This window comes from Tasmannia lanceolata, unplaced genomic scaffold (genome assembly GCF_043159265.1).
Source record: "Tasmannia lanceolata isolate RefF3 unplaced genomic scaffold, GAP_Taslan_0.1 ptg000019l, whole genome shotgun sequence".
Classification (NCBI taxonomy): Eukaryota; Viridiplantae; Streptophyta; class Magnoliopsida; order Canellales; family Winteraceae; genus Tasmannia; species Tasmannia lanceolata.
Window position 1 is genome coordinate 8,452,288 of NW_027518696.1, and position 111,971 is coordinate 8,564,258.

At 40.7% G+C, this 111,971-nt stretch overlaps 5 protein-coding genes and 4 pseudogenes across 9 annotated transcripts; all 9 read left to right on the forward strand.

Annotated features, from left to right (window-relative positions):
- Positions 1–3,132: 3,132 nt before the first annotated feature.
- LOC143853535 (uncharacterized) lies at positions 3,133–20,637 on the forward strand. 5 transcript variants are annotated; one of them, XM_077363342.1, is made up of 5 exons: positions 3,133–3,313; positions 10,032–11,991; positions 12,096–12,393; positions 12,472–13,158; positions 20,045–20,637. In XM_077363342.1, exons 2-5 carry the CDS (start codon positions 10,380–10,382, stop codon positions 20,082–20,084), a joined length of 2,637 nt encoding a protein of 878 aa, XP_077219457.1. In that variant the 5' UTR covers positions 3,133–3,313; positions 10,032–10,379; the 3' UTR covers positions 20,085–20,637. The 5 variants fall into 5 exon arrangements, with proteins under 5 accessions (XP_077219457.1, XP_077219456.1, XP_077219453.1 ...); XM_077363341.1 differs by lacking the exon at positions 20,045–20,637 and having other exon boundaries at positions 3,134–3,313; positions 10,032–10,872; positions 11,167–11,991; positions 12,472–13,877; XM_077363338.1 differs by lacking the exon at positions 20,045–20,637 and having other exon boundaries at positions 3,135–3,313; positions 10,032–10,180; positions 10,360–11,991; positions 12,472–13,877.
- A 3,110-nt stretch (positions 20,638–23,747) lies between these two features.
- LOC143853269 (C2 and GRAM domain-containing protein At1g03370 pseudogene) lies at positions 23,748–24,664 on the forward strand (annotated as a pseudogene).
- Positions 24,665–28,479: 3,815 nt separating this feature from the next.
- On the forward strand, positions 28,480–38,855 carry LOC143853270 (uncharacterized). Its single transcript, XM_077362991.1, has 5 exons — positions 28,480–29,344; positions 33,996–34,397; positions 34,493–35,734; positions 35,832–36,183; positions 37,991–38,855. Exons 1-5 carry the CDS (start codon positions 28,480–28,482, stop codon positions 38,745–38,747), a joined length of 3,618 nt encoding a protein of 1,205 aa, XP_077219106.1. The 3' UTR covers positions 38,748–38,855.
- Positions 38,856–39,008: 153 nt separating this feature from the next.
- On the forward strand, positions 39,009–39,882 carry LOC143853271 (C2 and GRAM domain-containing protein At1g03370 pseudogene; annotated as a pseudogene).
- Positions 39,883–45,125: 5,243 nt separating this feature from the next.
- Positions 45,126–46,364, forward strand: LOC143853272 (uncharacterized). The gene is made up of 2 exons (XM_077362993.1): positions 45,126–45,458; positions 45,525–46,364. The coding sequence occupies exons 1-2, from the start codon at positions 45,126–45,128 to the stop codon at positions 46,362–46,364; spliced, it is 1,173 nt and encodes a 390-aa protein (XP_077219108.1).
- A 12,558-nt stretch (positions 46,365–58,922) lies between these two features.
- Positions 58,923–59,804, forward strand: LOC143853274 (C2 and GRAM domain-containing protein At1g03370 pseudogene; annotated as a pseudogene).
- A 15,578-nt stretch (positions 59,805–75,382) lies between these two features.
- On the forward strand, positions 75,383–81,429 carry LOC143853027 (uncharacterized). The gene is made up of 3 exons (XM_077362726.1): positions 75,383–77,160; positions 77,258–77,609; positions 79,401–81,429. Exons 1-3 carry the CDS (start codon positions 75,486–75,488, stop codon positions 80,155–80,157), a joined length of 2,784 nt encoding a protein of 927 aa, XP_077218841.1. The 5' UTR covers positions 75,383–75,485; the 3' UTR covers positions 80,158–81,429.
- A 14,068-nt stretch (positions 81,430–95,497) lies between these two features.
- Positions 95,498–97,341, forward strand: LOC143853277 (C2 and GRAM domain-containing protein At1g03370 pseudogene; annotated as a pseudogene).
- A 3,543-nt stretch (positions 97,342–100,884) lies between these two features.
- On the forward strand, positions 100,885–107,077 carry LOC143853216 (uncharacterized). Its single transcript, XM_077362952.1, has 3 exons — positions 100,885–103,086; positions 103,174–103,531; positions 105,578–107,077. The coding sequence occupies exons 1-3, from the start codon at positions 102,120–102,122 to the stop codon at positions 106,566–106,568; spliced, it is 2,316 nt and encodes a 771-aa protein (XP_077219067.1). The 5' UTR covers positions 100,885–102,119; the 3' UTR covers positions 106,569–107,077.
- The last annotated feature ends 4,894 nt before the right edge of the window (positions 107,078–111,971 follow it).

The following is a 111,971-nucleotide window of genomic DNA, read 5'->3' on the forward strand; positions in this document are numbered from 1 at the left end:
CCAAACTCAACCAGGGTTGAGAAAACCCAACCCGACTTGAAGTTAACCCAACCCGAGTTTTTCCCGGGTTGAACCTGCCCGAGTTGCACCCCTAGTTCTTCCACAGTTCCACGTCATGAAAAAAATGAAGGCAATTTCACAGCTATTAGTTGCCTATGCGCTCATTAAAAATAGGGGTTTTTGCAAAAGAAGCCTTCCTACTTTGATATATTTGCTAAAAGAGTCCTCTAGTAGTTTGACAATTTGCAAATAGACTCATCACGTTTGAGAGAATTTTGCAAATCAAGTCGCGCCATAAACTTGTGACCAAAATATGGTAGATTTTTTTAGGCGTAAAAAGAACAAAATGTCCACACACACACACACACATAGGTGAAAATAACCTTGTAAAAAGTTCAAAATACCCGTGACGCTCCCATCAAAGCATGATGTGTAAACTAGTGGGCCCCACCATGTGCATCGGGTTGGGTGGATATCGTGGGACCTACCACATCAAAACTTGGAGGTAAAATGGTGGGCCCCACCTAATGTATGGGTTTGATTTGAATTGGTGGGACCCACCCTAATCAAAACATTAAATGGCCGCACCCCATCAAAACATGAAGTGTAAAAAGGTAGGCCCCACCCTATGAGTGGTTATAGTTGAGTTGGTGGGACCCACCCTATCAAAACATATCATTAAGTGTCACGGGTATTTTGGTCATTTAAACAATGATTTGAGTCCAATTATCAATTTTGGACTCACAATCATTCTCAAATTCCAAAACAAAGGTTGGCGAAATTGTTTACAACCATTTTGGGGTTTAATGGGTCATAAATGACCGAATTATTAAGTGGCAGTCCACTTGGACTGGGTTAACAAAGTTATGTGCCATGTTGGCATTTTTTTTTTTTTTTAGTGACGTGGGGGGTCCCCACGCCTTTTGGAAGTAGGACTATTCCCTACGGATGCGCGCAATAGCCCGTAAACCACGCGCATCGGGTAAGCCCGGGTGGGATTCGATCACACGTCTCCAGGGAGCAAACCCGAGACTTATGCCCAAAGAGCCACACCCGTCCTGGCTCTCCATGTTGGCATTTAACATACAAATGAAGGAATGTCCATATATGGGAACCTATAAAGGTGGGCAATTATTGAAGATCTTATCAGAGCATGTTTACCTTTAAAGAGCCAATAGGTCAAGTGCGATAGGATTATCAAGGCACCATTTGGTTGGGCCGATTCAAGGATGTGACAACCATCGTTGCCAATCGTGGGAAGGTCGATGATAACTACCTGGACAATAGAGGACGTGAGAATAAGGGAACACATTATGGGTGGTTACCAAAAAGTTTCAATCCAAGAAGAACATAGGGTGATGCCTAATGAGGAACGATTACCCGAATAAAGCTATACAAGGAGGCGTCTGTCTCCAAGGAAGAAGTCCCAAAACCAAATCCAAATATGTATTAGCATTTTGTCTTTACTTTTCTAACAGTTGTAATTTTACTTTCCATAGCTTTAGCTATACTCGGATTAAGGAAGCAGAATTCACCTTCCCAGTTGAGTCTGTCTCTTTAATTCACTTATCCTTCGCATGTCTACCTCCCCTACATGTCACGTCTTGCACCTAAAAAGTCCTTTCCACCTGTCCAAAGGCAAATGAGCCGAAGGAAGAAGCGGCGTTCCCCACTTCTTCTCAATCGCCTGAAATCCAATCCAATCCCAGGGAATAGAAATGTTTCGGTCTTCGAACCCCTTGAATTGAATTTTCGATTTCTTACCTCAAGAGAGGTGGCACGCCTGTTACACTCGCATTAGACGCTCCGCGAGTGCGCACACAATTGCGCCGACCTACTGCGTCGGAGCGACATTTAGACATAATAGAAATCAGTCATTCAACACCATTTCCCTTTGTATTCAGTTTCAGCAAGTAACGAAAAACAGACATTGCCATTCAAAAAAGAAGAAGAAGAAGAAGAAGAAGAAGAAGAAGGGAAACAGAGATTGCAACTTACTTGCATATTGATTTTTGGGTCAATTACTTAGATGCAGATGGGGGCAGCAGAATCCACATCATGGGAAACGGCTGTACATGAAGATTCCCCCAAGCAAGTAAAGTGGCAAGTGTTGGAATTTCTTATTATATTGGTATAGGGATCAATTATGATGTGTGTTTAAAACTTCTTATAATGATTGCAGATATGATGGGTGTGGGATATTTGTGAAAAGACCTGGATGTGTTATGTACGAAATGGCTAGTTAGCAGTATGCGCGTGCATTCGTCTACGCATTTGGCTGATATCTTCAGCAATCTAGTTACTGCTCATTTGCTGACAGTATTCATTCCAAATTATAGAAATAAAAATTTTCCCCCATTCTTGATCTCAGAATTCCTAGATTAACGATGGTGATTTAAATAAAATTCAGGAGATCAAGAAAATGTTACTGCTCATTTGCTGACAGTATTCATTCCAAATTATCGTGCTTAAGGATAATTAGGAGTGTGATGCATTGGGAGACCTAATCCAGATCCCATTTATATAAATGGGAGCAAGACATTAAAAGAGAGAGGAACATAATTAGGGTTTTTTTCTATATGGTCCCTGATCCATGATTCCCATCAAGACCATTCATCTTGTTGGCCACCGCTAGTCGATCATGGTCGTGAGCCCTGATCGAGATGATGGGAACTCCATTTAGTATAAGACCAGGTTCCATTGTATGATTTGGACTGAACCCGTTCCAGAGAAGTGATATATTCAATCCCTTTTCTTCACTAACACCCCCTTATAGTGTAAAAAAGTAGTCATAAAATACACTAAGGGGTGGCCCGGGGAAGAAAAGGGGGAGAATATATCACTTCCCCAAGTTCATGGCAGACAATCTATAAGTCCTAACTATGAAGGCCAGTGATAGAGGCTAGAGCTCCACATATGGATAATTTGGTCCCTTCCCATTGGTGAAACAGTGGGACCAGAATCTTTTTTTATGTTCGTTTCCACCAATTATAGGAACAACTTCGTTTTATTCGAGATCCTTCTTTCTTTCAAACCACCTTTAATTTTTATACGTTATAATCTGCTTTCTTTGTCGACAGGCTAATGACTTTTGGTATTTTTCTTATGTTATAATCTGCTTTCCTTTCTCCTTCATCTCCATTTCTGGTCGATTTCTCAGGACTTTAATTTCTTTCTAATTGATACAGAAGCCTTTTTAACATGGAAGAAGATGATATAGAGGCGAAACTCCACTTGGGGTTCGGAGAATTTAGAGCTTAGGAGAAGAGATTGGGGAAATAGTAATTCGGAAAAGCTAGCATCAAGGTCTCAAGTAAGTGATCCTGATATCCTTTAGAGTTTCTATGGAGATTTTGTTTTGTGCTTGGTATGGGATATTTGCAAACAATCTTGCCATTTGATCCGAAAACAAACCAAAACAAAATATGAGGTTTGGTTCCTGGAGATCTTAAATAGTTACACAACTAAATTTAAAGGGCAGTGATATTCTCATCCCCTCCAACAGAGAGGTTCGTGGGATCAACAATTAATTTGTTTAAAACTTTGAGCAACGTAGGCCCCACCCATGATTTTCAAAATGAACAGTACCGCCCACACCATATGATTATCCAAACCGTCCATTTGATGGGCCACATCATAAATAGGTTACTTCCGAAAAAATCATTTCCACGAGATGATCCTAGCCCTCCGATCTAAAGAGAAACTGCATATTATGGAAACCTCTATAGATCTGAGGGTTGCGATCATCCTATGGAAATGATTTTGGGGGCACAACCTATCTACCTTGTGGCCCCATCAAATGGACGGCTTGGATCATCCTATGGTATGGGCGATACACTTCATTTTGAAAAATATGAGTGGGGCCTACAATTAGGCCTTAATGTTACTGCACGACCATCCATTTATATTTATTTATTTTATTTTATTGAATATTTGTTTAATCCTTTATATCTTGTTTATGCAATAATCTTTATTGCATCCATTGGTTAACTTCGTATTTGATCATCTTTAAATCTCAAATCTTACATTTTAATTTTTCAATCTGGCACGTCGGGTGGGACCTCTCTCGCACCCACACAAGCTCAAAATCAACTCTTAATTGCCCCAACCACATAGGTGTAACGTCCCGGCCCCACATCATGCAGATAATGTCCGGTTCCGGGTTCCAACCCGCCCCAGCGCAGAAAACGCGTCTACACATGGAGAGAGGAAACCACATATAGCCCAGTTTCTTTCCCTTCCTTTCCAATGTGGGATCTCCCAATCCACCCGCTTAGGGTACATCGTCCTTGCTGGGATGCACCCCTTAGGGCCCAGCTTACCCGTTGGCACACCGTACTAGATGGTGGGTATGGCTTTGATACCAATATGTAATGCCCCAGCCCCACACCGTGCAGATATTGTCTAGTTCGGGGTTGCAACCCATCCCTCGGTTTTGTTTTCCCCGCAGAAAACACGTGTGCACATTGAGAGAGGAAACCACATATACAGCCCAATTTCTTTCCCTCCCTTTCCGATGTGGGATCTCACAATAGGCATCACTCCATTCATAATATCACAACCTAACCCTACTACCATCACTCGTCAACAATGCCTTCACCCTCCTCTCATCCTTTACCATCACAATCCTCGCTTACTTCACAACCTTCCCACACACAAGCTACCCAGCATAATCAATGACCAACTCATAAGATTCCTCTCCTCCACCTACTCCAATCCTCCCTCGTGCGACCATAATGCACACACTTTTTGTTCCTCGATATGGTCTGGTACGACCCAAACTACCATGTTGCCTTCGATATGGTCTGGTACGACCTTAAGTGCCACTTTGCCTCAAACATTAATGCCATACCATCTAAACTTTAATCTTAATCTTCTTTTTCTTTAAAGCTTTCTCACATATATGATTCTTCCTCTCCTTTTATCTTTACATTGCACACTTTTGTCTTATTAACTTTTAGATAATATAGAATACACCACCATGCAAACATTTGCTCTTCTGTACTTCTAATCTCATTACTCATAATTTTCACCTCCCGTGTAATTTGGGGCAATCCGCTTTTAATTTTTTTCCCTTTCCTATAAATATCACATTTTTTTACTTGTTCTCACTATATACTGTTGGAAAAACTTGTTGAGGGTACTGTTGATGATAGAAAACAGAAACTTGTTGCTTCAAGGCGTGATATCACTTTCCTTAAGACAAGATTCGCCCCCACTAGTAGTGTGCAAAGGGGATCCGCGAATTGCCTCCAAGATACAATGAAGCCTAGTAGGGAAGCCCTACTAATGTTTGATGACGCGTAGCACTAGCGGAATCAAACCCGAAATGCCCTTCTGAAATTTCAAGCCTTAGAGAAATATCTAGATTCTATTTCTACAGAAAAACAGTATCTAGAACAGTAAACAAAAGAAAAACAGTATGTAGAAATACTTGTGGATTTTTGTAGGAGTGTAGAAGAGAGTGTAAAGTCTGTCAGAATTGCCAATTCGATTTCTATATGAAATGACCGAATTCTGCACATTTTATAAACCACCTGGTGTCTTTTCAGTGTGAAAAACACCTCTACAGGGCACCTTTCCAGAATGTTTGAAATCTGACCGTTAGATCGCACCCATTGATATTGAACGGTCCTGATCGATCTTAGATGTGACTGTTGGTTGGTTTGAGTAAAACCTCTCTCCAACCCAGTCATCGTTAGATCAACTATCTATGGTGTGGAGCGCACCCCCTTGGCACTTGACCGTTGGGGGAAGGGACACAACCCATTTGATCACACCCTTTGACCGTTGGAGTTATGGGCCCGTTGGGCCAACCGTTAGGCCCGAACCGAAGCCCAACCCAACCGGTCGGCTTGATGGGCCTACGAACCATTTGGCCCACACCCATCCAACCGGTCCACCTTCATCTTGATCCAACGGTGCAGATTAAATCTGGAAAAAGTAAAGGCTCCAATCGCTCCTCGCGACGTTGCGTACGTGCGAAGTGCGCCTAAAAAAGCGCCAATAAAGCGTCACTATGCGCCCTATAGCCCATTGCCCACGCCGCACGCGCGCGCGCGTGCGCGTGTGCGAACGGTGCGTTGCACCGTCCCGCGGGTCCAACCATGGGTTTAACCCAATGTGCAATCAAACAAGTAATAGAAAAGTGTAGTGCTTTATAAGCTCTTCTCTTTCTTTTCTCTCATCCGGTACGAGACTATCTTTTCAACTACACTTCTACATCCTTTTGTAAAAGCAAATCTTTCCAATAAAATATTTTCTTTTTCCCAAACGCTTTTGATAAAATATTTTCCAAAACACTAAAATATGCAAAACATATGATTTTGAAAATCCAAAATCACTAACATATACTTGCATTCTTTCGTCAATTCAACTCCTTTCACTTATACACTTATTAAACTTTTCATCATGTGCTTGATAAGTTTGCCTTTGCATAATCAAAGTTCTTCTACTCCATATATGATAATTGATTTGGAGAGATTCTCAATTTTCACTATGTAAAGAATCCATATAAATACAAAAAGATATGTAACTGACTCCCGTGACACAAGGGAGAAATATACAATGGGAAATGTAACTCTCCCGTAACATAAGGGAGGAATATACATTGAAGGAAATCTAATTAAGGGATACAATCAAGTGATATGAGGAAGAGATATATAAGGAATATATACATTAATGGAAAAGATCTTCAATCAAGCACATGACATATGGGAGAGATATGGAAGATCCACTCAATTTAGTAACAATTCAAATATCTCTAAGAATATATTTTACTTTTGCAATTCATTTTTGTCATTATCATATACTTTTCCGATTCAATTCTCTCGTTATCATTATGGCATTTACAATGCAAGTACAAAAGAAAGAGACAATTCTCATAATTGTTCTCACCTTTAATGCTTGTCAAATCAGCTGAAGATCACAATTCATCGGATACTAGTAGATGTTGTTTCCCCATACCCTTTTCTTTTCATTTTCACTCTATTAACATTGCCTATCAACCATTCCTTTCACTTTATATTATTTTTTAGCCTATTCTTCTTGTGTACCCCATGTTTTTTTTTATTGGCAAAGTTATCATTAATAAGAAGAGAAGAGAATACAATGCCGACCGAGTTAGTCAGCTAAACAGAAAAAATCACTTGAGCAGTGAAAGAAAAGAGACAATCAAAACAAGCCTCTAAGGGGGTAAAAAATAAAATAAAAATCTAGATCCTGCGTCACTGCTCCGTCCCTAGCTAGTTTATCTACATATTTATTAGCGGATCTTGTAACATGGTGAAAATAAACCTTTGATCCTCCAATACGGTCCCTAATCTCATCAATCCAACAGGTGAATCTCCAAGGGAAGAACTTGCTACCCACCACCCGATAGCATTAAGTGAGTCACCCTCTACAATAACCTTAGATACATTCCTAGAAGGCCCAAATCGTCGCCCCCTCTTCATTTCTAAGTAGACCAATCCATGAGAGGCCAGGGATGCTCATGTAGGATCCGTCAAAATTGGATTTAAGAAATCCATGGGGAGGTGGGCTCCATTGGGGCCCACCCATGTTAGAAATATCACCACTGAAGCAAATCTCCCTCCAACTATACCACAAGTCATAAGCCAAGATAAATCTAAACTTAGGAAGAGATCTAGCCCAAGAAATGGTTACCTTTAAATAGTCTAGTATTTCTTTCCTTCCACAACGTCTAGATCGGTGCCAACGTCGACAAATTCCAAAGGATCTTTCCTTTCTTCCTCCAGGGGGAGAGAGACCAAACACTAATAAGGTCTGCCAGCTTGGCATGGAAAACCCAACTCATATCAAACCTTAGAAAGATTTTAAGGGCTTCTTCCCTTGACGGAGAAACTAGGTTCATAATGATAAAAGGAGTGAAACAAGCCTCAAACAATTCTCTTTTCCTTGATTTTTTTTGCCTTTCCCTGGAAGAGGGAATTTCTTTGGACCAACCGAGTACTAAGCTCCTCTACTTACTAATAGAGGTGGCTTGCTTTGGGTTTGGCGCATTTCACGTAATAGGCTTGTATGGTCCGAGAATATGGGTGCCCGATCCTTATGGCCGAACCGGAAAAGTGAGTTTTCCACTTTCAGACCTCACAAAGAGAGAACATGTTTTTTCCTCTGAGTTTATCTCTTATTCGCGGAGCGAAGAAAGCGGGCTTTTCCCCAGCTACTGCTATCCTTGGGAAACATAAAGAGCCACCGAAGGAAAGGGATGCAGTCCAATGTTACCTGGAACGCGGTTCGTTCAGGTATGTGGTACGGGAACGGATACGTGGTACGATGGTAGCCCGGTATGCGGTACGATGAGGGTATGCTATGTTGGTTCACTATTCGAGGTCGCAGTCAGTTTGGAGCGCTAATTCGGACTCACACACACTCTCTCTCTACACACACATATAATTGTATATATTTTTACAAGAATATCATTCCATAGTACATACTACATACATTTAATACACAAAATATAAAATCCTCATTTATGTCGTATATATTTTTCAAAAAGAAAGTTCCTGTTGGAATATATGAATATCCTTCCATAGTCCATACTACATCCATTTAATAAACAAAATAAAAAACCTCATGTATGCCCAACATATTTTTTTTCAAAAAGAAAGCTCTAGTTCCAATCCAACCCAAAATATATAAAATTCGTAGCTCTCTCTCCATCTCTCCCTTACTCTATATACATCTATCTCTTTCTCTCCCGCGAGTCGCCGCGGGTCGTCATTTTTTTGCGATCTGGGTCGCTAGCGAACCACGTTTGGGATCGTGCGACCCCGGATCGCGGGTCGAAGGGTGGATGGCGAATCCGGTAACTATGATGCAGTCTCTCCCTTGACCTTCGGAGCACTCTTGCAACGTAAAAGAAGATGCTCCATTGTCTTACTTGCCTCTTGGGTACCCCATGTTTCCACATGGGGCATCCAAGAGGGGCATCCTTTAGGCGTCCTTTCTTCTAACCCCATCTTATTCAAAACTAAAACCTCCATTTTATTCATGTGTTTACTTCGTTGCCCCTTATTACATATAACAAGTGACAAAGACGGGCAAATGTAAACACCTAATTTTATTTTTTTTAAAAGAGAGTTTATTTAAATAAAAAAAAATCTTACATATATTAAATTATATTAAAGATATCCTTTTCCCCTTTTATACCTAAGTTACATTCAAAATCTTCTTACATTGTTAGAAGACAATCATGTTTTTCTTTCTCCATTTTCATTCAAATGTCTCTCTTTTATTAGCAACAAATCCTTCTTTTCTTTCTCTCTCCCCCATTTTTAGCAGCAAAAATATCTTTATCTCTTCCCATACCCTGTTTGGATACGCGGAATTTTCTGGAAAAGTTTGGAGAAGAAAACTTTTCTAAAATTACATGCTTGTCCATTGTTTGAATACACATGAAAAAAGTAACATGAACCTCCACAGTAGAAGTTTTATTTACGGGGACCTTTAATTTATAACGATATCCCTTTATAAGTTTCCTCTAAATTGTGGGAATAAAAAAATCCCTAGAATTTTTTTCCCTCAAGAAATACTTTTCCTGCAATCCAAACAGGCCTAAATGAAAAAGACACACAAATAATAATAAACAAAGGTATAGGAATCTTTCCCTTTGTTGCATCCATCCATTTCCCATCTTCGACAAAAATGCCAAAAAAGGAAAAACTTCTACTTTTTTCACTTTCTAACCAGTAACCACCACTTTCTCTCTCAATCTTCTACAAAAAGAGAGAAAAGTTTCTTCCCTCAAGACTACTCTCTCTCTCTCTCTCTCTCTCATTCAATTACTACAACACAAAATCTTCTCCTCAAGCTCCCACTTTCTCTATAAAAAAAGACGACAAGAAGTAGTTTCTTTTTCCCTTCCACACTCTCCAGAACAAATTAAAAAAAAAAGTCACTACTCCTCTCTCACCACACTCCCTTTATTATTTTTTGTTTTTTCATTTCTCGCAAAGGCAAAGTTCCATATTTTCTTTACAATTTCGTCATCTTGCACTTACTTTTAGGCCGGGACATCACATCAATTGCTGGCATTTTCGGCATCTTCCCACGATCTCCGCACAGAGCCTTCGTGGCACACCCTCATCTGCTTCTCCTTCGTTTGCGTCTGGTTCGTGATGAACGATCGAATGTCAGAATCACAAGGACCGCAGAAGTTCTTACTTTTCTTTTACATATTCCTTCATATTTATTTATTTTATTTTATTGAATATTCATTTAATCCTTTATATCTTGTTTATGCATTAATCTATATTATATCCATTAGTTAACTTTGTGTTTGATCATCTTTAAATCTCAAATCTTACATCTTAATTTTTTGTTTGTTTCAAATAGGATGTTTTGATTTTCACGCCATGGAAGAGATTCATGGAATCAGGGGTGGGGCTGGGAAATTCCAGAAGAAGCGCTCTATGGAGAAGGACTTACAGTGGAAACCAGTCAGTCAAAATGGAAATGAGTCCACTAAAAAGTGGGTGATTCGATCCTTCTATTCAGATAACAAAAACGCCACCATATCTCATCATGAAAATACAAGATCTAGAAACCCAGATCCTAAAAATATTCCTCCTTTCGGCAATGATTCAAAACCTTCATCAAATCAGCGGATTCTTAAAACTCAAAAGAGGAATTCAAGCAATGGGTGTCAAAAACGAATAGAGGATCAGCAGAATTCTGCATCTGAATTTTCTTCTGTATTAAACCATCCAAAGCCTTCAGAAACTCGACCACCCTTATCCTATGCGGATGCTGTCAGAGGAAATCGAAGTAATGAATGTTATAGGAAGGAAACAGAGGATCAGAGGAATGCGTTTAAGATTCCACCGAGGAATATTTCTGTTTACAAAGGTGAGCCCGCAATTTATTTCGATGAGTCTGCTATCAATGAAAATGCTGAGAAATTCAAATATTGCCTTGTGGGGAGGTTTCCTCGCTCATGGCCAGGATTGATCCAGATCAGAGAATGGTTAGGTAAGGAATGGAAACTCATAGGCAGTTGCTCCGTTACCTTACTAGATCATCGCCATGTTTTCATTAGGTTAGACAATGTATCTGATATGCTTTATATATGGATGAGAGGTAGATGGTTTATTAAAGGCCATCTGATGAAGGTTTTTAAATGGACTCCTGATTTCCATCCAGCGCAAGGACAAGGAGAACCCTCTTTGGCCCCTGTTTGGATTGCACTCCCTTACCTTCGTGTGGTTTTCTTCCAAGAAGATTTGTTGACTGATATAGCATCTCTAGTTGGAAGAGTCCTCACAATTGATCTTCCAACAAGAATTCTATCCCGAACCAATGTTGCACGAGTCTGTGTGGAAGTCGATCTTTTGAAGGAGCTACCTCATCGAATATGGATTGTAGTGGGAGGAAGAGGATTCTGGCAAGATATACACTATGAGAAGCTGCCTTCGTACTGTTCGAATTGTCATCAGCGAGGACATTCTGCAAAGATTTGTAGCTTCAATACAAAAGATGGTGTGACAGCTAATTATCAAGAAAAGACAAAAAAGTCTGAAAATAAAAAAGATGGGCACTCTGAAGAGGATTACAAGGAATTAAAGGCTTTTGTCTCTCCTACGGAGGTAGAAAATAGCCTGTCTAAGCATGCTCAAGCTTCCCAAACAATTTCAGATAATGAAGGAAACACGAAGCATATCATAGAGGCTTCAGATGCGGATGGTGTGACAGCTAATTATGAAGAAATGACAACAAATTCTGAAAATAAAGAAGATGGGCACTCAGAAGGGGAATGCAGGGAATCGGAGGCTTTTGTCTCTTCTACGGAGAGAGAAAATAGCCAGGCTAAGCTTGCTCAAGCTTGTCAAACAATTTCAGATAATGAAGGAAACATGCAGCCTATCATAGAGGCTTCTTCTCAACCACCATCAAATCGAGTCACTCTTGCAGCAGCAATAGAAAAATATTATGAAGATTGTAAGAAAGTTGAATCACACAAGAAGAAGGGTAAGAAAGTAAATGAGATCAGCATAGTATGTTCATTTGTTCTGACCACTGGACCAAGTTTTTCAGATTCACTTGTTTTTCCTCTCTCTCTTTTTCCCCTTTAGCAGGCAAAGTGCAGTTTGGCGGGACCTTTACCAGTTTATCGATAATGAATGAAACATTCATTCAAATAACAAAAGACGATCCAAGGTTTTCAAAAACCTTGAATAAGCAGACTGCGAACGACAGAAATGAAGAAAATACTCAATGCCTTTTGGAAAAAGGAGAAGAGGAAGACTTGGGCGAGAAGGAATTTAAAAGCTGTCCACAGCTGCTTGAGCAGTCACAAGAATCCACACGGGTTTTCACGGAGATGATGAATATCACAAATAAGCGAAACCAGGGAAAGAAAACTCCTAGAAGGTATGCTTACATAGGTATAAGTTACTGAAAGTTTTGTTCGAATGGACAAAGGGTTCTGACCTTGTTCATTCTACGCAGGAAACGGTTGTTCAACAAGTCAATCTTCTTTTGGAAGAAGAAAGCAGAGAATACACAATTTCTTGAGGCAATAGCAGTGGACGATCAAAGCGTGGAGGCATTTCATGAGAATCCAAGATATCTTGGTATTGCCATCTCATTTGCTGAGATAAAACAAGGTACAAATAACTTCGACAGTGCCTTTGTTATTGGATGTGGAGGCTTTGGGACGGTGTATAAAGGAGTTATTGGAGGGACTACAGTTGCTATTAAAAGAGGAAACCCATCTTCACAACAAGGTCTTCAAGAGTTCCAGACGGAAATTGAAATGCTTTGTACGCTAAGGTACAAGAATTTGGTTCCGCTGATTGGCTACTGTGATGAAAGGAATGAGATGATCTTGGTTTATGAGTACATGGCGTGTGGAAATCTAAGGCAGCATCTGTATAACTGCAACAAGCCTCCTCTCTCATGGAAGCAGAGGTTGGAGATTTGCATTGAAGCTGCAAGGGGCCTACACTACCTCCATACGGGTATTAGGTATCCAATCATTCACAGGGATGTGAAGACTACGAACATTCTCCTGGATGAGAACTGGGTTGCTAAACTTTGTGATTTAGGGCTGTCGAAAATGCATGTAGATCGCAGTTATACCCATGTTAGTACAGCCGTCAAAGGGAGTTTTGGATATCTGGATCCTGAGTATTTCAGAAGACAGCAGCTGACAGTGAAATCTGATGTTTATTCGTTTGGTGTTGTTCTTTTCGAGGTCTTGTGTGCACGGCCTGCGGTTGATCCAACACTAGATAGTAAACAGGTTAATCTTGCAGAGTGGGCTGTGTATAGCAAAAATGAAGGAACCATTGAGAATATTATCGATCCTTGTCTCAAAGGAAAGATCAATCCCAGGAGCCTCAGGAAGTTTGTAGACACAGCTGAGAAATGTTTGTCCGACTGCGGCATTGACAGACCTGCAATGGGAGATGTGTTGTGGAATCTTGAATTTGTGCTCCAATTACAGGAGCATTGTGATGATGGGACTGACGTAAATGAATTTACCAACAGCTCCGAGGACATTTAATCATAGCAATTTGAGTGGTCACAGAAAGCGCTTGTTTTGGTGAAAGAACATTGGTAAAACGACCATCAGTCTGAATGGACAGTTGGGATGTTTTCTATTCTCCTGCATTGATGAATCAAAGAACACTGGTAAAACTACGGTAGCCCGGGCCTTCTCTTTGATAGGTTGATGATGGCAACGGAATACGAGCAATAAAGCCAGGTTTGTCTCATTACTTCAGATGATGGATTTACTGTTATTACTCCGCTTAAATATTTTATACCAGGCAGGGTATTAAAATTGATAGCAACTTGTGATATTTAAAACTTAACATCTATTAACCTCGGGTGAATCTGGTGTTAGTTTAGTTAATCTGTTAGTAATTGTACTATCCGGAACAACTTTTTGATTGATTGTTTTAATTCTGCTTGATAAAAATGCTTTCTGAAAAATGTCAGTTATTAAAACTAAATTGGGTTCCACCACAGCACGAAAAAATAAAGGCAATTCCACAGCTAATAGTTGCCTCCATGCTTATTAACGATACTGTTCAAGTATTATTTTAGGAATTTTTCTGCTTTGTAATCTAGAGTGATGAAACATGATTGGTTGTTTGTCAGCAAAGAAAAAATGGCCATTTGGTATGGTCTATAGGATGCCTGAGACTGAGAGCATGGAATATCCTATTTTTTCATACAGTGATACATGAACGATGCCACGATTGTAAACAGTTCTTTTTAAATCTCGACATAAGAACTAATCAGGCAGTTGACGAAGAGAAGAGATAATTATCGATGGTAATAATCTGCAAATGCTCATGTATACTGTAAATTCTACTGTTCTTAGTAGAATGTAGAGGATTTAGTTTGAATAACTTCTTGTATCGGCCTATGACGGGGCTTTGTGGATTCATTTTTTCTTTCAAAAAAAGGCCAAGTGCTCATTCAAAGTTTTGAAATTAACTGCTACTGCTATGTGTATGTAAATGATATATTTCTGTACTAAAATTGCCATTTTTTCATTAAAAAAAAGGGAAATGTTATCAGCACTGCTGTATTTTGATGAGGGCACTCCTCACTTTATTAAAAGTATGGTATGGCCCGCACTATAGGATGATCCAAACCGTCAATTCGATATGGGGATAGCTATTCCTCGATGGCGCTAGCCTAGAGTAGTCAATGATAGGTTTTCAAAGTGACTGCTTGGCAATAACAAGGAGGGCAGAGAGAAGAAGGGAAGTGCTGGAAAAAAAGCAGGGGATCCTCTATCGTGACACGTGTGCATACCCCAAAAATATTGTGGCGCGAGACATACAAAAAGCAACCAAATCGATGGGGCATACTATTCTGTCTTTATTTTCGTGAAGGGATTCCGTTTTAGAAGTGTTTTCCTATTATATTGTTCAAAACTCAATAACTCAACTAGACTTGAAAGTGGGTCGGCTTGAGTCAACTCGAACGAGCAATTGCTCACTTAATAAAAACACCAGGATATTTTCCTATTAGAAGAATGATAGAATGAAGGGCGCCCTTGCAAAAATCAGCTCCAAGGGCGCCCCTATTGGTGGATTTTTGCAAAGTCAGCACGTTTTCCACTTTTTAGGCGCATTCCACTTTTTCGGTGCTTCACTTTACAAAAATCCACCGATAGGGGCCCTTAGAGCTATTCTTGCAAGGGCGCCTTCATTCTATCATTCCTCTTCATCTATTAATGTATAGAAATTTAACATGTCGTAGTGCTTAGGTCAATTTCTATGAAGTGGCACTTGTCCCTTTTTTTATTTGACGAAGTCTCAAAAGAGATTATCTAATATTAAAAAAGTGGAACTCATAAAACCAGAGTTTTATAAGTAATGGGAAAACAGACATTGGTTCCTCTACAAAGGTTTACGAGATTAAAATCAATAATTCTTTGCTGAAAATGACTTTAACTTTTCGTAATATTAAAAAATAGCATCTCAATGGTGAAGGCCATGGCATGAGTGTTTTAAGTATACAAAACAAGAGTTCTTATATGGTCTCTGCATGGACATGTATGCATTTTCAAGGTCCGCTCCATAGGATGTTCCAAACGTTCATTTGAGAGAGAGAGAGAGAGAGAGAGAGAGAGTTTATGTAGTTTCGCGGGAATTACTTACAGCCTTGTAGACTTCGCTTTGTAACAGACTTCTCTTATTTCAAAGAAACTAAACTCTCAAGCATGGTTTTAAATTTCGACCGAAATCCAAAATTTCGGATTTCGGTGGGAAATTTCTATAATTTCAGTCCGAAATTTCGAGAAAACAGAATTTAAAAAAAAAAAAAAAATGTTCCAAAATTTCGGAATTTCTTAATACCAAATTTCGGACCAAAATTTCGGATTTCAGTGGGGTCCGAAATAGGTACCGAAACTGAAATTTAAAACCTTGCTCTCAAGAACAGAGACTAATGAGAAATAAGGACAAAACAACACTTTCGACATAGGAACAACGATAGAATTGAGAAAGAACACGCCTAAGTTTGTTCATCTTCACTACGCCCAGGAAAAGAGTATGAAACCAGCAGAGTATTAATGGAAAGATGAAAGGATTGGTGGGTGTTTTCCTGTGGGAGATGTTACAATCGATCAACCAATCTCTAGTAAAATGGATATTGTATTATGGGAGTTTTAAGGGGTGACGTGAGCTTCAAAATCCATGAAGAAACCCACGTGGAGGAAGAAGCAGAGAGCAATGGAGACCAATTACTGATGAGAATGAAAAGGAACCAGTAAGCAGTGGATCCTTCGAACTTTTTTTTCCACCAACCAAACTGCTGATAACAATCACCCACAACTTCTTGCATTTGATCATCAAGAAGCAAGCTCACATGATCCTTCTGTTGCTGATTATCCTAATTCAAGAGATAGTCCTCTTGAAGCCAATGATAGGAAGGCTTAGGATAACAGGGAGATTCTCAAAGAGCTCCAAAGGAATCCAAGCAATGAATGTCAATTGAGTTTTGTATCAAAGCATTTCTCCTCTAGCGATGTTTATTCTGTGGCCAATGATCAAAAGAATCAAAGCAACATATATGGGGAAAAGGTGGGGGACCGGAAGAATACAACTGGGTTTCATCCGAAGGTTTCAGTTTGCAGAGGTGAGCCTGCAATTTACTTTGACGAATCTATTATCACTTCAAATGCTGAGAAATTCAAGTATTGTCTTATTGGGAAGTTCCCATATTCATGGCCAAGCTTAGCCCATATTAGAGAGTGGGTTGGTAGGAAATGGAAACTCAAAGGCAACTGCTCCGTTACGTTATTAGATCGTCACCATGTCTTCATTCGATTAGATAACATATCAGATATGCTCCGAATTTGGGTCAGGAATAGATGGTGGATTGAAGGCCATCTGATGAAGGTTTTTAAATGGACTCCTGAATTCCAATGGGCGCAAGGAGAACCCTCTTCGGCTGCTGTTTGGATTGCGCTCCCTTTTCTCCCTCTGGTTTTCTTCCAAGAAGATGCCTTGTTTTCTATAGCATCTTTAGTTAGGAACGCCCTTGCTATTGATGGTTCGACGAGAATTCTATCTCAAACCAATGTTGCACGAGTCTGCGTGGAAGTCAATCTTCTCAAAAAAGCTCCCTCGTCGAGTATGGATCGGAATTGGAGGAAGATGCTTTTGGCAAAATATATACTATGAGAAGTTACCTTCATACTGTTTGAACTGCAGCAAGCAAGGGCATTCAACCATGGTCTGCAAGTTCAATACATGCGATGCCATAACAGGCAATTCTCATAATAATGCAACAAGCTCTATACTGATTAACTCAAATGCTGAAATAAACAGGCCCAATAAAAAGGAAAATTCTGAATTGCTCGAGGCAAATAGAGGATGCAAAGATGCTTCCCAAACCTCAGTCAAGGAAGAGCCTTGCTACAATCATCTTAATGCAAAAGTTCAAGATACAAATGGCAAACATATTTGGAAGACTTAAATAGAGATCCACTACTCCGAGGAATGCAGATCAGAACTTGATTCCCCAGTCGAAACTGCACATTCTACCAACGTAAGAGGTCAACAATCAGTTTGTGAAGTGATCTTGGCCAATTCAGTAGACTTAAAGTTTTCTAGCAAGTTGGCAAAAGATTGCCCCTACCAAGAGAAATGTGGGATATCTAAGGCTATGTTCCAGAATTCTGTCGGGGGAGAATGTAGTCAGGCAAAGTGCGTTGAAAGAAATCCTACAATTCAATATCAAGATGGGAATAATGAAGCAATCATTATGGCTTCTTCTCAGCTACCATCAAATCGGGTTAGTTTCGTCGAAGCAATATCCAGAAGTACAGAAAATAGTGAAAGGCTGAATTCAGGGATGAATAAAGGTAAGTAACTAAAAGCAGCATTGAAAGCTTATGTGCTCACTATTGAAAATAATAGTCTCTTAGCTTTTCTTTCTTTTCTCTTTCTTTGGTAGCTAAGCAGGGTTCTGGTGCAACCTTTTCATGTTTATCGATAATGAATGAAACATTTCTTCTAACAATGGAGGAGACTCTACCATTTACAAGGATCTCAGGCATGCAAACCATGGATGGTGGAAGTGAAGTAGATTTAGTTTTGAAAGAAGATGAAGAAAAAGATGACGAAGAAGATGATGATGATGACGACGACGACTTGGAAGAAAATGAATTTGAAAGCCGTCAGATGGATCAGCAGAAGAAGCAATGGCAGAAGCAGATGATGAACACAATTAATAAGAGAAACCATCCAAACAGGTATGCTATGGCTTTGAAACTGAATTCTGCTTGCCATAAAAAAGACTGCTAGAATCCACGATAAGAAAGCAAATCTAGAAGAAAACTAGTATCTTGTTTTGATAATTATACTCTTCACTTTATCAAACACTTACTCGATTAGCTTTTGGTAGCTTTTTAGTAATTTTTTTTTGAATGGCAAAAGGATTCTATTAAAAAGAAACCAAGACTACAACCATGACCGGATGGTCAAAACAAAACAAAAATAAAGAACAAATACAAGAAAAATAGCCGTTAGGTCTTAAGGTGGAAGGAAACTGGAGGTTTTTGGTAGCTTTTGGGAATTATAACAACCTATAATAGCTACCTAGAAAAGGGTAAGATGAAGAGAGGATCACAATTATTAAAACAAGGATTGCTGATATCATTTCCTAGATTAGAGATACTTATTATTACTAACCTGTTTATCTTGGAAAGGAAAATATTGTAACAGAACTTAGTCTCCAACCTAAATCCTAGAAAGTTAATTATTTTATTTAAAAATCAGAGAATAAATATTTTTTTAATATTAAATAATATTTACAACTTATAAAAAATAGAATAAACAAGAAAATTTTTTAAATAACAAAAATCATACTGTTGTAGTCTTTTATCTTGACTAATATTTGTATTTTTATTATAAAAATAAAAAATTATTAAACTTTAAGAAAAACCAAAACAAAATGAAGGCATGTGCAAAATGACATGTTATACATAAAATTTATGTTATATTTTCTCCCTGTTTTTATTTTAATTTTTTATAAAATGTTAAAAGAATTTAAAAAAAGAAAAATATCTTTCCTTTCCATTTAGTGTATTGATGGCAGACTAGATTAGAACGTTTCATACATATTATATTTATATGAACTGGAAGCAAAATGTGGTGTATGTATTATGTGTGTATATGTGTGTATGTGAATTACATATGAAATGTGGTATAGATTGAATTATCACACATACCACTAGGTAGTGTTTTTTTTTGCTTTTATGAAGGTTTTCGAGTGTGTATTTGTGCCTATTTTAGCATTTTCAGAAGTTTCATCTTAATGGTCCATCATTTTCATATATTTCTATATGTGTTCTGTGATTTTACAGGATTTCCACCTTATTTTCCAATTGAAAATGAGATGTTTCCATTTTTCTGCAGAAGGGTACTCTCATTAATCATCTTCTGGAAGAAGAAAAGAAAGACTCAAGACGTTGAGGCCTTTATAGAGAATTATGAGTCCCTTGCTCTCAAAAGATACAGATATTCAGAACTCCAAAAAATGACCAACTCCTTCGAAGATAAAATGGGGGAAGGAAGCTTTGGTCGTGTGTTCAAGAGTAAGCTTCCCGATGGCCGGCTGGTCGCTGTTCAGGTCATGAGCGAACGCAAGGGTAATGGAGTTGCATTCCTTAATGAAGTCACCAGCATCAGCAGGACTGACCATGTTAATATTGTTAGTCTGTTGGGCTTATGTTTTGAAGGGTCCAAAAGTGCTCTCATCTACGAGTTCATGCCCAATGGGTCTCTTGAAAATTTCATCAAACCAAGAACATTGCAACCTTTGGGGTGGGAAAAGCTATACCAAATCGTGCTTGGTGTTGCTCGAGGGCTCGATTACTTACACCGTGGATGTAGTGCACACATTATACATTTTGACATTAAGCCTCACAATATTCTTCTAGACCAAGAACTTTTTCCAAAGATCTCTGACTTTGGACAAGCCAAGAGATGCCCAACAATGGAAAATATCAACCCAATTTGTATTAGAGGGACGGCTGGTTATATCGAGCCAGAATTTATCTGTCAGAACTATGGAGGAGTTTCATATAAGTCGGATGTTTATAGCTACGGAATGATGGTGTTAGAAATGGTTGGAGGAAGAAAGAACTGTGATGAAGGGGTAGATAATGCTGGTGACATATATTTTCCGCATTGGATTTATGATCGCAACAATCAACAAGGTGACATTGGAACTGGAGAATTTCCGATGGAGGCTGAGGACGAGCCGCAAGAAAGATGATCTTAGTGGGTCTATGGTGTATACAGCTGGATGCGGCAAAGCGACCTTCGATGTGTGATGTGGTGAAAATGTTGGAAGGAAGCATTGAAGATTTACAAGTGCCTCCTAGGCCAGTTCCATCTACTTGAAGACCATAAGAAAGTTCGTATTCAACAGATGCAAATGTTCTATGCAATATTCATTAGTAATCAGTGATTCCCTTAGATAGAGAATTAATGATTTGGCATATATCTGTGCTTTGTAAAATGGTACATGTAGTCCATTGTTAGCGGCCATTGCTAAAATTCCTTTGGCCACAGATGTGAATCGCTATTTCTATGACGCTCATATTTTAAGCGAGTCCCACTCTATATGTGGCCAAAAGTATTGGGCTCAAATTTACGTTTAAGGCCCCGTTTGTTTTGGTTTTTGAGAATCGATTGAAGTTCCGAAGATGGGAACAGAAGTTTATATATCTTCTCAAGCAACTTAAGAATGGTGATGTCTTGAACATTGCTTGTATGTACTACTTTGAGACACCAACTTACTATTGCATTTTTGTTGCTGGGATGTGAAAGTAAATGATGAATTGAAGGCTCAAGTTCAAAAGTGGGTCAAACATGATGATGCTGACCATCATACTATACTGGAGCTTTATCTATTTTTTGCTAGGTAAGTATTAAATTTAAAATAAAAACAAATAGGATACCAAACAATGGGCAAGGAGAGGGGGAAAAACAGAGACACCTACCCTCAAAAAAGATTAAGAGGGAAAAATTAGACGCTTCAATGAAAGAAGCAATTAGGTACATAATTACTTTAAATGAAATTGACTGAAGTTGGATACATCTCGTCGAATAATTAGATGATTTCCGGCGGTGGAAGGAAAAGCAACTGAAGGAGATATCCTTGCCCCTAAATGAGATACCTTTAACGCCGGAAAAAAATGTTCAACCCTCCCACCGCTTGACTTGGATGTTCTTGTAGTATTGTGCCATTTCTCTTGTACTCTTTGGGGCCGTTTGGATACGCGGATTTTAGAATCTTGGATTTCCTCAAAATTGTAGATAGGAGACGAGAGAAGAAAGAGACCAGCCGTCGTTTTCTGATTTCCAGCCCTTCTTCCTGACAGCAAGAGGGCAGGAGATCGTCCCATGTTTCCAGGTTTTAGAAATCTCAGGATGGGGGAGAGATTTCTAAAACCTAGATTTCTTCAAAATCCAAGAAACGCTGTCAGGACAGCAAACAACAGCTTGATCATGAACCCTCTCTTACACTGTTTTCAAACTAAAACCTGGATTCTAAAATTCGCGTATCCAAATGGCCCCAAAGTGTTTATTACTTTCTCAGTCGTGACCCCGTCTTTTTAATAAAAGTCCATCATTTAAAAAGAAAAAAACCTCTTCTCGATCGTGACCCCGTCTTTTAAATAAAAGTCCATCATTTAACAAGAAAAAACCTCTCCCACCATGATGCTGACAAGGCCAAGCCTTGCACAAAATCCTCCAAAGAAATTAGTTGAATAGTCACAAAATTGGCATCCACAACATGCACTCTTGAGAATACAAGCTCCATCAACATTAAGCTCGATCCAGTTCGTGGCGGAGCTAACAAAAAACCTGAATTATTCTTGGGGCCTTTGGGGTGAGTCTTAAGGCCAGCCTTCGAGTTGATGAAAGAACAATTTTACGATCCTTTGACCATAAGGGCACTAAATCCACATTTACTTAGGACTGCGAACAATAAACGAAAATTTATGTTGTCAGAAGCCTTGGTGTTGTCAACCTTAATGCAGAATGCTTCATTGATAAGCTAATTCTTGAACCAAAAAAATGTTGTCGGATAACAATCTTAACTTTAACAAAGGCTGGTGATAAGGAGAAATCATGGGGGGCAGCAGATCGAGATTATTTTGTCTACAATTTTATAGAAGTTGAAAAGACTGATTGGCCTAAAACCATCAAAGATTTTGGGGGAGGGAGACTTTGGAATAAGGTTGATGAAGCTCATGTTTTAGGACTTTAAGAGGGAACGGTGGGTAACAAAACTTTTCATCTGTGAGAAGCTCACAATGAATAATGTGCCAACAAGCCATGTAGAAAGAAGCAAGGAAACCATGCGGCTCACTTGAGATTTCATACTTGGAGCTAAAGATTCTGATGATGATGGTTTGCTATTCTACTAGCTTTTCAAAAAAAAAAAAAAAAGATAATGCATTTAAGCTCTTCAAAAGAAGTGGGGAGCAATCAAGAGGGAATTCGATTCGCTCTTCAAAAGAAGTGGGGAGCAATCAAGAGGGAATTCGATTCGTGGGATATAAGGGAAGGAATGAGAATAAGAATATTGATTAGAAGGCCGTGGAAGCTACAGAGGAGCAGATATATTTGAAAGTCGATGGGAAGGTTTTTGCAGTTTTAGTTAGGGTGAGCAACCCGGATGTTCCTTATTGGTCCGTTTGGTTGCTCGGGACTGGCTCGGAGAGTAGTGGAATAAGGAGTCAAAAAGAGTCAAATGGAGAAGACAAGCATTTTGATTTGTCTAGAATTACCTCGGAGAACAGTGAAGTAGTGTTTGGTTGCATGACAAATTCTTTGAGAGTAGGAGAATAAGTAGGGTTGCATTACCAATAGAGGGAGAGAGGGAAGACAGAGAAAGAGAGAGCATCATTCCCTGGAGAATTAAATCAAAATTCTTTGCTTTTAGTATATCTGGTCGGGGTCCTGCCTAACCCCAGCTTAGTAGCTTACCCATCAAAAAAATAAATAAATAATTCTTTGCTTTTAGAAGGATTTTCTTTAAGGAGGGACAAGTAATCATTACATGGGAGAGATCCAAGGGAGTCCAATGCTATTTTGGCAACCAAACATGGAATGGAATGCCAAATCCAATCCAAATTCTGGCGTCTGCCGAGCTTTTGTGCAACCAAACGAAGCATTCAAGACACAAGTGCTCTTCTGTATAATGCCAGGACCTGAATTAACATCAGGAGATCAATCATCGCATCTGGTCATATCATGGCGCATGAATTTCCTACAGAGCACCATAATGAAAGGTATGATCAAAGGTGGGGTCCGGCAAGGTCTCATGGATAGCTACACGCAGTTTTGCAGATTTGTTTCTTAGAATGTTAAGCCAGTTGATTTGAAAGTGCTGGGGTCCAGTCCAGCAAGGAGCAAATTTGTGCTTCTCTGTAGATGGAACACGAGTCGGATTAAAAGCTCGCATTTTGATATTTTGGGGATTTTCCAGTAGTCTCTTTTTGTGTGTGTGTGTATTGTCGGGGGATTGGGGGGGGGGGGGGGGGGGGGGGGGGGAGAGGGGAGGGGGGGAGGGGGTTGTATGTACTTGCTATAATAGTCCCACATCGGAAGCAGAGAGCGAAAGTTCCTGGGTTATAGGTTATATGTGTAAACCCCCATTCCCCGTGTAGACGCGTTTTCTGCGGGAAAAACAAAACCGGAGAGGGCTGCAGCCTAGAACAGGACAATATCTACATGGATGGTCGGGGCGTTACACTTGCACATATCCTGCTCACCATGCCTAGCACGATCCAAGGCCTTGAATTTATTGGGCTGGACTTGCCAGACTCAATTGGGGAAGTGGTCATGTCTGGGATTCTTGTTCTTCAAGGTGAACGTGTTCTAGAGATGATATCATGTTTTATGCAAGCTAGATTGCAAAGAGACAGTGGTCATGGAGTCAAAGTATAAGGGGGATGCGTGGTTGCTAAGTGTCTCCTTGATTGAAGGAAGAAGCTTAGAAGCTGTGGACTCAACTGGGTTCTCTGATCTTTATGTGGTGTTCATCTGCAATGGTAAAAGACGAACCAGTTCGATAATGTTCCAGATATATTTGAATTTGGTGCAATGGATAAGCTTCCATCTACAATGGATGTGGAAGTTTTTTATTTTGATGGACCTTTTGACGAAGCTACATCCCTAGGCCATGCTGAAATCAATTTTGTAAAATCTAATTTGTCAGAACTAGCAGACATATGGATTCCTCTTAAAGGAAAATTAGCCCAAGCATGCCAATCTAAGTTGCACTTGAGAATTTTTTTGAATAATACAAGAGGTACTGATATTGTTAAAGAGTACTTCACAAAGATGGAGGAGGAGGTCGGGAAGATGATAAATTTGTGGTCGCCTCAAGCAAATTCAGCATTCGAGAAATTATTTGGGATTCCACCAGAGGAATTGCTTATAAATGATTTTACTTGTCCCTTGAAGCGCAAATTGCCTTGGCAGGGTCGCCTCCTTCTGTCGCCAAGAATCATTGGGTTCCACACAAACTTCTTTAGACACAGAACTAATTTTTTCCTCATATGGGAAGAGTGGAAGACATAGAAGACATCCAGGTGGTTCCTCCGTCTCTAGCATCATTGAGCAGTCCAAGAGGGAGGGACGGCTGATTCTCAAGAGCTACAACAAGAGTAGATTGAAAGAAAACTCTGAGATATTTGACTGGCAGCTGACTGAGGAGTTGGAGAAAATTAGCCACATTCAACAGAAGAGGATAGCAACTGTGCCAGAGTTTTGTGTTCCTAGATGTTATGTTCAAACCTGCTGAAGAATTTTGGGATGGAGATATGTGATATTTTCACCAGAAGAAGAGAGATAATTGTGAGTGGTAATAATCTGCAAATGCTTATGTATACTGTAAATTCTACTGTTCTGAATAATTAACTGCTACTGCTATCTGTATGTAAATGATCTATTTCTGGACGAAAATAACCATTTGTTATGACAAAAATATCCATGTCTTTCTCAATACCTATCACACATACCCATATTTTGATAAATATGGCAATGTCCAGGGATACATTAATAACCATTTATACACTAGAGTAGTGAATGATAGCTGGTTTCAAGGTGATCGCAAGGCAATTTCACCGCTGTTAGTTGCTTCCATGCTAATTAAGTGACACATATTTGCCCCCTTTTCTTACTTGGGACTCTAGTGTATTTATGATTACTCTTTTACCGAAGAGGGGCTGTCCCAGGTACAAAAAAGGGGCTTAATATTGTTCAAAACTGGGTTAGCTCAACTAGACTTAAAGGGTTGATTCGAGTCAATTCGAACAAGCTACTGTTCACTCCATAAAAACTCAACGACATTTTCCTATAAATGTACAGAAATTTAATAAATATTTTTATATTTCTTGCATTTTCAAGCTTAAAATGTGCAAGTCCTAGTGCCGGGTAAAATTATACTCCCTCAAGTCAAAATATCTAATGAAATGGGATTTGCTAGGGTCTTCCTTAGCAAGGCATTTCGCGGGGTGGCTGTTGCATGACAGCAGCCACATAGGCTTACATTCAGCAGATTTTGTCTTAGTCATTTGTTCATCTGAGGTTGCTGCTCTCTCATGCAACTGCTAGCCGCCAAATGGCTTTCTGAGAAAGTCCCTAGCAAATTCTATGTTACAAAAATACCCCTACTTAAAATTTCCATATGAATGGCTAACCGTGTCCCAACCGATTCTACCTTCTGACATTAAAGACCATTTCTTTTTCTTTTCATATTCAGCAAGTAAAGGGAAAACAGAGATTGTTGTGAACGCCCGAAATTTTTATCCCAAAAATACCCCTACTTAAAATTCATACCCTTTGAAAGAGGAGGGTGTTTTTGTCTTTTGAAAACCCATTAGGGTTAGGACTTCTAATAAGAAAGCTATAAATACATCATTTATGGTTCTGCAAAACATAACTCCAACCCTAATCGTTTCTGCAGCCATAGAAGAGAGAGAGCAGCAAATCAAAGGAGACGAAGATCGAGGTCAAGAAATTGGACACACGAATCGAGGTAAGAAATTAAACCCACGTTTATAATCCGTAGGTGTAATGAAAGAAAACTAAAACAAGAAATCGAAGGATTGAGAATAAGATTAAGACGTCGGGATGATATTTGATGATCTAAAGGATGCCCTAAAAGCTTTGATTAATTTTTTGTAATTAGATCTGAGAATTTTCGAGCGTGGAATGGAATTAGATGGATTCCTCTCGTTGATACGAGTCCAACGGATCTAACCACGAACGAATCAGATGTCAAACGAAGGAGATATGGCAGTTTTAGTGACAAAAAGGTGAAAAATCGTGTTTCGGAGAAAACTGGGTCAGCGCATGGGGCGGACGTCCGGCAAAAATGGCGGACGTCCGTATGTACCAAGTTTGGCAAACAGATAGACTCCCGGACGTCCGGAATTCCTAGACGTCCGGCGCGACGGTTTTTCCCCCTGGTAGTTCAAAACTTCGGAAATTCATAACCTATTCGTTTCTTGTCCGTTTTCGACGCTCTTGTACTTTACGGATAAGCCGAAAAACATCATCTTTCTGTTAAAAATAGTTTTAATAAGTTTTGGAAACTTTACAATAATGATATCACTAAAATACTAAAAATAACCATAGGATGGGTTACCGATTCTTTTCCGATCGAGCACCAAAGGGTGTCTTGTGTTAGTGAAAGGACATATATATATATGCCTTGTAGGACTAATATTAATAATAGAACTTATGGGGAATATGGATAATATTGATTGTAAGTGACCAAGGTGTTCTGTGAAAAGGATTTCGAACTACAATCGAGGTGAGTAAGAAGGGATTATACTAATGGGTTACCCCAAACCCTTTTTGACAATATTCTTTTGTTCGCATGCTTTATTGTTTGAAAACCCATTCAAATTATTGATTATTGCACCCTATTGAATATTGAAAACCATGATACATTATAGATTGAGATGTACCCATTAACCTCTTTGAACTACATGCTATTGAATACCTAATCCTTCTGAATATCGAATCAGTTTTCTTGAGATGCTATTTTATTTCCGGACCCTTAGCCAATGGGGGAATGCATAATACCTTTGGCACTTAGATACCACTGGCCAGTGTAATTACTGTCATATAGTAGACAAATATCGAATCAATAAACATAGCACTATCGATGTCTCAAGAAACTCTGACCCCTTATCGAATATTAAAATTGAATAATGCCTTACTTCTGAAATTGATGCCCATTGGATTACTGATTATTGTTACCATTGAATGCCTTACCGTCTTTTGATTGCTTTTGTTTTTGATGCCATATCTATTAGTGTAGCTTTCTTATTACTTAACATGAGCGCGTTTAGCTCACCCTTATTTAACAATTTCAGATCCTGAGGCGTGATTTCCAGCTTGACGTTAGAGCAGCGAGAGAGGATTATCTGGAGATTTCTTTATTTGCTTTCTTAGGTTACTAGTGAGTATTAGAGAGCTTTAGACTCATTTAATTTATTTATTTTTTGGGCATGGAGATGAGATTGTAATGGATTTATTTATTTTGAGGTTGGATGGTCATTTGGATTTAGTTTATTTGAGCATGGTTCTGTTATTGCTAGCCCTGCATGCTTGTGAAGGCGACTTTGCAGGTATGTGGCGCTATCGCACCCCTAGGCCTTGTGATTGTAAATTAATATGTTTGTGAGGGGCTTGGGGCGTGACAATTGTTTCCTCAGTTACAGGTTCAAGCACAGGGACTTCAAAATCCATGAAGAAACCCATATGGAGGAAGAACCAGATACAACAATGGATTCACGTTACTGATGAGAATGAAAAGGAGCCAAGTAAGCAGTGGGTCCTTCGAACTTTTTATTCCACCAATCAAACTGCTGATAACAATCACCTAAAACATGCTGCAATTTATCATCAACATGCAAGCTCACATGATCCTTCTGTTACTGCACATCCTAATTCAAGAGATACTCCTCTTCTCGAAGAGCTCCAAAGAAACCAACGCATTGAATGTTAGATTAGTTTTGCATCCGAAGATTTCTCCTCTGTAGCTAATGATCAGAAGTCTTCAGTTAAATCACCCTCCATCTCCAGTGCAGAATCCTTCCTCCAGATGAATCAAAGCAACATATATCAAGAAAAGATGGAGGATGGGAAGCATATACCTCGGTTTCCTCCAAAGATTTCAGTTTGTAGAGGTGAGCCCGCAATTTACTTTGACGAATCTGTGCTCACTTCAAATGCCGAGAAATTCAAGTATTGTCTTGTTGGGAAGTTCCCATATTCATGGCCAAGCTTAGCCCATATTAGAGAATGGGTTAGTAGGAAATGGAAACTCAAAGGCAACTGCTCCGTTACGTTACTAGATCTTCACCATGTTTTCATTAGATTAGATAACATATCGGACATGCTCCGAATTTGGGTCAGAAACAGATGGTGAATTGAAGGCCATCTGATGAAGGTTTTTAAATGGACTCCTGAAATCCATTGTGCGCAAGGAGAACCCTCTTCGGTTGCTGTTTGGATTGCATTCCCTTTCTTCCCTCCGGTTTTCTTCGAAAAAGATGTATTGTTCTCTATAGCATCTTTAGTTGGGAACGCCCTTGCTATTGATGTTCCAACAAGAATTCTATCTCGAACCAATGTTGTACGAGTCTGTGTGGAAATCAATCGTCTCAAAAACCTTCCTCGTCATGTATGGGTTGGAATTGGAGGAAGAGGAGGGAGAGGCTTTTGGCAAGATATACACTATGAGAGGTTACCTTTATTATGTTTGAACTGCAGCAGGCAAGGGCATTCTGCCATGGTCTGCAAGTTCAATAATCGCAATGCCATAACACACAATTCTCATAGTAGGGAAACAAGCTGTATCCAAGGAAACTCAAATGCTGAATTAAATCACCTGAAACCTGAAAATCTTCAAAGGACCTATCTAGAGATTCACAACCCTGAGGAGTGCAGATCAGAAGTTGATTCCCCAGTCGTAAGTCCATGTTCCAACAACTTAAGAGGTAAACAATCATTTGGTGAAGTGATCTTGCCCAATTCAGTAGACTTAAAGTTTTCTAGCAACTTGGTAAAAGATTGCCACTCCAAGGAGAAATGTGGGATATCTAGGTCTTTTCTCCAGAATTCTGCTAGCGGAGAAAGTAGTCAGGCAAAGCATGCTGAAATACATCCTGCAATTCAACATATAGATGGGAATGATCAGGCAAACATTATGGCTTCTTCTCAGCTACCATCAAATGGGTTTAGTTTCGTTGAAGCAATATCCATAAGTATAGAAATTAGTGAAAAACTGAAATCAGATATGAATAAAGGTAAGGAAGTAACTAAAAGCAGCATTGAAAGCTCCTACGCTCCCCACTTAAAACAATGGTCTCTTAGCTTCTCATTGTTTTGTCTTTCTTTTGGTAGGTAAGCATGGTTCTTCTGCCACCTTTTCATGTGAAGCAATACTGAATGAAACATTTATCCCAAGGATGGAGGAGACTGTACCATTTACAAAGATCTCACGCAAGCAAACCATGGATGCTGGAAATAAAGTAGACTTATTTTTTAAAGAAGAAAAAGGAGAAGAAGGAAAAGATGATGATGATGACTTGGAAGAAAAAGAATTTGACAGCAGTGAGATGAATTCAACAGAAGCAGCAAGGGCAGCACCAGATGATGAACACAATAAATAAGAGAAACCATACAAACATGTATTCTATGACTTTGAAACGGCATTCGCAATGGTTTTTGTAGAAGATTGTCGTACTCTGCCTACAAAAAAGAAAGACTATTGGAATCCATGATAAGAAAACAAATCTAAAAGAAAACCGGTATCTTGTCGTGATAATGACACTCTTCACTTTATCAAGCACTTACTTGATTGGATTTTGATAGCTTTTTTGGGAATTATAACAATCTTTAACAGCACCCTGGAGAAGTGTAAGATGAAGAGAGGAGCACACTTATTAAAACCAGGATTACTGATATCATTTCTCAGTCTAGAAATTATTACTGATGTATTTCTGTTGGTGAGGAACTCACTCTGAGTATTTTCCACACCTTCAGTGGAATATAATCTCTGTGATGTTATCAACTATGGAGCCTAGAGATCCATTGTTTCGAACACTGTTGTCCACACATTAGCTTTGGCAAGGCCCTCCTTGGCATTCTTGGATGCCTCTTTTCACTTCAGGAGGCACTTGTCCTAGCATCATCAGTTAACACATGAATTAGTCAAAGAATCACACTGGGATTTCCACTCAATATTGTGACAATGAATTTAGAGACATAGAATTTGAATTTAGTTTTAGTGATATTGGTTTCTGCAGCCACCATAATCTAGATCAGATTCATATAAGTTTGTGGTTTTGTTCACAAGTTCTTGAATCTGTTAGCATGGATCTTGCCTCTAGTTCCCTTCTTGGGGGAAGGGATCTTTAATTTAGATAATTATCCTTGGTTCAATCCTACATAAGGAAGGAGAGATTGAAGAGGATGTTAACCACAGAATAAGAGCACGTTGGTTGAAGTGGAAGCATGTTTCAGGAGTTTTGTGTGATCGTAAAATACCTACCAAGTTGAAGGAAAAGTTAAGACAGCTATGAGGCCAGCCGTGCTGTACGGCTCAGAATTGTGGGCCACCAAGAAGCAGCATGTGCATAAGATGAGTATAGCACAGATGTGAATGCTTAGATGGATGTGCAGCCACAGAAGGTTAGATCAAATTAAAAATGAAGACATCAGTAAAAAGGTGGGGTTGGCACCAATTGAAGAGAAGATGAGAGAGCACCGCTTAAGATGGTTTGGGCATATCCAATGTAGGTCTTTGGATGCTCCAGTGAGAAGAAGTGACGTAGGACACTTAGATTAGCATATTTCCTTATTTTCTTTCTACTAGGATTAATATCTTATTTTTTAGGATGTTTATCTTTTTCTAGCATTAGTTACCTATTTTGTTGATCTCTTAAGTGGGAAAGAGATATTGTTGATTTAGTGTCTTGCTTTTCTATAAATATGAGAGCATGTATGTGAGAGAAAATTAATTATAGAGTAATATCAAAAGACATTTTGTCTCTCCATCTCTCTCTTCTTCTTCTTCCCTTTCCTAGTAAGCAGTGGGTCCTTCGAACATTTTATTCCACCAACCAAACTGCTGATAAGAATCGCTCAAAACATGCTTCAATTGATCATAAAGAAGCAATCCCACATGATCCTTCTGTTGCTGCTAATCCTAATTCAAGAGCAGCCAATAATCAGAGGAAGGAACCCAAGGAAGAAGTGACAGTAAGAATGGACATTAAGAAGAATGCACCCAGCATTCCTAGTAACAAGGAAAAAAAACCCACTTCTCTTTTTTAGAATTTAGAACACACATAGTCAGTCCTATAGTATCCATTTCCGCTACTGATACTGTCACTACCATATTTTAATAAGTGCACAAAATAAGCTTGTCTTATCTTCTTTAATTGACTTCAGAGAGCTTTTTGAGAACTGTAATAACCTGTGACAGCTGTTTAAGTAATAAAAGTTAGTGCAATTAAAAAACACAGCAGTGCCGACATCAGTAGCCCTTTTCCAATTGACAGTGATATCTGCACCACCATATTTTTTGAACAGTAAGCACCACTGTGTTTTGATAATGGGTCGAAGTCACCTTGTTTTACAAATTTTAACTGGCTGCTGAGAGCTTTTTGGGAATTATTTGTAATAGCCTTTGACAACAGGCTAAACAATGTAAAACAAAGTGACTTCGCCTCATTAACAAAAAATATGGTTGTGTGGATATCAGTGCCGCTTTGCAATTTTTGAACTGAGAATGATAAACCAAACCGTATCCAATGGGGCCATGCCCTAGGAACTTCCTCAACCTTTCTAGGACCTATCTCTGTTGCTTCCTGCCCCTCTCCTTATTTTCTAGAGTCTGGATTTTGAAGACTAAAGACTAAAGAGTGATGATAAATTAGTACGAAACTACACTCCAGCTCCGTTTGGTTGCCGGTTAAATTTTTGTCCCAGGAAGAGTTTGTTAAATTTTGGTCCCATCCCATGTTTGGTTGCCTTTTAGAACTAGGTTTATTTTATTCCTACTCTTGTAATGATTACTTGTGGGGTGAATTTTTTAATCCCACTTTTGTAATAATTGCCTTTTCATCCCATCCCAAAATAACCCCAGGAACAAAAATAAACTCAGGAACCAAAAATAAGCTTGAGAAGAATTTTTGCAACCAAACAAAGGTTTTTTTTTTTTCCCACCATGATCCGGTCAACCAAACATGGGATTTTTATTTTACCAGGATACTTCTAGGACTTTTTTTTCCCACCTATCTCCCAGGGTATTTTTTTTCTCCCACATAACTCCCAGGAACAAAAAAAAACCCGGCAACCAAACAGAGCGCCCCAAAATAAAGAAATACCAAGAAAATCCATGTTATAAAAAAGTCTTGTATAACATCGTGCATCAAAAAGTCTTGTAGTAAGCCAGTAGGGCGAGTCGAAGTTTCTTAATAGAGGGGCCTTTGTCACCTTTTTTTTATTTATTCAACATGGAAAATGGAACTTATAAGACAAGCTACATGTTATAAAAATCAAAGTCAACATGGAAAATGGGCCTTTGGCAATGTCCAGGTATACATAAAAATAACCATTTATTATATCAAGAAGATCCATGTTTTCCCCAATAAATGACAAGCTTACCCCTATTTTGGTACATATGTCAACATTGAATGGGTCTATTCAATACGGAGATAGCTATTCCTCCTAGAGTAGTGAATGATAGCTGGTTGTAAGGTGATCGCTCGGCAATAAGCCAGAAGCGGAAAATAGAAGGCTGCTAGCAAAATGGAAATCGGTTTCGTAAAAAAATAAAAAATAAAAAGATCGTCCATGACATGAGTCACATGACACATGCACGAGAAAACAAATAAGAGAGCTCGAATCCCAAATCAATGCCAAAAACACTAAAAATCAAAGTGGATGTTATTTTCACTTTCTTCTTTATTTTCATAATCGGGTTCCAGTTTGGAAGTGTTTTCGTTTAAAATCTAAGTGGATGTTAGTTTAACTTAGACAAAGGGGAGGTTTTTGTGTTCTTCCCATGGTTTTAAATTTCGACCGAAATCTGAGATTTCGGATTTCGGTGGAGACCGACACCGAAATGCATCAAAACCGAAATGGTCATTTATTTCAGCCGAAATTTCGGTTTTTCCAAAATTTAACCCAAAAAATATGTTTTTTTTAATATTTCTTTAATATTAAATAAAAAATTAGTTTCAGGTCAAGTACCAGATTTTTGGTCGAAATTTCAAAATTTCACGGTCTGAAACTGGTACCGAAACCGAAATTTTAAACCTTGGTTCTTCCACAGCCTGAAAAAATGAAGGCAATTTCACAGCTGTTAGTTGCTTCCATTCTAATGAAGTGAGACATATTTGCCCTCTTTTCTTACTTGGGACTCTAGTGTATTCATGATTACTCTTTTACAATAGAGGGGGCTGTCCCAGGTACAAAAAAGGGGGTTAATATTGTTCAAAACTGGGTTAACTCAACTAGACTTGAAGTGGATTGATTCGAGTCAATTCAAACAAGCTACTGTTCACTCCATAAAAAGTCAAGGACATTTTCCTAGTGTCGGGTCAAATTATACTTAAATAAGTGGTCAGCTATTCTAATAAGTGGTCAAAATATCTAATGAAATGGGATTTGCTAGGGAGTTCCGTAGCAAGGCATTTCATGGCTGCCTGTTGCATGAGAGAGCAGCCACATAGGCTTGCTTTCAGCAGATACTGTCTTATTCATTCGTTCATCTGATGTTTCTGCTCTCTCATGCAACTTTCAGCGGCGAAATCGCTTTCTGCGAAAGTCCCTAGCAAGTTCCATGTTACAAAATTCAATCTCCAAGTGAATAGCTAACCGTGTCCTTACCGACACGATTCTACCTTTTGCCATTAAAGACCATTTCTCTTTCTATTCATATTTCAGCAAGCAAAGGGAAAACAGAGATTGCTTCCTCAGTTACAGGTTCAAGCACAGGGACTTCAAAATCTATGAAGAAACCCACATGGAGGAAGAAGCAGAGACAACAATGGAGACACATTACTGATGAGAATGAAAAGGAGCCAAGTAAGCAGTGGGTCCTTCGAACTTTTTACTCCACCAACCAAACTGCTGATAACAATCACCCAAAACATGCTGCAATTTATCATCAAGATGCAAGCTCACATGATCCTTCTGTTACTGCACATCGTAATTCAAGAGATATTCCTCTTCTCGAAGAGCTCCAAAGAAACCAAAGCATTGAATGTCAGATGAGTTCTGCATCCGAAGATTTCTCCTCTGTAGCTAATGACCAGAAGTCTTCAGTTAAATCACCCTCCATCTCCGGTGCAGAATCCTTCCTCCAGATGAATCAAAGCAACATATATCGGGAAAAGATGGAGGATGGGAAGCATATACCTCGGTTTCCTGAAAGGTTTCAGTTTGTAGAGGTGAGCCCGCAATTTACTTTGATGAATCTGTGATCACTTCAAATGCCGAGAAATTCAAGTATTGTCTTGTTGGGAAGTTCCCATATTCATGGCCAAGCTTAGCCCATATTAGAGAATGGGTTAGTAGGAAATGGAAACTCAAAGGCAACTGCTCCGTTACGTTACTAGATCTTCACCATGTTTTCATTAGATTAGATAACAACTCGGACATGCTCCGAATTTGGGTCAGGAATAGATGGTGGATTGATGGCCATCTGATGAAGGTTTTTAAATGGACTCCTGAATTCCAATGGGCACAAGGAGAACCCTCTTTGGCTGCTGTTTGGATTGTGCTCCCTTTACTCCCTGTAGTTTTCTTTGAAGAAGATGCCTTGTTCTCTATAGCATCTTTAGTTGGGAATGCCCTTGCTATTGATACTCCAACAAGAATTCTATCTCGAACCAATGTTGCACGAATATGCGTGGAAGTCAATCTTCTGAAAAAGCTTCCTCGTCGAGTTTGGATTGGAATTGGAGGAAGAGGAGGAAGGGGTTTTTGGCAACATGTACGCTATGAGACGCTACCTTCATTCTGTTTGAACTGTAACCAGCAAGGGCATTCTGCCGTGGTCTGCAAGTTCAATAAAGATGATGCCATAACAGGCAATTCTCATGATAAGCGCTCTATACTGGATAATTCCAATGTAGAAATAAACAGCCCCAATAAAAGGAAAAATTCTGAAATGCTCGAGGCAAATAAAGGACACAAAGCTGCTTCCCAAACTGCAGTCAAGGAAGAGCCTTGCTGCAATCATCTTAATACAAAAATTCAACATTCAAATGCCAAACATCTTCAGAAGACTCAAATAGAGATCCACAACCCTGAGGAGTGCATCTCAAAAGTGAATTCCCCAGTTGTAAAGCCATGTTCCAAGAACTTAAGAGGTCAACAATCATTTGGTAAAGTGATCCTAGCCAATTCAGTAGACTTAAAGTTTTCTAGCAACTTGGCAAAACATTGCCACTTCCAAGAGAAATGTGGGATATCTAAGGCTATTGTCCCGAATTATGTTGAGGGAGAAAGTAGTCAGGCAAAGCGTGTTGAAATAGATCCTGCAATTCAACATAAAGATGGGAATAATCAGGCAATCATTTTGGCTTCTTCTCAGCTACCATCAAATCGGGTTAGTTTCGTCAAAGCAATATCCAGAAGTATAGAAAATAGTAAAAAACTGAATTCAGGGATGAATAAAGGTAAGGAAGTAACTAAAAGCAGCATTGAAAGCATATGTGTTCACTACTGAAAACAATAGTCTCTTAGCTTTTGTTTGTTTTCTCTTTCTTTTGGTAGGTAAGCAGGGTTCTGGTGCGACCTTTTCATGTTCATCGATAATGAATGAAATGTTTATTCAAAGAATGGAGGAGACTGTACCATTTAATAGGATCTCAGGCATGCAAACCATGGATGGTGGAAACAAAGTAGATTTATTTTTGAAAGAAGTGAAGCATCTCCCAAAATTAGGAAGAGTCACAGTGGTTTTAGATGAAGATAGTCCCCAGGCCTTGAAATACCTTTCAGAAAAAGAAGAAGCTGCAGAAGAAGATGATGATTTGAAAAAGAAAAAAATTGAAAACGGTCAGGTGGATCTGCAGATGATGGACACAAGAAATAAGAAAATCCAGGGAAAAAGAACTCCCAGCAGGTATGCTATGACTTTGAAACTGAATTTTTAAAATACTTTTGGTATTGGCAGTAGATGTTGTAGAATATTGTTGTGATATGACTACCAAAAAAATGACTGCAGGAACCCATGATAAAAAAACAAATCTAAAAGAAAACTAGATTCTTGTTTTAATAATGACACTCTTCAGTTTATCAAACATGAATCTGATTGGCTTTTGGTAGATTTTTTTTGTTGGAATTATACCAACTGTTAACAGCTCCCTAGAAAAGTGTAAGATGAAGAGAGGACCAGAATTATTAAAACAAGGATTATTGATATCATTTATGAGTCTAGAAATTATTGCTGATGTCTTTATGTTGCTTATGAAAACATCGTTACACACCTTGAATGGAATATGATTGCTATGGCATCATAGACTGTGGAGCCTAGAGATCCAGTGTTTCCGACATCGTTGTTCGCACATTAGCTATGGCAAGGCCCTCCCCTTGTCATTCTTGGCTGCATGTTTCTCACTTCAATGCGAACTTGTCCTAGCATCATCAATTAAAACAAATGAATAGTTAAAGTAACACACCAAGGATTTCAACTCGATATTGTGACAATGAATGTACAGTTTTCTAGAATTTCAATTTAGTTCTGGTGATCTTAGTTTCTGCAGCATCTATAATCTAGATCAGATTCCTAGAAGTGTGTGGTTTTGTTCACAAGTTCTTGAATCAGTTACTATAGTTCTTAGTGAACTTTAATATAGATAATTATTCTTGATTTCCTCAATTAACCATCTTACAGAAGAGAAGTACAGTTTTATTGTTGTCATGCACTCCTTGCATAAATTCTGGTAGGTAGTAGTTAAGGGAATGCCATTTGTTTTCTAGTTTCTTTCCCCTCACTGATTAACAGGAAAGTGCAAGGAAGAAAGGAAGTGAAGTTATTTTGTTGTACTTAGTTTTCACACCCATTATTTCTATTTCATTGCTAATTTAGGCTATTATCTATATTTGTATTCTGCCCCCGAAATTTAAAGAAAATGTGTATATGAATTTTAATTCTTTCTGATTTTCTTTCTGATTTTCAATGTTCATTTTTAATGCAGGTCTTTAAGTAACATATCAAGAAGCTCTATTGTCATTTTTTTACTCATAATCCATCTAATGTCGACTTGCTACTGCACTCTTAGATGTAATCTTCTTTAGAAAGATTCTTTCAAATTCTTACAAAGACTTCTAATGTTAATTTAGATAATTATCCTCGATTTCCTCAATTAACCATCATATAAAAGAGAAGTACAGTTATATTGTAGTCATGCACTCTTTTCATAATTGTTAAGGGAATGCCATTTGTTTTCTAGTTCCTTTCCCCCTTCTGGTTTACAAGAAAGTGCAAGCAAGTGAAGTTATTTTCTTGTACTTGGTTTGCACACCCATTGTTTTTATTTCTTTGTTAATTTAGGCTATTATCTATATTTGTATTTTGCAGGTGAAATTTAAAGAAAATGTGTTTATGAATTTTGATTTTCTTTCTGATTATCCCGGGTACAACGTGTTTTCGGTTCTATCCAATGAATCTCTAGTTATGGAAAACAAACCTTTTTATTTCTCGACGTTTAATGTTCCTTTTTAATGCAGCTCTTTAAGTAACATATCAAGAAGCTCTATTGTCATTTTTTACTCATAATCCGTCGCATGTCAACTTGCTACTGCACTCTTAGACACAATCTTCTTTGGAATGAATGTATAAAATACTTACAAAGACTCCTAATGCTGAAATTAATTCCTGGCCATTCAATTGTAGTGGAAAAAAACTTCTAATTTTTCTCTCTCTACAGAATGAAATTCCCATCAATGAAGCCACGGAATCTTGGCGGCCTCATTTTTCAATTTTTTCTTGGAAAATCAAGGGAAACAATGTTCAGTACCAATGTGAGTTCTGTTCCATCGGATGTACCCAACCCCGAGGCTTCCAATAACCGATCAGGAGACCCATCCACTTGCATTACATTGGATGAAGCATTGCGTACCATGAAATCAACAGATCAAGGAGGGGAAGTGCCTAGCATTTTATCCGGAGGAGTACTTCTTGACCAATCCTATCCTATCTCACCAGCTGACCTGAATTCTCTTCTCTTTTCACCCAATTCAAAACTTATGATGTCCTTGATGGAGCTGAAAGGAAAGAAAGATTGGCAAGAAGGAACTTGGGAACTTGAAAATGGTGGGGATAGATTAAAAAGAGTGGTTACCTTTACAAAAGGTGCAACTAAATTAATTAAGGCTGTGAAAGCTACAGAGGAGCAGATATATTTGAAAGCCGATGGGAATGTTTTTGCAGTTTTAGTTTGGGGGAGCAGTCCGGATGTTCCTTACGGGAGCTTTTACAAGACACAAGTGCTCGTCTGTATAACGCCGGGACCTGAATTTCCATCATGTGATCAATCCTCACGTCTAGTTATGTCATGGCGCATGAATTTCCTACAGAGCACCAAGATGAAAGGTACGATCGAACGTTGGGCCCAACAAGATCTCAAGGATAGCTTTGCGCAGTTTGGAGATTTGTTTCTTAGAATATTAGGCCAGTTGATTTGAAAGAGCCGGGGTACAGCAAGGAGTAAATTTTGGCTTATTTGCAGATGGAACACGAGTCGGATTGGAAGCTTTTTGTTTTATATTTTGGGAATTTTCCAGTAGTTTCTGCTATTTTTTGGGATTGTTTGTACTTGCACATATCCTGCGAGCCACGCCTAGCATGATCCAAGGCCTTGAATTTATTGGACTGGACTTTCAGACTCAATTGGGGAAGTGTTTGCGTGTTGGATTCTTGTTCTTCAAGGTGATCTTGTTCTAGAGATGATAGCACGTTTTATGCAATTGTGTGTGGTGTTCGCCTGCAATGGTAAAACAAGAACCAGTTCGATTAAGTTCCAGATATTAGATCCTCAATGGAATGAAATATTTGAATTATATGCAATGGATGAGCCTCCATCTACAATGGATGTTGGAGTTTTTTATATTGATTGACCTTTTGACGAAGCTACATCCCTTGGCCATGCTGAAATCAATTTTGTAAAATCTAATTTGTCAGAACTAGCAGACATATGGATTCCTCTTCAAGGGAAATTAGCTCAAGCATGCCAATCTAAGTTGCACTTGATAATTTTTTTGAATAATACAAGAGGTACTGATATTGTTAAAGAGTACTTCACAAATATGGAGGAGGAGGTTGGGAAGATGATAAATTTGTGGTCGCCTCAACCAAATTCAGCATTCCAGAGATTCCACCAGAGGAATTCCTTATAAATGATTTTACTTGTCCCTTGAAGCACAAATTGCCTCTGTAGGGTCGCCTCTTTCTGTCGCCAAGAATAATTGGGTTTCACACAAACTTGTTTAGACACAGAACTAAATTTTTCCTTATATGGGAAGACATAGAAGACATCCAGGCGGTTCATCCGTCTCTAGCATCAGTGAGCAGTCCAAGAGCAAGGGATAGCTGATTCTCAAGTGCTACAACAAGAGTAGATTGAAAGAAAATTTTGAGATATTTGACTGGCAGCTGACTGAGGAGTTGGAGAAAATTAGCCACATTCTGCAGAAGAGGATTGCAACTGCGGCAGAGTTTTGTGTTCCTAGATGTTATGTTCAAACCCACTGAAGAATTTTGGGATGGAGATATGTGATATTTTCACCAGAAGAAGAGAGATAATTGTCAGTGGTAATAATCTGCAAAAAGGCACCCATTTTCCGTTTCTTTTCCATTTCCAATGCGCAACTGAACACACCGGTTCCAGTTTGGAAGTGTTTTCGTTTAAAATATAAGTGGATGTTAGTTTAACTTAGACAAAGGGGAGGTTTTTGTGTCCTTCCACGGCGTGAAAAAATGAAGGCAATTTCACAGCTGTTAGTTGCTTCTATTCTAATGAGGTGAGACATATTTGCCCCCTTTTCTTACTTGGGATTCTAGTGTATTCACGATGTCACGCCCCGAACCGAGGCACGATAGGCGCCGCGTACCTGCAAAATAAATTTCACATGCACGCAAGGCTTTCTTTCTGAACATTCATATAATTCCAAAAATTCATTTACAATACACCTGAGTAGTAGTCAGAGCAACTAAACTATTCAAACTACACTAGTTTTTCTATGACTATACATACTTACATCACCAAAATGACAAGAAGTCCACAATTAAACTCCTCGATGTGCTTAACTCTCCCTCTGATTTTACCTCCACTGACATAAGAGGGCCAAAGAATTTTTATCCCATTGGTGGGCCTACAAACATGTACCATCCATCATAAGCCAAAGCACAAGCACGAGTGGTATTCACAAATACCAACATCGTGCAATTACAGATATACTCAGCAATACATAGAACACAGTTTATTATTACTAATAGGGGTCAAAACCTTATGCCCTTTTTACCAAAACCAGTAATAAAAAAAATACTAAAAGCAATTCAAGAGTTATCGTTAGCCTTCTACAACCTTCTCTTGCATGTGCTGGTGCATGCGAGAGACAGGTGTAGGGCTGGGTATTACACATGATTACTCTTTTAAAGTAGAGGGGCTGTCCCAGGTGCAAAAAAGGGGGTTAATATTGTTCAAAACTAGACTTAAATTGGGTTGATTCGAGTCAATTCAAACAAGCTATTGTTCACTCCATAAAAAGTCAAGGACATTTTCCTATATATGTACAGAAATTTAATAAATATTTTTATATTTCTTGCATTTTTAAGCTTAAAAGGTGAAAGTCCTAGTGCCGGGTCAAATTATACTTAAATAAGTGGTCAGCTATTCTAATAAGTGGTCAAAATATCTATTGAAATGGGATTTGCTAGGGACTTCTGCAGCAAGGCATTTCGGGGCTGCCTGTTGCATGAGAGAGCATCCACATAGGCTTGCTTTCAGCAGACGTTGTCTTATGCATTCGTTCACCTGATGTTTCTGCTCTCTCATGCAACTTTCAGCAGCGAAATGGCTTTCTGCGAAAGTCCCTAACAAGTTCCATGTTACAAAATTCAATCTCCATGTGAATGGCTGACCGTGTCCTAACCGACACGATTCTACCTTTTCCCGACCATTTCTCTTTCTATTCATATTCCAGCAAGTAAAGGGAAAACAGAGATTGCTCCCTCAAATGCTGAATTAAACCACCTGAAACCTGAAAATCTTCAAAGGACCCATCTAGAGATTCACAACCCTGAGGAGTGCAGATCAGAAGTTGATTCCCCAGTCGAAAGTCCATTGATGGGGTATAAAAACAGCAACCTGTAACAGGTCGACACCTGTCCAAGGGTATTATTGTAATTACCTTAGAGTAGGTAAACTCAAACCTATGGCAGGACGACACCTATCCTGGAGTAGGTGAACTCAAACATATAGCAGGTCGCCACCTGTCCAGGGGTAGGTAATCCCACGTCACCAATTTTCCCCTATAAAAGGGGATCCAATGTTCAAACCAATGGGTAATGCAATAACCTCTCCTCTCCCACTCTTAAAATTAGCTCTGCACTCTTGCACATACTGACTTGAGTGTCGAAGGGCCTGTCCGGAGTAATACTTCGGGTTGGTCTTCTGACCTCGTTTGCTCCTTGCGCAGGACTTAACTCCTTAGCTCCCTCACTTCAGTTCCTCGGGCCCTCCAGCTCAGCTTTGACGTACTGCCGTACCTGTTACCGATTTTAGGTCTAACAGATTGGCGCCATCCGTGGGACTCATGATCTAAAAGCTGTTCAAATCCCCTTACAAAATGGCAGGACGGAAGACTGCTCGAATACCAACTGCACGGACTACCCGCGCAGTGCTACCTCGCAGGTGGTGGCTACTTTTACTACAGCCGAACAGAGCCCGGTTCGTTCGTACCACCTCAATCCTACACCCACTCCGGATCAAGTGCAAGCTCTCTTTCAACAGATGACGGCCCTTGTCGGTCAGTACCAGCAGCTGATCCAAGCGCCTCCCCAACATCCTCCAGAAGCTCCACGACCTGTACAGGAAAGATCGCGCGCTTATAGGGGAGAATCAGCGCGCCACGACGAAGACCGGACTCACCACTCCACGAGACAAGTTCAACACTCCAGAGCCAGGCATGCTCACACAGAACCTCACCGCCGCCGGAGATCGCGGTCCCGCTCTGCGAGAAAGCTTCGAGCTAGGAAGACCGCGCGCCGCAGGAAAAACTCCGGCCTCATCGCAGGAGTCCAGAAAGCCAGTCCGGCTCCGCGGCGAGCCAGTCGGTGGAGAGAAACAGGTCACTGGACCGACCAGACCGCAGAGCTGATCCGATGCTACGGAGGATGGAAGAAATGGACCACCGCATAGAAGAGCTGGCAAAATATCATAGCCGGCCTGCTCCGCGAGCGCTCTTAAGGAGGACGCCTTTCACCCGCGATGTCATGAGCGCCCCAGCGCCCAGGGGATTTAAAATGCCAACTGTCCCGCAATATGAAGGGACCTCTGACCCTGTGGACCATCTGGAGACGTTCAAAACGATGATGCTCCTCCACGGCGCGTCCGACGGCTTCCTCTGCAGAGCCTTCCCGGCCACACTGACTGGTGCGGCACGGGACTGGTACTCAAGGATAAAACCGAACTCCATCAGCAACTTTGAGGACTTTGGGGACGATCTGGTCCGCCACTTCATGAGCAGCCGTAGGCCAAGGAAAACGACAGCATCCTTGATGGCCTTGCGGCAGGAGGATAATGAACCTCTGAAGGCATTCGTGAGCCACTTCAACAGGGAGGCACTCCAAGTGCCAAATCTAGATCCCTCAGCCGCCACAAACGCGCTTCTCGCGGGTGCTAGATCTAACGATTTTCGCTGCTCAGTGGCTCGCCAAAATTCGCACTCACTGGCGGATCTGATGGCCGGGGCTGAGGAGTACATAGCAGTTGAAGAGACACTGGCGGCCCTGGACTCAAATCGGAGGAGAACTTCTGAGGATAAAAACCCTGCCAGGCACCGTAGGGATGACAAGGCCCCCAGGAAAGAGAAGTCCCCGCAGAGGAGGGAAGAGAATTTCACCCCTCTCAACACCTCCCGGAAACACATACTGGCCGCTATCAGTAGAGAAGAGTTCGTGAGGTGGCCGACCATAATGTTCTCCAAGGGAAATAAGAGAGACCAATCAAAGTACTGTCGATTCCACAGGGACCACGGTCACGACACGGACGAATGCTGGCAGCTCAAGGAAGAAATCGAGCTGCTGATTGGCCGGGGTACTTGAAAAAGTATGTCCGTAATGACGGCCACAGACCAGAGCGCAGAGAGAAGAGTCCTCAAGGCTGCAGCCCTCGACGGTTGCAGCCGCCCTCTGCGAAGAACCAATCTCCCCCTCCATCCAGTCCACAACCAGAAGCACACCGATCCCAGCCAAGGGGAGTCATTGGCACAATTATGGGCGGACCCGCCGCAGGGGGCACATCGTCTGTTGCTCGAAAAGCATATGCACGACGAGTCAACGCCGTGCACACATGCAGCAAGAAGATGAAGACAGAGAGCGAGATCTCCTTCTCAGATGCGGATCTCGACAACCTGATACTGCCTCACGACGACGCCCTGGTCTTAACCATGCTCGTCGCAAACTAGGAGTTGAAGAAAATCCTGGTCGACAATGGGAGTTTGTCCAATATTTTGTACTATCATGCTTTCGAAAGAATGATGATAGGTGACGACCGCTTAAGGCCGGCGAACTCAGATCTCTTCGGTTTCTCAGGGGAGGTCGTGAAAGTCGAGGGACAGATTGAACTCCCAGTCCTCGTCGGAGAGCCGCCCTGCCAAGCCTTCGCCATGGTCAACTTCCTGGTAGTGAGGGCCACTTCGGTCTATAACGCTATCTTGGGACGGCCTGGTTAGAACCTGATCCGCGCAGTCGCTTCAGCGTATCACCAGAAGATGAAATTCATAACGCTAAACGGCGTGGGTGAGGTCCGGGGAGACCAGCCCCAGTCCAGGGAGTGCTATGCAATGGCACTCAAAGGCAAGAATGCAGTGGAGTCGCTGCCGATTGAGCTACTCGACCTGAGGGACGAAGCCCAGGGAACTCAGCCCGCCGAAGACCTCATCTCCATCCCTCTGTGCGAGGGTGATAATGAGAAAGTCGTTCAGATCGGCTCCTCTCTAAGCAGCAGTATCCAGCACCACCTCACCCAGTTTCTTCAAGACAATGCAGACGTCTTTGCATGGGCTCCCGTTGACATGCCCGGCATAGACCCGGAGGTCAGCACGCACAGACTTGGTGTGGACCAAACCTGCAGGCCGGTGAAACAGAGAAGAAGGCATTTCGCCTTTGAAAGGCGGCAGGCGATAAAAGAAGAAGTGAAGAGGCTCTTAAGGGCTGACTTCATCCGAGAAATCCAATACCCGGACTGGTTGGCAAACGTGGTCCTGGTAAAGAAGGCTAATGGAAAGTGGAGGACATGCGTTGATTTTACTAATCTGAACAAGGCCTGTCCCAAGGACAGTTATCCGCTCCCAAAAATTGATCAGCTCATTGACGCCACCGCATGTCACGAATTATTAAGCTTCATGGACGCCTTCTCCGGATACAACCAGATCAGGATGTATGAGTCAGATATACCAAAGACTTCCTTTGTAACAGATCAAGGGACCTACTGTTACCGTGTCATGCCCTTCGGTCTAAAGAATACCGGGGCCACGTATCAGAGGCTCGTGAACAAGCTCTTCTGGAATCAGATCGGCCGCAACATGGAAGTCTATGTCGACGACATGCTAGTCAAAAGTCAGAGCTCACAAGATCATGTGTCCGACGGAGAAACATTCCAAGTCCTGAGAAAGCACAACATGAAGCTCAACCCCACCAAGTGCACTTTCGGCGTCGGCTCAGGAAAGTTCTTGGGATTTATGGTAAGCCGAAGAGGGATAGAGGCCAATCCAGAAAAGATTAAGGCCGTGGTGGAGCTCACTCCACCAAAAACCATCAGAGAAGTACAACGGCTCACAGGAATGGTGGCCGCTCTGGGGCGCTTCATTTTAAAATCCGCAGAGAGGTGCCTGCCCTTCTTCAATGCCGTCAAAGGACTCAAGATTGCGCCCTGGACAGAGGAGTGCCAAACTGCATTCAAAGAGTTGAAGCAGTACCTGTCCTCTCCACCACTGTTGGCAAAGCCGGAACCAGGTGAGGAGCTACTCCTGTATCTGTCCGTGAGCCCCACGGCTCTAGCAGCAGTCCTAGTTCGTGAAGAGCACCGCCAGCTAAAGCCTGTCTACTATATCAGCAAACTTCTCCAAGAAGCCGAAATCAGGTACCAGCGGATCGAGAAATTGGCTTACGCGCTGGTGATGGCAGCCAGGAAGTTGAGGCCGTATTTTCAAGCCCACACAATAAAGGTCCTGACCGATCAGCCGCTCAGGCAAGTTCTCCACCGACCAGACACATCGGGGCGTCTTGTAAAATGGGCCATGGAGCTAAGCGAATTCAACATCCGGTACGTGCCTAGGCCTGCAATAAAGGCTCAAGTCCTGGCAGACTTTGTGGCTGAATGCACCATTCCCCAGCCGAGCACTGAACCTGAAATTATTCAAACCCCGGCTGTGGAGATGGAAGCCACGACTGAGGAGCGAGCAGGAGATGGGACTGAAACGGAAATCACCCCCGCACCAGCCGAACAGGATCCATCAACCGCCGAACCGACTTGGGAAGTGTACGTCGACGGATCTTCGAACAAGGGTGGCTGTGGAGCCGGTTTGATTCTCACCGGACCTGATAATTTCACTGCAGATTATGCCCTAAGGTTCGGATTCTGCGCATCAAACAATGAGGCAGAGTATGAAGCCCTCCTCGCCGGAATGAATCTTGCAGCCCAGGCCAGCGCCCAAAGGCTTAAAGCATACTGTGACTCCCAGCTGGTTGCAAACCAGATTCAAGGGGTCTATGAGGCCCGCGACGAGCGTATGGTCAAGTATCTCTCCCAGGTCCCCCAGCTAGCCAGCAAGTTCAAAAGTTTTGAGGTCATTAGAATCCTTAGAACAGAAAATACAAAATCAGATGTGTTGTCTAAGCTGGCTGCGTCCGGATACACCACTCTCGGGAGTATATGCATGGAGTTTCTACAGAAGTCCAGTATCGAAGGTAAGGCCGCTGAAATAATGCAGGTAGAGCACAAATCCTGCTGGATGGACGAAATCATCGATATCTACGTAGCGGGAAGCTCCCCGAGGCGAAGAAGGACGCCAGCAAACTGACACAGAGAGCAGCTCGGTTTTCCCTTGATGGTGAGAACCTGTACAAAAGGTCATACACCCTCCCGTACCTAAAGTGTCTCCGGCCAAGCAACGCCGCATACACCCTACAAGAGACGCACGAAGGGATTTGTGGAGAACATCTGGGGGGCAAGCTGTCAATCAAAGTGCTGCTGAGAGGCCTGTACTGGCCTACCTTAAGACAAGACGCACTGAATCTGGTTAAAAGGTGCGATAGATGCCAAAAATTCTCTCCCACAATCCACCAACCTGCTGTATTAATGGCCCCGATCATCAGCCCGCTCCCCTTTGCAGTATGGGGGATGGACATCTTGGGCCCCTTTCCACCGGCTTCCGGAAGACGCGCGTTCGTAGTAGTTGTAATTGACTATTTCACCAAGTGGGTGGAGGCTAAACCTCTGGCCCAGATCACAGAGCAAAACGTGCAGAACTTCTTCTGGAAATCAGTGGTTTGCAGATTCGGGATCCCCCGCGTCTTGATAACGGACAACGGGAAACAATTCGACTGCAGGAACTTCCAAAAATTATGTTCCGACTTGAAGGTCGAACAGAGATTTACGTCGGTGGCACACCCTCAGACAAATGGGCAGACAGAAGTAACGAACAGGATCCTGCTTCAGGGGATTAAAAAGAGGCTGGACGAGAAAGCTGGCCGATGGGCGGATGAGCTTTATCATGTCATGTGGGCATATCGTACCACCCCGCGCACATCAACGAGGGAGTTGCCATTCAACTTGTCCTTTGGGACGGAGGCCGTAATACCCGTTTATGTGGGCGCCCCGTCTCCAAGAGTCGCCAACTTCAATGAGAAACTCAATGGAGATGGGCTCCGTGCAAATATGGACTTACTGGAAGAAGCCCGGGAAGAGTCTCGAATCAGGGTCGCTGCCTACAAGCAGAAAGTTTCCAACTATCATGATTCGAAGATACGCCCCAGAGAATTCCGAGCGCGAGATCTGGTCCTAAGGAAAGCTGTTGTCTCCCAACCAAAGAAGGTCGGAAAACTCTCCCCGACCTGGGAGGGACCGTACCGAGTAAAAGAAGTGATCCGCCCGGGAAGTTATAAGCTGGAGACATTGGAGGGGCACCTGTTACCCCATGCCTGGAACTCAAAGAACCTCCGAAAGTACTATCAGTAGTAAACCACCCGGCGTGGAAGTGACTTTGTAAAAAGATACCGAATGTGAATGATAGAAGCTCTTTTGCAAATCTCCTCGCAAGGCTATTTGGAAACCTAGTTTGCTAAAACTTGGGTACTCGCTGCTTGATTCGTCACGGCTCGTCTCCGCAAAGATCGGGAGCGCACTCCTGGTCCGGAACCAGCCCGGATGCAAAAACCAATGCCGCTTGGAAACCCAGTTCACTAAAACTTGGGTACTCTGGAAACCCAGTTCGCTAAAACTCGGGTACTTGCTATTTGGAAACCCAGTTCGCTAAAACTTGGGTACTCGCTGCTTGGTTCGTCACGGCTCGTCTCCGCAAAGATCGGGAGCGCACTCCTGGTCCGGAACCAGCCCGGATGCAAAAACCAATTCCGCTTGAAAACCCAGTTCACTAAAACTTGGGTACTCTGGAAACCCAGTTCGCTAAAACTTGGGTACTCTCGAAACCCAGTTCACTAAAACTCGGGTACTTGCTATTTGGAAACCTAGTTCGCTAAAACTTGGGTACTCACTGCTTGGTTCGTCACTGCTCGTCTCCGCAAAGATCGGGAGCGCACTCCTGGTCCGAAACCAGCGCGGATGCAAAAACCAACGTCGCTTGGAAACCCAGTTCACTAAAACTCGGGTACTTGCTATTTGGAAATCCAGTTCGCTAAAACTCGGGTACTCGCTGCTTGGTTCGTCACGGCTCGTCTCCGCAAAGATCGGGAGCGCACTCCTGGTCCGGAATCAGCCCGGATGCAAAAACCAACGCCGCTTGGAAACCCAGTTCACTAAAACTTGGGTACTCTGGAAACCCAGTTCACTAAAACTCAGGTACTTGCTATTTGGAAACCCAGTTCGCTAAAACTTGGGTACTCGCTGCTTGGTTCGTCACGGCTCGTCTCTGCAAAGATCGGGGGCGCACTCCTAGTCCCGAACCAGCCCGGATGCAAAAATCAACGCCGCTTGGAAACCCAGTTTGTTAAAACTTGGGTCCTCACTAGTTAGTTCGCCTCGAACGTCTGCCCGTGGTATTCTTGGCCCACAATATTAGAACAAACGGTATTAACCAGGTACAGACAAGTAGAGAATGGACAACAAAATGTAATTTCTATTCATGAAAAGGTTGGGCCTTTAAGGGCCATTATAAAAATAAGGCCTCGAATGGCTGTTACAAAAGTTGGGCCTCCCAAGGACCATTACAGAATAAAAAATCAGATCAAAAAGAGAAGAAGAGGAGCTCAAGGCACCCCCTGGCTACCACCCCGTGAAGGGTCCGTCTCCGGAACTACTAGAGCAGTGGTGGTGCCTAGCTCATCGTCGCCAAGCGTCACTGGGTCAGGGAGGACTAGTCCCGTCAGGGTCACGGCTGGGTTGGATTCTTTAACCTGCTCAAGACAGTCAAAGAATCCCACCTTGTAGGACTCGCTGGACAGACTGAAAAGTTCGTCCTCCTTCTTTTGAATGGCCTCCGCGACGGCCTCCGCAACGGCGGCTATCTGTCTCTCCCGGGCTCTCTCCCTCTGTGCGTTGAGAGTCTAGCAGCTTTCTGCTTTTGAGCGGCGAAGTCTTCTTTGAGCCGCTTGTTCTCCGCCTCCGTCCGCCCAATGGACCTTTGAAGCTCTTCAGCCTCCTTCATCAGCTTCCCACTCTCCTCCTCGGATTAGGTTATCGCCTCAAAGAACTTCTTTCTCTTCTCCCGAAGGTCGTTATAATACAATGAGATCTGCGGGCAAGCAAGTGTTAACACAAGAAAGCGAGGCAAAAGACAACAACACAAAAAGCAAGCATACTCACGGGCCATCTTACCTAGTAAAGTGAAGAGAATATGGCCTCGTCGGCTGCAGCTGGAGGTTCGTGGAGAACCTGGTGCTTGTCCTTGCTGAGAAGAACCTTGGAAAGGAGCTCCGTAGCTACCCTGCTTTCACCAAGGCCGGAGTCATTTTTTTGAACGGCCCAGTTGGGCCGAAAAATATTGTCTCCGGTCCTCGCCGGGGGAGGACGGGCTCCAGCAGATGTCCCCCTGACTTCGAGGACCCCGCTCCCCGGCCATAGGCGCCCACCACCCTCACTGTAGTCTTGGATTTGGGAGGCGGTGGCGTGTCCAGGGTTTGGGTCGGACTCGCCATCTCTACGGCTTTCCTTTTTTGGCCCTACTGTTGGCCCTGCTGGGCCTTTCCCTACTGTGCCCTTCCGAAGGCCACCTGTCTCACTCTCTCAATCTTCGAATGTGCCTGCATCTCTGAAAGTCAACATAGACGAACAAACCAGTCAGCAGCAAAAAAGGATGAAAAAGAGTTCAGAGTAAGACTAGCTACATACGTGCCGGGGTCGCAGTACTAAGGCCCAGCCCGACCAGAGCCGCTTCACCTGAGAATTCTTCACAATGAATGGGCCCCCCTCGTTCCACCTCCTCACGGATTAGGGCGAACGTCCTCATATCCTCGCCCTTAAGGAGCGGCTTGCGGCTCAGTGCAACTGTGTCCGGGACGTCCCATCTTAGAGGAACCGACCAAGGCTGGGTGGACTCCCTGTCCTCGACATAGAAGAACCTGTTCTTCCATAAGTGGATAGAAGAGGGAGTGCCAGTGATCATTTTCACCTCGGGGCGCTGGCTAATGTAAATCCAGCCCCCTTCCTTATGCCTCTTCAAGTGCACACAAGCACGGAATAGCGACACAGACACGTTTCTTTCGAGCCGGCCATGGACGAGGTACATGAACCTAGTCAGCACCCTCCATGAGTTCGGCGCAACTTGGGCCGGAGCCAGCCCATAATGTCGAAGGACCGCGATGAAGAATGGGTGCAGAGGGAACCTGAGTCCAGCTCTTAACGACTCGTCGTATATACATACATCAGAGCTTTCGTTGCAAGCCCTATCTCCCTCTATCGCTGGCCTCAGCCCGAACCTTGAGGAAACACAGTACCTATCCCTAATGTCCCTCATCATGGACTCATCAAGGATATTTTTCTCGTGAAGAGCCTGCATGTTATATTGTGGATTGGCGTCCATCCGGGCTCTAGCTACGACCTCAATGGCCCTGCCAGGGATGAATGTTGTGGACGCCTCGGCGGCGTCACTATCAACACTCGCCTCTGTTCGGTGATAACTATCCGTTGGGAGAGGAATGGCATTTAAGTCCAAGATCACCTCCTCATCCTCCTCACTATCTACGATCTCTACTCTAACATCGGGACTTGCCATTATTTGCTTCGGAGTTCTAGTCGAATTATTTTGAGTCCTACCTGACAAACTAGACCTTGAGCTACTGGAAGACTCCCCTGAACCGGACCCCGAACCGGACTCAGAGCTAGAACTACTACAGGACATGAACACAGAAAAAGAAACGAATAAAAGGCGCGCTCAAGAGGATTACCGGTCAGAACTGAAAGCTCCCAAATCCGCAGACGAACACAATCACGAGCTACGCAAAGCCGAACTGGGCGAGCCGAACTGGCAGAGCAAAAAGCAGAAAGGAGAGAAAAGTGAAAAGTAAAAAATGAAGGGTGAAAACCCTCCTTTTATAAGCCTTGGCCATGGGTGTCTGCATTTAATGAAGGGCACACACTTCGAGGACGTATGGGTGCCACGTGTCTTTCATTAATGACGGACATGAACTTCGAGGCAAAGGCACGCACAACTAAGGGCATCCGTGAAGTGCTCGTGTGAGGGATAACTCTTAAAACCAATTGAGTCCGGCCCAAGCCGGACAGGATATAACGCGATAAAAATGAGTCCGGCCCAAGCCGGACTGGATATGGCGCGTCCGCTACACGACAAAAAATGGCCGGACTGGATATGGCGCGTCCGCTACGTGACAAAAATGAGTCCGGCCCAAGCCGGACTGGATATGGCGCGTCCGCTATGCGACAAAAATGAGTCCGGCTCAAGCCGGACTGGATATAACGCGTCCGCTACGTGACAAAAATGAGTCCGGCCCAAGCCGGACTGGATATGGCGCGTCCGCTACGCGACAAAAATGAGTCAGGCCCAAGCCGGACTGGATATAACGCGTCCGCTACGCGACAAAAATGAGTCCGGCCTAAGCCGGACTGGATATGTCGCGTCCGCTACGCGACAAAAATGAGTCCGGCCCAAGCCGGACAGACAGATTTTTCGGACTGACTCGCTGGCCGGACAGACAGATTTTCCGGGCTGATTTCCTGGTCGGACAGACAGATTTTCCGGACTGATTTCCAGGCCGGACAGACAGATTTTCCGGACTGACTCGCAGGCCGAACAGACAGATTTTCCGGACTGATTTCCAGGCAGGACAGACTCCTCCCGATCAGGAATGTGACTCACCACACTTCCCCAAATCACTACAATGACTTGGAGAACTGGGGGGGCAACTGATGGGGTATAAAAACAGCAACCTGTAACAGGTCGACACCTGTCCAGGGGTATTATTGTAATTACCTCAGAGTAGGTAAGCTCAAACCTATGGCAGGACGACACCTGTCCTGGAGTAGGTGAACTCAAACCTATAGCAGGTCGCCACCTGTCCAGGGGTAGGTAATCCCACGTCACCAATTTTCCCCTATTAAAGGGGATCCAATGTTCAAACCAATGGGTAATGCAATAACCTCTCCTCTCCCACTCTTAAAATTAGCTCTGCACTCTTGCACATACTGACTTGAGTGTCGAAGGGCCTGTCCGGAGTAACACTCCGGGTTGGTATTCTGTCATCGTTTGCTCCTTGCGCAGGACTCAACTCCTTAGCTCCCTCACTTCAGTTCCTCGGGCCCTCCAGCTCAGCTCTGACGTCACTGCCGTACCTGTTACCGATTTTAGGTCTAACATCCATGTTCCAACAACTTAAGAGGTAAACAATCATTTGGTGAAGTGATCTTGCCCAATTCAGTAGACTTAAAGTTTTCTAGCAACTTGGTAAAAGATTGCCACTCCAAGGAGAAATGTGGGATATCTAGGTGTTTTCTCCAGAATTCTGCCGGCGGAGAAAGCAGTCAGGCAAAGCATGCTGAAATACATCCTGCAATTCAACATATAGATGGTAATGATCAGGCAATCATTATGGCTTCTTCTCAGCTACCATCAAATGGGTTTAGTTTCGTTGAAGCAATATCCAGAAGTCTAGAAAATAGTGAAAAATGAATTCAGGGATGAATAAGGTAAGGAAGTAACTAAAAGCAGCATTGAAAGAGAGAGAGAGAGAGTGCACAAATAATCTATTAGATGTTCAACAGCAATAGATGGGGCAAAACTTCGAAAGAAAAAAAAACTGGTAAGTATTCATTAACCTTCTAAAATAATGCCTAACTTCTATCTTAGAGCAGCCCAAGTTAAGCATAGAAAGTTCATAACAATATACATGTTGCTATCATATAACTACTATTCACATTTTCTCTATACAGGACCCATCAAAAAATTGTCACCTATTTTTTCTATTCAACATGGAAAATGGAACTCATAAGACAAGCTACATGTTATAAAAATCAAAGTCAACATAGAAAATGGGCCTTTGGCAATGTCCAGGTATACATAAAAATAAGCATTTATTATATCAAGAAGATCCATGTTTTTCCCAATAAATGACAAACACACCCCTATTTTGGTACATATGTCAACATTAATGGGTCTATTCAATATGGAGATAGCTATTCCTCCTAGAGTAGTGAATGATAGCTGGTTGGTTGTAAGGTGATCGCTCGGCAATAACAAGGATGGCTATTGCAATGCCAGATGCGGAAAATAGAAGGCTGCTAGCAAAATGGAAATCCGTTTCGTACAAAAATAAAAAATAGAAAGACTGTCCATGACATGAGACATGCACGAGAAAACAAAGAAGGGAGCTCAAATCCCAGACTAATGCCAAAAACACTGAGAATGGCCAAATAGGCAGTTATTTTCAATTTCTTCCTTATTTTCTTAATGGGATTCCAGTTTGCCATGAGAAAATGAAGGCAATTTCACAGCTATTAGTTGCTTCCATGCTAATTAAGTGACATAATTTGCCCACCTTTCTTACCTGGGACTCTAGTGTATTCTTGATAACTCTTTTACCGTAGAGGGGGCTGTCCCAGGTACAAAGAAAGGGGTCAATAGTGTTCAAAACTGGGTTAACTCAACTAGACTTAGAGTGGGTTGATTCGGTTTAATTTGAACAAGCTAAAAGGTGCCGGGTCAAATTATAGCTGAATTAGTGGTCAGCTATTCTAATATTCTATATAGTGTGGCACTTGACCCTTGTTTTTCTTCATTTTTTTGGCCGAAATTTCAGCTATTTCGGTTGAAATTTGGTAAAGCATTAAAAAATTAATTAATTTTTAATACTTCGCCGAAATTGACGAAATTTCAGAAATTCGGGTGAAATTTCCGTTTGTACATTTCGTCATTTCGGTTTCGGTGCATTTGGGTTTTGGTCTTGAAATTTAAAATCTTGCTTATATCCTAATCGATTCTACCTTTTGCCATTAAAGACCATTTCTCTTTCTATTCATATTTCAGCAAGCAAAGGGAAAACAGAGATTGCTTCCTCAGTTACAGGTTCAAGCACAGGGACTTCAAAATCCATGAAGAAACCCACATGGAGGAAGAAGCAGAGACAACAATGGAGACACGTTACTGATGATAATGAAAAGGAGCCAAGTAAGCAGTGGGTCCTTCGAACTTTTTATTCCACCAACCAAACTGCTGATAACAATCACCCAAAACATGCTGCAATTTATCATCAAGATGCAAGCTCACATGATCCTTCTGTTACTGCACATCCTAATTCAAGAGATATTCCTCTTCTCGAAGAGCTCCAAAGAAACCAAAGCATTGAATGTCAGATGAGTTCTGCATCCCAAGATTTCTCCTCTGTAGCTAATGATCAGAAGTCTTCAGTTAAATCACCCTCCATCTCCAGTGCAGAATCCTTCCTCCAGATGAATCAAAGCAACATATATCAGGAAAAGATGGAGGATGGGAAGCATATACCTCGGTTTCCTGCAAAGGTTTCAGTTTGTAGAGGTGAGCCCGCAATTTACTTTGATGAATCTTTGCTCACTTCAAATGCGGAGAAATTCAAGTATTGTCTTGTTGGGAAGTTCCCATATTCATGGCCAAGCTTAGCCCATATTAGAGAATGGGTTAGTAGGAAATGGAAACTCACAGGCAACTGCTCCGTTACGTTACTAGATCTTCACCATGTTTTCATTAGATTAGATAACATCTCGGACATGCTCCGAATTTGGGTCAGGAATAGATGGTGGATTGATGGCCATCTGATGAAGGTTTTTAAATGGACTCCTGAATTCCAATGGGCACAAGGAGAACCCTCTTTGGCTGCTGTTTGGATTGTGCTCCCTTTACTCCCTGTAGTTTTCTTTGAAGAAGATGCCTTGTTCTCTATAGCATCTTTAGTTGGGAATGCCCTTGCTATTGATACTCCAACAAGAATTCTATCTCGAACCAATGTTGCACGAATATGCGTGGAAGTAAATCTTCTAAAAAAGCTTCCTCGTCGAGTTTGGATTGGAATTGGAGGAAGAGGAGGAAGAGGAGGAAGGGGCTTTTGGCAACTTGTACGCTATGAGAAGTTACCTTCATTCTGTATGAACTGTAACCAGCAAGGGCATTCTGCCGTGGTCTGCAAGTTCAATAAAGATGATGCCATAACAGGCAATTCTCATGATAAGCGCTCTATACTGGATAATTCCAATGCAGAAATAAACAGCCCCAATAAAAGGAAAAATTCTGAAATGCTCGAGGCAAATAAAGGACACAAAGCTGCTTCCCAAACTGCAGTCAAGGAAGAGCCTTGCTGCAATCATCTTAATACAAAAATTCAACATTCAAATGCCAAACATCTTCAGAAGACTCAAATAGAGATCCACAACCCTGAGGAGTGCATCTCAAAAGTGAATTCCTCAGTTGTAAAGCCATGTTCCAAAAACTTAAGAGGTCAACAGTCCTTTGGTAAAGTGATCTTAGCCAATTCAGTAGACTTAAAGTTTTCTAGTAACTTGGCAAAACATTGCCACTTCCAAGAGAAATGTGGGATATCTAAGGCTATTGTCCCGAATTATGTTGAGGGAGAAAGATGTCAGGCAAAGGGTGTTGAAATAGATCCTGCAATTCAACATAAAGATGGGAATAATCAGGCAATCATTATGGCTTCTTCTCAGCTACCATCAAATCGGGTTAGTTTCGTCAAAGCAATATCCAGAAGTATAGAAAATAGTGAAAAACTGAATTCAGGGATGAATAAAGGTAAGGAAGTAACTAAAAGCAGCATTGAAAGCATATGTGTTCACTACTGAAAATAATAGTCTCTTAGCTTTTGTTTGTTTTCTCTTTCTTTTGGTAGGTAAGCAGGGTTCTGCTGCGACGTTTTCATGTTCATCGATAATGAATGAAATGTTTATTCAAAGAATGGAGGAGACTGTACCATTTACAAGGATCTCAGGCATGCAAACCATGGATGGTGGAAACAAAGTAGATTTATTTTTTAAAGAAGTGAAGCATCTCCCAAAATTAGGAAGAGTCAAAGTGGTTTTAGATGAAGATAGTCCCCAGGCTTTGAAAGACCTTTCAGAAAAAGAAGAAGCTGCAGAAGAAGATGATGATTTGAAAAAGAAAAAAATTGAAAACTGTCAGATGGATCTGCAGATGATGGACACAACAAATAAGAAAATCAAGGGAAAAAGAACTCCCAGCAGGTATGCTATGACTTTGAAACTGAATTTTTAAAATACTTATGGTATTGGCAGTAGATGTTGTAGAATATTGTTGTGATATGACTACCAAAAAAATGACTGCTGGAACCCATGATAAGAAAACAAATCTAAAAGAAAACTAGATTCTTGTTTTAATAATGGCACTCTTCAGTTTATCAAACATGAATCTGATTGGCTTTTGGTAGATTTTTTTTTGTTGGAATTATACCAACTGTTAACAGCTCCCTAGAAAAGTGTAAGATGAAGAGAGGAGCACAATTATTAAACGAAGGATTATTGATATCATTTATGAGTCTAGAAATTATTACTGATGTCTTTATGTTGCTTATGAAAACATCGTTACACACCTTGAATGGAATATGATCGCTATGGCATTGTTGACTGTGGAGCCTAGAGATCCAGTGTTTCCGACATCGTTGTTCGCACATTAGCTATGGCAAGGCCCTCCTTGTCATTCTTGGCTTCATGTTTTTCACTTCAATGGGAACTTGTCCTAGCATCATCAATTAAAACACATGAATTAATCAAAGTAACACACCAAGGATTTCAACTCGATGTTGTGACAATGAATCTAGAGTTTTCTAGAATTTGAATTTAGCTCTGGTGATCTTAGTTTCTGCAGCATCCATAATCTAGATCAGATTACTAGAAGTGTGTGGTTTTGTTCACAAGTTCTTGAATCAGTTACTATAGTTCTTAGTGAATTTTAATATAAATAATTATTCTTGATTTCCTCAATTAACCATCTTGCAGAAGAGAAGTACAGTTTTATTGTTGTCATGCACTCCTTGCATAAATTCTGGTAGGTAGTAGTTAAGGGAATGCCATTTGTTTTCTAGTTTCTTTCCCCTTACTGATTTACAGGAAAGTGCAACGAAGAAAGGAAGTGAAGTTATTTTTTTGTACTTAGTTTTCACACCCATTATTTCTATTTCATTGCTAAGTTAGGATATTATCTATATTTGTATTCTGCCCCCGAAATTTAAAGAAAATGTGTATATGAATTTTAATTCTTTCTGATTTTCTTTCTGATTTTCAATGTTCATTTTTAATTCAGCTCTTTAAGTAACATATCAAGAAGCTCTATTGTCATTTTTTTACTCATAATCCATCACATGTCAACTTGCTACTGCACTCTTAGATGTAATCTTCTTTAGAAAGATTCTGTCAAATTCTTACAAAGACTTCTAATGTTAATTTATATAATTATCCTCGATTTCCTCAATTAACCATCATATAAAAGAGAAGTACAGTTATATTGTAGTCAGGCACTCTTTTCATAATTGTTAAGGGAATGCTATTTGTTTTCTAGTTCCTTTCCCCTTACTGGTTTACAAGAAAGTCCAAGCAAGTGATGTTATTTTCTTGTACTTGGTTTGCACACCCATTGTTTTTATTTCTTTCTTAATTTAGGCTATTATCTATATTTGTATTTTGCAACTGAAATTTAAGGAAAATGTGTATATGAATTTTGATTTTCTTTCTGATTATCCCGGGTACAATGTGTTTTCAGTTCTATCCAATGAATCTCTAGTTATGAAAAACAAAGCTTTTTATTTCTCGACCTTTAATGTTCATTTTTAATGCAGCTCTTTAAGTAACATATCAAGAAGCTCTATTGTCATTTTTTACTCATAATCCGTCGCATGTCAACTTGCCACTGCACTCTTAGACACAATCGTCTTTAGAATGAATGTATCAAATACTTACAAAGACTCCTAATGCTGATATAAATTCCTGGCCATTCAATTGTAGTGGAAAAATACTTCTAATTTTTCTCTCTCTACAGAATGAAATTCCCATCAATGAAGCCACGCAATCTTGGTGGCCTCCTTTGTCAATTTTTTCTTGGAAAATCAAGGGAAACAATACTCAGTACCAATGTGAGTTCTGTTCCATCAGATGTACCCAACCCCAAGGCTTCCAAGAACCGATCAGGAGACCCATCCACTTGCATTACATTGGATGAAGCATTGCGAACCATGAAATCAAAAGATCAAGGACGGAAAGTGCCTAGCAATTTAGCCGGAGGAGTAATTCTTGACCAATCCTATCCGATTTCACCAGCTGACCTGAATTCTCTTCTCTTTTCACCCAATTCAAAACTTCTGAAGTCTTTCGCGGAGCTGCTAGGAAAGACAGATCGGCAAGAAGGAACTTGGGAACTTGAAAATGATGGGGATAGATTAAAAAGAGGGGTTACTTATACAAAGGGTGCAACTAAATTAATTAAGGCTGTGAAAGCTACAGAGGAGCACATATATTTGAAAGCCGATGGGAAGGTTTTTGCAGTTTTAGTTAGGACGAGCACCCCGGATGTTCCTTATGGGAGCTTTTTCAAGACGGAATTGCTCTTCTGTATAATGCCAGGACCTGAATTAACTTCAGGAGATCAATCCTCGCGTCTGGTTTTATCATGGCGCATGAATTTCCTACAGAGCACCATAATGAAAGGTATGATCGAAGGTGGGGCCCGACAAGGTGTCATGGATAGCTACGTGCAGTTTGCAGATTCGTTTCTTAGAATGTTAAGTCAGTTCATTTGAAAGCGCTGGGGTCTAGCAAGGAGCAAATTTGGGCTTCTTTGTAGATGGAACATGGGTCGGATTAAAAGCTGGCGTTTTGATATTTTGGGAATTTCAGGGTAGTCTCATTTTTTCTGGGGGGGGGGTGTTGTCGATTTTATTTACTTGCACAAATCCTTCTAGCCATGCCTAGTACGATCCAAGGCCTTAAATTTTTTGGATTGGTCGTGCCAGATTCAATTGGGGAAGTGGTTGTGCATGGGATTCTTGTTATTCAGGGTGAACGTGTTCTACAGATGATATCACATTTTATGCAAGCTAGATTACAAAGAGGCTGTGATCATTGAGTCAAAGCACAAGGGGATGTGTGGTTGCTAACTGCGCCTTGATAGAAGGAAGAAGCTTAGCAGTTGTGGACTCAAGTCAACTGGTTTATCTGATCTTTATGTGGTGTTCACATGCAATGGTAAAACAAGAACCAGTTCAATAAAGTTCCAGATATTTAGATCCCCAATGGAATGAAATATTTGAATTTGATGCAATGGATGAGACTCAATCTACAATGGATGTGGAAGTCTTGACCTTTTGATGAAGGTACATCCCTTGGTCATGCTGAAATCAATTTTGTAAAATCTAATTCATCAGAAGCAGCAGTCATATGGATTCCTCTTCAAAGGAAATTAGCTCAAGCATGCCAATCTAAGTAGCACTTGTGAATTTTTTTGAATAATACAAGAGGTATTGATATTGTTAAAGATTACTTGACAAAGATGGAGGAGGTGGTCGGGAAGAAGATAAATTTGAGGTCGCCTCAAGCAAATTCAGATTTCCAGAAATTATTTGGGCTTCCACCAGAGGAATTCCTTATAAATGATTTTACTTGTCAGTTGAAGCAAAAATTGCCTCTGTAGGGTTGCCTCTTTCTGTCGCCAACAATCATTGGGTTTCACACAATCTTGTTTGGACACAGTACTAAAGTTTTCCTTCTATGGGAAGACATAGAAGGCATCCAGGTGGTTCTGCCGTCTCTGGCGTCAGTGAGCAGTCCAAGAGCAAGGGATGACTGATTCCCAAGAGTTGAAAGAAAACTTTGATATATTTTACTGGCCGTTGACTGAGGAGTTGGAGAAAATTAGTCACATTCTACAGAAGAGGATAGCAACTGCACCAGAGTTTTGTGTTTGTAGATGTTATGTTCAAACCTGCCGAAGAATTTTGGGATGGAGATATGTGAAATTTAATATTTTCACTAGAAGAAGAGATAATTTTCATTGGTAATAATCTGCAAATGCTTATGTATACTGTAAATTCTACTATTCTTAATAGTGTGTAGGGAATCTAGTTTGAATCAAGGTTTTAAAATTTCAACCGAAATCCGAAATTTCAGGTTTCGGTCGATAACGAAACCGAAATTCTCTAAACCCAAAACTGTAGTTTATTTCGGCCGAAATTTTGACTTTATCCCAAAATTTCATCCTAAATTTTAGGGATTTCACCCAAAAATCTGAAGTTTTGATAATTATTTAATATTATCCCGAAATATTAGGTTTAGAATCTATTCAGGGGACAGGATAAAATTTTGGAATGATGGGTGGTGTGCGGAGAAGCCTCTTAAGGAATTGTTCCCGGACCTTTATAGAGTTGGTGCTGATAAAGAGGCTTTAGTTGGGGACTATCTTGACCTTATTGTGGGTGTATCAGTATGGGCACCGGTTTTCAGGAGGAATCTCTTTGATTGGGAGTTAGAGTCGGCATTCCATTTTCTTGAGCTTCTTGATGAGTGTTACATTAAGAGGAATGGTTTGGATAAAAGAATATGGACCGCGGAATCTTCGGGCATATTTTCTATCAAATCTTTTTATTCTATCTTAATGTCTAATGGTGTATCCTCCATTTCAACCAAGGTATGGAAATTTCACTGTCCGCCTAGAGTTTGTTTCTTCAGGTGGGCAGTATGTCGTGATCGGATTCAAACGGTTAACTTTCTTCGAAAGCGTGGTATGTTGCTTATTGACCATTGCCCTCTATGCTTGGATGATGGGGAATCTGTTGATCATCTTTTCATGTATTGCCCATTCACCCTTCGGATATGGGCTTACATTTTTCTGAGGTTTGGTATTGCTTGGGTGTTTCCATTATCTATTCCAAGTTTGCTGCTACAATGGCAATTAGTGCCATGGAGCAAGAAAGGAAAAACTTTGTGGAATATATGTTTGTTTGCGACATGGTGGGTGATTTGGAAAGAAAGAAATTCTAGACTTTTTTAGTGATTGCCAAATCGCCTCATTGGCTTTACATGAAAATTATTGCACTATCGATATCTTGGGTGCAATGTCTTCCGTCCTTCCGCTTTGTATCGGCATTTGATCTATGGGAGGGGTGGAGGGTAGTTTGCAGGGGCGGAGGCACATATAGCATGAGGGGGTCCATGGCCCCCCCAAGACTTGCAAAATCCCTTTCATATTTGCATGGATTTACATGCATGCTTAGCTAGTTTAGTGGCCATGCCCCCCCCCCCCCCCCCCAATGACCAATGCAGCCAAGTGTAAATTAGTCCAGCCCCCCCAAGTGTAAATTCCTGGCTCCGCCCTTGGTAGTTTGCTTCAGTAGGGAAATATATGCCTCGGATTAACCAGCGTCGGGAGGCTCCACCTTATGGGAAGTGGAAATTGAATTTTAATGGCTCGAGTTTTGGAAATCCGGGTCCGACTGGGATTGGCGGGTTGTTCCGTGATGACCGGGGTGTAGTTGTGTGGGCCTATTCTGGTCCTTTGGGGAGATGTGATGCTTCGAAGGCAGAAGTGAAGGCTGTATATCATGCTATCAAGAGATTAGATAGAGAGTGCTTGGATAACACCATTGTAGAGGGCGATCCACTCAATGTGATTCGTTGGTTGAAAAGGGTGGTGTTGCCTCCTTGTAGATTTTTATCCCTTTTTAATGAAATTGAGGATTTAATCTCAGGATCGGGTATTGCCTTCGACCACGTGTGAAGAAATGCTAACGGGGAGGCGGATGTGTTGGCTAGACCTAGAAGTGGGGTTGGTCGTACAGTGTTGGAGTTGTTTGATTTTCTCCCTCCGTAGTTTATTTTGTATTTTTTGTATTTTGTATTTTGTATTTTTCTATCCTGTTTCTCCCCTATACATTTGGGTGTGGTCCATCTCAGCCCCCCCTTCTTTTAATGATATCTCTTTGCCATTTCAAAAAAAAAAAAAAGACTATCCCGAACTTTCAGCCGAAATTACCGAAATTTCAAAAAATTTCAATTGAAATAAAGTCAGAGAAAAAATAGTCGTGGAATAGATTTCATCGGATTTTGGCCGAAATTTCGGTTTCGGTGAGGACCGAAACACATTAAGAAACCAAAATCTGAAACCTTGGCTTGAATAACTTCATGTATTGGCAATGATGGGTCTTCATGGATTCATTTTTTCTATTAGAAAAAAGGTCATGTGCTCATTCAAAGTTTTGAAAGTAACTACTACTGCTATCTGTATGTAAATGATCTATTTCTCTACTAAAATAACCATTTACTATGACAAGAATCTCCCTGTCTTTCTCAATAAATGCAAATCATACCCCTATTTTGATACATATAGCAATGTCTAGTAAACATTAATAACCATTTATTATGACAAAAATATCCATGTCTTTCTCAATAAATGATAAACATATCCCTATTTTGGTACATATGACAAGATTAATAGGACTGTTCCACACGGGGATAGCTATTCTGAAATACAAGTGTGATAACCCGAGAGGGGGGAGGTGAATTGGTCAATTAAAACTTCTTGGCTTAATTAGGTGGATTAATAAAATTAATTTTCTAATTAAGCATTAATTTTCTAATTAAGCATTAATTAGTCTATCCCTTGTTCAAATAATCAATATAATGAAAGCTAGGGTTTAGATATTACTTTATGCTTTTATGCTCTAACCTTATTCAATAAAACATAAATGCAAATAAAGGGAAGAGATTACCAATCACCAAATGTGCAAGAGAAGAAGGCGAAGGCACACCACAAGAACACACAATTTTTATAGTGGTTCGGTCTATCACAAGACCTACTCCACTCTTCCAAGTTTATCTCCTTGGGTTTCTCCACTAAAATTGAGGTTTTTCAATGGCAAACCTCCAAGCCGTACAAATGCATTCTTCAATCTCCAAAGGGGACAAACCCTTTCTACACGAACCCTTGCGAGGGGACACTCCCTCTTACAATCTATTCTCCTTTCTTACCGGGCCGAATCGGAGACCCTCAACAACTCCAAGATTTGCCTTTCTTAAAGGGCCGAATCGGAGACCCTAAAAAATGAAAAACTAAAAATAAAACTTTCTGTTTGCCTCTTGACAGGCAGATTACAACTTTGTAAGCTCACAAACGCTCCAAGGAACGATACAAATGTAAAGCCTATGGAGTTCCTCTTGATAGAATGTCAAAATACAAGTTCAAAGAGGTTTAGCTTTTGATGTGAAGGTTTTAGTTCAAAACTATGGGATTTGATCTTTCAAAATGTTCAAAAGCTTGCTTAGATAAGTTTAGATAGTGTATATATAGCTCATGTGGAAATATGACCGTTTGGGGGTAAAACAGAAAAAAACTAGGTTGAAAAAGTCAAGCCCCGCAAGCCCCAACGGCTATTTTTTCACGCCGCGGCGGTCGACTGAGGTACGACAGTCGCCCGCCCTTATCGGGCTCCCTATTGTAAATTCAAAATTCAAACCATAGCGGTCGACCGGCCTATGGCGGTTGCCCGGCGAGGGCTACCTGTTTGTTTAAACATTACGCGCAAAAACTTATCCGCGGTCGCCCGCCCAAACCATGCTGAAATGGTTCTGTTTTGAAAGAACCATTTCCGCAGTCGCCCTGCTCATCCCGGTCGACCGGCCCGCCTTTGGAATACAAATGCTGGATTTCCAGGATTGCTTCCGCGGTCGCCCGGGACACCCCGGTTGACCGGCCATGTTAAAAAATCATTTTTAACATATAACAATCAGGGGCTTTGGGCCATGGTCTTTGGGCTTTAATTCTAAGTTTTCTAACACATTTTTTGGTGTGTGTATGGTTTTTAAAGATATAAAAACTTAAGTATGAAAACCTTTTGAAGTGCATTTAACATAAAATCAAGATGACTCTAAATAAATTCTAAAAATAAGAACCTTGAGTCTTCTTGGAATGTCTTGGCTCCTTGGCACTTTCTTGGACTTCTTCAGCTTGTGAGTGAACATCTTCAACTTGATTTGGCTCTTGTGACTTCCTCCAATCTTCAATGCATGTTGAAAGGTGCATGAGCTGTCACCATGTTGGTTCATCTCCAAGCTTCTTCTTGACACTTGCTAGGTATGCTTGTGGGATCTTTATCTTGAGCTCCTTGACTTGAACATCTTCAATGATGATGTCTTCAATGTGAGTGCAAGCTCTTGATCATTGTGTATGTGGATCCGCAAGCTATGTGTTGATATGAGTTGTGTAATGGTGATATGACACATCAAATTCCTGTATAGAGCACGACATCTCAAAGCAACACATTAGTTCATTAATGCTAATTAATTTGGGTTTGCAAGCATCAAAACAAGAAGGTAAGGTGAATGTTTGAACCCATGGGAACCCTTGGGCTTACATATTCCTCGATAGCACTATCCTAGAGTAGCGAAAGATTGTTGGTTTCAAGGTGACCACTTAGCGATATCCAGGACAGAGAGGAGAAGGGCAGGGAAAGGAAGGGGCAAGGAGGTAGCAAAATTGAAATCTCTTTTGTAGAAAAAAAAATGGGATCCTACATGGTGACACATGTGCAAGAAAACAAAGAAGAGAGCTATCACTTTTTTTGTATGTTCAAAATGGGGTTCCATTTTGGAAGTGTTTTCCTTTAAAATACAAGGGGATTTAGTTTACAAACTTAGATAAAGGGGAGGTTTTTGGGTTCTTTAAACGGCATGAAAAAATGAAGGCAATTTCACAGCTATTAGTTGCTTCCATTCCATGCTTATTAAGTGATATATTCACCCCCTTTTCTTACTTGGGTGAGCCGTGATACCCTCTATTGTATTTATAAGTACTCTTTTACGGTAGAGGGGGGGCTGTCCCAAGTACAAAAAGGGGTGAATATATCATTTCCCTATAAATATTGTTCATCAACTAGACCTGCAAGTCGGCTGATTCGAGTCAACTTGAACAAGCCACTGCTCTGTTTGCACCTGCAAAGGTGAAGCAATCTGTGTCTCCTCTAAAATGATCTCCATTGAAACCATGTGCTCTTAAACAAGAGTATGGCCACTTACCCACCAATTTCTAATAGAAAATAGATGATGGTTTAAAATCACAAATGTACCAAGTAACCTACTTGTAACTTCCAAAGCATCAAAATGCATAAATTACAACCCCAATTTGGATCAGTGGGCATGTGCAACAATTGAATAGTAAACATGGTTCAAATGTTGACTGTTGTTGTATAGTAAATTTTTTTGGGCAATGCATTCCATAACTTTAACAAATAAAAAAGTACCAATCTTCGACCAAAATGGACAGTGAGGCCAAGCACCTCATGCCTTTTGGAAGTGGCCAAAACCAAATAATATAAAACTAATAATATCATCAATTATAGTTAAAGCCAATAAAATGGTAAAGCTCATGAGCTAAATGTGCTTTGTTTGTTATTCATATGAAAATCAGGATACATCAAGTCACCATTCTTGGCATATAAATTTGAAAACAAGTGCACGTATTCAGAACCTGTAACTTATACAACTAAAATTCCCCAGCCACTGCATTTGTTAGATAATTTTATACTCTTGTTTCTGATTTGAATGGATCATACAGTGCACTAGGGCCTGACATATGAGCCAGAATTGGCTTGTGTAGAGAGATTTTGTAGGGTTGGTGCGCACGGGATCCAACATTTTTTAGGACGTGAAGTGGGCCCACTTCATGGGATGATCCAAACCGTTCATTTACTGGGCCACTATGTAAATACGATGTCTCCCATAAATCATCTCCATAGTATGATCTTACCCCTCTGATCTATAAACATTTATATAATGTGCAGTCCGTCTAGAAGGGATAGGATCATGCTATGGAGATGACTTTCGCTCAAAACATGCTTCAATTGATCATAAAGAAGCAAGCCCACATGATCCTTCTGATTCAAGAGCAGCCAATAAACAGAGGAAGGAACCCAAGGAAGAAGTGACAGTAAGAATGGACATTAAGAAGAATGCACCCAGCATTCCTAGTAACAAGGGAAAAAAACCCAATTCTCTTTTTCAGAATTTACAACATACATAGTCAGTCCTATAGTATCCATTTCCGCTACTGATACTGTCACCACCATATTTTAATAAGTGCACAAAATAAGCTTGTCTTATCTTCTTTAATTGACTTCAGAGAGCTTTTTCAGAACTGTAATAACCTGTGACAGCTGTTTAAGTAATAAAAGTCAGGATAAGTTAGTGCAATTAAAAAGCACGGTAGTGCCGACATCAGTAGCCCTTTTCCAATGGACAGTGATATCTGCACCACCATATTTTTTGAACAGTAAGCACCACTGTGTTTTGATAATGGGTCGAAGTCACCTTGTTTTACAAATTTTAACTGCCTGCTGAGAGCTTTTTGGGAATTATTTGTAATAGCCTTTGACAACAGGCTAAACAATGTAAAACAAAGTGACTTCGCCTCATTAACAAAAAATATGGTTGTGTGGATATCAGTGCCGCTTTGCAATTTTTGAACTGAGAATGATAAACCAAACCGTATCCAATGGGGCCATGCCCTAGGAACTTCCTCAACCTTTCTAGGACCTATCTCTGTTGCTTCCTGCCCCTCTCCTTATTTTCTAGACTCTGGATTTTGAAGACTAAAGACTAAAGAGTAATGATAAATTAGTACCAAGAAAATCCATGTTATAACAAAGTCTTGTATAACATCCTGCATCAAAAAGTCTTGTAGTAAGCCTTTGTCACCTTTTTTTTATTTATTCAACATGGAAAATGTAACTTATAAGACATGGAAAATGGGCCTTTGGCAATGTCCAGGTATTCATAAAAATAACCATTTATTATATCAAGAAGATCCATGCTTTCCCCAATAAATGACAAACATACCCCTATTTTGGTACATATGTCAACATTAATGGGTCTATTCAATATGGAGATAGCTAGCTGGTTGGTTGTAAGGTGATCGCTCGGCAATAACAAAGATGGCTATTGCAATGCCACAAGCGGAAAATAGAAGGCTGCTAGCAAAATGGAAATCCGTTTCGTAAAAAAATAAAATGATCGTCCATGACATGAGTCACATGACACATGCACGAGAAAACAAATAAGAGAACTCGAATCCCAAATCAATGCCAAAAACACTAACAATCTAAGTGGATGTTTTTTTTTTTTTTTTTGAAGAGGGCAACAGAATATGTATATATAGATGTATAAACAGAACCGAGATGGTCCTGAAGGAACAAAGAGAATATAAAGATAGCAATACAATAAGTCAAGGAGGGAGATAGTCAAAGCACTCAAACTCGGCCCGAAAAACGCCTTTCTTGGCCAGGGAGTTGGCATCCGCATTTGCTGATCTCCTGACATGGCAAAAAACTATGGAGGAGCCCTTAGATCTATCCTCTATCTCCTCTAAGAGAGGCAAAAATCGCCATGGGGGAGAAGCGGCGCCCGAAAGCCAGCGAATAACATTTAAGGAATCCCCTTCGACTATAATTCTGTCGCACTCCAGGCGAGGCATGGAGTGAAGCCCGTTGTGCACGGCTCTAACCTCTGCCTCATTCGAGTCTGCCAATCCAATAGGCCCCGAGTAGGCCCAGAGGACTTCCCCTTTGTGGTTTCTATATAACCCCCCTACTCCTGCCGCTCCTGGGTTGCCGATAGAGGAGCCGTCAAAGTTAAGCTTCAGGGACCCCGGCGGAGGAGGAGACCAGGAGGGGCGGGTTTTCACTTTGGTAGCCGATTCCATACAGATGATTGACCATCCTTCCCAGAGGTCAAAAGCTGAAACAAAACGAAAAAGAGGAAGTATACGGGCCCAGGAGATGACCGCAGCTATCACCTGAATATAAATCCAATATGGAGAACTAGCCTTCTCTTCAAAGACACGCGCATTCCTCTCTTTCCACAAAAACCACCATGAGGCTAAGAGACACATCTTCCACAGAATTCTGCCTTTCCTTTTCCAAGGAGCCCATTCCCAACTCTGAATAAATTCAGCCATAGAATTGGAAGGGACCCAACTGATCCCAAACCGAGAAAAGAGAAGACTCCAAATAGATTGAGCAACCTTACAATGTATAAAGAGGTGGTCTATGGATTCTCCTGCGGATAAACATAGAGGGCAGTGATCCACCAGCCACATTCCTCTCTTCCTCAAGAAATCCATAGTTTGAATGCGGCCCCAGCTAACCGACCACCCAAATAAAGCAACTCTCGGAGGCCAAGATTGGCGCCAAACCGAGGAGGACACATGCTCCATTAAAGGATGGATCAGGTGGTGATAAAAAGATTTGACGGAGAATATCCCCGACAGATTCCAAATCCAAATTCGACGATCTACGCCCGAAGACTTGATGAAGCAAGAGTCCAATAAGGAGAGGAGGGCGCTGTGAGATCTTAACTCCCTAACAAAGAAGGCTCTGCGGAACTTAGGAGCCCACACCACTTTTCCCTGTTCCCGTACAAAACATTCTGATACCCAAGCCTCTTTCTGACATGAAACGATAAATAAGTCAGGAAACATAACTCGAAGGGGATCAGCCGAACACCAAGGGTCCTGCCAAAACCGAATCCGATCCCCCCTATATACTCTGTATCGAACTCCAGGAGCAAATAAAGACTTCAGCTGCAAGATGTCCCTCCAAACCGGAAGCCCTTTGTTTTTAAAATTATCAACTGATTCCCAATGCCCATGAGATGAACCATACTTACTTTCAATGACCCGGACCCACAAAGAGGAGTGTTCTTCGCCGTATCTCCACAACCACTTGCCCATAAGGGCCTGATTAAAACTCTGAACCCTCCTGATACCCAAACCTCCATTTTTAGTAGGCAAGCAGACCATACTCCATTTAATCAGGGAGACCCCCTTGGAAGACCCTGAACCGCCCCACAGAAAACGTCTCTGAAGTTGCTCGATGCGCTTAGCAACAGAGGCGGGACATTGAAAAAGGGATAGAAAATAAATCGGCATATTGGATAGAACGGACTTTAGAAGCACCAATCTACCTCCTTTGGAAACCAACCGGCGCTTCCAGGTGGCCAACCGACGCTCGATCCTTTGTATAATAGGAGCCCATAGGTTGTGTTTCGGTCGACCCACTCCGAGAGGAAGACCCAAATAGGTTGCTGGAAAGACATCTAGACCACACCCCATAATTCCGGCGAAAGAGGATGCATCGCTCTCAGAAACATTAATCGCGTACATCCGAGATTTGGCGAAATTGGATCGTTGCCCCGAGACCATCTCAAAACAACGAAGCATGGCCTTAAGATTGAGAACCTGGGATATGACCGGAGAACAGAACAGAAGAGTGTCATCCGCAAACTGAAGAAGCGAGACTTCCACCTTACTATTTCCAATAAGGAACCTTTTATATAGCCCCATGTCACTACCTTTTTCAGCAGACTGCACAGGGATTCGGCCACGATCAGGAAAAGAAAAGGAGATAAAGGGTCTCCCTGCCGCAAGCCTCTAGATGATTTGAAAAATCCTTTTGCTGATCCGTTGATGAGGACAGAAAACCAGGCGGATGATAAGTAGTTCTGAATCCACCCTCTCCACCTACCCCCAAAGCCCATACGACCCATGAGAAAATCTAAAGCGGCCCAATCCACTCGGTCATATGCTTTCTCCATATCGAGCTTGCATAAGATGCCGCCTTCCCCTTTCCTCCGGTAATAGTCAATGGCTTCATTGGCTGTTAAGGAACAATCAAGAATTTGACGATTGCTTAGAAAAGCACTTTGACTTACCGAAATAATAGATGGAAGAACCACTTTGATACGGTCCGCCAGGACCTTTGCGAGCACTTTGTAGAGGCTCCCCACCAAGCTAATCGGGCGAAAATCTGATACTTTTGATGCTCCTTCAATTTTTGGAATGAGAACTAGAAAAGTTGCACCCGTCCCTTTGTCGAGGAGAGCACCCTCAAAAAATTCTAAGAAGAATCGAAGAAGGTCCGATTTTACTGTTTCCCAACAAGTCTGAAAGAAAACCAAGCAGAAACCATCGGGACCAGGGGCTTTATCTTTTGCAAGAGAGAACAGTGCTGTTCGGATTTCCTCCTCAGAGAAGGGGATTTCCAATCCGGCTGAGGCTTCCAGGCTTAAACTTGCAAAACAAATGTCTTGAGGGATCGGGCGTAAAATCCCATCAGCGGAGTATAAAGATCTGTAGAATGCAATAATTTCTTCAATAATCCGCTCCCGGTCAGATACAATCTCCCCCTCCACTTCTAAGGATTCAATTCTGTTCGTTCGTCTGCGAGCACTGGCTATGGCATGGAAGAAGGCTGTGTTTTTATCTCCCTCCAACAACCACTTGACTCGAGATCTTTGTCGCCAAGAGATTTCTTCAAGCATCAACAACTCTTTATGTTCTTGTATTAATCTTCCTTGTTGCTCAAAATCCTCCGCCGATGCCAAACCACTATCGGCCAATGAATGTATCTCCATCAATCTGTCCTCAAGAATCTGCTTCCTACCGTAGTCAACTTCTTTCTGCTCCTTATCCCACTCTTTTAATTTTCCTTTAATGAACCTCAATTTTTTGCCAATAACGACATCGCCGGGACCTTCGAAAACACATTCAGACCACCATCTGACTAACTGAGCCTCCAATAGGGGATTTTCCAGCCAAGCTAACTCAAATCGGAAGGGTGGGGAGCCCCAGGACTCCATTTTAAGAGACAAAAGGATAGGGCAATGGTCGGAGACAGAATGGGGTAGAGCCTACTGATAGACTTCGGAAAGAACTGCCAACCAGTCGCCCGATAGAAGAAATCGGTCAAGCCGACTCCGGTGCGAAGCTCTTGCCCACGTGAAAGATGATCCACCCAAAGGTAAATCTGCTAGCTCATTGATGGCGAGAAAATCAGCAAAAGATCTCATGCCCACAGTAATTCGCTGACCCCCGAGGCGATCCCTTGATCCTAGGACTTCATTGAAATCCCCCCCGATACACCAAGGAGCGGAGCATAGGCCGCGCATCTGATTTAATTCTTCCCAAAAATAGCACTTCTCGGAGGGGGACAAAGGACCATAGACGCCTGAGAAGAACCAGACTGAACTATCATCACATTTTTGGAAGGCAACAGAGAGAGAGAAGACTCCTCGCCAAACATGTGAACTGTCCCACAAGACTGAATCCCACGCCACCAAGATACCCCCTGAAGCTCCTTTGGATGCTAAGAAAGCAAAATTCCAATCAGAGTTGAACCCCATGCTTCTCATATCTATGGTACTGATTTGCTCCATCTTAGTTTCCTGAAGACAAACAACCTCAAGACGCCGATGTTTAACTAATACTTTGATTTGAATTCTTTTCTCCGGAGAGCCCAAGCCATTTATATTCCAGGATAAAATCTTCATCAACAACTGTATGCCGATGAGTTCCTCCCCTCCCTGAAACCAATCTTTCTTCCTTTTTTCTTTCGTTTGAGACCATTGCTATGCAAGCCAGAGTCATAATTGATATCCGATTGAAGCCGCATCAATTCTCTCTCCGTGCGTTTCAGGTTTGCTTCGGATATGGATTCTGGAGATGACACTCCAGCGACCTCCCACAATTCTGCCGCCTTTATGCTAGACCTGTATTCCTCAATGGGACCCGGGAATACTAAGCCCAAGTGGGAACTGAGATTCTCGGTATGGTCCACCATCAATTCAATCACCTGTTGGGTAGAAACTGGACCAGAGTCATCCCTTGAAGGGACAAAATAGAGGTCTGGGGCACAAGGCAGGAACTGGATGTCCGCCTTGCTACACCATCTCAGTGAACGAAGATGGGAGTATCTTCCAAGCGATACCTTGAAGAGCGAGCGAAAGGACCACCCCCTAACTTCACCATAGAATAAAGACTTCATACCTCCCCAGCCACTATAATCAAAGAGCACCGTCCTTTGCCCCACCCAGCACTGAAGGGTAAAACGGTCCTCTCGAGAGAAAAGGATGCACCTACTGTTGGGACTTGGCAGATGATGCCCCCTCAACTGGATCGAGTGATGCCCACTGTATTGGATTCGGAATGGAGACTCAGAGGTCTAGAGCTCAATAAATACGGAGAAGAGGCAGCGTCTGGGTTGGAATTGGGAGAAACAAGCTTCAGAATAAAATCAAACGCTGAGAAAGAAGGAGAATGATACGCGGGCCCAACATCTTTGTCGACCCAACATAGATATTCATACCCAAGACAGATTTGATGAGGCCCAAAGGCCCATACCTCCTCCTTGGTCCCAAGGCCCACCAGTGGAGAATCCCAAATGTCCTCTGAACCAACTCCTCTTTCATCAAATTCCTTTTGACCCGAAGCGGGCACGTGGCTTACACCCACTCGAGGATAGTCCCTGTGATACGGAGAAGTTAAGGCTGAAATAATGTCTGCATAGCTGTTGACCTTAGAGTAAGGAGTATCTGAGGTTGAGAATTCCTGAATAGGCCGATCGACACTGTGCCACCTGTATGATTGTGTGGGACCCACTTTTTGAAATTCAAAATTTGCGCCAGATGAAATGCTGCTAACCGGCGTCGCTTGCTGCACCCGAGAAGCGGAATGCGAAGGCATCGCCGACTCCACCAACCCGAGGACCCCGACATTTATCTCCGGCACAAAAGGAAAATCTGAGGCTTCATTAATGACATTGAATGTATCCTGGACAGCATTTATGGACTCTGAGGCTTCATTGATGGCATTGAAGGCAGCCTGGATTACATTAATGGGATGGTTATCTTCTTCAGCTGCACATAGCCCTCCCTTAGCATTATTTAGAGGAGTACCCAACGCCTCTTCCTCAACCAGCTTCCCTACTGGAGAAAGAGAGGAGAGTTTTGCAGAGTTCTGATAGCCTTCATCGGATTCCCGGGAGGCTAGAATCCAGCGAATTGTGCCATCGATAGAGCTTGGGAGAGATAGTTCACTTCCGGGACGACCTTCAGTTATGATCTGCATCCTACCCACTTCATACCCGAAGCCCGCGTAACACGACAAATCCACCTCCACCACCTGGCCTATTTTCCTCCCTATACGCCGAAAATTATCAGCGCACCATGCTTCAGGCGGAACGCCTTCGATTTTCCACCAGGAAGACTTCCCCACCTTAGGATATTTTGTATCCCATTTTTGCAGGTCTTCCAAAGGAGAATGGGATGGAGAGCACCAGTCTCTGATTAAATGCGATCGATTAGCGCCCGCAGGGATGGAAATTTGGATTTCAAGAGGAGCAATTTTATACACCACAGCTTGACGGCCATTTCGAACGAGCCAGGCTTCCAACGCATCCAGATCACCATCCCACCCCTCCTTCATCTTCCCCCATAATCCTAAGTCTGCATTACTAATAGACTTAAGGGGGACTACTTCAAGGTTGAAAGCTACCCCATCCGAAGTTGCAGGAAGCAACGGCTCCATTCTAACATTCTCTGCTGGAGGCTCTTTTGATTGAGGAAGAAGCCGACGCCTCTCCACCTGATCCGCTCTCTGTTGTTGGTGCCCTGGAAAATTGAAATCCGAACTGGACCAGACTTTGTGACACTTCCAGCAGCTAACCCTCCTTCTAAAATTCCTGAAAGCACATCTGTGACATCGCCAATCTCCCAATTCTCTGCTCTGTCTTTTGTGGAAGACACTCTCCAGGCGTCTTCCCTTCTTGGTTCGGACGGGTAGCCAAGCCGCCTCTTCAGTTCGGTGAAGCCACTTGCTCGGCTCATCTGCCGGCTCCGATCGAAACTGCTGCCCACCTTCTGGAGGAACGCCCAAAAGGCCTGGTTCGGGATTGATCCGCGGGACTCCAAGAGGGGTTAAATTCGCCCCACTGGCCCATCTAGGGCGAACTCCCACCCCACGGCTTACCCCGCCGGAGTTCATAAAGTTCACCAAAGCCTCCTCCCCTCTGCAAAATGTGTCGCCCACCAAACCGTGGGAATCCCCCGGATTCTGAGTCGGATACCCACGAGGAGACCGCGATGGAGGAAGACACCGAATCTGAGGGATCTGAAGAAGAAGAGGTAGAGGATATGGATGAGGAATCCGATGAGGCCGACGTCTACAACGAAGAGACCTCCGCGTCGGAAACCTCTATATCTGAATCGGAGAGGGATGAGTTTGAGGCGGTAATGGAAAGATACAGATGGGGAGATGGATCGACGGCGGCTACTACAACACCGATGCCGCCAAACTCGGAATCGCTCCGGATCGCGTATCAACCTCCCGAAGATCGCCAAATGAGAGCTTAACCCCCGGCGAGTCCCGAGTCTGTCATTGAGGGAACCTCAGATTCGTCCTCGGAGGAATCGTGACTCGGCCATAGGATGCTATAAGCGGGGGAAGTGCCGTGGAACGTCAGCAGCCGGGGAATCGCTCCGTCGAATCAGGCTCGCCGGAGAGAAGAAAAGGGGTTTTTCTTCTTTCTTCAAATTTTCTTCTGGACTTTTTACTTTTTCTATCTAAGTGGATGTTATTTTCACTTTCTTTAATTTCATAATCGGGTTCCAGTTTGGAAGTGTTTTCGTTTAAAATCTAAGTGGATGTTAGTTTAACTTAGACAAAGGGGAGGTTTTTGTGTTCTTCCCATGGTTTTAAATTTCGACTGAAATCTGAGATTTCGGATTTCGGTGGAGACCGACACCGAAATGCATCAAAACCGAAACGGTCATTTATTTCGGCCGAAATTCCAGTTTTTCCAAAATTTGACCCAAAAAATATGTTTTTTTTAATATTAATTTAATATTTCACCCAGATTTAATATTGAATAAAATATAAGTTTCGGGTCAAGTACTAGATTTCGACCGAAATTTTGAAATTTTGAAATTTCGACCGGTACCGAAACCGAAATTTTAAACCTTGGTTCTTCCACAGCCTGAAAAAATGAAGGCAATTTCACAGCTGTTAGTTGCTTCCATTCTAATGAAGTGAGACATATTTGCCCCCTTTTCTTACTTGGGACTCTAGTGTATTCATGATTACTCTTTTAAGAGGGGGCTGTCCCAGGTACAAAAAAGGGGGTTAATATTGTTCAAAACTGGGTTAACTCAACTAGACTTTAAGTGGATTGATTCGAGTCAATTCAAACAAGCTACTGTTCACTCCATAAAAAGTCAAGGACATTTTCCTAGTGTCGGGTCAAATTATACTTAAATAGGTGGTCAGCTATTCTAATAAGTGGTCAAAATATCAAATGAAATGGGATTTGCTAGGGACTTCCGCAGCAAGGCATTTCACGGCTGCCTGTTGCATGAGAGAGCAGCCACATAGGCTTGCTTTCAGCAGATACTGTCTTATTCATTCGTTCATCTGATGTTTCTGCTCTCTCATGCAACTTTCAGCGGCGAAATCGCTTTCTGCCAAAGCCCCTAGCAAGTTCCATGTTACAAAATTCAATCTCCAAGTGAATGGCTAACCGTGTCCCTACCGACACGATTCTACCTTTTGCCATTAAAGACCATTTCTCTTTCTATTCATATTTCAGCAAGCAAAGGGAAAACAGAGATTGCTTCCTCAGTTACAGGTTCAAGCACAGGGACTTCAAAATCCATGAAGAAACCCACATGGAGGAAGAAGCAGAGACAACAATGGAGACACGTTACTGATGAGAATGAAAAGGAGCCAAGTAAGCAGTGGGTCCTTCGAACTTTTTCTTCCACCAACCAAACTGCTGATAACAATCACCCAAAACATGCTGCAATTTATCATCAAGATGCAAGCTCACATGATCCTTCTGTTACTGCACATCCTAATTCAAGAGATATTCCTCTTCTCGAGGAGCTCCAAAGAAACCAAAGCATTGAATGTCAGATGAGTTCTGCATCCGAAGATTTCTCCTCTGTAGCTAATGATCAGAAGTCGTCAGTTAAATCACCCTCCATCTCCAGTGCAGAATCCTTCCTCCAGATGAATCAAAGCAACATATATCAGGAAAAGATGGAGGATGGGAACCATATACTTCGGTTTCCTGCACAGGTTTCAGTTTGTAGAGGTGAGCCCGCAATATACTTTGATGAATCTGTGCTCACTTCAAATGCCGAGAAATTCAAGTATTGTCTTGTTGGGAAGTTCCCATATTCATGGCCAAGCTTAGCCCATATTAGAGAATGGGTTAGTAGGAAATGGAAACTCAAAGGCAACTGCTCCGTTACGTTACTAGATCTTCACCACGTTTTCATTAGATTAGATAACATCTCGGACATGCTCCGAATTTGGGTCAGGAATAGATGGTGGATTGATGGCCATCTGATGAAGATTTTTAAATGGACTCCTGAATTCCAATGGGCACAAGGAGAACCCTCTTTGGCTGCTGTTTGGATTGTGCTCCCTTTACTCCCTGTAGTTTTCTTTGAAGAAGATGCCTTGTTCTCTATAGCATCTTTAGTTGGGAATGCCCTTGCTATTGATACTCCAACAAGAATTCTATCTCGAACCAATGTTGCACGAATATGCGTGGAAGTCAATCTTCTGAAAAAGCTTCCTCGTCGAGTTTGGATTGGAATTGGAGGAAGAGGAGGAAGGGGTTTTTGGCAACATGTACGCTATGAGACGCTACCTTCATTCTGTTTGAACTGTAACCAGCAAGGGCATTCTGCCGTGGTCTGCAAGTTCAATAAAGATGATGCCATAACAGGCAATTCTCATGATAAGCGCTCTATACTGGATAATTCCAATGCAGAAATAAACAGCCCCAATAAAAGGAAAAATTCTGAAATGCTCGAGGCAAATAAAGGACACAAAGCTGCTTCCCAAACTGCAGTCAAGGAAGAGCCTTGCTGCAATCATCTTAATACAAAAATTCAACATTCAAATGCCAAACATCTTCAGAAGACTCAAATAGAGATCCACAACCCTGAGGAGTGCATCTCAAAAGTGAATTCCCCAGTTGTAAAGCCATGTTCCAAAAACTTAAGAGGTCAACAATCATTTGGTAAAGTGATCTTAGCCAATTCAGTAGACTTAAAGTTTTCTAGCAACTTGGCAAAACATTGCCACTTCCAAGAGAAATGTGGGATATCTAAGGCTATTGTCCCGAATTATGTTGAGGGAGAAAGTAGTCAGGCAAAGCGTGTTGAAGTAGATCCTGCAATTCAACATAAAGATGGGAATAATCAGGCAATCATTTTGGCTTCTTCTCAGCTACCATCAAATCGGGTTAGTTTCGTCAAAGCAATATCCAGAAGTATAGAAAATAGTGAAAAACTGAATTCAGGGATGAATAAAGGTAAGGAAGTAACTAAAAGCAGCATTGAAAGCATATGTGTTCACTACTTAAAATAATAGTCTCTTAGCTTTTGTTTGTTTTCTCTTTCTTTTGGTAGGTAAGCAGGGTTCTGGTGCGACCTTTTCATGTTCATCGATAATGAATGAAATGTTTATTCAAAGAATGGAGGAGACTGTACCATTTACGAGGATCTCAGGCATGCAAACCATGGATGGTGGAAACAAAGTAGATTTATTTTTGAAAGAAGTGAAGCATCTCCCAAAATTAGGAAGAGTCACAGTGGTTTTAGATGAAGATAGTCCCCAGGCCTGGAAAGACCTTTCAGAAAAAGAAGAAGCTGCAGAAGAAGATGATGATTTGAAAAAGAAAAAAATTGAAAACGGTCAGGTGGATCTGCAGATGATGGACACAAGAAATAAGAAAATCCAGGGAAAAAGAACTCCCAGCAGGTATGCTATGACTTTGAAACTGAATTTTTAAAATACTTTTGGTATTGGCAGTAGATGTTGTAGAATATTGTTGTGATATGACTACCAAAAAAATGACTGCAGGAACCCATGATAAAAAAACAAATCTAAAAGAAAACTAGATTCTTGTTTTAATAATGACACTCTTCAGTTTATCAAACATGAATCTGATTGGCTTTTGGTAGATTTTTTTTGTTGGAATTATACCAACTGTTAACAGCTCCCTAGAAAAGTGTAAGATGAAGAGAGGACCAGAATTATTAAAACAAGGATTATTGATATCATTTATGAGTCTAGAAATTATTGCTGATGTCTTTATGTTGCTTATGAAAACATCGTTACACACCTTGAATGGAATATGATCGCTATGGCATCATCGACTGTGGAGCCTAGAGATCCAGTGTTTCCAACATCGTTGTTCGCACATTAGCTATGGCAAGGCCCTCCTTGTCATTCTTGGCTGCATGTTTTTCACTTCAATGTGAACTTGTCCTAGCATCATCAATTAAAACACATGAATAGTCAAAGTAACACACCAAGGATTTCAACTCGATATTGTGACAATGAATGTACAGTTTTCTAGAATTTCAATTTAGTTCTGGTGATCTTAGTTTCTGCAGCATCTATAATCTAGATCAGATTCCTAGAAGTGTGTGGTTTTGTTCACAAGTTCTTGAATCAGTTACTATAGTTCTTAGTGAACTTTAATATAGATAATTATTCTTGATTTCCTCAATTAACCATCTTACAGTTTTATTGTTGTCATGCACTCCTTGCATAAATTCTGGTAGGTAGTAGTTAAGGGAATGCCATTTGTTTTCTAGTTTCTTTCCCCTCACTGATTAACAGGAAAGTGCAAGGAAGAAAGGAAGTGAAGTTATTTTGTTGTACTTAGTTTTCACACCCATTATTTCTATTTCATTGCTAATTTAGGCTATTATCTATATTTGTATTCTGCCCCGAAATTTAAAGAAAATGTGTATATGAATTTTAATTCTTTCTGATTTTCTTTCTGATTTTCAATGTTCATTTTTAATGCAGCTCTTTAAGTAAGATATCAAGAAGCTCTATTGTCATTTTTTTACTCATAATCCATCTAATGTCGACTTGCTACTGCACTCTTAGATGTAATCTTCTTTAGAAAGATTCTTTCAAATTCTTACAAAGACTTCTAATGTTAATTTAGATAATTATCCTCGATTTCCTCAATTAACCATCATATAAAAGAGAAGTACAGTTATATTGTAGTCATGCACTCTTTTCATAATTGTTAAGGGAATGCCATTTGTTTTCTAGTTCCTTTCCCCCTTCTGGTTTACAAGAAAGTGCAAGCAAGTGAAGTTATTTTCCTGTACTTGGTTTGCACACCCATTGTTTTTATTTCTTTGTTAATTTAGGCTATTATCTATATTTGTATTTTGCAGGTGAAATTTAAAGAAAATGTGTATATGAATTTTGATTTTCTTTCTGATTATCCCGGGTACAATGTGTTTTCGATTCTATCCAATGAATCTCTAGTTATGGAAAACAAACCTTTTTATTTCTCGACCTTTAATGTTCCTTTTTAATGCAGCTCTTTAAGTAACATATCAAGAAACTCTATTGTCATTTTTTACTCATAATCCGTCGCATGCCAACTTGCCACTGCACTCTTAGACACAATCTTCTTTAGAATGAATTTATAAAATACTTACAAAGACTCCTAATGCTGAAATTAATTCCTGGCCATTCAATTGTAGTGGAAAAATACTTCTAATTTTTTTCTCTCTACAGAATGAAATTCCCATCAATGAAGCCACGCAATCTTGGAGGCCTCATTTTTCAATTTTTTCTTGGAAAATCAAGGGAAACAATGTTCAGTACCAATGTGAGTTCTGTTCCATCGGATGTACCCAACCCCGAGGCTTCCAATAACCGATCAGGAGACCCATCCACTTGCATTACATTGGATGAAGCATTGCGTACCATGAAATCAACAGATCAAGGAGGGGAAGTGCCTAGCATTTTATCCGGAGGAGTACTTCTTGACCAATCCTATCCGATCGCACCAGCTGATCTGAATTCTCTTCTCTTTTCACCCAATTCAAAACTTATGATGTCCTTGATGGAGCTGAAAGGAAAGAAAGATTGGCAAGAAGGAACTTGGGAACTTGAAAATGGTGGGGATAGATTAAAAAGAGTGGTTACCTTTACAAAAGGTGCAACTAAATTAATTAAGGCTGTGAAAGCTACAGAGGAGCAGATATATTTGAAAGCCGATGGGAATGTTTTTGCAGTTTTAGTTTGGGGGAGCAGTCCGGATGTTCCTTACGGGAGCTTTTACAAGACACAAGTGCTCGTCTGTATAACGCCGGGACCAGAATTTCCATCATGTGATCAATCCTCACGTCTAGTTATGTCATGGCGCATGAATTTCCTACAGAGCACCAAGATGAAAGGTACGATCGAACGTTGGGCCCAACAAGATCTCAAGGATAGCTTTGCGCAGTTTGGAGATTTGTTTCTTAGAATATTAGGCCAGTTGATTTGAAAGAGCCGGGGTACAGCAAGGAGCAAATTTTGGCTTCTTTGCAGATGGAACACGAGTCGGATTGGAAGCTTTTTGTTCTATATTTTGGGAATTTTCCAGTAGTTTCTGCTATTTTTTTGGGATTGCTTGTACTTGCACATATCCTGCGAGCCACGCCTAGCATGATCCAAGGCCTTGAATTTATTGGGCTGGACTTTCAGACTCAATTGGGGAAGTGGTTGTGTGTTGGATTCTTGTTCTTCAAGGTGATATTGTTCTAGAGATGATAGCACGTTTTATGCAATTTTGTGTGGTGTTCGCCTGCAATGGTAAAACAAGAACCAGTTCGATTAAGTTCCAGATATTAGATCCTCAATGGAATGAAATATTTTAATTATATGCAATGGATGAGCCTCCTTCTACAATGGATGTTGGAGTTTTTTATATTGATTGACCTTTTGACGAAGCTACATCCCTTGGCCATGCTGAAATCAATTTTGTGAAATCTAATTTGTCAGAACTAGCAGACATATGGATTCCTCTTCAAGGGAAATTAGCTCAAGCATGCCAATCTAAGTTGCACTTGATAATTTTCTTGAATAATACAAGAGGTACTGATTTTGTTAAAGAGTACTTCACAAATATGGAGGAGGAGGTTGGGAAGATGATAAATTTGTGGTCGCCTCAACCAAATTCAGCATTCCAGAGATTCCACCAGAGGAATTCCTTATAAATGATTTTACTTGTCCCTTGAAGCACAAATTGCCTCTGTAGGGTCGCCTCTTTCTGTCGCCAAGAATCATTGGGTTTCACACAAACTTGTTTAGACACAGAACTAAATTTTTCCTTATATGGGAAGACATAGAAGACATCCAGGCGGTTCCTCCGTCTCTAGCATCAGTGAGCAGTCCAAGAGCGAGGGATAGCTGATTCTCAAGTGCTACAACAAGAGTATATTAAAAGAAAATTTTGAGATATTTGACTGGCAGCTGACTGAGGAGTTGGAGAAAATTAGCCACATTCTGCAGAAGAGGATTGCAACTGCGACAGAGTTTTGTGTTCCTAGATGTTATGTTCAAACCCACTGAAGAATTTTGGGATGGAGATATGTGATATTTTCACCAGAAGAAGAGAGATAATTGTCAGTGGTAATAATCTGCAAATGCTAATGTATACTGTAAATTCTACTGTTCTGAATAGTATGTAGGGAATCTAGTTCGAATAACTTCATGTATTGGCAATGATGGGTCTTCATGAATTCATTTTTTTCTATCAGAAAAAGGTCATGTCTCATTCAAAGATTTGAAATTAACTGCTACTGCTATCTGTATGTAAATGATCTATTTCTGGACGAAAATAACCATTTATTATGAAAAAAATATCCATGCCTTTCTCAATACATATCACACATACCCCTATTTTGATGTATTCATTAATAACCATTATTACCCATCAAAAAAAAAAAAAAAAACCATTATTTATATCAAGAAGATCCATGTCTTTTCCAATAAATGACAAACAGACCCCTATTTTGGTACATGTCAACATTAATGGGTCTGTTCGATGTGGGGATAGCTATTCCTCGTTAGCGCTATCCTAGAGTAGTGAATGATAGCTGGTTTCAAGTTGATCGCTTGGCAATAACAAGGAGGGAGAGATAAGAAGGGAAGGGAATGGGATATTGAAATCTCAGGGCTGAACTAAGATTTCAATATTCATGTGGTGGGGTACAAGGATGGCTATTGCAATGCCACAAGCGGAAAATAGAGGACTGCTAGCAAAATGGAAATCGGTTTCGTAAAAAAAATAAAAATAAAAAGATCGTACGTGACATGACACATGCACAAGAAAACAAATAAGAGAGCTCGAATCCCAAACCAATGCCAAAAACACTGAAAATGGCCACATAGGCGGTTATTTTCACTTTCTACTTTATTTTCATAATAATGGGGTTCCAGTTTGGAAGTGTTTTCGTTTAAAATATAAGTGGATGTTAGTTTAACTTAGACAACGGGGAGGTTTTTGTGTTCTTCCACAGCCTGAAAAACATGTAGGCAATTTCACAGCTGTTAGTTGCTTCTATTCTAATTAGGTGAGACATATTTGCCCCCTTTTCTTACTTGGGACTCTAGTGTATTCATGATTACTCTTTTAAAGTAGAGGGGGCTGTCCCAGGAAAACAGAGATTGCTCCCTCAGTTACAGGTTCAAGCACGGGGACATCAAAATCCATGAAGAAACACATTTGGAGAAAGAAGCAGAGACAACAATGGACACACGTTACTGACGAGAATGAAAAGGAGCCAAGTAAGCAGTGGGTCCTCCATTCCACCAACCAAACTGCTGATAACAATTACCCAAAACATGCTGCAATTTATCATCAAGATGCAAGCTCACATGATCCTTCTGTTACTGCACATCCTAATTCAAGAGATATTACTCTTCTCGAAGAGCTCCAAAGAAACCAAAGCATTGAATGTCAGATTAGTTCTGCATCTGAAGATTTCTCCTCTGTAGCTAATGATCAGAAGTCTTCAGTTAAATCACCCTCCATCTCCGGTGGAGAATCATTCCTCCAAATGAATCAAAGCAACATATATCGGGAAAAGATGGAGGATGGGAAGCATATACCTCGGTTTCCTGCAAAGATTTCAGTTTGTAGAGATGAGCCCACAATTTACTTTGATGAATCTGTGCTCACTTCAAATGCGGAGAAATTCAAGTATTGTCTTGTTGGGAAGTTCCCATATTCATGGCCAAGCTTAGCCCATATTAGAGAATGGGTTAGTAGGAAATGGAAACTCAAAGGCAACTGCTCCCTTACGTTACTAGATCTTCACCATGTTTTCATTAGATTAGATAACATCTCAGACATGCTCCGAATTTGGGTCAGGAGTAGATGGTGGATTGATAATGAAGGTTTTTAAATGGACTCCTGAATTCCAATGGGCACAAGGAGAACCCTCTTTGGCTGCTGTTTGGATTGCGCTCCCTTTCCTCCCTCTCGTTTTCTTTGAAGAAGATGTCTTGTTCTCCATAGCATCTTTAGTTGGGAATGCCCTTGCTATTGATGTTCCAACAAGAATTCTATCTCGAACCAATGTCGCACGAGTCTGTGTGGAAATAAATCTTCTTAAAAACTTTCCTCGCCGTGTGTGGATTGGAATTGGAGGAAGAGGAGGAAGAGGCTTTTGGCAAGATATACGCTATGAGAGGTTACCTTCATTCTGTTTGAACTGCAACAGGCAATGGCATTCTGCCATGGTCTGCAAGTTAAATAATCGTATTGCCATAACACGCAATTCTCATAGTAGGGCAACAAGCTCTATCCAAGGTAACTCAAATGCTGAATTAAGAAACCTGAAAATCTTCAAAGGACCCATCTAGAGATTCACAACCCATCAGAAGTTGATTCCCCAGTCGTAAGTCCATGTTCCAACAACTTAAGAGGTAAACAATCATTTGGTGAAGTGATCTTGCCCAATTCAGTAGACTTAAAGTTTTCTAGCTACTTGGTAAAAGATTGCCACTCCAAGGAGAAATGTGGGATATGTAGGTGTTTTCTCCAGAATTCTGCCAGCAGAGAAAGTAGTCAGGCAAAGCGTGCTGAAATACATCCTGCAATTCAAAATATAGATTGTAATGATCAGGCAATCATTATGGCTTCTTCTCAGCTACCATCAAATGGGTTTAGTTTCGTTGAAGCAATATCCAGAAGTATAGAAAATAGTGAAAAACTGAATTCAGGGATGAATAAAGGTAAGGAAGTAACTAAAAGCAGCATTGAAAGCTCACTTTCGCTCACCATTTAAAATAATAGTCTCTTAGCGTCTCATTGTTTTCTCTTTCTTGTGGCAGGTAAACATGGTTCTTCTGCCATCTTTTCATGTGAAGCAATAATGAATGAAACATTTATCCTAAGAATGGAGGAGGCTGTACCATTTACAAAGACCTCACGCAGGCAAACCATGGATGCTGGAAATAAAGTAGACTTATTTTTAAGATGAAAAAGGAGAGGGCGACGAAGAAAAAAAAGATGATGATGATTACTTGGAAGAAAAAGAATTTGAAAGCCGTCAGATGGATCAACAGAAGAAGCAAGGGCAGCAGCAAATGATGAATACAATAAATAAGAGAAACCATCGAAACAGGTATTATGACTTTGAAACTGCATTCTTAAAATACTTTAGGCATTAGCAATGGTTTTTGTAGAAGATTGTTGTGATCCTGCCTACCAAAAAACAAAGACTACTGGAACCCATGACACGAAGACAGATCTAAAAGAAAACCAGTATCTTGTTGTGATAATGACACTCTTCACTTTATCGAGCACTTGATTGGGATATTGGTAACTCTTTTGGGAATTATAACAACATTTAGCAGCACCTTGGAAAAGTGTAAGGTGGAGAGAGGAGAACACTTGTTAGAACAAGGATTAGTGATATCATTTCTCAGTCTAGAAATTACTACTGATGTATTTCTGTTGTTGAGCAAAACATCGTTACAGAGCTAAAGACCGGTTCATTACAAATAGTACAAAATCTCATTGAGTATTTTACACACCTTGGATGGAATATGATCTCTGTGAAGTTGTAAACTATCCACTGTTTCTGATAAAGTATAAAAGATTAAATAACGCCCATCTCCAATAGCTTAAACTTTTGGAGTAATTGGTTGTTTCACATGGTATCAGAGCAAAGGTTTTGAGTTCAAACCTCCTGGATATTATAAATCCACATGTAAATGACAACCCAAAAAAGGAGGGGCCACATGTAGGCCAAACCTATAAAGAGGGGCCACACGTGAGGGTGAGTGTTAAAGTATAAAAGATTAAATAACGCCTTCTCTAACAGCTTAAGCTTTTGCAGTAATTGGTGGTTTCACAGTTTCAAACACTGTTGTGCACACATTAGCTTTGGCAAGGCCCTCCTTGTCATTCTTGGCTGCCTCTTTTTCACTTCAGTGGGAACTTGCCCTACACATGAATTAGTCAAAGAACCACACCAGGATTTCCACTCAATATTGTGATACTGAATGTAGAGACATCTAGAATTTGAATTTAGTTTCTGTGATCTTAGTTTCTCCTGCGACCATAATCTAGATCAGATTCCTAGAAGTGTGTGGTTTTGTTCATTAGTTCTTGAATCAGTTAGTATGGATCTTACCTTCAGTTCCCTTTTTGGAGGAAGGGAGATTTAATTTAGATAATTATCCTTGATTTCCTCAATTAACCATCATACAATGGAGAAGCGCAGTTGTATTGTAGTCATGCACTCATTACATGAATTCTGGTATCTAGTAGTTAAGGGAATGCCATTTGTTTTCTAGTTCCTTTACCCTTGTTGATTTACAAGAAAGTGCAAGTAAGGAAGTGAATTTATTTCCTTGTACTTGGTTTGCAAACCCATTATTTCTATTTCTTTGCTAATTTATGCTATATATATATATATATATATAGAGAGAGAGAGAGAGAGAGAGAACATTTCCTACACACTTGTGTAGGTAAGTTACCTACACACTAGCTTAAAATACAGTGGGGGCCCACATTGTTTGGGTGATCCAAACAATTCATTTGAATGGTCCTCACATAGATAGGGTGTCCACAAAAAATCAGATTCCCAACCATTCAAACTATGAAGGCAAAAAATGGACTAATTTGTGATGGTTTATACACGTCCATTTTACCTCCACAAATCGTAGGGTTGGGATGATCCTATGGATCTGATTTTTTGTGGACACCCGATCTCTGTGAGGACTATTCAAATGAATGGTTTGGATCACCCAAACAATGTGGGCCCCCACTGTATTTTAAGCTAGCGTGTAGGTAACTTACCTACACAAGTGTATAGGATCTCTCTCTCTCTCTCTATATATATATATATATATATATAGAGAGAGAGAGAGAGAGAGAATGAATGTATCAAATACTTACAAAGACTCCTAATGCTGAAATTAATTCCTGGCCATTCAATTGTAGTGGAAAAATACTTCTAATTTTGTTCTCTATATAGAATGAAATTCCCATCAATGAAGCCACGCAATCTTGGCGGCCTCCTTTTTCAATTTTTTTCTTGGGAAATCAAGGGAAACAATATTCAGTACCAATCTGAGTTCTGTTCCATCAGATGTACCCAACCCCGAGGCTTCCAATAACCGATCAGGAGACCCATCCACTTGCGTTACATTGGATGAAGCATTGCGAACCATGAAATCAAAAGATCAAGGAGGGGAAGTGCCTAGCAATTTATCCGGAGGAGTACTTCTTGACCAATCCTATCTTATCTCACCAGCTGACCTGAATTCTCTTCTCTTTTCACCCAATTCAAAAATTATTAAGTCTTTGGTGGAGCTGAAAGGAAGGACAGATCGGCAAGCAGGAACTTGGGAACTTGAAATGGTGGGGATAGATTAAAAAGAGTGGTTACCTATACAGAAGGTGCAACTAAATTAATTAAGGCTGTGAAAGCTACAGAGGGCTGCTAGCAAAATGGAAATCGGTTTCGTAAAAAAATAAAAAATAAAAAGATCGTCCATGACATGACACATGCACAAGAAAACAAATAAGAGAGCTCGAATCCCAAACCAATGCCAAAAAACACTAAAAATGGCCAAATAGGCGGTATTTTCACTTTCTACTTTATTTTCGTAGATCTGTTTAGTTGCGCGCACGAAAAGAAAAGGAAAAGAAAATGACGTGGCAAAAGGAATTGAAAAGGAAAAGAAACTGCTAAGAAAGCAGTAGGAGTGCGCATTCAGTTGCCAGGAAATGAAAAAGAAACAGTAAAGAAACAGCAGGAATGTGCATTTAGTTGCCAGGAAACGAAAAAAAAACAGCACAAAATATGTTCTTTACCGCATATAAAGCAAGTTACGCCCCCTAAGCCCTACCAAATAGTCCACTAACACAAATAAATACTAAAAAAACTTAAGAATCAGATTTTAAAAGCAATATAATGAAACTAGTGAGAATCATATGTGAGTTTCTGTAGCAGCAGGAAAAAAAACTAAATTCCAGCCCCAGAACTGTGGAAAAGAACATTTTGAGGGCAATTCATATTCAATATTACAAGGGAATGTTCAGTGGGATCTGCTAGGCAATTTTTTGGTAAGTCATTTGCCGGCTCACATTTGCAGAAAAGAACAATAACCTCAATTGAAGTAAATGAATAAGACAAAATCTGTTAAAAAGTAAGTCTTTGTGGCTGTTCTCTCTTGCAAAAGTGAACCGCAAAATGGCTTTCCACAAAAGTGCCTAGCAAATACCATATTCCCTTAATAGGGTCATTAAAATTTAGTTTTAGTGGAAGTGGAAGAATAGGTTGCAGCACGTCTCTCTCTCTCTCTCTCTCTCTCTCTCTCTCTCTCTCTCTCTAGAGAGAGAGGGGATATTTTAAGATGGAAAACAGAACATTCCTTTTGTGGTGGCCCACTTAAGTCTGTGGCGTAAGAAAATCGCCTTGAATTGTGCTATACATGGCCACTGTGTTGCCACATGTGGGGCTAATTAGGGCTGCAACTCGGGTCGGGCGGGTCGGGTTTTGGAGAACCCAACCCTACCCTAGAAATATCTCGGGTCGGGTTTTTTTTCGGAAAACCCACGATTCCCAGACCCGGCCCTACCCATGATAAATCTCGGGTCGGGTCGGGTCGGGTCGGGTTTTTTCACGTTGACACAATTTTTGAAGGAAAATTCTTGTTTGGCAAGGCAACTCAACTCATAGAAGCAGAAATTACACTCACATTACACTTGAATCAAACAATGATGTAATTACACTCACATCACACTTGAATCAAACAATGCTGTAATCAAACAATGTTGTAATTACAATCAAACAATGCTGAATCAAACACTTGAATCAACTCAACTCATAGAAGCAGAAATTACACTCACATACAGTAACAGTGGGTGCGTGGGTTTTCACTTTTAACTTTTAACTAACAATAGAAAAAATGTACATACTATAACTTATGTAACTCGGGTCGGGTCGGGTCGGGTCAGGCCCCTTCAAACCCGGCTCGACCCGAGATTCATGCGGGCTTTTGAATGCTCAACCCGGCTCGACCTGAAACCCATGAAACCTGAACCCAACCCAGGCTATTTTCGGGTCGGGTCGATGCGGGTCGGGTAAAACCCGGCTCGAGTTGCAGCCCTAGGGCTAATAGTAGTCGGCCAGTCTAACTTTCAAACAAACTTTGTAAACATGATGTGAGTGTTGCCACGTTTACAGCGTCAGAGACCATTCATCATTTGAGGCTCAACGTTGAAAGGTAAGAGAGAGAAAGAGAGCTCTACACGCATGTTTGGATGCACGCGGAAAATGTGTTGACATGCAGGATTTTACGGAATCCAAGGATGATTTGCCTTTTCCGTGCGCTTTCCTTATCCGGACAACAAAACGGCCTTTTAAGCGCATTTCCATAGAAAAGGCACCAATTTTCCGTTTCTTTTCCATTTCCAATGCGTAACTGAACACACCGGTTCCAGTTTGGAAGTGTTTTCGTTTAAAATATAAGTGGATGTTAGTTTAACTTAGACAAAGGGGAGGTTTTTGTGTCCTTCCACGGCCTGAAAAAATGAAGGCAATTTCACAGCTGTTAGTTGCTTCTATTCTAATGAGGTGAGACATATTTGCCCCCTTTTCTTACTTGGGACTCTAGTGTATTCATGATGTCACGCCCAGAACCGAGGCACGATAGGCGCCGCGTACCTGCAAAATAAATTTCACAGGCACACAAGGCTTTCTTTCTGAACATTCATATAATTCCAAAAATTCATTTACAATACACCTGAGCAGTAGTCAGAGCAACTAAACTATTCAAACTACACTAGTTTTTCTACGACTATACATACTTACATCAACAAAATGACAAGAAGTCCACAATTAAACTCCTTCGATGTGCTTGACTCTCCCTCTGATTTTACCTCCACTGACATAAGAGGGACAAAGAATTTTTATCCCATTGGCGGGCCTACAAACATGTACCATCCATCATGAGCCAAAGCACGAGTGCTATTCACAAATACCAATATCGTGCAATTACAAATATACACAGCAATACATAGAACACAGAAACCAGTAATAAAAAAAATACTAAAAGCAATTCAAGAGTTATCGTTAACCCTCTACAACCTTCTCTCGCATGTGCTGGTGCATGCGAGAGACAGGTGTAGGGCTGGGTATTACACATGATTACTCTTTTAAAGTAGAGGGGGCTGTCCCAGGTACAAAAAAGGGGGTTAATATTGTTCAAAACTTGGTTAACTAGACTTAAAGTGGGTTGGTTCGAGTCAATTCAAACAAGCTAGTGTTCACTCCATAAAAAGTCAAGGACATTTTCCTATAAATGTACAGAAATTTAATAAATATTTTTATATTTCTTGCATTTTTAAGCTTAAAAGGTGAAAGTCCTAGTGCCGGGTCAAATTATACTTAAATAAGTGGTCAGCTATTCTACTAAGTGGTCAAAATATCTAATGAAATGGGATTTGCTAGGGACTTCCGCAGCAAGGCATTTCGCGGCTGCCTGTTGCATGAGAGAGCATCCACATAGGCTTGCTTTCAGCAGAGATTGTCTTATGCATTCGTTCACCTGATGTTTCTGCTCTCTCATGCAACTTTCAGCGGCGAAATGGCTTTCTGCGAAAGTCCCTAGCAAGTTCCATGTTTCAAAATTCAATCTCCATGTGAATGGCTAACCGTGTCCTAACCGACAATATTCTACCTTTTCCCATTGAAGACCATTTCTCTTTCTATTCATATTTCAGCAAGTAAAGGGAAAGCAGAGATTGCTCCCTCAAATGCTGAATTAAACCACCTGAAACCTGAAAATCTTCAAAGGACCCATCTAGAGATTCACAACCCTGAGGGGTGCAGATCAGAAGTTGGTTCCCCAGTCGTAAGTCCATGTTCCAACAACTTAAGAGGTAAACAATCATTTGGTGAAGTGATCTTGCCCAATTCAGTAACTAAAAGCAGCTTTGAAAGAGAGAGAGAGAGAGCATAATCTATTAGATGTTCAACCGCAATAGATGGGGCAAAACTTCGAAAGAAAAAAAAAACTGGTAAGTATTCATTAACCTTCTAAAATAATGCCTAACTTCTATCTTAGAGCAGCCCAAGTTAAGCATAGAAAGTTCATAACAATATACATGTTGCTATCATATAACTACTATTCACATTTTCCCTATACAGGACCCATAAAAAAAATGTCACCTTTTTTTTCTATTCAACATGGAAAATGGAACTCGTAAGACAAGCTACATGTTATAAAAATCAAAGTCAACATAGAAAATGGGCCTTTGGCAATGTCCAGGTATACATAAAAATAAGCATTTATTATATCAAGAAGATCCATGTTTTTCCCAATAAATGACAAACACACCCCTATTTTGGTACATATGTCAACATTAATGGGTCTATTCAATATGGAGATAGCTATTCCTCCTAGAGTAGTGAATGATAGCTGGTTGGTTGTAAGGTGATCGCTCGGCAATAACAAGGATGGCTATTGCAATGCCAGAAGCGGAAAAAATGAAGGCAATTTCACAGCTATTAGTTGCTTCCATGCTAATTAAGTGACATAATTTTTTTTTGAAAAGGGCAACAGAATATATATATATATATATATATATATATATATATATATATATATATATATATATATAAACAGAACCGAGGTGGTCCTGAAGGAACAAAGATAATACAAAGATAGCGGTGCAATAATTCAAGGAGGTAGATGGTCAAAGCACTCAAACGCGGCCCGAAAGGCTCCTTTCTTGGCAAGGGTGTCTGCTTCCGCATTGGCTGATCTCCTGACATGGCGAAAAACTATTGAGGAGCCCTTATTAAGTGACATAATTTGCCCACCTTTCTTACCTGGGACTCTAGTGTATTCTTGATAACTCTTTTACCGTAGAGGGGGCTGTCCCAGGTACAAAGAAAGGGGTCAATAGTGTTCAAAACTGGGTTAACTCAACTAGACTTAGAGTGGGTTGATTCGGTTTAATTTGAACAAGCTAAAAGGTGCCGGGTCAAATTATAGCTGAATTAGTGGTCAGCTATTCTAATATTCTATATAGTGTGGCACTTGACCCTTGTTTTTCTTCATTTTTTTGGCCGAAATTTCAGCTATTTCGGTTGAAATTTGGTAAAGCATTAAAAAATTAATTAATTTTTAATACTTCGCCGAAATTGACGAAATTTCAGAAATTCGGGTGAAATTTCCGTTTGTACATTTCGTCATTTCGGTTTCGGTGCATTTGGGTTTTGGTCTTGAAATTTAAAATCTTGCTTATATCCTAATCGATTCTACCTTTTGCCATTAAAGACCATTTCTCTTTCTATTCATATTTCAGCAAGCAAAGGGAAAACAGAGATTGCTTCCTCAGTTACAGGTTCAAGCACAGGGACTTCAAAATCCATGAAGAAACCCACATGGAGGAAGAAGCAGAGACAACAATGGAGACACGTTACTGATGAGAATGAAAAAGAGCCAAGTAAGCAGTGGGTCCTTCGAACTTTTTATTCCACCAACCAAACTGCTGATAACAATCACCCAAAACATGCTGCAATTTATCATCAAGATGCAAGCTCACATGATCCTTCTGTTACTGCACATCCTAATTCAAGAGATATTCCTCTTCTCGAAGAGCTCCAAAGAAACCAAAGCATTGAATGTCAGATGAGTTCTGCATCCGAAGATTTCTCCTCTGTAGCTAATGATCAGAAGTCTTCAGTTAAATCACCCTCCATCTCCGGTGCAGAATCCTTCCTCCAGATGAATCAAAGCAACATATATCGGGAAAAGATGGAGGATGGGAAGCATATACCTCGGTTTCCAGCAAAGGTTTCAGTTTGTAGAGGTGAGCCCGCAATTTACTTTGATGAATCTGTGCTCACTTCAAATGCCGAGAAATTCAAGTATTGTCTTGTTGGGAAGTTCCCATATTCATGGCCAAGCTTAGCCCATATTAGAGAATGGGTTAGTAGGAAATGGAAACTCACAGGCAACTGCTCCGTTACGTTACTAGATCTTCACCATGTTTTCATTAGATTAGATAACATCTCGGACATGCTCCGAATTTGGGTCAGGAATAGATGGTGGATTGATGGCCATCTGATGAAGGTTTTTAAATGGACTCCTGAATTCCAATGGGCACAAGGAGAACCCTCTTTGGTTGCTGTTTGGATTGTGCTCCCTTTACTCCCTGTAGTTTTCTTTGAAGAAGATGCCGTGTTCTCTATAGCATCTTTAGTTGGGAATGCCCTTGCTATTGATACTCCAACAAGAATTCTATCTCGAACCAATGTTGCACGAATATGCGTGGAAGTAAATCTTCTAAAAAAGCTTCCTCGTCGAGTTTGGATTGGAATTGGAGAAAGAGGAGGAAGAGGAGGAAGGGGCTTTTGGCAACTTGTACGCTATGAGAATGTACCTTCATTCTGTTTGAACTGTAACCAGCAAGGGCATTCTGCCGTGGTCTGCAAGTTCAATAAAGATGATGCCAAAACAGGCAATTCTCATGATAAACGCTCTATACTGGATAATTCCAATGCAGAAATAAACAGCCCCAATAAAAGGAAAAATTCTGAAATGCTCGAGGCAAATAGAGGACACAAAGCTGCTTCCCAAACTGCAGTCAAGGAAGAGCCTTGCTGCAATCATCTTAATACAAAAATTCAACATTCAAATGCCAAACATCTTCAGAAGACTCATATAGAGAGCCACATCCCTGAGGAGTGCATCTCAAAAGTGAATTCCCCAGTTGTAAAGCCATGTTCCAAAAACTTAAGAGGTCAACAGTCATTTGGTAAAGTGATCTTAGCCAATTCAGTAGACTTAAAGTTTTCTAGTAACTTGGCAAAACATTGCCACTTCCAAGAGAAATGTGGGATATCTAAGGCTATTGTCCCGAATTATGTTGAGGGAGAAAGATGTCAGGCAAAGGGTGTTGAAATAGATCCTGCAATTCAACATAAAGATGGGAATAATCAGGCAATCATTATGGCTTCTTCTCAGGTACCATCAAATCGGGTTAGTTTCGTCGAAGCAATATCCAGAAGTATAGAAAATAGTGAAAAACTGAATTCAGGGATGAATAAAGGTAAGGAAGTAACTAAAAGCAGCATTGAATGCATATGTGTTCACTACTGAAAATAATAGTCTCTTAGCTTTTGTTTGTTTTCTCTTTCTTTTGGTAGGTAAGCAGGGTTCTGGTGCGACCGTTTCATGTTCATCGATAATGAATGAAATGTTTATTCAAAGAATGGAGGAGACTGTACCATTTACAAGGATCTCAGGCATGCAAACCATGGATGGTGGAAACAAAGTAGATTTATTTTTCAAAGAAGTGAAGCATCTCCCAAAATTAGGAAGAGTCAAAGTGGTTTTAGATGAAGATAGTCCCCAGGCTTTGAAAGACCTTTCAGAAAAAGAAGAAGCTGCAGAAGAAGATGATGATTTGAAAAAGAAAAAAATTGAAAACTGTCAGATGGATCTGCAGATGATGGACACAACAAATAAGAAAATCAAGGGAAAAAGAACTCCCAGCAGGTATGCTATGACTTTGAAACTGAATTTTTAAAATACTTATGGTATTGGCAGTAGATGTTGTAGAATATTGTTGTGATATGACTACCAAAAAAATGACTGCTGGAACCCATGATAAGAAAACAAATCTAAAAGAAAACTAGATTCTTGTTTTAATAATGGCACTCTTCAGTTTATCAAACATGAATCTGATTGGCTTTTGGTAGATTTTTTTTTGTTGGAATTATACCAACTGTTAACAGCTCCCTAGAAAAGTGTAAGATGAAGAGAGGAGCACAATTATTAAACGAAGGATTATTGATATCATTTATGAGTCTAGAAATTATTACTGATGTCTTTATGTTGCTTATGAAAACATCGTTACACACCTTGAATGGAATATGATCGCTATGGCATTGTTGACTGTGGAGCCTAGAGATCGAGTGTTTCCGACATCGTTGTTCGCACATTAGCTATGGCAAGGCCCTCCTTGTCATTCTTGGCTTCATGTTTTTCACTTCAATGGGAACTTGTCCTAGCATCATCAATTAAAACACATGAATTAATCAAAGTAACACACCAAGGATTTCAACTCGATGTTGTGACAATGAATCTAGAGTTTTCTAGAATTTGAATTTAGCTCTGGTGATCTTAGTTTCTGCAGCATCCATAATCTAGATCAGATTACTAGAAGTGTGTGGTTTTGTTCACAAGTTCTTGAATCAGTTACTATAGTTCTTAGTGAATTTTAATATAAATAATTATTCTTGATTTCCTCAATTAACCATCTTGCAGAAGAGAAGTACAGTTTTATTGTTGTCATGCACTCCTTGCATAAATTCTGGTAGGTAGTAGTTAAGGGAATGCCATTTGTTTTCTAGTTTCTTTCCCCTTACTGATTTACAGGAGAGTGCAAGGAAGAAAGGAAGTGAAGTTATTTTGTTGTACTTAGTTTTCACACCCATTATTTCTATTTCATTGCTAAGTTAGGATATTATCTATATTTGTATTCTGCCCCCGAAATTTAAAGAAAATGTGTATATGAATTTTAATTCTTTCTGATTTTCTTTCTGATTTTCAATGTTCATTTTTAATGTAGCTCTTTAAGTAACATATCAAGAAGCTCTATTGTCATTTTTTTACTCATAATCCATCACATGTCAACTTGCTACTGCACTCTTAGATGTAATCTTCTTTAGAAAGATTCTGTCAAATTCTTACAAAGACTTCTAATGTTAATTTATATAATTATCCTCGATTTCCTCAATTAACCATCATATAAAAGAGAAGTACAGTTATATTGTAGTCAGGCACACTTTTCATAATTGTTAAGGGAATGCTATTTGTTTTCTAGTTCCTTTCCCCTTACTGGTTTACAAGAAAGTGCAAGCAAGTGAAGTTCTTTTCTTGTACTTGGTTTGCACACCCATTGTTTTTATTTCTTTCTTAATTTAGGCTATTATCTATATTTGTATTTTGCAACTGAAATTTAAAGAAAATGTGTATATGAATTTTGATTTTCTTTCTGATTATCCCGGGTACAATGTGTTTTCAGTTCTATCCAATGAATCTCTAGTTATGAAAAACAAAGCTTTTTATTTCTCGACCTTTAATGTTCATTTTTAATGCAGCTCTTTAAGTAACATATCAAGAAGCTCTATTGTCATTTTTTACTCATAATCCGTCGCATGTCAACTTGCCACTGCACTCTTAGACACAATCTTCTTTAGAATGAATGTATCAAATACTTACAAAGACTCCTAATGCTGAAATTAATTCCTGGCCATTCAATTGTAGTGGAAAAATACTTCTAATTTCTCTCTCTCTACAGAATGAAATTCCCATCAATGAAGCCACGCAATCTTGGTGGCCTCCTTTGTCAATTTTTTCTTGGAAAATCAAGGGAAACAATATTCAGTACCAATGTGAGTTCTGTTCCATCAGATGTACCCAACCCCAAGGCTTCCAAGAACCGATCAGGAGACCCATCCACTTGCATTACATTGGATGAAGCATTGCGAACCATGAAATCAAAAGATCAAGGACAGAAAGTACCTAGCAATTTAGCCGGAGGAGTAATTCTTGACCAATCCTATCCGATTTCACCAGCTGACCTGAATTCTCTTCTCTTTTCACCCAATTCAAAACTTCTGAAGTCTTTGACGGAGCTGCTAGGAAAGACAGATCGGCAAGAAGGAACTTGGGAACTTGAAAATGATGGGGATAGATTAAAAAGAGGGGTTACTTATACAAGGGGTGCAACTAAATTAATTAAGGCTGTGAAAGCTACAGAGGAGCACATATATTTGAAAGCCGATGGGAAGGTTTTTGCAGTTTTAGTTAGGACGAGCACCCCGGATGTTCCTTATGGGAGCTTTTTCAAGACGGAAATGCTCTTCTGTATAATGCCAGGACCTGAATTAACTTCAGGATATCAATCCTCGCGTCTGGTTTTATCATGGCGCATGAATTTCCTACAGAGCACCATAATGAAAGGTATGATCGAAGGTGGGGCCCGACAAGGTGTCATGGATGGCTACGCGCAGTTTGCAGATTCGTTTCTTAGAATGTTAAGCCAGTTCATTTGAAAGCGCTGGGGTCCAGCAAGGAGCAAATTTGGGCTTCTTTGTTGATGGAACATGAGTCGGATTAAAAGCTGGCGTTTTGATATTTTGGGAATTTCACAGTAGTCTCATTTTTTCTGGGGTGTGGGATGTGGGGAGTCGGGGGGGGGGGGGGGGGGGGGGGGTGGTGGTGTTGTCGATTGTATGTACTTGCAAAGATCCTTCTAGCCATGCCTAGTACGATCCAAGGCCTTAAATTTATTGGATTGGTCGTGCCAGATTCAATTGGGGAAGTGGTTGTGCGTGGGATTCTTGTTATTCAGGGTGAACGTGTTCTAGAGATGATATCACATTTTATGCAAGCTAGATTACAAAGAGGCTGTGATCATTGAGTCAAAGCAGAGGGGGATGTGTGGTTGCTAACTGCGCCTTGATAGAAGGAAGAAGCTTAGCAGTTGTGGACTCAAGTCAACTGGTTTATCTGATCTTTATATGGTGTTCACGTGCAATGGTAAAACAAGAACCAGTTCAATAAAGTTCCAGATATTTAGATCCCCATAGGAATGAAATATTTGAATTTGATGCAATGGATGAGACTCAATCTACAATGGATGTGGAAGTCTTGACCTTTTGATGCAGGTACATCCCTTGGTCATGCTGAAATCAATTTTGTAAAATCTAATTCATCAGAAGTAGCAGTCATATGGATTCCTCTTCAAAGGAAATTAGCTCAAGCATGCCAATCTAAGTAGCACTTGTGAATTTTTTTGAATAATACAAGAGGTATTGATATTGTTAAAGATTACTTGACAAAGATGGAGGAGGTGGTCGGGAAGAAGATAAATTTGAGGTCGCCTCAAGCAAATTCAGATTTCCTGAAATTATTTGGGCTTCCACCAGACGAATTCCTTATAAATGATTTTACTTGTCAGTTGAAGCAAAAATTGCCTCTGTAGGGTTGCCTCTTTCTGTCGCCAACAATCATTGGGTTTCACACAATCTTGTTTGGACATAGAACTAAAGTTTTCCTTCTATGGGAAGACATAGAAGGCATCCATGTGGTTCCGCCGTCTCTAGCGTCAGTGAGCAGTCCAAGAGCAAGGGATGACTGATTCCCAAGAGTTGAAAGAAAACTTTGATATATTTTACTGGCCGTTGACTGAGGAGTAGGAGAAAATTAGTCACATTCTACAGAAGAGGATAGCAATTGCACCAGAGTTTTGTGTTTGTAGATGTTATGTTGAAACCTGCCGAAGAATTTTGGCATGGTGATATGTGAAATTTAATATTTTCACTAGAAGAAGAGATAATTTTCAATGGTAATAATCTGCAAATGCTTATGTATACTGTAAATTCTACTATTCTTAATAGTGTGTAGGGAATCTAGTTTGAATCAAGGTTTTAAAATTTCAACCGAAATCTGAAATTTCGGGTTTCGGTGGATAACGAAACCGAAATTCACTAAACCCAAAACTGTAGTTTATTTCGGCCGAAATTTTGACTTTATCCGAAAATTTCATCCTAAATTTTAGGGATTTCACCCAAAAATCTGAAGTTTTGATAATTATTTAATATTATCCCGAAATATTAGGTTTAGAATCTATTCGGGGGACAGGATAAAATTTTGGAATGATGGGTGGAGTGCGGAGAAGCCCCTTAAGGAATTGTTCCCGGACCTTTATAGAGTTGCTACTGATAAAGAGGCTTTAGTTGGGGACTATCTTGACCTTATTGGGGGTGTATCAGTATGGGCACCGGTTTTCAGGAGGAATCTCTTTGATTGGGAGTTAGAGTCGGCATCCCATTTTCTTGAGCTTCTTGATGGGGTGTTACATTAAGAGGAATGGTTTGGATAAAAGAATATGGACCGCGGAATCTTCGGGCATATTTTCTGTCAAATCTTTTTATTCTATCTTAATGCCTAATGGTGTATCCTCCATTTCAACCAAGGTATGGAAATTTCATTATCCGCCTAGAGTTTGTTTCTTCAGGTGGGCAGTATGTCGTGATCGGGTTCAAACGGTTAACTTTCTTCGAAAGCGTGGTATGTTGTTTATTGACCATTGCCCTCTATGCTTGGATGATGAGGAATCTGTTGATCATCTTTTCATGTATTGCTCATTCACCTGTCGGATATGGGCTTACATTTTTCTGAGGTTTGGTATTGCTTGGGTGTTTCCATTATCTATTCCAAGTTTGCTGCTACAATGGCAATTAGTGCCATGGAGCAAAAAAGGAAAAACTTTGTGGAATATATGTTTGCTTGCGACATGGTGGGTGATTGCCAAAACCAAATAATATAAAACTAATAATATCATCAATTATAGTTAAAGCCAATAAAATGGTAAAGCTCATGAACCAAATGTGCTTTGTTTGTTATTCATAAGAAAATCAGGATACATTAAGTCACCATTCTTGGCATATTAATTTGAAAACAAGTGCACGTATTCAGAACCTGTAACTTATACAACTAAAATTCCCCAGCCACTGCATTTGTTAGATAATTTTATACTCTTGTTTCTGATTTGAATGGATCATGCAGTGCACCAGGGCCTGACATATGAGCCAGAATTGGCTTGTGTAGGGAGATTTTATAGGGTTCGTGCGCACGGGATCCAACATTTTTTAGGACGTGAAGTGGGCCCACTTCATGGGATGATCCAAACCGTTCATTTACTGGGCCACTATGTAAATACGATGTCTCCCATAAATCATCTCCATAGTATGATCTTACCTCTCTGATCTATGAACATTTATATAATGTGCAGTCCGTCTAGGAGGGATAGGATCATGCTATGGAGATGACTTTCGGAGTACAGCCTATTCACGTTGTGGCCCAACAAATGAGCAGTTCCGATCATCCCACGGAGTGGGACTGACTGTACATTTTGAAAAATACTGGACTTCAGAAGTAGTCGTTGTGGAATATATTGGTAGACGTACCAATGTGGACGAAATCAAGCTATAACTTTTTACTATGAAACCAATGCTACATTGCTAAGATAGAGGCCTTGGTGCCCGAAAAAGAAAACTAGTGAGACTCACGTGTACAGTAATTAGTTATATACTAGTGGGGCCTACATAGAGGGTGCAATGACCAATAAAGTAATGCCCACTTTACACTAATCTATTTGTTGGGTTAAGTGGCTATGACAGAGGGTCCAATGGCTAAGTCAATGGTACTCATGTATGGTAATGAGTTGCATACTAGGTAAATTACCTCCAACCAGAGTCTACGGAGAAAAGTGATAAGTAGTGTCTATTTGTCAACCTCATGGAGTAGGGGTATGGAGGGCCGTTACCAATACATAGAAAGAGATTGAGAGGGAAAAGAGAAATAGAAAGAAAAAATATAATTCCAAAGAGATCCAAGAAAAATACCACTTTTTATTTTGTTTTTGGCTTGGATTTTATTGGAATGAGACAGTAGTGACACATCAGTAAACAACGATTAATCAAAAGACATTCCGGATTTAGAGGGATTTCAATGCTATAATGGCAACCAAACAAGGTTGGTGGGTGTGAGGTGGTGTGGCGTGGGGGTTGCTGACTTGGCACCCAAATGCCAAGCAAAACTCCTAAGCAGTTCCTCCTGCTTTTTTTTCCTCCCTTATTTTCTACCGCATTGGCTAGACCTGGCAAACGGGTGGGCCGGGCCGGATCAACCCGCGGGTGATGCGGGTGCGGGTCACACGGGTCGGGTCAGGAAATGACCCGCATTTTTGCGGGTCAGAATTTACGTGACCCGCGGATGAGCCGGGTCAACCCGCGGGTCACCCGCAAATTCAAACAGTGGTTAAATTCAAACGATTTTTTTAATTTAGGAAAATGTTAAAACTTAAAAGTAGGGTATGGCCGGCACCGTGGGATGATCCAAACCGTCCATTAGATGGCCCACAACCTAAATAGGTTGTGCCCCAAAAATCATTTCAATAGGTTGATCCCAACCCTCCGATCTATAGAGGGTTAGGATCAAGTGATCAACCAATAGTGCGTGCCTTTTTCAGTATCTCTACGTAATCCATTTGGGGCCCACACACAATAGAAGATTGGATTTTATTGAAGGATTGAGACTGTTTGATTGGAGCAATTTGTGGGACTTTGACCTTTTTATGGTAGGACCCACAGTATGAACGATTGTGATGACCCCCCTGTCTTTTTCGCGGGTGCCCGTGGGTTGACCCGACCCGACCCGTGTTTTTGGGGGTTGGGTCACCCGCGGGTTAGTTTTGACGGGTCACTAAAACTCAGACCCGTGCCCGCAAATTTGAGGGTGGGTCGGGTCGACCCGCGGGCACGGGTCGAGTTTGCTAGCATTGGCTCAAGTCTAAAGTGTCAACAACCAAGACTACTGAGCAAGAAGACGAAACTACACTTCTCTCTCCTTATTTTTCAAGAGCCTTGACTCTAGAGGCGCAGGACTAAAGAGAAATAACTACACATTTTGACTTCAGAGAAGCCAGAAAAAACTAGCTTTGCTCCTCTTTAACAAGACTTGTAAAAGAGCATGAAGATGGAGGGATTGATGGGTGTTTTCGGGTGGGAGATTTTACAATCGACCACCAATTTCTAGGAAAATGAAGATTGAATTATTGGCGTAATGATGCTTGAAATAATGGAAAAACTAAACTTTATCTGTACTCAGTGAGGTCTGGTTCAGGGACATCCAAATCCATGAAGAAACCCTCATGGAGGAAGAAGCAGAGACCTCAATGGAGACCCATTTCTGATGAGAATGATATGGAAGCCACTAAGCAGTGGGTCCTTCGAACTTTTCATTCCACCAACAAAACTGCTCATAGCAACCACCAAAAACTTGCTGCAATTGATCATCAGGAAGAAGGCACCCATGATCCTTCCCTTGCTGTTGATCCAAATTCAAGGGATTTTCCTCCTCCATCCAATGATAGAAGGGTTCCAGCTAACTGGGCAATTCTCGAAGATCTTGAAAAGAACCAAAGCAATGGATATCAGATGGGTTATGTATCCGAAGATTTCTACTTTAGCGAAGTTTCTTCTCGAAAACCTTCTGTCAAACCGCTGCCCATCTCCAGTGGAGAAGCCTTCCTCCAAAGTAATCAAAGCAACATGTATCGAGAAAAGGAGGGGGGTCAGAGGAATGCTCCTGGGTTTCCTCCAGAGATTTCTGTTTGCAGAGGTGAGCCCGCTATTTACTTTGATGAATCTGTTATCACTTCAAATGCTGAGAAATTCAAGTATTGTCTTGTTGGGAAGTTCCCACATTCACGGCCAGGCTTAGCCCATATTAGAGAGTGGGTTCGTAGGAAATGGAAACTCAAAGGCAACTATTCCGTTACGTTACTAGATCTTCACCATGTTTTCATTAGATTAGACAATATCTCGGACATGCTCCGAATTTGGGTACGGAATAGATGGTGGATTAATGGCCATCTTATGAAGGTTTTTAAATGGACTCCTGAATTCCATTGTGCACAAGGAGAACCCTCTTCAGCCGCTGTTTGGATTGCGCTCCCTTTCCTCCCTCTGGTTTTCTTCCAAGAAGATGCCTTGTTCTCTATAGCATCTTTAGTGGGGAACGCTCTTGCTATTGATGGTCCGACAAGAATTCTATCTCGAACCAATGTTGCACGACTCTGCGTGGAAATCAATCTTCTGAAAAAGCTTCCTCGTCGAGTATGGATCGGAATTGGAGGAAGAGGCTTTTGGCAAGATGTATGCTATGAGAGGGTACCTTCATACTGTTCGAACTGCAACAAGCAAGGACATTCAACCATGGTCTGTAATTTCAATACAGGCAATGCCATAACAGGTTATTCTCATAATAAGGTAAGAAGCGCTATCCAGGATAACTCAAAGGCTGAATCTAACCGCCCTGTTGAAATGGATAATTGTGGAATGCTTGGGCTAAATGGGCATAAGGCCCCTTGGAACCTCAATCAAGGAAGATCCACTCTACAACTCTCAAAATCCAGGAGGTCATTATATAAATGCTGAAAATCAAGGAAGGATCGATCTAGAGATACACAACTCTGTCGAATGTAGATCAAAGGTCAATTTCCCTGTCAACAGTCGATCTTCCAAGACCTTCAGAGGCTATCATTCAGTTGAGAAAGTCACACGGGCCAAGCCAGTTAATGCCAAAGTCTCTAGCAACTCAATAGTGGATTGGCACTCCCCACAAGAACATACGATATGCAAGTCTTTTGTCGAAAATTCAGTGGAGGTAGAAAGAAGTGAGACGAAGCATGCCCAATTCTGCCGAACGATTCAAGAGAAGGATGAATATAATCGGCTTCTAACTGAGGCTTCATCTAACCTACCATCAAGTCCATTTACTCATCCAGAAGAGATTCATAATTTTTTTGGTAGGAGTAAGGAATTTCAGATTTCAAATACCGTAACTAACCACCTCAACACGAAGGAAAATTATGAACTGTTTGAGGCAAATGAAGGACACAAAGCTGCCTCCCAAACCAGAGTCAGGGAAAATCCTTGCTGCAACCTTCTTAATGAAGAAATTCAACATACAGATCCCAAATATCTTCTAAGGACTCAAATAGAGATCCACAACTCTGAGGAATGCAGGCCAGAAGTTGATCTCCCACTAGACTTTAAGTTTTCTAGCAACTGGGCAGTAGATTGGCCCTCCCAAGAGAAATGTGGTATACCTATGGCTTCTGTCCACAATTCTGTAGGGGGAGAAAGTAGTGAGGAAAAGCATCATGAAATACATCCTGCAATTCAACATAATGATGGGAATAATCAGGCAATCATTATGAATTCTTCTCAGCTACCATCAAATCGGTTTAGTTTCGTCGAAGCAATAACCAGGAGTATAGAAAATAGTGAGAAACTGAAATCAGGGAAGAATAAGGGTAAGTAACTAAAAGCAACATAGAAAGCTCATGTGTTTACCACTTAAATAGTCTCTTAACTTCTCTTTGTTTTCTCTCTTTTGGTAGGTAAGCAGCGTTCTGCTACGACTTTTTCATGTGTATCGATAATGAATGAAACATGTGTCCTAAGAATGGAGGAGACTGTACCATTTACAAAGATCTCGAGCAAGCAAACCATGGATGGTGGAAATAAATTAGATTTATTTTTGAAAGAAGAAGAAGTAGAAGTAGAAGACGAAGAAGAACAAGAAGAAGAAGATAATGGTGACTTGGAAGAAAAACAATTTGAAATCCATCAGATGGATCAGCAGAAGCAGCAAGGGCAGCAGCAGATTGGCTTTGGACCTTTAGATTGTAGCTTCGAGGATTGGTTTCCCAAGAAATCACTTCACAACACAATAAATAAGAGAAACCATCAAAACAGGTATGCTATACCTTTGAAACTACATTTATAAAATACTTTAGGTATTGCTATTACCAATGGCTCTTGTAGAAGATTGATGTAATCTGCCCACCAAAAAAAAAAACAGACTATTGGAATCTACGGTAAGAAAACAAATCTAGAAGAAAACCAGTATTATAATGACACTCTTAACTTTATCAAATGCTTATTTGATTGGCTTTTGGTAGCTTTGTAAATTATAACCACCTTTGACAGTTCCCTAGAAAAGTGTAAGACAAAGAGAGGTCCACAATTATTAAAACAAGAATTGCTGAAATCATTTCTCAGGCTAGAAATACTTATTATTACTGATGCCTCCCTAGAAAAGTGTTAGATGAAGGGAGGAGCACAATTATTAATATAAGGATAATGATATCATTCCTTGGTCTAGAAATACTTACTGATGTATTTATTATTTATCTTGCTGAGGAAAACATTGTTACAAAGCTTAGTCTCCACCCTAAATGCTAGAAAATTATTTATTTTATTTAAAAATTTAAAAAAAAAATTTATGTAAAAATATTAAAATATAATAAATAATATTGCAAAATAAAAAAATAGAATAAAATAACAGAAGTCATACAATTGCAGTGTTTTATCATATATTTTATAATAAGGAAATGATATCAGCCATCCTTGTTTTAATAATTGCACAAACTCGGCTTGCTTTTATTTTTTAATTGGCTTGTGAAAGCTTTTGGGGAACTGTAATAAACTTTGACTGTTTTTTTTTTTTTTTGGAATGATCACCAATTTTATTGCAAAACAGTACCGAGACGGTCGATATACAAAAGAAAGGAACAAGAACAAAGCAAACGATGCAGCAAATACAACCAAAATGAATCAAGGAGGAAGAGAATCAAACAAGGCCAGAGATTCTTTAGACACACCCTTCTCTAGCAAGGCTGTTTGCTGGCCAAGCAATGAACATGCTTAAACTCCATTGAGGAAGATTTCACCAAGTCAAACATCTCGTCAAAACGCCTATCAAATCTCCAAGGAGGGACTCTGCGAGCCTCTTGATAAAGTTTAAGGAATCCCCTTCTACCACCACATTGTCCACTCGTCTGTAGCCAATAATTTTATACCCTGATAAGCTGCATGCACCTCTGCCTTCGATGTATCCGTCACCCCTATGAGACCCGCAAAGGCCCATAGAACTTCACCTAAATCATTTCTTAAAACACAACTGATTCCAGCCGATCCGGGATTACCCAAACTTGATCCATCAAAGTTAAAGTTTAGAAAGCCGGTCGGTGAGGGATCCCATACTTGAGAAATTATTTGCTTCTTTTCCACACTTCAACATATCTCTCTCCAACCTTCCCAAAGATCATATGCTGAAACAAATCTAAAGCATGGGATAGCTTTCACCCAAGAAAACGTAAGGGCAATCGCTTTGATGAATAGGAATGCAGGGCTCGTAGAGACTTAAATAATAAAAGACATGAAGTGTTAGTGCAAATATCAAAAGATGGTTGTGCTGATATCATTTCCCTTTACTTTTTGTATTTTTATTGAAAAAATAAAAAAATTATTAAACTTTCATAAAAACTAACAAAATAAGAAAGGAATGGGCAAATTTATTCATGCTTTGTTTTACATAAAATTATGTTATATTTTCTCATTATTTTTATCTTTATATTTTTTATAAAATGTTAAAAGAATTTAAAAAAAAAGGAAAATATATCTTTCTTTTTCATTTAGTGCATTAATGGTATACTTGTGTTATAAAATATTATATTTATATGAATTGCAGGCAAAATGTGGAGTCTGTATTATGTACAAATATTTATATGAATTACAAGTTAAATGTGGTATATATTGAGTTACCGCACATGCCACTAGGTGGTGGTTTTCTTGCTTATGTGATGGTATTCAAATGTGTATTTCTGCCTATTTTAGCATTTTCCGAAGTTTCATATTAATGGTCCATCATTTGCGTATATTTCTATAAGTTTTCCGTGATTTTACAGGATTTCCACCTTATTTTCCATTTGAAAATGTGATGTTTCCATTTTTCTGCAGAAGGGTACTCTCATTAATCATCTTCTGGAAGAAGAAAAGAAAGACTCGAGAGGTTGAGGCCATTATAGAGAATTATCAGTCCCTCACCCTCAAAAGATACAGATATTTAGAACTCAAAAAAATGACCAACTCCTTCGAAGATAAATTAGGCCAAGGAAGTTTTGGTCATGTGTTCAAGGGTAAGCTTCCCGATGGACGTGCCGTCGCTGTTAAGGTCATGAGCGAACGCCAGGGTAATGGAGTTGCATTCCTTAATGAAGTCACCAGCATTAGCAGGACTGACCATGTTAATATTGTTAGTCTGTTGGGCTTATGTTTTGAAGGGTCCAAAAGAGCTCTCATCTACGAGTTCATGCCCAATGGATCTCTCGACAAGTTCATCAAACCAAGAACATCGCAACCTTTGGGATGGGAAACGTTATACCAAATCGCGCTTGGCGTGGCTCGAGGACTCAGTTACTTACACCGTGGATGTAGCACACGCATTATACATTTTGACATTAAGCCTCACAATATTCTTCTAGACCAAGATTTTTTTCCAAAGATCTCTGACTTTGGACTAGCTAAGATATGCCCAACAACAGAGAATATCAACCCAATTTGTATCAGAGGGACTGCTGGTTATATGGCGCCCGAATTTATCTGTCAGAACTTTGGAGGAGTTTCATATAAGTCGGATGTTTATAGCTACGGAATGATGGTGTTAGAAATGGTTGGAGGAAGAAAGAACTGTGATGCAACAGTAGATAATGCCGGTGAAATTTATTTTCCGCATTGGATTTATGATCGCATCGATCGACAAGGTGACATTGGACTTGGAGAATTTCCAACAGAGGCCGAGGACGAGACTGCAAGAAAGATGATCTTAGTGGGTCTATGGTGTATACAGCTGGATTTAGCAAAGAGACCTTCGATGGGTGATGTGGTGAAAATGTTGGAAGGAAGCATCGAAGACTTGCAAGTGCCTCCTAGGCCATTTCCATCTACTTGAAGACCATAAGGAAGTTCATATTCAACAGATGCAAACGTTGTATGCAATATTGATTAGGAGTCAGTGATTCCCTTTGAAAGAGAATTAATGATTTGGCATATATCTCTGCTTTGTACAATGGTACTTGCACTCCCTTGTTAGTGGCCATTGCTAAGAATCCTTTGGCCACCAATGTGAACCACTATTTCTACAGCGCTCCTATTTTAAGCGAGTCCCACTCTATATGTGGCCAAAAGTATCCACATCAGACAATATCAAGGCCCTGTTTGTTTTGGATTTTGAGAACCGATTGAAGTTCTGAAGATGGGAACAAAAGTTTATACATCTTCTCAAGAAACTTAAGATTGGTGATGTTTTGCACATTGCTTGTATGAAATGCTTTGAGACACCAACTTAATATTGCATTTTTGTTGCTGGGATGTGAAAGTAAATGATGAATCGAAGACTCAAGTTCAAAAGTGGTATATTGGATTTTTAGTTAGCTTTGGAATAATATTACGTGCAATTTCTCCCCTCTTATTTCTCTTCTAACCTTTTCCTTCTCTTCTTCTTCCTTTTTTCTTCACCATTCTACATCAACATCATTTTACAAAACTTGTTACAATAGTTGCCGGTATCAGATACAGGAAATAGGAAGAAGCAAGAAACCTTAAACTATTTGTTAGCAGGAATAGGTACCCTAGTAATTACTCTACAGACCCAATCCTTTTTAGCAGTCCTAAAAGGAAAAAGGACAATGATTTATCGTGCTTTAAATTAGTATTAACAGTCCTAAAGGGACTAAGGACAGTGAATAATAAACAAAAAGTTGCAGTTTCACAGTCCATAAAGGACTATTGTTAAATCATAAAAGAACTCGACTAAAGCAGCCCTTTAACAGTCTACAAACAGAAAAATATAAAAAGAAACATGACCCCCAAGAAATCACGTTAAAACTAGAGGTTATAGGTCGGGTTCAGGTCGAATTGGGTTCCCCAGGGTCTCAACCCTAACCCAACTTGAAATTACAACCATGCCAAAATCAGGTTTAACCCGTTGGTCAGGTTCAGGTTGAGCCTGACCCAAGTTGCACCCCTAGACAGGGTTGGCAAACAAATCAACTATCCCCATCACTTTTCTGTGTGCCACATTTGCTACAATGACCAAGTAGATTGGGGATTTTGTTTATCTTCTTAAAAGAAGCACCAAACTCGCCTATCAGATTGACCATTGTGTGTTGCACGATCTAATTTTCTAGAATTTAGAGCAAACATATGGTGAGAGTGAGCCCTATTGTAAATGAAAACAGTACTAAATTATACATATCATGCTGTCCTAACTTTTCAAATTATGAAGGGAAATGATTTCTTGGCAACCTTTTCTTCCCCGGGCCATCCCCAGTAGTTTAAAAAAGGATAATCATACCCAGGGAAGAAAGGTGGCGAATATATCACTTCCCTCTATGAACAAAACGATAAACCATTCTAGGAGTTTTCTTCTTTGCTTCTTACTACCTTGCAGTTATTTTCTTAAGCCTCAACTCAGAGGACTTGAAGGCTGATGAGAAATGAGGACGAAACTACACTTCACTACTTTAGAGAGACGATAGAATACAGAAAGAACGCACCTAAGTTTAATAATCTTCAAAACGCCCTGGAAAGAGTGTATGAAATCAGAAGTGGCCCCGAGTACTCATGGAAAGATGGAGGGATTGGTGGGTATTTTAGTGCGGAATATTTTACAATCGACCAACCAATTTCTAGGAAAATGGAGATTGTATTCTAATGGTTTTATTAGAGGATGATGAGAGCTTCAAAGAATGAAGAAACTTCAACTGTACTCATTGGGGTCTGGTTCAGTGACTAATACAACAAAATCCATGAAGAATCCCACATGGAGGAAGAAACAGAGATCAGAATGGAGACCTGTTACTGTTGAGAATGAGAAGGAAGCCTCTAAACAGTGGGTCCTTCGAACTTTGTTGGAAAATTTGTTGAGGGTACTGTTGATGATAGAAAACAGAAACTTGTTGCTTCAAGGCGTGATATCACTTTCCTTAAGACAAGATTCGCCCCCACTAGTAGTGTGCAAAGGGGATCCGCGAATTGCCTCCAAGATACAATGAAGCCTAGTAGGGAAGCCCTACTAATGTTTGATGACGCGTAGCACTAGCGGAATCAAACCCGAAATGCCCTTCCGAAATTTCAAGCCTTAGAGAAATCTCTAGATTCTGTTTCTGCAGAAAAACAGTATCTAGAACAGTAAACAAAAGAAAAACAGTATGTAGAAATACTTGGGGATTTTTGTAGGAGTGTAGAAGAGAGTGTAAAATCAGTCAGAATTGCCAATTCGATTTCTATTTTAAATGACTGAAGTTTGCACATATTTTATAGACCATCTGGTGACTTTTCAGTGTGAAAAACACCTCTACAAGGCACCTTTCCAGAATGTTTGAAATCTGACCGTTAGATCGCACCCATTGATTTTGAATGGTCCTGATCGATTCTAGAGGTGACTGTTGGTTTGAGTAAAACCTCTCTCCAACCCAGTCATCGTTAGATCAATCATCTATGGAGTGGATCGCACCCCCTTGGCACATGACCGTTGGGGGAAGGGACACAACCCATTTGATCACACCCTTTGACCGTTGGAGTCATGGGCCCGTTGGGCCGACCGTTAGGCCCGAACCGAAGCCCAACCCAACTGAACCATTTGGCTTGATGGGCCTGCGAACCATTTGACCCACCCATCCGACCGGTCCACCTTCATCTTGATCCAACGGTGCAGATCAAATCTGGAAAAATTAAAGGCTCCAATCGCTCCTCGCGACGTTGCGTACGTGCGAAGTGCAAAGTGCGCCTAAAAAAGCGCCTAAAAAAGCGCCACTATGCGCCCTATAGCCCATTGCCCACGCCGCGCGCGCGCGTGCGGGTGCGCGTGTGCGAACGGTGCGTTGCACCGTCCCGCGGGTCCAACCATGGGTTCAACCCAATGTGCAATCAACAAGAGTTAGAAAAGGTAGTGCTTTATAAGCCCTTCTCTTTCTTTTCTCTCATCCGATGTGGAACTATCTTTTTCAACTACACTTCTACATCCTTTTGTAAAAGCAAATATTTCCAAGAAAATATTTTCTTTTTCCCAAACGCTTTTGATAAAACATTTTCCAAAACACTAAAACATGTAATATACATGATTTTGAAAATGCAAAATCACTAACAATCCCCCACCATTTTCAAAATCAAAGAAAATTTTCTCATCAGGCTTGGAAATCTTATGCATAGATGAAGGTATCTCTCGATTTGAACCTTCACTTAGTGAGGACATATCAAAGTTAACCAGAATTGCATAGTAGACGTATCTTTGAACTAGCTATTCTATATGATTAACCGGATACGTCTCACACACAAGATTTCACCTCTTTGGGCAATTTCTAAAACCGACACATGTACTGGCCTTGTGTCTATATCTTGGTTTCATGAGCGCTCTAGAGACTAGCCAGGTCTCATAGGAAGCGGCACCACTTCCACACTCACATAGGTAGGCTTATCAAGAGTGCCCCTGTAACTAAGACACTCCAACATTATGTTATAAGCCTATTAAGAGTTTAAATACTCAGCCTTCTCCTTTTAAACATTACAGGTACCAAGCACTTTACCTTGGGATGGCAAATAATACAGATTATAGTGCTTGCAATCACTCCATATGATGTACTTGGACTCATTGAACTCAAGACTTGATGTTTATTCAAGTGTTGAGTTGATGTTCCATCATTGGTGACTATTGGTTAATGGCTTTAACCCCATCCCTAATGATGTTTTACACACCAGATCTCTTGCAAGAGCTTTAGTGAATGGATCGGCCAAGTTTTGGCTCGATCTCACAAAATCAATAGTTACTACTCCATTAGTAAGTAACTCTCTTATAGCACTATGTCTAAGTCCTATATGTCTGGACTTACCATTATAAACATGATTATATGCCCTTGATAGTGTGGCCTGACTATCACAATGGACATAAATCGATGGCATTGGTTTAGACCATAACGGAATTTCCAATAACAAATTCCGAAGCCATTCCACCTCTTTACAGCATGCTGCCAGAGCTATAAACTCTGCTTCCATAGTTGAAGTTGTTATGCATGTCTGTTTCTTAGAGGCCCAGGAGACTGCTCCCCCACCAAGGGTGAAAATCCACCCACTGGTTGATAAATGGTCTATACGCTCAGTTATCCAACTAGCATCAGAGTATCCTTCTATTACAATTGGATACCCACTATAACATAAACCATAGTCTATAGTTTTCTTTAAATATTTTAAAACTCTATAGACTGCATTCCAATGAGAAAAACTAGGATTACTGGTAAACCTACTAAGTTTACCTACAGCATATGCTATGTCTGGCCTAGTACAAGTCATAGCATACATAAGACTACCAATTACACTAGCATACCCTAGTTGAGAGATAGTCCTGCCAGTATTAAGATACAACTTTATATTTGGGTCAAAAGGTGTTGAAATGGGTGAACATTCAAAATGGTTAAACTTTTTAAGAACTTTCTCAATATAATGTGATTGTGTTAGAATAAGACCATTGTCCTGTCTTATGATTCTAATACCCAAAATCACATCAGCTTCACCCATATCTTTCATATCAAAGTTTTGAGAAAGATATGATTTAGTACTTTGAATGCTTGCAATATCAGTACCAAAAATTAACATGTCATCAACATATAAACAAATAACAACACCTTTGCCGCCCTTAAATTTACTGTATATACATTTATCTGATTCATGTATCTTATAACCATTTGACACTAAGACTTTATCAAATCTTTCATGCCATTGTTTAGGGGCTTGCTTAAGCCCATACAAAGATTTGATAAGCTTACATACTTTATGCTCTTGGCCTGGCAGAATAAATCCCTCAGGTTGTTCCATATACACTTCTTCATCAAGTTCACCATTTAAGAATGCGATTTTAACATCCATCTGGTGAATGTGAAGTTTGTATATGGAAGCAAGGGCAATCAACACTCTAATGGTAGAAATCCTAGCAACAGGTGCATATGTGTCAAAGAAATCAATACCGGGTTTTTGAGTAAACCCTTTGGCAACTAACCTTGCCTTAAACTTTTCTATGGACCCATCTACTTTGATCTTCTTCTTGAAAATCCATTTACATCCTATAGGTTTAGACCCAGGTGGTAGATCAACCAAAATCCAAGTTTTATTACCCATGATAGAATCCATTTCGTCATTAATTGCTTCTTTCCAAAAACCAGCATCTTGTGACTTTATGGCTTCTCCATAGGTTTGAGGGTCACTTTCTATGCTAAAGTTTAACAAGACAGAAGCTTGGAGTTTTTCCCTTGTCCCTTCTACTAGGTAGGTTACAAAGTCAGGGCCAAAACTCCTATCCCTTCTA

Coding starts and splice junctions, on each gene's coding strand:
- LOC143853535 (XM_077363338.1), top strand. CDS start 10,380: ATGGAAGAGATTCATGGAATCAGGGGTGGGGCTGGGAAATTCCAGAAG. Junction 11,992..12,095: donor TGAATCACACAAGAAGAAGG/GTAAGAAAGTAA, acceptor TTTCCCCTTTAG/CAGGCAAAGTGCAGTTTGGC. Junction 12,394..12,471: donor GGAAAGAAAACTCCTAGAAG/GTATGCTTACAT, acceptor CATTCTACGCAG/GAAACGGTTGTTCAACAAGT.
- LOC143853270 (XM_077362991.1), top strand. CDS start 28,480: ATGAAGGTTTTTAAATGGACTCCTGAAATCCATTGTGCGCAAGGAGAA. Junction 34,398..34,492: donor TAAATCACCCTCCATCTCCG/GTGCAGAATCCT, acceptor GAAAGGTTTCAG/TTTGTAGAGGTGAGCCCGCA. Junction 35,735..35,831: donor GAATTCAGGGATGAATAAAG/GTAAGGAAGTAA, acceptor TTCTTTTGGTAG/GTAAGCAGGGTTCTGGTGCG.
- LOC143853272 (XM_077362993.1), top strand. CDS start 45,126: ATGGTGGCCGCTCTGGGGCGCTTCATTTTAAAATCCGCAGAGAGGTGC. Junction 45,459..45,524: donor AGAAATTGGCTTACGCGCTG/GTGATGGCAGCC, acceptor CTGACCGATCAG/CCGCTCAGGCAAGTTCTCCA.
- LOC143853027 (XM_077362726.1), top strand. CDS start 75,486: ATGAAGAAACCCACATGGAGGAAGAAGCAGAGACAACAATGGAGACAC. Junction 77,161..77,257: donor GAATTCAGGGATGAATAAAG/GTAAGGAAGTAA, acceptor TTCTTTTGGTAG/GTAAGCAGGGTTCTGGTGCG. Junction 77,610..79,400: donor GGAAAAAGAACTCCCAGCAG/GTATGCTATGAC, acceptor TTCTCTCTACAG/AATGAAATTCCCATCAATGA.
- LOC143853216 (XM_077362952.1), top strand. CDS start 102,120: ATGGGCATAAGGCCCCTTGGAACCTCAATCAAGGAAGATCCACTCTAC. Junction 103,087..103,173: donor GAAATCAGGGAAGAATAAGG/GTAAGTAACTAA, acceptor CTCTTTTGGTAG/GTAAGCAGCGTTCTGCTACG. Junction 103,532..105,577: donor AAGAGAAACCATCAAAACAG/GTATGCTATACC, acceptor ATTTTTCTGCAG/AAGGGTACTCTCATTAATCA.